Source organism: Harpia harpyja, chromosome 10, assembly GCF_026419915.1.
Source record: "Harpia harpyja isolate bHarHar1 chromosome 10, bHarHar1 primary haplotype, whole genome shotgun sequence".
NCBI lineage: Eukaryota > Metazoa > Chordata > Aves > Accipitriformes > Accipitridae > Harpia > Harpia harpyja.
The window spans coordinates 2,845,318-2,988,968 of record NC_068949.1 but is presented as its reverse complement, the minus strand read 5'-3'; the positions used below and the strand labels follow the sequence as shown (position 1 = coordinate 2,988,968).

Below are 143,651 nucleotides of genomic sequence, written 5' to 3'. Positions count from 1 at the left end.
CTACTGTATGACATATTTTCATTTTTGTAAAAATCAGCCAGCCTGGCCCCACACGCTCTGCTGGGGCAGATGAGCTCGTGCATAAAGGAGCTGCTCACTTCCAGCTTGAAGGAGAGACAAGACCCTCCTGTCCCACTCAGCCCTCTGGCTTGCATCAGCCAGGACACAGGAGCTAGACTGATTTCTTGCTAAGCACATACAAACCATGCCAGAGGCACTGGTATGCCTGCCCAGAACTTGCTGATGAGACAAACCAGGCTGGGTATCCATGACCAATAACCCCTTGACTGCTCGACTGTTCCTCGTTCAACAGACTGCTGGAGAGCAGCTGAACAGCATCTTCAATTCCTCTGGTGTTGCCCTTCTTCCCTGCAATGCCTCACATTTGCTCAGCATCCTACCTAGTTATTATAGCATGTGGAGAGAGCACAATATGCTAAATGCATATCCTGAGACTGGTAATTTTCATTCATAAGCAACTCTGCAATTGTCATCTTGGACTTCTGACAAGACAACACAGGGTCTGCTACTTAGCTTGTTCAAAGAAAACACTGCAGCTTATGGTTCTGGGTTACATTCCAAATATCTGTTAGCATCACAAGGCTTAGAGACTTAGTAACAGCTAATAGGCGGGCAAGCTACATTCTGACTAGTCAAGCATTAGGTCTCTTGCTTAGTGGCTGGCCTCTGACAGGTGCTGATTTTATAACTTAGCCGAGTAGCTATGGGTAGGCAGAAAAGATGTGGTCATGAATCTGTGTTCAAAAAGGGGAGGATTATGTCACTGCTAAATACAGACCATCAAAGAGCCTGGCATAGTTACACCTTCTCCATAGTGAGGGGGTATAGCTGAGCAATCATTTAGAATACAAGTGAGCTGGCTAGTAAGTGTTGGGAAACAACTGCGTAAGGACAAACACAAGAATCTTGAAGTTCGGGGATGAAATGAGATATGCTGTCCTTCCAGAGGCAGATTGGTGTTGTGAGGTTACGGATGGCATATTGGCTATGCACAACCATTTCAGTTTAACTGTCCCTTCTTGCTTGAGGCAGGATAAGTTTCTTAGGGCATGTAAAAGCATATGGATCCGGTTTCCTAAAGATTTAGCAATTAATCATATATGGGACATCACTGGAAATCCACAAAAAGAAGGGAAAAATAATCACTAGACACTAGATTTACCTTCATTTGATTCCACTGTAATAGTCTCAGATAAAATTTTTACCTACATCAAAACATGAATTTTGATGCAAGTTTTCTAAAGGCTTCCTTGAAAGAAGAATGTTCTTGGATGAAAAAAGAAAAAACACATTTGATTTAAGAAAAAAGGTTCTCTATTTGCTTGTGTTTACACAAATCCAAAAATAGGCATTCAGATCTAAGTAGCATTTGAACTTTGACTTAAATAAGCTGTGAAAGCTTTTCACAAGCTAGGGCTGAAACTCAAAAGTGTCAATCATTTTTGCAGTATTATGATAATTTTTTTGGTTGAAATGCAGTAATAATCTCTTACACTACAGAAAAATATTTTCAACATAGATATAAGATTATAATGTGAAAATATGGGGATAAGTTTGGCTCTTGACTATACACGTGCAGCCCTTCTGAAGACTGCACAGATGCAAATCAGCTGAATTTTACTTTTGATCTCATTTTTCAGATAAGATTTCTGCCATATTTTGAAATACAAAAAGTAGTGACACTCAGGTGATGTACTCTGCATTCAACACAACAGCAGTAAAAAGTGAGAAACAAAATCAACGACTTAGATGATCAAAGACTGTACACACTGATCCTGTAATTTTTCTGTCAGCACAATTATAAGCATAAATTCTGCTCTATCATATATGTGTTTCTTGTTAAAGTATACGCTCTGTGTGCACAAATACACAGAATTATATTCCCCACCAGCCTCTACACATTCTGCTGTAGTTGCATCTGGTTACGCCAGTGGTGAATTTGGTTTTTTGGCCCATTATTTTTCAGAATTTTGTCAGAGGGAGAATTTTTGCTTTTAAAGAAGTTGGATTCTTCAGCTGGCTTCTCTTTCTCCCAATCCCTCCAGAGTCCCATATAAGAGCAGCAAGAATGCTTCATCCAGCAGCACTTGCTGGGATTACACACTGGCCTTGCAAATTTTTGTGACCTGTCTGAGAAGGTAGCGGCGAGACCGTTGCTACTCGAAGGACATGGGAATAACCTCAGAAAATGCCGTAACAGTGATAGGTAAGTTCAAACAACTGCAAAGGCAAGTTTGAGTGTGGCACCCTATCCAGAATAATATAACTTCTTTTAACACTGATGTTTTCTTTCTTGAAGTGCATTCCCACAGTGATCCCACGAAGTGGCTGATGGGAGCTGTCTCACAGAAAAACAGGAAATATAGAAGAAGATGGGTGTTTGCCCCATCAAGTTGGGCACCTGAACAGCCTAAATGCACGGTGGGGTGATGAACAGTGAACGTATCTCAGCTTAGTTGCGTTACAGATGGTATGGGTCTGGAGAAATAACTACTTTCCATGCCAGCAGCAGCATTAGCCCACTGCTCTTTAAAAATTACAGCTGGATTGATGTCAGCAGCAAATCACAAAACTGACGCTGATGAGTCCAAGGTGGAGCTATCAATACGAGCTTTTCTGCGGCCTTCAGAGATTCACAGAAGGGAGAGACCTCAGGGCAAGCAGTAGGTACCCTCAACTTCCCTACTGACCTTGAAACAGCAGCCGCTGGCAAAGCACTGCTCAGCCCTCTGCAGGAGCACACATCTGCATGGGTGATGGGTGCATTGACCTCGGGGGTCCCCGTTTCAGGGGCGCTTGTTCTACCATGGGATTTCATCTCCAGCTCCACCTGATGGAGGTGAGCTAACAAGTTGTGGGGTCCCTCTTAAGGCAAGCTGAAGAATGCACATCTCACATGGAGCAGCTACGTATAGGAACTGAACAATGAACAGGAGCACGCAGCTGCAGCAAAGACTCTCATAAGGTTTCATGTTGCCTAGGGTTGTAAAAGCCACAAGTTAGTCCTAAAAACAACACCATAACTAGCAGTTAGAAACTTATTGTTCACAGACAACAGCTGCTTCTGGGACCTTAATAACTAATTTGTTACACTGCACCTTTTAGGAGCACAATTAAAAAGTTATGTCAACTTACAATGAAAAGCGTATTTCGGTATTCGCCAGTTTTATTTGTCTTTTCAAAATATTCCTCTTACTACAACAATTTTGATGTTACCTCAGGAGATTTCTGATTTAATTCCCATCTTATTTAGCATTTGCACTATGACTAAAAGTCATAGTCAGGATTAGGCCCCATTCCATGAAACACCACATGTGCTAATCCTTTTTTAAAGCTAGTTATTACTCAGTCTCTGTGGGAGACAGCCCTTGGCAAGCTTTTCAAGGACAACGTACTTCCATCACAGAATTTAGAACTGTAACATTGATATTTCTTTTTTACACTCTTAAGAATTACGTGCTATAATTGTATACTATGCCTAAGTTCAACATGCATTCAGTCTTCATAAAACAGTTTCTCTTTATTTGCATTAATTACAGATTTATGCTATGAACCAATTCTGAACAGGTTCAGCTGAGACCAGTGTAAACATCTGTGCCTGTTGAATTTGCCTGTCATCAAACAGACGGACAATTATAGTTGGCAATAATTTATGGAGGACAATACCTGCTTCATTTCTCAGCACAGGTGTGATGTGAATAGGGCAAGAACTCCTTTCCAACTGAATGAAAATACTGAAGAACTACTGTAACTGCTGCTCAGTATGAGCAGTGACCAGGGCAGCAGTTGTGCAGGAACAATATGCAGGACTCTGTCACACAGAGGTGCACAATAAAGAAATCACGGGCAGTCCTCACTTTGCATTTCCAAGCACATCCTGTTTACCAGGCAACATCCTAGATTTTGCTTTTCCTGAATTATCTCATTGTTAGTCACAACTCAGGAGAAAATATCAAAAAGTCACACTGAGTGATACAAAGCCAACTTGAACTTTTAGTATGAGGATAAATAGCATCATCCACTAAGGAGAAAGCTGAGCAAAGAAGAATCACAGTCACCAAAGCCTACAGTCAGAGCATGCCAATGAACACAGCTGTTATACCATGGCATAAATATTGCTCGATTTGACCAAAATAGTTCCATAAAGATGTAGATCTGATGAGTCATAACTCAGACACCACTAAGAAAATGTATTTCAATTGTTACTTTTGTTACACAATAAAAATCCCTCCTGGATGCCAGCATCTTAGTTATCTGGCTTAGAGCTTCTGAAGCAACTTTAAATGTTCCAAGTGAACCTAGGTTTACAGTACCACAAATGTTCTTACAAATAAAAACATCTTTAATATTGGTATAAAAACCTATTCAATAACACCTAGGTTTCCCAGAGAAGATAGTCTCTTTACTATTGATTGCGAAAGAAAAAAAGTACCATGCATTCTCAATAAAATCTTCCATGAGTTTGTATAATTTCTTAGTGTGACAGATTTGCAAAGAAAAAGCATTATGAAACTGAGTAAGTGTCCATAAACTTGTCTGCTAAACTGTAGTACTATCACATGGTTTAGCCATGCCACTTGAAATTCTTTATCTTCCTTCTCTCTCTTACTCTATTCCAGAGCCTTAGCTAACATTAATGACTTCCCCACAAAGCCAAAGAAACTGGGAATGCATATTTAAGCATTAAAAGGATCCAAAGATAACATAAAGAGCTTTGGCATTTTGAGTAGGCAGAGAAAACTGGTTTAGGCCATTCTTAGAGTGCTTTCAAATTTCTTCACAGGTCATGTATCTTTTAAAGTCCGTACTTTGCAACTGTTACTTTTGTAAGTTACCTACATTCTGCTCCATGTTGTCCATGCTACAAAGCTACTGCACCACCCCAGGAGAGCTTTATTTCAACAAATATTTGACTGAGCCAGTGGAACGAATAGCCAAAGGGACAAGAGAGAACAACTTCACATAAATTGTTAACAACAGAAAAGTAATATTCAAGCAGTTGTACCAACTGTTGGTAAATTTTACATGGCTGGAAAATTCAAGAAGATTTATAGCCCTCCATTTAAGAGAATGTGCATAACTCATTTACAGCCTCATGCCCTGTGACCCTTCCAAAATTCATGCCACTAATAATGCCTACCCTGCAATGCGTGTAGTAATATCACATAAGCCTAAACATACTACAAATATATAGAGAATACACGTCAGCTACATCTACTTTTATACTCTGTGATCGAGACCCCAAATCAGTATCTGGGGTATACAATGCAGAAAACGAGATTTCTATTCCCGTTTTGGTTTAGTACAATCTCCTTTCTCCCATCTTGTGTATAGGGCTGGATGGCCTCCTGGTGTCTGTCTGCATTCCCTTGCCGCTCAGTGCTGTGCGTAAGTGCTACACTTTGTGCCTTTGCTCCGATTTGTTAGGAACCCCTTTGGTGCTTTGGAGTTTGCAAGCTCCAGCAATAGCCCGGGGAAACACTTACTAGCATCTGAAAAAATCTCCCTTTTGGGAAGGAGTTTTCAGCTTCATCAGAGAGGAATTCCTCCTGCTAACAGGTGTTCCTGATGGAGCCCAGCAAGCATACAATTTTTTTCTGGCTGTGAACGGCTGTCGTGGTTTAACCCCAGCCAGCAACTAAACACCACGCAGCCGCTCACTCACTCCCCCCCACCCAGTGGGATGGGGGAGAAAATCGGGAGAAGAAGCAAAACCCGTGGGTTGAGATAAGAACGGTTTAATAGAACAGAAAAGAAGAAACTAATAATGATAATGATAACACTAATAAAATGACAACAGCAATAATGAAAGGATTGGAATGTACAAATGATACGCAGTGCAATTGCTCACCACCCGCCGACCGACACCCAGCCAGTCCCCCGAGTGGCGAATCCCCGCCCCCCACTTCCCCGTTTCTGTACTGGATGGGACGTCACATGGTATGGAATACACCGTTGGCCAGTTTGGGTCAGGTGCCCTGGCTGTGTCCTGTGCCAACTTCTTGTGCCCCTCCAGCTTTCTCACTGGCTGGGCATGAGAAGCTGAAAAATCCTTGACATTAGTCTAAACACTACTGAGCAACAACTGAAAACATCAGTGTTATCAACATTCTTCGCTCTGAACTCAAAACATAGCACTGTACCAGCTACTAGGAAGACAGTTAACTCTATCCCAGCTGAAACCAGGACAACGGCAATTAAACTGACAGTTATGTGTTTGCTCATGTCCTTGATAAAAGCTCATTTAGCCACAACATTAGGCTGATTGGTTTTTTTCCTGCTGCCTTCTTACATATAGTTTTAAGTCACACATTAAGACTTCCCCCCCCGCAACAAAATACATGCAATAACCAGGTTTCAGAGCTCCTGGTAAGTTTGATACATTTGTAAAGAGACCAGATCTCAGAGGGCATCTACTTGTTATCTGCTACACCCAGTGAAGGTTATAGAGTCTGGATAGGGTTTTGTAGTGGGAGAGGCGATTATTATTCTACACCGCATATATCTGTAGTATAGATATCTTCTGTAGGGGAACCACCTAAGGCACAGAATCAGGCATCACTGCCCTTCAACAGCAGGCAGTATTTACCTATCAGCAGGCACAGCGATGCCAGCACATGTGCATTGACAAGACTGCTGCCTGTGTCTGGCTATGCAGCCTTCCCAGAAACAGAAGCTAACCCTGAACAAGGCGCAGCTCCAGAATGTGTCCCACAGGCTTCTCCCACTGACCCTCTTGGGTGCAGCATGACTTCCCACCAGAACTGGCCAGGAAAGACGTTGTCCCTGTGCTTTTTTGAACATAAACACTGTTATTAGAAGGAGTGTTACTGGGACATTTGGTGGACATTTGGCAGTCCTCACGAGCTTCCACACCTCATTTGCTATGGGGGTGTCAGCTTGTTTGTAGCTAAGCCTCCCATGAGAAAATCAGCAATATTCTGTGTCACATGAGATTGAACTCCCCCACTTAATCTTCTGGGCTGCTGCTACCATCTCTTCTTTTCTCCTTCGTTTTCCCCATGTTTCTGAAGCACCTATGCCTTCCCTCCTGGGACTCCTTGTCTTTTCCCTGCTCTGAGCTGTCTCTGTTGTCTCTTACTAAATAATGAGAACCTGCAACCACCTCCTCTTCCTTTCTGCCCTCCTGCCATCCCTCATTTTGCTGTCATTTAAAACTTCAGAGGAGGAAGACTCAAATGGCTCTCTGGCAGTGCTACATACAATTTATTCAGTGTAGGCAGAAAAAGTGCGTGAAGTACACCATAAAGATGCACAGGGTAAAAATCAGTCTTAGGATGCTAAACCATTATTAAAGCAAAGCAGATATTTCTTGTAGCTCCTTTACTATTGGGATCTTACAGTGACAGTAAGTAAAGAGTTTAGAAAAAGAAACATTACGAAACCTTGCTACAGTTGTGTTAAATGCTAGACTTGGAAGGAAATAAATTTAAGAAAGTATGTAAGAAAAAAATACCTTAAGTCCCAGAGCTCATATGCAAACATCACTCAGCACTTAGGGTTATATTGTTCAAATCTGTAGGTTCACTATTCTTGCTGCCTCTCTTGCCGTACTAGCAAATCATCAGTAATCATTAGCAAATTATGGAACCTTATGGCTGGAGAAAAAAACCAGAGACATGAAGTGCAGATGTTTCCCCAGTGAATCCTGTATATTTACACTACTCCTTGAACAGGGCTGAGCACTAACAGCATACAGGCAGTGTCCTCTTTAGGGAACCTCTGCCAAAACACCACGAAAAAGTCCTAAACTCATGCTACTTGTAACAGATCCTCCAAAACGAACCAGAATCACAACATTTCCTCCAAGACTTAACAAGGGTCATATGCCAAGAAGGGACACCCCCCAAAAAAAACACAAAACACTGCCATCTCATGAGTTACATCCAACTTAAGTATTACAGCAGGTCCCCAAGCCTCTGCTCTATCATCCCCATTCAAATGGGAGCATCACCACACTATAGTTATTCACTATATACTACAGTAATCCGCTCTACCCTGTCCTATCTACTCAGAAAGTCATGGTAAATATAATTTGTAGTCCTCAGTGCTCACCAAAAAAATCTTTCACTTCTTGTTTATGAACTGGCTTTAAACAATACAGAAGTTTTATTTTCATAAATAAGTTTTACTGTCATTTTTACTCCACTGAAGTCAAGCAATCCACAGGCGGTATTATAATTATGTAGAAGTAGGGGGTTAAAAACTACAGTTCAGGGTAAAGACGCTGCAGGTGTGCAGTTTAATGAGTTCTTAACTGAGTAGTGGGAGAGCATAAAAAGGAAGTGCAGAGGGTGATTACGTGGCTCTTTCAGCGACAGGAGCAGTGCATGCACTGAACTCTATAATCAAGAATACAGAAAAACGAGTTCACCTCTCATTTTCTCTGTACTACAGCCTTTGTTATTCATGCTCAGAATGCAAGATTAGAATTTGTACCATCGAGTTAACTGACAAGATGAACCTTTTTTGAGATGTCCTTGTTTTAAGGCTAAGATCACAAAAAATGAGGAAGGACTGAAAAATAATCTTGGATATGAAAAATATATTGCCTGCACTCCTGATTTTGCAAATCAGTCAGATTTCTCTCAGGCTTCTGCCTGTTCTCTGCTATTGAACAGACTGCACAGGATAAATCTGCAGAGGAAAAAATGGAAGGATACACCACATGGGAGGGAAAAGGCAACTACTTGGATTTACTACACTCTATCCTCAATTCTCTTCCTCCTCTCTCCAAGAAACAAACACCACAAAACCCCCCAAAAACTCTTCTCTCTGCTCAGGGAAAGCCATGTACAAAGTGACAGTGCAGCAGTGTCACTGCTTAGGTAGGCGCTGCAGGAAAGCACTCACACGCAACAATGGGAATGCTCCTGAGAATGCTAAGGAGATGTAAGTATGTTAAGGAGGCATAATTTTATATATGCTATGTATTTTATAAATGCTAAAGAGAAATTATATAGTGCACCCACCCACAGCTGTGGACAGCTGAGATCTGCTGAACATTCACTTTGCTACCACACATAAACCTGAAAAGTGATCAGAGCAGCTCCAACCTTCAGTTGGGCAGAAGACAGTCACTGAAAACCCAGCGCAGCATCACTTAGCACAACTCTAGTTTAGTCACTCAGGCCATAAGATGTTTGGGGTATTTTTGAGAAATAAGAGAGAGAAGTAAGATCAGGCATCTTTCCAAGTAGTTCTATGCAGTTCAGGTGTTACCTGAAATATAAATATTAAATTTGAAGGAAAAAAAAATATGACAACTATGAAATTCATGAGAGAGCACAATCTGCCTCTACTTCTGAGGAAAAAAGAAATTTTTATATATAAAGGCTTCTTCATTATCATCTCAGTTTTATGAGAAAACTCTTAATATTTGTATAGCTACAGCAAGCTCTTGTAATCATTTTGCATACTATATTGGTTTTTCATGTAAGCATTTTTCAAATTCTTTTACATCAGGCTTCAAGACTTCAAAGTTTTTTGTTGTTGTTTTTCCCCATAAATATACTTCTAACTGTATGTTGCTAACAGGGAACAGTTAGACTTTCACAAAGGCACAGCAGGCTTGAATTCACCAAGCGGATTGCAAAGTCATTGATATTTGTCCCCAGTATTGTGGTCTCTGCATCCACACCAATTTCTGACTCTGGGATGTGACAGAGGGAAGAGGGATGACAAGAGTAATAACCACTGAGGCCCTCTGGAACCATTATCATCTTCTATTCCAATTTCCCTTATAACTTACATTACAGAATATCACCCATTACTTCCTACATCAGGCTTATAATGCTTAATTCAAATATCATTGCAAGAATCCAGTGCATTCATCTCCAAGAACCAGGAAATATAGCTGTTTAATGACATGAAGCCTGATCTAGAGCCCACTTATGTCAAATGGGAGTCTTTCAGCAGACTAATGGTCTTTGCTTAAGGCCCATCAGCTCCAATAAATCAGGAGATAATTTTAGCTCTAATCAGACAGATCTTGAGAAGTTCATGTAAACACATTCACCAAGTTCCCTTTGGCCATCCCTAAAAATTGACAGCAGAGTTGACCATGCCATCAGCACTTTATAGGCGAGTAACTTCTCAGCAGCTGTGTAATGTGCAGGCAAGAAAACATGCTAAAACTTGGTGGCACAAAGCATGGTGCTACAAAGACACTGATGCTTACTTAATGCCAGAGAAGATCTGAGCAGTGTAGGTATGCTCACTGGTCCAAATTACCATAATACATCTGACACTCTCCCCGTGGGGCTAGGGAGAGCACCCCATCCAAGTGCTGTAATTGAGCTGCTTTACATTATTTTATTGCATACAAAACACAGATGCAATAAAGAATTTGCCTAACATAAGCGAGAAGTGTTATGCTGTTGTCATCAAACCATACGTGCTAACTGGAAGTCAACAGATTCATTTAGGAAGAGGGGGATTGCTTCCTTCTAATGGTTTAGGTTTGTTAGCTGCCAACCGGCCTTGCATTATCCAAATGCCAAGTCTCTGGTAGCTGTTACTTCTCCTTTGTCCTATGCTACAGCAAGCTCAACTTATAGCAGTATTCTACTTACTTGCACAAACCTGCAAGTTCATTTATCTGTATCCAAATCGCAAACATTTGAAGAAAGGTTCTACTCTAATGTTGGAGAAGAGTGTGGTGCAGGAGTCCTTTCCATGTTATCTACAAGCAAACAAGGACGTTTGTCCAAGAGGTGCCCATTTCCATCAGAACTTTACCAGCTTCTGACATTACCTCCAGTTTGTACACATCACTACTTTTTTTTATTGAAGGTCTGGTTCTTTAATCTATCTTCATTAGTGATTATTTTTCATGTGAAGCAACACGTATTCTTTTAAAATAATTTGCTGATGGTAAAATCTAGAAGCCATGGCATTAAATGGAAATGTTAAGCTGTGTGTAAAGTTCTCTGAAGAGTAAGAAACCTCCACTCAGAGAGGATCTTGTCACCCGTTATCAGGATTATACTTAAACAGTACAGATCAATGGAAGCTCATGAAACTACCATGATGAAAAAAATATTGATGATTTGATAAACAGCTCTCTGAGGAAGTATTTCCTTTACTTTATATTTTTATGTTCTACCCAAAATGTAGTTATAAACTCAGTCAGTTCCACTTGGTTTTGGACCTTGCAAATGCAAGTACTCCTCAAACCACACACCACACATACTCATCTAACATTTATCCACATTAATAAGAATTACCACAATGTTTAAAGCCAAGATAGATTTAAATCTTTCCGTTGTATAAGTCTGCAAGCCCCCACCACTTTAATGGTTACTTTGAAAATCCAGTACTCGCACATCATGTTTCCATTAAGCAACAGGCATTTTTCATAGCTTGGTGATCAAATAATTTTGTATAGCTAAGCTTTTAGGATCATCCACATTCTGCTATATTTTATAATTGCAGATACAACAGTAATAGGAAATTCCCTACCTATTTGGGGGGAGAGCTGCACTACTTCATGTATATATATGTTCTTTAAAGAGAACCTTCAGTGGGATAAGTAAAATCCCAGTAAGAAAAACTATGCAGTCTTCTAAGAACAAGGAAACTAAAGTTAAAATCACATGGTCCTTGTAAGGAAGACCAAGCTGCTCCTTAGAAGTGAAGTTACCACCTTTCTAGGAAAAATCTTTTATAGATCTCAATGTTACAAAAATCTATCATATTTACCCCAAACAGTAAACCTAGCAAATTCAAACAGTTTCTAAACTGAAGGGGTTTTATTTCTTCTTCTTCAGCAGACAAATAAAACTATATAGCTTTCAAACCTTGCTGTTTGCTGTTCATTTTACCCAGACGTATACTCTTATTAAAACAGTCAGCTCACAGATCATGTAGTCATTTATTATTATAATAAAAACCAACCAGATAAATGTAAGAAAAGACAACTTACAGTAACTTTTCAGAAGCTGAAGGAAATGCATGAGGCTATTTCGTGTTAATCATGCTTACTGTTTTTTTCTTGATATTTCACAATTATTTCAACTTCAGCTCTAGCAAGTGAATTCTCACATCCTGGCAATATTGCTGCAACTACCTGCAAAAATCACCAACAGACAAGATTTCTAAGGTTCTGCCTCCCAAAAGTTATTTTCTTAAGTCAACTTCGCTTCTTCATTTCCTATCCCACCTCTGAAGGTTTACAAAACAAGAACTAAAAAACTAATACTGTAAATGGTCTCTTTAAAGTATGGGTTTATATTTCATTATTAAATCAACACGAAGATTAAAATGAAGAGGCTGAAAGTTTTTTGGTTTTTTGTTTTTCTTACATCCAATTGATAGATTGTAAACTGCAGGCTCATAGAGTTCTGGTGTGAAAGAAAAAAATTAGATCTGCTATATATAGCTTATGGAACATTGGTAAAATTCATCCTGGCCTTCCTTCCAGCTAAGTAAACACCCTCAACCTGTGCATCCCCAAACCCAGTACTTTCTGCCAACTTTCCAAATCGCTAATGCATTAAGTTGGTTCCCAAATGCATTGTTGACAATTGCTAAAAATTACTTTAAGCTGGGAATTTGCTACATTTAAAAACTTCAAATGAGACACATTCAGAGGAAAGAGAGAGTGAAATAACAACACTTTTAGTATTTGTTATGGGTTTGTGTGGTGCGGTTTTTTTGGCTAGCAGGGGAGGGGCCGCAGGGCCGGCTCCTGGGAGAAGCTTCTCGAAGCTTCCCCGGCTCCAGGCCGGACCCGCCGCTGGCCCAGGCCGAGCCCCTCAGCGACGGCGGTAGCGCCTCGGGGAGAACATGGCCGAGAGGGGAAACCTGCAGCGGGGGAGGAGGCTGGGATGCGAGAGAAACCCCTCTGCAGACACCGAGGGCGGTGAAGGAGGAGGCGGAGGAGGGGATGCCCCCGCAGCCCGCGGTGAGACGGCAGGCTGTCCCCCCCCAGCCCACGGAGGGGAGCGGGGCAGCAGATGCCCACCTGCAGCCCGGGCAGGGAGGAGCCCACGCCGGAGCAGGGGGATGGATGGATGCCCCCCAGGATGGCCGGGACTCCGTGGGGAAGCCCGCGCTGGAGCAGGCTGTGCCTGAAGGACTGCGCCCTGCGGCAGGGACCCGCGCTGGAGCAGTTGGTGAGGAACTGCAGCCCGCGGGAAGGACTCACGTCGGAGAAGCTGGTGGAGGACGGTCTCCCGCGGGAGGGACCCCACGGCGGAGCAGGGGCCGAGCGCGGAGTCCTCCTCCCCCTGAGGAGGACGGAGCGGCAGAGACGGCGTGTGAGGAACCGACCCCAGCCCCCGTCCCCTGTTCCCCTGCGCCGCCGGGGGGAGGAGGTGGAGAGAGCCGGGAGTGGAAGGAGGGAGGGCTGGGGGGAAGGTGTTCTCGGGTTGGGTTTTACTTCTCATTATCCTTGTTTTGATTTGATGGGTAGTAGATTAAACTGATTTTGTTTCTTCCCCAAGTGGAGCCTGTCTTTTGCCCCTGACCATTTTGCCCGTGACCATAATTGGCCAGTGATCCCTCCCCATCCTTGTCTCGACCCACGAGCCTGCCTTTTTATTTTCTCCTCATCCCACAGTGGCCGGGTGAGGAGTGGGTGAGCGGCTTCGTGGTGCTTTGTTACCGGCTGGGCTTAAACCAGGACAGTATTTTAAAGTGATAAATAGCCTAAGGCCAAGGAGGGTTTAGAGGAATAAGGAACAACTTGCTGTGAAGATAATTACAGGTAACTGGCCAAGGTTTTAGGTGGACCAGCTGGTTTCCATCCAGATTAGACATCTGGGATCCACATTGATGACTAAAAGAAACAAGCTGCCATAAGGTGACCTGTTATTACAGTTACTACACAAACAAAACCAAACCCAAACGCGCAACAAAACAGAGAGATGTGCCCTTAAACATAAACCACTACTTAACAAAAGAGAGTTATACACATGCTGAACCAAAACAATATCTAAATGAAACCTCAAGTTAGTCTAACTGCAAGTTCGCCCTCAAAACCAGTTAAACCATTGGAATTAACAGAACAAAATCACTGATCCACTGAATTTACAAAAATGAATCTGTAGAAATTGCAGTGTGTTTAGTTATAAATCCCAATTTTAAAAATTGAACAAATTTAATCTTTACCATGACAACAGCTAGATGTTTGGAAGATGAGTTATTACCTGATGAATAAATCACAACTTTGGAGTCAAATATGGCTTACACATTCTCATCATAGACTGGTGAATGAGCCTTTCTTTCTAAGTGTAGGAAAACATAGTTATGCAGCAAATCCAGCCAGAGTAGCAGAAGCATTTGATATATCTGTTATATACACAAATACGCCTCCTACCATACTTCAAAACACATGTTAATGCTTCTCTTTTATGAGATCGTATTTAGGGCTTTCTAAACTTGATTAGACACTTTTTTCTCTGATAGCTGCTTCATATGCACATAGAAGGACAGGAAAACATATCTATACCCACTAACACAGACCAAGCAGCACTTGGCTCTTCCTCAGCTAACAGACCACAGGAGGGGACAGGCAGGGGCTGCTGGTCTTCACCCTTCCCACTGCTCCAGCACCCAGCTCTCTTGAGCAGGTAATGGGCGCTGGCTGCCGCCCCAGGCCCAGCAGCCTCCCGGGAGCTGCGGAAAAGTCGGGAAAAGCTACATCCTGGCAGTTCCTTGGTGCCACGACCACCTTGGCATGGTGAAGCCCATCGGGAGGTACCAGAATTTTACTTAAGCCAGAGCGAGTAAGTGAGCTCATCCTTAGCAAGTGTCACCTTGGAAAAAGCGACCTGAGCTTTAAAATTAAGAAACAACAGAAGTTCAGCATTTTGTAAAGCTCAGAGGCTATAAGCTTGCAGCCTCTTCAGTATATCAGAAAGTTGAAATCATGTGATTGCTTCTGAAGATGCTGGTATAACTTTGTCTCTGTGAAAGATCACGAAATGACGTTATGTCTCCAGTTTATGGAGAGTGTGAGCCAAAATCCTATTAAAATAACTGACTGAGAAAGAACTAGCAATAGCCAGCCACTGAATATCCATCCATCAGAAAAAATGAAGAAAAACCCACAAAACCAATCACTTTATGACTATTACCAACACAACCTCTACAAAAAGACAAACTATATTTATATTTAGGAACTGAGTTGTCTATCAAATCGTTCTCTCTGACAAGATGAAATTTTCAAGAATAAGCTATTTTAAAATTCCCCTGTATGTAGCACATTTAAGAAATAAAAATCACAAGCAGAATTAAAGGTCTCTTTTCCTATATATGCTATCTTTCTTTCTCTGGGTCAGGTGGTGTAACTTGATGCTAAAAAAAAAAAAAAATTCTACATAATAAATCAGGGTTTAGATAGCATCTTTTCATTTTTGTCCTAGGATATTATCATTGCCTATTTCATTACGTCATATGAATGGAGTTTCTGTGTGGTAAAGCCTGATGTGGAACACAATTCATCAGGCCAAAAATACAAATAAAGACCCTTACATGTAATTTAAGTTTAATACCAGTAAGTTTATATCATCTACTCTGATACTGGAAAACTGATAAACTTTTGGTTTTGCTTTTGTTTTGGTTTATTATCTCACTATGTATAGACATATCAAAAGAGAGAATGCGGTATCTATAGATATACAAAAGAGACTGATTTCTATCCTTCCATCCCTACAGTAGACTATACAGTAGTTGTGCAGAAAATAGCTTCTTAAAGTAAAAATGTGAATTAATGTCCTTTAACTTATCTTGAAAAACCAACCTGTACCACAGAGATTCCCATGGATATTTTTATATTCAAAAGAGATGATCAATGGGAATATTATTACTCAACTAGCCAATGTGACAATGACTACAGTTGCCCACATTTCACATTTCCATAAGTCAAACTAATTCAGCTGGGTAAATTTATTTAAAAAAATAAAATTAACCAGTGCTGATTTTTCCATATTAGCTCCAGCTTATAAAAAGGCTACTTTACATGTAGTTTTGTGCAGTTACAAAACAATTTTTCCATTTATTTTATTCAGGCACATTAATTAATTTTAGCCTTAGATAGTGCTGCCACTTAGAAGTTCATATCACTAGGGTATATATCTATTTTTTCAGTATCACATTCACATGAGAAAAACTGACAAAACCCACAAAAATGTTAGAATGATAAAGGTTGTCAGGGTAACATATTATGCACACAGGCAAAAGGGTAAAATATAATTATACAGATGGCAAAATAAAAGAATGTAATTTACAACTGATGCAGAAAATTACTGGCACAATAAGCATATCCCATAAATCAGTTAGTTAACAACCTGATTTATAACTTTCTGAAAAACTGCAAAGATAAAATACAGACATAGAAAGCAATTTAAGTGCTTTGTGTCTTTTATTTCACTAATGCACCTACTAAGGACAACATTAATAGATCAGCAGCACATTAAATAACTGATGCCACATTATTACCCCCCTCCCCTCTGCCCTAATGAGTAATTACTTCTTGTGATGACTGACTCTTTTCAACAGAGTAAATAGGAAAATTTTTGCAGTACAGAAATGGCAGAAGCTCACAGGTCTGAGATTATCAGCTGAAAAACCTATTCATTTTTAAAAACATCAACAAACACAACTCAGGCCAGAATGAGAGAGGCACTTTAGTGCATTCTTACAAGTCCATTAGAAAGCACAATAGGAACTGAGACCTGTCTTCTCCCTGCAAACCAATAGGCACATCTGAGTGTGCTTTTTTGGAAAAGCTATACAAAATTAACTATGGGGGACACACACAGAGCACTTTTTTTTTCTTTTTTAATAATGAGAGACTTTGGGGGATAAAAGTTAAAAAAATTGGGTAGCTTAGAAGGAATGAGCAAGGTCATGGTGGTTTCTGGACCCTTAACTTTTCAAATTACTCCAGCACAACATAAAAACTAAACATCTCTCCGAGTCCTACTGATTTAATGAGAACTCAGTCACAGGTCTAAAAGTTTTTCTACGTTAAAGGGGAAAGGGAAACAACAAGGATGACTTTGTGAATAAGGTAACACAACAAGGAGTGGCATGTATTTGAGGAGGAGGAGGAGTAAAGGTAGTAAACTAAAGAACAAATGCAAGAACACATGGCACACATGTCAGACTACATGACAGCAAGGTGTTCAGGAAAGATTTTAAAATTTGAAGAAAAAAAGTGATCATCTGTATGGCACACTGATAATACAGAACAGCAGGTAGGCATAATGCAGCAGTAGCTTTCTTAGGCAAAACCCTTCATCCTGTTGGTACAGCTAGGGACTTCGGCATGCACTGATGTGACTAGGGTGGTAAAGCTGTAGTAGCATTTGCTGTAAGTAGGGAAGCAGAAGCCTTAAGAGTCTGTATTAAGGTTTCAGAAACAGTCTTGGCAGAAATGAATAATAGGTAACTGCAAGGTCATCTCATTTGTGACATTAAGTCATTAGACTGATTATGTATCCATCTGTTCTGCTTTGCAAATTGGCCTTCTCTGTTCATTAGCAATCATAAACCCGGATATATTATGACACAAGCTAGGAAATACATGTACAAACAGTCATGAGCACGGACCTGAGAGCATTACAGCTACTCAGCGTCATAAACACTAATGAATTTTAATCATACAATTAGCCTCCTGGAAGTAAGCACCTTTAGAGCAAACAGAGCACAAGACCTACATCAAGAAAAAAGAAATCTTCACTGTAAATATGCACAAAACCAAAAGAACTTTAATCTACCAAAACAGAGAGGGCTGTCAGTGAAGAGAGAACTCAGCATAGTAACTATTCATCACCACTGCCACCATAGCATTACTTTCCACTTGCCCAGTGGATTTCATACCAGTCATTTGGCTCTGCTTCTCCTTCCTTTGCCAAGTCTTAACTGCACTTTCCTCTGTGCAGCAAAACGTAGCAATACAAAGGCATTGCAAAACATGCTCTTACCCTGCCCTGGTACAGGATCCTCTAATAGGAGCTTCTCTGCTGCAGTGCCTACTCTCGCCCCCCAAACCACACTCTGCTGAACTCCGGTCAGCTTCACCTTTGTTTATGCGGATGCAAAAGTGCTGTGCTGTGTTGGCATCAGGTCAGGGAGCCAAATCCATTCCTGGTATCACTACAGGGATGAATTTGGTGCAGGTGCTTATGATTAAAATGAATACGATGTTCGAGTAGCTAGAACTCCTCTGCATGTTGAGGAAAGAGAACCCCTCCAACAGCCATTTTACGGTTTGTACATTATGATAGCTAATAGTTAAATTATTTACAGAGTGAGCATTTGTACTGTAACAGTATTTTTGTTAGCTATACATTCATGTCAAGGGAAGCAAAAATAGTATAGTCCTAATAGATACATTTCTATTCATACATCTATGTTTTTCTCATTCTACCCTAAGGCTATCATTATATATGGTAACGAAGGAAATTAAAATTTTTCCTGTTGCCTCTCTTCTTTATTAATCTTTAATGATTTCTAATTTGAATGCTTTAATCCATCCTTTCATAAAAAGGATAAAGCAATAATTCTTAAAAAGGCTTTTACCCTTTTTTTTCTTCCCCAGTCAGCCCTTTGTACAAGAAATTTCCAAAACCACATAGCAATTTGTTTCTGGTACATACTTTCCTATTCTATCAGTATTCAGAGAAGCAACTAAGGGCATGAACCTGCACCCATCACCAGACAAGGAGTGATTCAATAGAGCACATATGCATGTTTCTCTATAAGCAAATAATTACATCACTTCTTGTACAACAAAGCATTTAAGCAAAAGCTGTTTACTGTAAGCAGTGCTCACTGCCATAAGTAATCTTTTTTTTATTTAAATGAGACTAATAAAGGTAGAAAACGTGCTGCCTAAGAGTGGCTTAGGAGGAGAACCCAAGCTTGAGGAGCTTTTCTTTGCAACAAGCCAAAAGAAAAGGGGAGGTAAACGTTACAGCTGGCTTGGGAGAGGGCAGGAGAGCTTGGGAGCTAAACCCGGGCTGAATTAACCCTTCAACCCAGAAACTGCTGCTTGCTGAGGTCACTGCTGGGCACCAGAAGCAAAGCCTTCCACAGTCTCTCTAGACATCTGCTGTCACAATTCTTACAAATGAAACACCTGCAATCCCCCATCCCTATATACCCAGGTCTGTCACCACTGTTCCTTCACACACTAGCCTTTGGGGTCGGCACAAGCATCTGCCTTGGTTACTTCAGATCCAGCTGGAAAGCACACAAGCAACTGAAAAAATAAACCACTCCCCACCACCCCAGCTTAGGAGCTGAGGTACTTCAGAACATTTCACCAATCTTCATTAAATACATAGCCCTGAAACCTTCCTAGTACAGCCCAGGCATTAACTGAAGTTAGAGTGGCATATACACCCCAAATTACTCGTTATCCTGGAAGGAGTGATATTTGGGTGACGCACACAGAACATTAGAGCGTAACAACCATTAGGTATTTCTAATGTGTCATGTACACCGCACTTCCTAGTGGCACTTAGCACAGCACAATTATCCAGTCTTTTGGAATTATTTTTTTTTAATATTTCAAAAATTATGCATCAAGGCAAAATTTTGGAACGATCCTCATCCAGCCACAAATGAGCAAACTGCCCTTTGCCTGCGTACAGGAGCCATGAAGTGTGAGGGCAGGTCTTTCTGAGTCCAAACCAGAGGGGACAGGGGGAGGACACTCCACCTTCCAACTTTAGAGGAGGAGGTAAGCATTAACAGAGGCTGTTATGCTTAACATAACAGGCAGATTAACTGCTTCCGACCAATCTCTGTCAGGACATTTATTTGCAAAAATTCAGATGTTCTGATTCATCCATCTTTCCCACTGGAACTGCTCCATTATGTATAAACACCCACATATTTGTTTATACACATATCTTCTGCAGAGAAAGAGAGAAGTAGCCTGGAGGTTAGGTCTGTTTTCTGAAATAGAGGAAAATGGATTCAAGTCTGCACTCCAAGAAACAGTAGGATTTTGACCCACTGGTGTCTTACCTCCCCATTGGTCACTCTGCACATTGGACTGCTGGCTATTCCGATGTTGGCTAGGGTTACTATCTTTGAACAGAAAAGCTATGAAAAGCTTCAAGTTCAATTAACTAGCTTTCATTTAACTTATTTATCTTGAATGAAAAAAATGCCATTAAAAACCCTGACCCAATTACTTCATACATAAAAGAAGCCTTTGTAGCAGGTGTAATATTCCTAAGAGGTGCTTAATGAGAAGTATACATCAAAGCTTAACTGGAACGAGCCTTTGATGTTAGTTAGCTTACCTGTCGGGACACTAAAGAACAAGATCACAAGCGATAGAGTGAGCATACATTGCATCTCTACTGGGGGCTGTTACAATTGGATAAGTCATGGTCTCCTGGGCTGTTATACTTCAGCTCATGCCAAAGCTCTCTGAACTTCCCCCGCAGCCACACACATAACCCCACACCAGGACACCTACAACCCATGGCGTCAGGTTCCCCCAGTACTGCCCACAAAGGACCCAGTCGACTACAGGGAGCTTTGATTTCAGTAGGTTTACTTCAGCACAAACCCTGTCAGATCACACAGTCCTTAAGATAAACTAAACAACATTCACACCTGAGGTGGAAAAAAAAAAACATTAAAAAATCCCAGTGTCCGAAAAATATAAAGTATGTTTTTATTTTTTCCAGCACACTGAACTCAGCTGAACCAAGAAGATGTAAATAAATATCTAACAAATGTAACTTATTCACAAGAGCTGCATTGATTAGACAGTCTTTAAAAATGCATAGTGACAGAAGGGGGTTGCGTGTGAATGCCATTTGATTAGGATAAGCACAGCACTATTGCACAAGAACACCGCAGTTAAGCAGAGATCCAAGGAAAGCTCCTTCTCCTCCACAAAAAGCAGAGGGAATTTCTTTTGCCTTGGGCTCTCCAACTTGCTTAAACTTCATTTTCCCTCCTCACAACTTTCTATTGCTTGACTGGCACAGTGAGAGTTCTCCCTCCCATTTCAATTTATTGTAGCCACAGGAATGGAGGCAACTATAAATTCACATGTCTTTGTGCATATAGCCGTCACCACAGCAGGAGTCTCATCTCCACAACAAAACCTTCCCAAACCCAAAATATAAAATTGCCACATACTTCACATGCAATGTCCTGGTAATGAGAGAAAGAGATAAATGACTGAACATTGTAACAGACAAGAAATTGTACGTCTTTTTTTTTTTCATTTTGATGTATTCAATGTATACTCATTTGAAAAGGTTATAAAAAAACCCTCCAAAACACAGTTTCACATTGCTTTATCAGAATAACTATTTTTCAAATGCAAATGCATCTGAAAGGCTAAAAGGGTTTTCTTGTTACTGGCTTAAAAGTGGTTTTCATACTTGAGTACGTTACTACTGTTTAACGAGGGAACAAAAGCACTTTACCAAGTGAACATCTAATTCCCTGTGTGACAGCAAGTAAAAATGAACCAAGCTGCCAGCCCCCAGGAGACCTGGTAAGGCTGCCATGCTCCAAGAGAATTCTTGAACATTCCCTGTAAATCACCAACATTTGTGCCATGCCTTTATGCATCCACTGCAAAATGATTGAAATCTGTGCACTACTTATTTGTACTTGAACTTGGCTTAAATTTAGCTGAGTTTGGGGGGTTGTACTTGCTAAAAACATGAACAGAATACGTATTTGAACCTTATTAACACTCACAGGAGAGCTGAGATTTAAATTTTAAAATAACAACAAAAATTGGCAAGCACGGGGGAGTAGGGCAGGAAGCAAGGGGCAGGAAGGGGAGAAAGATGAGGACAAGGAAAAGAAATGAGCTTTGTGCTCCAGGGCATGATGAAAAACTTGCCATCAAAGGGTCATTGTTTGCAACACCCACAACTCCCTTGCCAAAACCCAGTTTAGGAGCTGTACACAGAACTGTCCCTTGAACATTGTACTGGGGCATCGTGGACAGTGCTGTCCAACAAAAAGGGCTTGTAACATGTGTGGTTTGATTTTTCATTGCAACAGGAATGTGCTTTGATCTGTTTCCCAATGCATTCAAATGATTCTTGCACAGAGGTCTCTTTCCTGTGGTGCAACATAAGAAACAGCTGTTCAAAACAGAGAATAGCAGAATTAAAATCTCCCTTTACAAAGAGGGTTTCCAGCAGTTTTGCAAGTTTCCAAAAGCAGTTCAAGCCCAGTATAGACACCATTGCTCTGCAGAAGCAGGGAATGCCTACACTGGTTTAAGCTTTGATCCTCCTGCCTAATCTGATAACAAGAAAGTTGACTACTGCCCGACTGCTTTTATGGGTATTTGTGAACTCCGCTGGTTTGTACAACTTGAGCAACAAGAGAGATTTCCAATGCACCTGCCTGGTGGAAGCCAAAGCACCACAGTGTTTTCACTGGAAAAGAACAGGCTTTTACCTCAGAGCCCCACAAGAAACACAGCTTTAACAATTTTCCAGCCTTGGCTAGATCCAAGCCTAAAATCACATCCCTGGCAATACTTGGTACAAGACGCATTTGGAGACTATATTAGTCATGGAGGTAAGGGACAACCTGCTCTCCACACCAGCTATAGATGAGACTTCTTTAAGACTGAAAGCCTGAAATTTTAATGTCCCTTTCATAAAAACTAGCAACTTTTTGATGCAGGTTATCAGCTGTTTTAAAAGAACATTGTCTTGGTTTTGGCTAGGATAGAATTAATTTTCTTTCTAGTAGCTGGTATAGTGTTATGTTTTGGATCTAGTATGAGAAGAATGTTGATACCACACTGATGTTTTCAGTTGTTGCTAAGTAGTGTTTAGGCTAAGTGAAGGATTTTTCAGCTTCTCATGCCCAGCCAGCAAGAAGGCCGGAGGGGCACAAGAAGTTGGGAGGGGACACAGCCAGGGCAGCTGACCCAAACTGGCCACAGGGGTATTCCATAGCATGTGATGTCATGCTCAGTTTATATAAAGTGGGGGGACTTGGCCTGGGGGGGATTGCTGCTCAGGAACTAACTGGGCATTGGTCGGCATGTGGTGAGCAACTGTAGTGTGCATCACTTGTATATTGTAATTCTTTTATTATTATTGTCATTTTATTGTTGTTATTATTACCATTATTATTTTCTTCCTTTCTGTTCTGTTAAACTCTTCTTACCTCAACCCACAAGTTTTACCTTTTTCCTTCTGATTCTCTCCCCCATCCCACTACATGGGGGGGAATGAGTGAGCAGCTGCACGGGGATTAGTTGCTGGCTGGGTTTAAACCATGACAAAGGTGCAAAGTGAAACACTTTACGAAAGACCAGCACTGAGCTTACACACACAACACTAGTTTCGTTCCTCTAATGCAGGTGATTTATGATATAGTCTTGACAGAAACAGTTGTGCCATCCTGATTTTTGTGAAACTCTACTTCATCTTTTACATAGGTTAAACTGGATTCAACTAATGAGCACCCAGACAATTTTCTGTTTAATGTTGCTTATTAATTCTTGTTAATATTATTTATTATATTTATATTAATAATATTATCTTGTTAATATTATTAATTTTTGTTTATTTTTATTAAGTTTTGTTTATTAATTAATTAAATTCTGCCCTAGAAGTCTGAGATTCTTCTGGGCGCTTTTTACAGTAGGACTTAAGACAACCATCCAACATAATTTTTGCAGAAAGCACTCCTTAATGCAACTACTCTTCACCAGCTTCAATACAAAGTCACCTGGCTTAATTTGTGGCTGTTTAACCTGAAGGCTGTTTAATTTGACCTAGCTGACTTTGAAATTAAGCAGAAAAGATCACTGCATGATGCATTCCACTAGGATGAGATGACACAGCTTTCAGCATATGGAAAATAAGAAGCTGATAAGGAAATGAGGGAGAGGAAGGCAGTATCTTACGTACTGCAGCTGTTCCTAAACTGGACGAATATATTCCATGCCAATTGCATTCAAGTTTTCAATTCCAACTGCTCTCCAAATTTATTCTGCCTTCACAGCAGCGGTCTCAAGAATGGGGATAATCTGGGGCACTTATAGTCATTCCCCCTATCTCTTCCTATAGTACCTATCATTAAAAACTTCGTATTTTTAAAGCAAACATGGCCCTGACTTACGTCACAAGTACAAGTGTCCAGAAAGTGAGACTGGTTTAGCAAAAGGCTTATAAGAAATCTGGGTTAAGTGACCGAACTCACCATCATTGAGGAACTCAGCAGCGAAGGCCAGGCAAGGAGGCCACTTCCTTGTGTAGCATCCAGCTGGCTAAGCGCCTCCTCCTGCACCTTCTTGCTCAGTATCCACCTTTCACTTTCTGCAATAAACAAGGCAAAAACCTTATTTCCAAATTAATTCACAGCTTTATTTAACACAGATTCTTCCTTCCTCCATTAACTGGTTAGTGCACTATACACCAAATCAACCACAGATTTCTTTGGTAACTGTGGAAGCTGCTACAACCTTAAACACCATCACAGGTAGTTTCCTCCTATCTACCTGTTCCATTCCACCTGCCTAAAAAAGGGAAGATGTACTTTACACAGATTTTTAGGTGCTTGACTGCACAACGTCAAAGGTGATTCTTTTAATGCACGTGGGTTTTAGGTTGTGTCCACTTACAATGATACACATAAAACATTAATTGTTAGGATGTTGCTATTAATACAACATCTAGCTCCAAATATCTACAAATTACAACTTGTATTTTCAGGCCAACTCTTACAATAAAAATAATATTTTGTGAGGCACAATTAAAACTCACTACATTTGACAAATGTGATCACTCCATAATCACAATCTGATTATATAGAAATACAGAAATATTATTGACATATAAAATTGAGATCCAATATTCTCAATGTGCTCTAATTAATCAGTTTGCAACAGCTTTTTATTGTTGTCTAGTAAAGTTAGCATTTCTTTTTAAAAAGGAAGGTTCCTACTTAGTTTTGCAATGCATCCAACACATTTGAAATTAGAAACCACACACTGGGCAGAAACAAAACGTGCGTCAGTAGTGCAAAGCCCAAGGCTACTGCCACACCACTTTTTCTGAGCTGCTTTTGAAATGAGGGTCCTGCAGCTGCAGGGAGATGCTGCAGGAGCTCCTGGCATACCAAAGCTGGTGCAGGTGTCATGGATGAGTGGTCAGAGAGAGGCAGTTGGCAGAAATCATCTTCAAGAGTGAGCTGCATCACCAATTATGGAATTACGTTTTGGGTCAGTAATTATAGGATGCAAATTTTTGCTTTTAAGATAATTACAGCTGCAAAGCCAGGAAGGCCTTAGCACTGCTACACCTTGCATCTGATAATTCAGGTCACTCAGCTCCTGGACCTCATCTTCACTGCATGTTTTAAGTGGCGTGTTAACAGAGCTCAGTGAAGACTATTGATGAGCTATTAGTCAACAGGTAATACTGTTTAGGGGCAGTATGGGATCCAGGTAAAGACTCACTATAATTAGATGATTAGAAACAGCCAAGACAATGCATGGATCATCCCAAAGATATTTCATAGAATCATTTAGGTTGGAAAGGGCCTTTAAGATCATCGAGTTCAACTGTAAACCTAACACTGCCAAGTCCACCACTAAACCATGTCCCTAAGCACCACATCTACAGGTCTTTTAAATACCTCCAGGGATGGTGACTCCACCACTTCCCCAGGCAGCCTGCTCCAATGCCTGACAACCCTTTCAGTAAAGACATTTTTCCTAATATCCAATCTAAACCTCCCCTGCCGCAACTTGAGGCCATTTCCTCTCGTCCTATCTCCAGCCACTTGACAGAAGAGACCAGCACCCACCTCGCTACAACCTCCTTTCAGGTAGTTGTAGAGAGCAATAAGGTCTGCCTTCAGCCTCCTTTTCTCCAGGCTAAACAACCCCAGTTCCCCCAGCCACTCCTCGTAAGACTTGTGCTCTAGACCCTTCATTTGTTTTGATGTCCAGCAGACTGCTGAGACACCAAAGCAGCTTCCTTATCACAGCAGCTTCCTGGTTCCACGGAGTCAGATGTGCACTCATGGATAATACTTGTTTATTGGCAGATGCACCTGAAGTACGTGAATTTTACTTCTACAACCTTATTCCTTACTCTGTCACATAAAGCTTCCAACTGAACCCTTGCACTGCAACATATTTCCCCAAGGCCATTGAAATAATTCTTTGACGGTCTCCAAGTAAAATAAATTAAGCCACTGATGAGCAATTCAGTGAGCTAAGCATTAATAACGTAGACCAACTTAAAATACATTTATGGTTCCTACTGGAAAGAAATGGAGTTGTAACTTAAACTTTTTCATTCACTGTCCTGAGAGAGTGAGTGAACTCTATATGGGTGACTGGATTATACTAAATACAAAAGACTCAAGCCACACACTGCAGCAACCATATATCGGTTTGGAAACATAGGTTTGATTTTAAAAAGAAACTCTTACTTGCGGCTTAAAACTTTCAGTGGAGATTTTAATGATTACCACACACCTTTCCTGAGAATCTCTGTAATCGATAGGCAGGAACATTATCTTAAGTGTGATTTTGGGGATTGTTACCAATGCCATAGCGTTAATTTGCAAGTTGCTACAGAGATTAAGTCAAACCCACCCCTGGTCTACCTCTGAACACAGAGCCTTTATACATTCCCCTCTTTTCCTCTAGTAAGAAAAGAAAGAGAGGTCATTTTTTTGTATCACAGCCATCACAAAATGAAAGCTATTGGCTTTGCCATAGATTTAAAGGGCAGCAGTGCAACCGCTGCCAAACTTCATTCATAACAGCAGAATTCAAAGTGGCTAGGTTACACCACAGCCCTATGGTACAGCCTGTCTCTATAATTAAGAGAGCTGGCTGAAGACCTTAGCAATCATCTCTCTACATCCTACCTTGCTGTGGGATAAGGCAGCACTCAAAATCAACACACACAGACTTACTGCCAGGGCTGGAAAGGCAGACTAAGGAAGATGACATGATAACATGCCACAAGTAAAGCTGAGAGAAATGACAAGCTGGTATCCAAAAATTTAAGATAATTCAAGTATGTTTTTCTAGCTATAAGGAAACATACTTCACATAAGTTCATTTCAACTTCCATTAAAGAAAGAATAACACATGGTCTTGAGCAACAGGAGGAAGGAGACTCAACAGTTTAATAGAATAGCAACGTTTTAAAGAGGTAAAAAGCCCACCATATTTCCAAGACAGTATCAGTCCATTTAGACTCGCCTGTTCAATGAAGAGTTATCTAGCAGCCTAGACATCTGTCTGAGGCAGTAATTTGCCTGCCTATTCCAGGAGGCCTGCAGGAGTTCTGAAAGCTTTTTATGGACATATTGGATCCTTCCACCCCTAGAGAATATATTTATCACTTTTCCTACCCTGCTTTTCAACTGCAACCTCAAATTTGCACAGGAACAAAGAAGTCTGTAAATAAATGCTCTGAAGGCCTACCTGAATAATGCATTTCGGCGCACACACATGGAAAGAGCAGGGCAGCGCTGCAGCCATGTCACTCCAAAGGCAAAAGAATGGGTGCCAACACAGCACCCCTTTCCCTCCCAGGGCCATACAAGAACACTCTGAGCTCAGCAGTGCCCCAGCCACTGTATTAGACTATCATGCCCGAAGCAGAGAAAAGCGGTATTCCAAAGAAATATATATAGAGAAAGTATAATACATATATAATATTAAATATATATAGGATAAAACTGTAGAGTAGAAATCAGGGTCCCTGAACAAGCAAGGAAACAGTTTCTCATGAGGAGAGCCTAAAAGTTGCATGAAATGAGTGTTAGGGTGAGGAAGAACTGGTATCCATGTGGAAAAGAGAACATGCAAGAAACAGTTTTCAGTGAGATGGCAAACTGGGATAAATATTTATGATGTGCAATTTATCATACAGCAAACCCATCACAGAGGGTGGGAGCATGTGAGAGGACCAAAAAATACTGACTGAGCCTTAAGGTAGCAGAGTAGCACTGTAGAGTGGCTAGAGCTCCCTTCTCCCACGCTAACACTTTACAAAGCTATTTTAAGAGTAGGCAGCTCTTCACACCACCCGATTACCTACAGTGGCTTGCTGAAGCAACTGGAGGCATACCCACAACATCCTCATTCAAGCATTCACCTGCCAGAAAAGCTGTGTCAGGTGAGCTATAAGCAGCAGCTCGTGCCTATAGTGATTTGTAACAAGTGGGACACAAGTAGCCCTGCCACAGACTGTAGGAGGCTCTTCATTAAAAGTCTTGTAGTTGGATTTAGAGAAGGGTTCACATCTGTTCTTGCACTACAGACATTCATCAACTCTCGCTTAGCCAGGGTACAGTGAATTTGCGTCACAATGTCTGAATCTAAGGATTAAGTAGCAGGATTTATTTTAGGCATACATGGGCCAGGAGAGGACCAGAAAAGCCAGAGGAAGGGTCCTTCACGCTTCCAGAAAAGCCTTTTTCAAGATGTCAAGTGCACAGTGAGAGATTTTCCTCAGCATCCCTCCATAGGAGAGAAGTGTCAAGCACAGCCTCTCTTTCCTGGCTGAGTCCAACAGCTCACACTGTGGTTTGATTTTCACAGGTGTTAAAACAGAAAACAACTAGCCATGATGGTCACTGTGCTCTGGCATCTGCTCCCAGGTTGATCTTTGTCTCTTCTCAAGGTCTTGCTGAGTGTGAGCCCCAACATACGCCAGCCTGAGGAAAGGAGTAGAGGTAACATCCTCAACTGCTTCACCTTACGAATACTGTTCCTGGAGCAAGGGCAACCTTCCCTGTTTGCAACCTCATCATGAGAGGCTCCCAGGCAGGGCATTTTCTGGATAAAAAGCTCCTGCATGACACCTTGCTGATAAAATCTGAGGCACAAGAGGAGTTATTCAGGACCACAGAGCAACCTGCTGACAGAGCCAGATGAGTGCAGCCATCCCTGACACCTGCCTGCTAACCATTTCCAAGCCTTCCTCTTCTGCCTGGTAACGGCCAAGGGGAAAGAGACATTTGTGCAGACTTTGTAGGGGAAAGTCTTAAGCCAAAATAAAGGTAGCTCAAGGATAAGTGTGGGAGATTTGGGAACAGGGGAGTCATTTCTTCTTCACAGACAATTATTAGCCATGAATCATTTACAAGGAGGATAATGAGACACTGGAGAGAGTGATACTGAATTAAAAATGATGGTCCTGATCTTTATCCTTTTCCATTTTTCCCCTTAATAAAATTGCATGGGATTTTCCTAGACAGGAGAAGCCCTTGCTGCTAATTAGATTGTCTTTAAACATTTGGAGGTAAGACTAAAATATTTGGAGAACTAACGCACAGGAGGAGAAGGCAGGAGAATAGCAAGCCCATACCAAGACTGTGTTGTTTAATTTTTTTGCAACTACAGAATCCATTCCTACATGAAAAATACAGTTTCAGGCAAATATTAGTGTTATGCATTTTTATGGGAAACCAAGACCAAAATATCTTGAATCAAGTAGTTTGAATCAAGTCAAATTGTTTCTGCTTGGTGGGATGACATGAAGAAATTCTGCTTTGAGTTAGTTCAGCTGTGAACTGTCATTTCTCAACAGCTGCAGGTTGGAACGGCCACATTCTCCTATCGCACCCACAGGATGAGCTCCTGAGCAAACTTCAGTGCTTTTTCTCTCTCCCCTTCCTTACCCCTACAGTAAGTTTTCTCATGGTCAGGATATTTCTAGAGTTGACCAAAAACTTCACACAATATTTTCTTTTTTCTTGCCTAGCCATCAGTCTGTATTATGGGAGATGGGATCTGTTGGCAAGCAGTGATCGAGTTCACCCATATTGCTGCTACCAGAGACGGCAGCTTGGCTGAAGTAGCTCTAATTTAGCCATAAGCAAAGCCAAAGAAGTCAATACTTTAACTTTTCCCAAATCAAGCTTTTAAATGTTTTAACTATTTGGTAAGATTTAGAAAGAAAAAAATGCTGAAATATCTCAGTTTTCTGCAGAATGGTAATTCCAGCTTTTGCACAGCTCTGCACTTTACTACCAATGGTTTGAATTACAAAACAGGGCGTGGTTATCATCTCCATCCAAAGCAATCAGTACACACTTGATCCAACATATTAATCTGCTACTTTTAATCTTCTTGGTCTTACTTGTTGCAATCCAGAATCTTCCAAAGTACTTATCTGTAAATGTATCCTGAGTGGTAAAAAAATTATTCATTTCCTCCATTTTTCCATACATGTTGAGCACTAGAAATAGAGACAAATCTCTTCAAATTATTGTCATGAAGGCTAGTTTAACAAATACTTTCTTTCTTAAGAGCTTTAGTTTGCCCTACTTTTTATCATTCCGCTTTTCAGGCATCTTATTCTGCGGCCAGGATGACAAATACCTGCATGCTTAACCCTCCTTCCCCAAAGTGCCTTACCTCCAGTAAGTGACCATTTACTGGGCCCAGCACTGAGTTCACGAAAGCCAACACAGAGACTGAGCCACTCCCACCAGCACTGCATCAGGCTTTTACTGCAGCTGCCTGCCTATACATAGTTAATAAATGAGATTCTTATAAACAGACAATAGAAAACCAAACCCATTCCACTTAAATTGTGTTTGGGGATGGGGGAATACCAATCAGTTTTTTCCCCCCCAAACATACTGTGCTTTTAATCATTTCCTTTCATGGAGACTGCAGTAAGTAAGGCTACCACACAGATGCTCTGATGCATAGCTCGCAGCAAGCATGCAGATGAGTAAGTAGTGGTTCTGAGCTAGTGAACAAAGATAAGTCTGCAGTGGATAACTCAGCTGATTTTGTCTGATAGTAAGAATGACAACATGCAACCCAAACCATAAAATCTTCATTCTTCTCTAATTATTTTTAAAAGAGATTAATGGAATTTTTTTTTCAGCTTTAATAAGACTTCTAGTATGCTAAGATGTAGTACCTGCGCAACAAGTTCCAGCTCAGTGTGAACTTTTATAGCAAGCCCAGAAAATATGGGTTTATTGCTTAAATGCTGACACAATCATAAATCTGATGGAGAGAACAGCACTGCTATAATTTCTGATACAATCCTATCAATATGGTTAGTAGATAGAGGTTGCACCAAGAATTTTACTTTTTATTTTCATTCACCCTTTCTAACTTCGACTTCTCAGGGGTTTCCTGTCTCTTACCTAGCTTTGTAAAGCTGAGCTACGAAACATACCTCTTTGCCTATGGTGTGCTATTAGCAATAGATGATAAAATATCAAGTATTCCATGCTGCAGTCAACTATCGCAGAAGCTAAAATCATTGGATAACAGTTATTTCAGGGACAGCCTTGCACACGTGCTGAGATTAAATTAAAGAGCAAATTTATTAGAACTTGAGAGAAATCTCAAATGAGATGAGAAAAGATGCAGGAGATTCTGGCTCAGTTACACATGCATGAGCTACTAACTTGAAGCTCATGAACAAAAATAATCTCCAGAATTTCTCTCATGCAGAAAGTCTGAGTAGAATAAAAATACTTCTCTAAAACGTACATAACAGAAACAGCATGCTCATAGGAGGACAACAGCCACATTTCTAAATGTGCTATGATGGGTCTAACACCAACTTCTGAAAGTCTGTGGAAGTTGTCCAATTTCACCACTCTTCCCTCCAAAGATTACCATGCAGCTGCTGGGCCACCCACGGCGAGGACTCACTTGAGGCTGAGGCAGAGGCAAGCTCTAGGCCAGCAGCCATGGGCAGACAATAGCCGTGGACAGCAGCTGGTTGTCACACCGCTGAAGACCTACCACTTCCAATGCAGGACTGCAAGATACTGCTTCAGATCGGCTGCCCTAGAACAAAGTCAAGACATTATGTCCTGTCTGTGGAGTCATGGAGATGTGCTAACACAACCTCTGAAGTCTGACCTGAACCTGAACTGCAGTGCTCCAAAGTTGGCTGAAGCAACATCTGAAAATATCAACTTATTTATGAACAGTCCCTAAACTGGTGCAGCTATTCTCCAACTAGCTCAGGGCATATGCTTTCCTCACTTTGCCTGCCACTTTTGGAAGATGCAGACTAAATCCAAAACAAGCCAGAGATGTTAAGGAGACACATCGCTACTAGGAAGATTGCTAGTGGCCAGGTCAGAGCAGTGTCTGCAATGTGAGCTGGCAATGCTGCTACCCCGCTAAACTGCGAGAGAAACACATCAGGGGCTGCTCCTTTTCCGTCCCCAAACTCACTAACTTCCCACCCCAGGAGGAGGAGACCATCCGATCACTAATAGTGCCCAAAATCTTTTGCAATATAAGCATCCAACCACTTGGCAGCGGGCTAAGGCCAGGGGCTTCTTTCAGATAAGCTAAACATTATTGCAGCACAGTATGATTAAAATAAGCATACCCTAACAACATCTATAGTGTATTACAGACCCGATTTTTTTTTTAAAGACATAGCACTTTCATTCTCTGTACGTCAAAGCAAATGGGAATGGTTATTTGACTAAAGGAGGCAGAAATGAGACAGAGATAATGAGCAGGCCATGGACAGAGCCAAACATGAAGGCCAGGTTTCTCAAGAGTGTTTTTTGTTAGGCTGCACTGTCTACAAGTGAAGGATTAACAATATCATAATGCTGATTTTCTAAGCCAATGATGCCCTTTGTGGCTCTTAACCATTGGGATTACTATCAAGTAAACTGCACTTGTCACAACCATTCCAGTCATTTTTGCATTCAACTTTATAGCATGCTAGCACAATTCTGACCCCCCAAAATTATAATGTTCTTTGAAAGGGAGCAGTTAAAGAAAAATCCAGTTTTCAGTTATACCCAGCTATTGTTATACCAATTCCATCACAGTGACAGTTCACTGCAGTTCCAGCTTTTTCCATTGTTTTCTACCATATACTACAGCAAAAATGCCCATTACTGTCATTTTGATACAGTAACCAGGTTCATTATCATTCAGCTATGCAGAATTCATTATAAATTACCTACAATTACCTTTGCAGGATGAAGGCCAGCTAGTGGCAAGTGAAACCAATTCTCAGTGGAGGGGTGAAGCGGCACTTCCCAGAGGATGCAGCACAGCACCTCCCGCTCTCACAGGGAGTTTGTGGCAAGATGCCCAAAGCCAAGCAGGTCTGAAATGCTGTTTTCCCTACGCTGAAGGATTTCTTTTGAAACCTCCTGTGTTCCACAAACTTGTGTATCATTTCACCAAGGAGTAGCAGGTCCCAGGGAAATATTTTACTTGAAAACATTGGGTTTCATAATTTCTAAAAACATTTTCCTTCCTCTGTCCCCAGGAAGTTGGGAAACTTTCTGACAGTGGTCCAGCTACAAAGTAACAAACCACATTTTTATGCATATATATTTATATATCTATCCCAACTAAATTCTCTGTTTCACCAGTTTATGTATGATGATTGCTTCATAAGCAATAATTTCCTCTGCCTTTATCCACTTTCACTGCCTAGTAAGGGGCAATTAGGCATCACGTCACTTCACCCTCAGCACTGAGTTTTGGAGAAGCTGCCAGTGTACCCATACAAAATCCCTCCCCGCTCCTAGGTTATGGACAGAGACTGAGATCAAAACTGTGCTATTCCTGCACAGTTGCACAGGACTCGCCTGAGCTGAATCAATTCCTACACCACAAATGCCAGCAGTGGTTGAGGGTGAAGAGTCAAGACCAACCTAAGGTTTTCTTTTCCTTAAGCTTTAAAAGAAGAACTAGTCTCCTGTAATCTTCTAGCATTTCAAGTGCTGTGAGCTTCTCTCCCTTTTCTTTGCTTCATTTAGAATTCACATTTGTCTCATGCTGTATTTACACCAGACTTTAACGCAAATCAAATCAGCTTATCTGCTGTGCAAGGTTAATGCATGCCCTGTAAACAGAAGTCTTTTGAACTGGTTAAGGAGCGAATTTTTGAGACCGTTCTTTATCTTCCTGCTCTTGATTCAGTCTTAAGGTGGCATTTAGAAGCAATGATTGTGACTTATAAGTAGTCAGTGGTATTTAGCTGGCAATTTCCCCTTATACTCAATGATTGATGTATTTATTTATTTATTTTTAACCTTGGGAAACCTTCTCCCCTTTGATTGCTCCCTGCAGTAAGTGTCTGCCTGGCATGTTACTCTGATCCCACAGCAAAACTGGTTCAGTTTCCGCCGCCTTAGCGCTGCCAGCACACCTCCACCACACCAAATGATTACATTTCTAATGCAATTGTTAGTTTTCAGCTGTCAGAACAGTCTATGCAAAGTCATTTGAAGACATTTTGAACTTAAGGGCTTGAACTCTTCACTCCATAGCTTCTGCTGCAGGGTTCATGTCTATAAATAGAGACGTTGATGATACCAGCACCCCAAGGTCTGTTTCCACAAATGGTGAAGTTTTGCTGCTAGGACAATTCTTTATTCTCGTATTGTCTGTCTTGTTTTGGTATCTGTGGGGTAAATGAACGCTATCATTCATTCAGATTTCTTCACTTTGGTGTAAACTTCTTGTCTGAAGATTTCTTGTTGTCGTTGCCTTGCTTTTTCTCCGCCTCTTTTGAGGATTCCTAAGTGACAGAAAATTGCAGGCCTGTCCCTCCTTATACCAGTTTTAGTCTGTTTCTTCCATCAAGGTGACATCACTTGCAGATTGTACAGAGCACAAATAACAAATCTAATTGAGAGCAACAATGCCATCCCATTAAAGTTTAAGGGCTTCTAACAAAGACGAGAGAAGGCATTCTGGGCTGACCTTAAGTGCGTATAGTCACTAAAATGACACGGCTGAGAATTGTTTTCTTGTTTATATTTTAGCTTTTGCACAGAGGGCTTGCGTGCCTATCACAATGCTTTGCCAGCACTGTCCTTTTGTAGCACATCCTCCTGCCTCCTGAAGCCTGTGGAGCTGCAGCAGCCTCGCCTTTGATGGTCCATGTGTTTTCTCTGCAGTCCGCTCCACCTGAAGGTCTGTCCTTTGCTTTGTCTCCATGTGAAATTTGTGCATCCTTCTGCAAGTAGTTATTCTACTTTAGACTTCAGCCAGTTCAGGAGGATGGAGACGTGACTGAGAGGAGTAATTCAGCCTGTGGTAGAGAGATTTTGTACTGAAGAGTCCCTTTCACAGGGACCGGGATCACGGTTACTCACATCCCTGGCATCAGCCACAGATGTGACTGCCAGGTTATGCTGCCACTTTACCAAGCTGGTCCCTGGTGAGCCCTCCATCCCTCCACATTATTTGGCAAACACGCTATGCCCTGTAGGTGCTGATCTGCCACCTTTGCCACCTTTAAGAATATCTGCTATTTCTGCAGTGGGTTTTTTTTCCAAGGATAGATGTATCTTCTTCTAGCTCCTTTATTCCCCGCTTCCTGGTCTGCTAATCATTGTGTCTATACAGATCTTCTTGATACTCCTTCTAGCTCTCTTCCCTGCCTAGATCTTTACAGAAAAAGTGCTATATACATACACACACATGTGCTCTCTCAAACGCACCCCACTCCCAGTACTCCTGGGACTCCCTGAGATCAAAGACTTCTGGACCCCGTCACTCACCCATCTAGAAAGAAAATCCACAACAACGGGGTGGTAAGTGGGCAGCCACCCTGGGCATCCTCCCTTTCCTTCCCGGTGGGTCTGCAAAACGTCTCACCCCCAAAGAGCTCTGCCTAGGTGCCCGTGTTTCAGCACCAGTGAAGCCACAGGACCTCCCCTGCCTGTCCTGCGCCAAGGCTGCACCTCTGGGAATGAGCACTTACAGCATAGCCCCATTTTTCATTACTTTTCCATAGAACCTGGACTATAAAAAATGCTGTGTTATGCCAGTTCTGAGTCTGTGTTACAGTTGTGTTTACACACAAGTAAAATGAAATTGTTATGCACATGTGTCATTCTGGCTTCCAGTCAGGATATTTCATTCTATTATGTCCTTTAGGAGTTGTAAAAGGATCATTATTACAAAATTATATATATCAAAACATGGCTAATATCTAGCTGTCCAAAGCAACAAAAAATAGTAAGATCATTACAGAAAGGGAAAACAAAAATATTTTTTAAATATCTGAAAAGAGGAATTATACTTTCTTAGTAAAGCATATATGAGGCAGTAAAACCCTTCTGCACTTACAAATTTTTAGGCCAAGGACTTCTCTTTGAGTTCAAGACCCCTTTTTTTTTCCACTATGCCTCCTTCTCTCCCTCCCCTTTTTTTCTTCTCTCCATCTATGAGATTTGGAAATGGCAAGATATCATTTTGCTCAAATAAGTACTTAAGTTTATAATAATTTTCCAACTTAAGTTTATCAACATTTTCCAACCTACATTTACTGCTCAGTTACCAACTAAACCTAAAGTTTGCTCAAATTTAGCTGGAGATGAAACGTGGAACAAAGAAAGTGGAAAAATGGGACAGAAATCTTTTAACAGTTGCTGGCCCTGAATACAAAAGCTATTTCTGGACTGAGAATAAACAGAGGACCTAAAGAAACCTTCTATGCCCTGGTCAGACAACAAAGAGAGTGGCAGAGAATAAGGAAACCCATCAGTCTCCCAGCTTACTTTTTAGAGCGTCAAGTGACAAACATCTATGGCAGCAGCCCCATAGCCCACCAGGCACCCTGAGCACCGTCACCGAGCTCATGCCAGGGAGTGAGCCCCAAGAGGACAGCAGGGATGGCGGTGACCAGGGGAACAGCCAGAGGCAGCACCTGTGGCTGGATTTTGTGGTGTATGTATGCTGCTAATGACACGCTCACCTAAGGTGATAAAATCAACTATTTGTGGTGGCTTTCTCATCTATTTTTTCTGTTCAAATTATATGTTTGATTTTGGTTTTAACTTTACAATAGATGACCAACAATAAGAGTGAGAAAATACTGTGAGATAACTATCTGTGGACGGTAGAGTCGTCTTGTACAGCTGACCATACTGTATGCAAACCCAGCTAAGATTTCAATGTGTTTCCTTATCACAACTGTGCAGACAGTTTGCCAAAGGCTACTTTAATTTTAAATACAGAACCATACGCTTGTGCTATATTTATGAGAAATATTCTTGTCATAATGCATCTTTACATTTATATTTAGCACCACAAACTGTAGAAAATAATTATAGAAAAAAATTTTAAGCCTGCATTTCTCCTTGAAATCCTATCTCTGCAATGGAAATAGTTCCTTGACAAGGCAAAGGAAAGGTGGGTGTTTTCAATATTTTCTGCTCTCCTATTTTTAGCTCTTTAAAATGTTTTCTTGTGGGGTTATGGTTGGGAAGATATGGGCACAACTCAAACAGCAGATATTCAGTAGCTGAAAAATAAGAATGAAATCAAATTAGGGAATTCATATAATGAAAAACCTGTATTCTGCTATATATCTCTTCAAGTTGAGAAGCCTAATGATCCTAACCCATGTCATTGTTACTAGAACTTCTAAGATTTTTTCCCAACTTGTTTTATTTATATCTACACTAGCTGAACGGCAGTACATCAGGATAAATCCCAGGCTCACTGCCATGAGTGGATTAACTTTCCTAATTACTGATCAATTTTTCGTTCAGCTCATTTCTCATTCTAGTACCCAGTGATTTCCCTAGTTCACACAATATGGCCTTTAAATGCCAAATCACAAGTAGATGGGAAAAAAAGGCATTTGATAAATCTGAAAGCTATCCATAAAAACACTAGGCAGAAAGTGACTGACCCACCAAATTGCCCTCCTCCCTCTCCATTGCAGAAAACAAGCCATGAGGACCCACGTTCTAGATACACATTTTTCAAGCTAAGACGATCCAGGAGAGATACATCAAAATGGGCATCCAAAATAAAGGAAAAGGAGCTGCAGCCCCTAAAGCTGCCGCAGCGGGCTGTTGCTTCATTGCAGCTTTATCCCTCTGCCCCCTTGGCTACACAGAATTTCCTGGCAAAGCGGGTGCCGGCCCCAGAGACATGGACCCCTCTCCTAACTTGGGAGGCCACCAACATGTGGTGGGGTGGCTCCTTCCTGCTTGGAAAGGGCAGACAGCTGCCTAATGACAATGCATGTTAAATTTTATAATGATTTCTTTCAAATGAATAGCTTGCATATGCATAATCAGGTATTCTAGCTCTGATATGCATGATGATTAGGATTAATCACTTGGCTGATAAATTGGACCAAGTGAGAGCTTGCCCTGTAGTAAAGCTACATGCAAGAGCTGGCTATATTCTTTACTGCTGTTCTCCAAATTTAATTAAGATGTCGCATACACTCTTGGAGCTAGGGATTATAAGCAAAGTTCACATTGTTCAGCAGTAGTGAGCTGGACGAGAAAAGGCAGAGTCTCTCCATCACCATGCATGGTGTAACACGGGCCCTTGATTATCACAGCCATTTAGGTAAAAAGCTGGAGGGCACCACTTGCACCTGAGCAGCTGTACAAGCTGGAGTCATCTCAGCAGCCTGAAATGATTGAAGAGAGAAATACTCTCCTTTTCATTCAGCTTTGGTTATAGCTCAGTGATCTGATTTCAGAGTAGGAATACTTTGGTGGCCATAAACGGGTGCCCTAAAAACACAGGGTAATTATCCTTCAAGTTTTATTTTGTGTGGACATAATTAACCTCTTGCTGGGATAGCCAAGTGGAGCATCTACTCCAGCATCTTACTCTTCTGAACTGATTTATAGAAAGTGCTGTGGAGGAAAAAAAAAAAAAACCTACACAAAAAACCCCAACCCACCAGGAAAAAAAAATAAAAAATCCCCAAACCACCAAAATCCCTCAGCATGAAGAATATAGACAAATTTACCTTTGTTAAATTCAACATATAATACAGGCTTTCCTTAGTACTTAAAAAAAAAACCACAACAAAACAAAGCATCTCTCTTCAGCTCAACAAATAAAGCACGTCATACATTTTGAAAGGCTACACTGAACATCCACTAGCATTACCAAAAATCATTGTCCCAGAACACTAAATTTTCAGCAGAAAAACCATCTACGTCAGAAACGTTTTAAACCTACATTAGAGAACAGGAGCTACTACATGTTGTCAGTTATTTCTCAGATATTTTCCAAGGTTTTTGTCTGTATTCATTATATATCAGTTTACTCAAACTTGATTGTAGCATTTTTCCTTTGTCAGTGTAAGTGTTCTTTTTCTTTTGAGGATATTAATGATCTCTAGCTGGTCATTTATTTTAGAACTATGATTTCCGCTGTTGTTTTCATGAGAAAAATTTAAATTAGCATTTTCTGAGAACTGTAAGGTCATTTTGATAGTTTGTGTTTTCTTTAAAAATTGTAAGGAGAGATGAGAGATGTGAAAAAACATCTGGTTAAAATCAACCATGCAGCATGGTAAGCAAAAGAAGATCTCACCTGAGAAAAATGAAATTCCCATATACAAACTTTCACTTAACTTGGTTAATTATAAAGCATGGGTAAGGTTGCTAAACAGGGCTTCCTTTAGGAAGAAAAGAACAAAATAAAGAATACGAAACCAACTACTTGGGGGAAAAAAACAGTTGCAGTCCTCCCTCCCGGCATGCAGAGAGGTTATCAGAAAAGATTTAAACTAGGACTGTTGTGGCTGTGTGAGAAACTAGGCATTATGGCCGCTGTCCTGTTCACATTTTGGTAGCTCTCAGAAGCACAACCAGCTGTATTTAAAAAAAAAAAAAAAAAAAAGTTTTAAAATGCATATATATATACACACATATATACTGCCAGCATGCCTAGTTATTCACACAGCTGGAACAGTCCTGGTTTTAATCTATTTGGATAGCCTCTTTGCATACAGGAAAGAGGGAAGGAGCAGCTATCCTGTGTTTTAAGAGTGCTGTAAGCTATTAGCTCCAGTAAAACTGCCTGCTGGTCAGTGGAGGAATATTTTGCTCAGCTTCTTTCCACACGGGTAATACCAGAGTACCCAGTCTCTCCCTCCCACCAGCTCTCTCACAAGCCTCTGATGCAAGAAAAGGCAGGAGCAGCAGAGTAGGACCATAAGAAAAGGTCTTTTTGCATGGGCAAATTGCATGGGCATCCGTCCTTCCCACCCTGCAGCCTTCCTCTTGCACATCCCGGCAGGACTGCCTGGGCAGCTCTCCACACTGAAAGAGCTGGATGTCCCTGCATAGCACATGTTAAATATGTTACTGCAAATAATCAATACCCTGAGAGATTAAAAAAAAGGATAGAAAATCACTGCTTAGAGCCAGTAAGACATTAGGTCCAAACTCAATTTACTTTTTAAATTAGATTTCTCAAATCCAGCAAGTCTGCATTTTGGCCAGCTCTTAAACCCTGGCCTTTTCTTTTCACCTGTAGATTATCTTACAGAAGCCAGCCAACAAAAGCAGCAGACAGCAATGCTGCTTCTTCAGTTTGTAAGCACTACAGTTTCCAATAACTCATTTATTGATCACGGAAGTGGTAAATGCCTGTCTATCCTTGAGAAGAGAGAACAACAACACAGAAATGCTCACAAAATGATTAATGAGATAATACAGTCATCTAACTAAAGCTATAGCAACTCAGAATATTTACATGCAGTCACAAGATGAATGTACCCTTCTTTATGAGACTCTTTTAGCTTGGCTGTAACACTGCGACCTGTGAATCCCAACTTTGATAAATTAACATCCAGATCACAATCCACAGCAAAAAGGATTTGAAACAGCAGCAAGGGGCCAGGTCCTGAACATAAATCAGCCCAGTTTCTTGGGCTTCAGGAGCCAATATGTACTAGGCAGAAATCCTGCCATTAGTAAATTACTCTGGAGTTAAACATAGTATATGCCATTGCCTGACACCCAAAGAGCTATTCACGTGTCTAGGTAAAGCACTACTATTTCCACTATACAGCATTTTACAGATACCTTGCATGCACGAAGTTACAAAAGTCACAGGGCAAGTGAAGAAGAGAACACGGATTTACAAATTACGGATTTATCTTTTAGTATGGACAAAGCACTCCAGGGAATATTTCCTTCTTGGTAGAAAAGCTAGGTAATTTCACACATAATAGAGAATGTGAAGACAGAAGGGCTCCAAGTCCTCCTTTCTTCAAAAGCAGCGCAACAGTGCAGTGCAGAGGAGGGAGGCATTGCCTCTGCTTTGCTGCTGCCTCGGCTTCTGATATCTGCTGGAACTCCTGAAGGAGCTCCAATTTCACATTTATAACATAAAATGAGTAACTGGAATGAGCTGAACACAGAAGCTCTGCAGTAATTTCCACCTTCTTTACCCCCAACACTTCAGCATGCAAGAAAGCTTAATAAGAGCATGTATTTTCCTAATTTTTTTTTTAATTTTTTTTTTCATTCTTTCATTTTCAGGTCCCTTCCGATGTTTGTACCTTAATGATTTTGTCCCTTTTCCATTTCCACACATCCCTATCATGTGCTGAATGGAACTCTTCCATTTTTTTCAAGGTCATAAAATAATCTGACTCTCCAATCAAAAAAGATGACTGAAACTGACCTCAAATGCTCCTAATGTATACCATCCTCCTAGTCTGACTTACCGTGATCATGTCCCTTGGATAAAGTTCTACATAAAACGATCTACAGTGTGATATGAATAATGTGACTGAAATCCTTTATTGCTGAATGGTGGAAGGTGACAAGGTTTTCCCTCTTCTCAACTATCCATGCTGTCACTTCACACTAGTGGAGTTATGTCAGCATATTGCATCACTGAAATACACTCACAAATACTCTGACTTCAAGGCATTCCTTATTCTCCCAGTCCTGAGGTGTTTCCTGGGTTTTTTAGATGGTTTTGGGGCAGGAGGATGGGAGGGGTTCTTTTGAGTTTTGTGGTGTTTTGTTGGTGGGTTGTTTGGGGGTTTGGGGGGTGTTGTTTGGTTTTTGTGCTGCCACATGCCCTAGACCTGCCTGAAACCTCTGAACAAATGTATTTGTTTATGAACTATTAAAAAAAAAAAAGGAACTTATATAAATGTGACATTACTACTAAAGAAAACTTCCTCCTTCACAAATGAAACCTAATCATAGTCTGTCAGTGTACCATATGGATCTTACATATTTGTTTGGGCTCCTTTTACTTATTTTTAATCTTTAGTCAAGCAGAACTACCTCCCAGGATTTGACATTTGTACTAAGGGATGGTAGGATCTTACTTATTTCACTTTAAACTAATCATGCTTTGTTCCATTTGCTGCTTATGCAATGCAAAATTGCATCCAATACACACCGTGTCACATTGTTGAGTGTTATCTGTAATTGTACATTTTGCTACCTCAGCATCTCCAGTAAAAACATGTTCCCTAAATCATATTTATATATACGAGTTACAGTGCAATGAAGGAGGAAAGTGTCTGTACTTTAAAAATTATCTTTAGAACTTTGTTGGAAAGGATACCCAGAGTGTAACGTTCCTACATACCTCTATGATTCAGTAATGTAGCTGGGCCATAAATTAATTCTTAATGGTATTTTGCTAAATTGAAAAAAAGACAGTTCCATTACTACAGACCATAACCTAAATCTCTTGATACAAAATGACTTCCCATTCAGTTATAAAGAACTGAAAGACAACATTTAAGCTTTAAAATGGGAATATATTTGGAAGATATCCCATTAAAATAGTAGCATTGATAGTGCTGAAAGGAATCAGCTTGACAAACCTTTCCACAGACAACCAGTGGTACCTATGTATATGCTCTTTGGAATTTCACTAATGGCACATACCATTACATTTTGTAATTTAAAATATATTTGTACTAAGATATGAAGCACTGCAGAAACTAGATTAGCGTAAGAGAGTTTCTCCATATATATCCTTTACTGGAATTAAAGGTAGCAGATACAATATATGAAAGTGTGTGCTTGAGATTTTGCTAAATCACCACTGCCATTAATCTACCTCTTTTGCATCTTTTGACATTAGATATAAACATAGTTCTTGAGGAAAAGAGGGCAAGGTAGAGGAAGAAACTATGCAGAGAGCAGCTGTATTCATATTTGTCTGGCCTTTCCTCCCAGAAGTTGTGCACTGACTGCTGAGAGCTAGTCGTTAATGGGTAACTGCCAATATTTTCAACACGTCTATAGATGTTAGAGCCAAGCTTGAAATCCCTTGGGTCTGGTCAAAGGTTTTAGATTTCCATAGGTCAATAAGAATCACATACAGTACTCTGAAAATTTAAAGGGGTCCAAAAAACCCCCCCAAACCTCAACACCCCCCCAAAAAACCTCAACACCCCCCCCCCAAAAAAAACCCCAACTTCGTACACTTTCGAAAGCCTGTGTGCAAAGTTAGAGGGCAAAAATAGAGCCCAGGCGTTGGTAAGAAAGACAGCAGTGCTGTGAAGTGCTTTGGAGTTACGGAGGGCATAGACTCAACTTCTGAGCCTATTCAGAAGCAGCACAAATTTTTTCAATGCACAATGGAAGCAACTGATAACAAATGCACTCACTTTGAGTTGCTTAACAAAATGTCCCATTTAATAAAGTTTCTCCTATCTTAAACTCCAACAATATGCAACTGAGGAACTGCAATGCCTAGTGCTAAGTGAAGGCACTGACATACAAAGCATATGAGAAACTTGGGGGAAGCATGACAGTAAGCAAGACATTTTAATACCAGGATTTAAAAAAAAAAGGGGGGGGGGGGAACCCCAAACAACCAAAACCAGAAAAGATAGGAAAATGAGCTACCTGTATTGTAGTATTGTATGCTAAGGAGAGGTCAGGGTTGAAAGAAATTAACACACTAATCATCTCAGCAAGTAACACAGAATCCACGTACCTTGAAATGTCTTGCCTGAAACAGCAATATAGGATTGGGTCTGTACTGCCTTTTCGCTGTACAGGGTGGCTACACTAACCACAATATGCCAGGAGATATCAGAAAGGGTAGTAAACAAATTAGCAATAGGGAGGCTTCAGTTACTGTCACAGACTAGGCAAACATCACACTGCGACAGGAAGCAGCAAGGACATTTGCTCAGATGCTGCCAATAACTGCGTGAAGAAGCTTGCTGGGAGATCACGTGCAAAATGCAAAACCCTACTTGGTCATAAGTAGGTATAGGTCAATTAGAAAAGCACAACTAGAAACAATCTCTGCAGAAGTGACTGCAAAATAGTTAGAGGCAATCTCCTGCAGGAGTCACAACAATGAAAAAAAGAAAAAAAATCAAAAGGAAAAAAAAAATCCTGTAGTGACACTCAACATCAGGAAGGCAGATTACATAAAAATTAGGAAACGTATTAAAAAGCAGCAAAAAATGACATTTTAGAGATTTGAATGCTGATAGACAGTGGTGAAGACTGCTGAAGAGCAGCATGCTGCAGTCACTGGGCCAGTGCAGACTACCCATTGAGAGGAGCTGGAGAACAAGCAGAGGGGAACCAGATTAGCTGAACTGCACAGTGAGGGGTTATTAGAAGGAAGATGACAGACTTAAAAAGCTGAAATTGTGTCAAAATGAAGAAAACATTAAATGGTACATGGTACCATTTAATGGTACATTAAATGCAAACCCACAGCAAGACAGGCAAAAACTTAGCCAAGCAAAAAGGAAACAAAACTAATATGAAATCCTTCTTCAGCAGAAGCACCAAAGTCTTAACAAGGCAAACCAATGTCCAGAGCACAAAGAGCGCTCAAAGGACAGGGCTGCCACAGGGAAGCTGACGAATTTCTTTGCATTAATGTTCACTGTGGAAAAAACTGGAGAGATCTGTCTGGAATGGAAGCAACTGCAGGATGAGATGTCGAGTAAGTGGACAAAAAGAACAACAAAACCACTAGCACTAAAAAGTATTCATGTGAGTATTCAGGTGAAGTAGAAAATGTGATTTACTAAGTAGGTAGTCTACTTGCTTTAATCACTTTGGTATGTACCAGAAGGTGGGAGGTGTCTATACTAGATATAAAAATAGGGGCTGGGGTATAATCAAGGGAATTATAATCCTAATGTCTATACTGAGAAAATTAGCAGAAACTGTGATACAGGTTATAACCAAGGAGGTCTTGGCCCTGCATGCAGTAGATAAAAAAGTTGTAGTGCTCACTGAGAAAATAGCTGGTAGATGCTAAAAGCTTACGAAGGCTCACGTTTATGGAAAATACTCCTGTTAAAGGTTAGTAAATAGATCGAAATCACATCCAGCTCAGGGAGTCCACAGAGATGCATGTAGCCGAAGGCTGGTAATACATATTTGCTTGCTACGTTTTCACTCTTCGTTGCGTATCTACTTGGAGCCACTGTTGCAGATGGGACACTGAGCAAAATAACTCTTGCTCTGACCCATTAGGGACAAGCTTTTTTTTCTGGCATTAGAAGAGCCAAGCTGGCAATGAGATGTACAAGTCAAATTCAGAAAGCACACCAGACACCCAGAGCTTCCTTTGGTGGCAATACTTACTGCTGGGTTCTCAGTGCTGTGCTGAGCCCTCGTGGTCAACGTGGGACTGAAACAACAGCTAGCTGCCTTTCCAGCGTTGGCCCTAAATCAGACTGGTCTACGTTTAGCTTGAGAAGGCATAAAAATATCACAGCCCTGATATTTACGCATAAATGAAGCTCCGAGTTTATTTCTTGCTTTCCTCCTTTTGAAACAAGACCTGTTGAAATGTTTTGGAGTCCATCAGAGAGTAGACCCCATAACCTTAGCATATTGAACCAAATCTTGTGAAAAAAAGTGCACTGGCATTAAATTTTTAAAATAAACTTTCATTTAAAAATGCAGAGTGAGAAAACCTGGCTACATGTTAGAAAGCAATTTGTATGAAAATAAGGAAAAGGAATGCAAGATCCTTAAACTAGTATTCACAATGAGAGTTAGGAAGGTCAACATAATTCCAATTAAAATACAAAGATCACGGGCACAAATAAACCAATTCTCTATATTACTAGTCTTTTCTAGTTTTTAGGAAGTCTTTATTAATAAAAATGAAAGCAAATAATAATTGAACACAGAACTGGCCAAAAAGAGTAGAAACAAACTAAAGCTGAAGGAATCAGCTCACTGCTCCTGTGACGCTAATGAGAAATTACACCCTCTCTCTTTCAACAGATTGGGTCTTAACACTGCCTAGACAGCCGGTTGGGGGTGGTGGGGGGGGTTGTTTGTTTTGGAGGGTTTGGGGGGGGCATGGAAGGTGGGGGTGGGAGTTGTAATCGAATTGTTCCACTTTCCAATGTCAACTCTAGGCAATCAGCTTACTTAAAAATTGTTGAAAAGACTGTTTATGCCCCAGACCTTCAGCCAGAATAACCATTTGTAGAACTAACTCATAGTAAGAATCAAGGTAAACCAGGTCCCATTTTATGGAACGTTTTTGCCTTTTTCAGGGTGACATTACTATGTTTGCACTGAATTCCCTACACAAAATTACTGCCAGTTCAAGATCAGGAGAGAGGAATTACAGGGTAAGGGACAAGCATTATTCATTGCTCTGGTGCAGAATAGAAAGGAGGTTGCCTCCTTGCCTTGAATTCTTAATTATTTACAGGAAGACAGGTTTTCTCTATTTCAAAGATATTAATAACTAAAATAATCAAATATTACACATAATGATTTACATCATGAATTACTCATATTTATATTTTAAAAGTTTCTCGGTGAAGTGTAGAGTCAAGCTCAAGGCCAAAAAATTAAAATAAAATAAAAATCAGAAAGCTCAAAAGAAGAATCCATTACCTCCCTCTAGTTAGTAAAGACTCGCATGTTCCACTTGGGCCCTGATGGCTTCCTCCCAGGCCATGTACATGATGGCGTGAAAACAGATCAGACAGTGAAGACAGAATGGCCACATCACACCAGAGAAATAATCACTGTTGATTGTGGTGAACAACTTGATGATCAAGAGTCATCTAAAGCTTTTAATTAAAAATGAATTGTGAAAGTTAGTCTTTCCCATCAGCAAAGTACTTTGAGCTATCTCTGCTATGTTTCTTTACCGTTCATTTCAAATAAGGCAGGAGTAGAAACAGCAAGTGTAGTTTCACATGGGAAGTATCACAGTGCAAAGACTAAAGAAAATACTGCACCCAAAGGAGGAGGGAGTTATATAGAATTTAAAGTGAGTTAAATTTTGAAAGAGGCGGCAAAAAACAGCAGAGGAAAACAGAATACACTATTGCTATACAACAGTAACTAGGGTTGCTTTTAAAACAGTAACAAACAAAAAAACTAAAAACAAACAAAAAACTCAGAAATCACCTAGCTCCAGAGTTAGCTCAGTTGATACTAGAAACCATAAAATAAACGTATATGCATACACACACAGAGATATAAACACAAAACATATATACAAGGCAGTCTAGGAAGATCTTAGCAGAATTATTCTTGATCAAAGTAAGAATACATTATCTCCTGCAGGAAGGCAGGAGATCCAACCACACACATCTCAGTGTCAGAAAATGGGCACAAATATTCCTTTTAATTTAAAAACTCTTGAAGTTGCAATTAAAAAAAAAGATTTTTAAAAATTTACTTTATTTTCTAGAAGCATCAACAGCAAATCCCTTGCAGTGCCGTAGAATACATCCTGGGACTTCCAGGCACTTCATAAAAATGCACAGTTGATTAACCCTGCATTACAGGCAGTAAAGCAGGCTCTCATTTAATAGGCAAGGAAATTGATATAGAGGAAGGCATAGGGCAGACTTTATGTTTGAATACCTAAGTGACTTCATATGTCATTAACCCCGGTGACTCGCATCATCGCCAGCAATGGCTGCTCAGTACCTCTGTGGAGCCCAGGTGCATCGGGGCTGGTCCCAGTGCGTTCACAAGGGAGGCTGTGGTTTAAGTGACCTCTTCAAGGTTACATAAATCTGGCTTCCAGGTCTGCTTTAGTCACAAGACCCATCTTGCTACACTGTTGGAATATAAATGAAATACATGTCAAATATCCTAATGGTTTTACTGGCTGTCTTGCCAAATGCGTTTGATGGTCATTAAGTCCTAAGGGGGACTTTTTTCTTTTCTGTATAATGGAGATGAATAAAAACGTGGTCTTTATATTAGGAGTTCTCTTAATACAGGGATTGACGGGGTGGCCCTACACAGAAGAAGCTATGAAGAATGGTTACTAATAGGACTAATTTTAGGGAACAATCTAGAAACAGAAAAGCCTACATAAGCTACATCATTATCTATAGGCACCTGTTCTAAGCAGCTCTGTATACTGATCTCATAAAAAGGATCAGAGCATTCAGTTTTGTTTTTCAGAAACAGAAAATTTAAAGCTGCCCTACCAAATGTAGTAGATGATTGAATAACTGTTTACTGCTTTCTTAACTCCCAGCTTCATATCCACAAAACTGATTTTTAATATAGCACCGCATAAACAACAATGAACTCTAAATTAACATCAATGGCTTTTTAAAGTGCTTTAGAGAACTCACTTTGGTGAACTGCTTTGCAGCCGGTACAAGCAGTGTCAAAAATTAAAACATTACTTGTTTCATTTTTTCTGTAGTTGGAACACTTAGCTCTAGAAACACCATTTTGAAGACTGCTTGTACTCTATGTGACCTTGTCTTTGAGGCCTTACTGGCAGATAATTTTATGCCACCTAGCTAAGTCTTATTACGTCGTAATTATGCTGTCACATAGGATCTCAAATGAAATTAATGAAATACTATTAACCCAAGACTAGAGCTGTGGGAACTAGCAGAACTCTTCCTGTGAGCATTTGCTTTTACTATTAAGCCCCATCACTTAAACTCCTGTATCATGTGTCTAAAGAAATAAATAAAATCAGGGAAATTAAGTTCAATATACAAATATTTTGCTTAAATGCTGTCTTCAGTTTCAGATTTTTCACTAAAAGCTCATCACAGTCCTCTGTAGCCAAGAAAGAAATTAATAGAAATTGGTGGAAAAGATAAAAATAGAGAAGATAAATTAGGAAGGGAAAGAACAAAAGCACAGTTCTGTCTGCCTGATTGGTCTCAGAAAAAAACTACTCAAATGCAATGAAGTTCTTCCTCAAGACTTACATAAATAAAAGCTGTTAAACGTAATTATCTGTAGAAACATGAGACCACCAAGTATTGATAGTCTGATTTGATAACTAACAAGAGGAAGATGCAGAAACTGTAAAGCAAGGATGATCTTTTCAGGACTCTGTTTCCATGAGTTAGAGCTGTTATTAGGAGGTGGTTATTTTGGCTCCTTTGAGTTTTCCCACTACTCTGCACTCACAGACTCAAGTCTCAGTATAAACACGAACACCTGATCAGGTCTGCCTCACTAAGAAGCATCTATTGTATTTTCCTATATTAATTGTAAAAAGATGTGAATAACCTGAGAAGCAATAGCTGCAAAAACCTTCCATGTAAACAAAATTAACATCTCTACTGTGTGTGCAATTAGTTTTGAGCAAAGGGAAGAGTAATGGCTCTTCCATCACACGTTGCCACTAGATTCACTTAAACCTCATTAAACACATCCACTCAGGTATAGATAATAGTTAGAAAGTGGCTCAAACCACAGTCAGTCAAGACTGAATCACTAAATCAAGGAACTACCTGGTTGGCAGTGGGTAGCAGCCAACCACACCACCCATATCCCCTGTCGATCAAACCTACGTCTGACGTCTTGGACGCCAGAGGATAGGCAAGCAGCAGAGAACACATGTTTCTCCATGAATATATTAAAATACACACTGAGTTTCAGGCTCGGCTCAGCTCAGCTCGGCTAAGTTCCTTCTGTGCAGATGCATGATTCCCACCTGTCCCAGCAGATGCAGCACATTGCCCCATCACATTATGTGACAAACACAGCAGCTGCTCCCAATCACACCAGGATTCCATCTGTCTGGAATAATGGTAACAAAGGTGAAAGAAAAGGTAGAAAAGCTAGCAAGTTAGTGCAGTCTTATGAGACTAAGTAGCCAGTAAGTCTGAGCAATTTGAGCCACTTTCCCTTGTGATGTTGCATTCAGCATCTCAGGATCATTAGGTGATAAAGGAAATAATTCCCTTTAAGTGCCCAACACGAAAATGACTTGAAAAATAGTCAGCCTAAAAACATTTCCTTAAGGAACTGTTTGTAAACTGTACCCTGTGCAAACGTTGGTAAATGTTTTAGCAAATGAGTATTATGAAAAATTTAATTGTTCTCTAAAGAGTTGCTGAATTTTAAGATTAAATTCAAATCACTGAAGTGTGAAAGGCAGGAATTGTAAATTTAGCTCCATGGCATCTTCACCATGGAGGAGGCGCACAGACACAGCGAGTCCTCTTTCCCAAAGAAGAGAAAGGTAATAGTCCTATGGGGGGCGGAGAATCATCAAGGCTACCATTGAGGACCTCTCAAAGTCACCCTCTCTCTGCTACGGTTTAGGAGCCCAGTACACATACCTTAAATCTCTCCAGTTGTACCAGATGTTAAATAGTAACGGATCTTTGCACTGAGAAGATCTCTGATTTTACAACCTAGGCTCTCCAAACATGGACCATATTTGTCCCTGATGTAATTGTTAACTGAAACAGATTAACTTCAACCAGTTAAATTTGACCAATTTAATAGCTGTCTACATAGAAACATAATATTAACCTTAACTGAAATTGATGATGCTGGTTTGCAAAACCACTTTATTTTGGACATCATCTCTTACAGTGTGTCAGGCCTCGCTGTTTCTTTGGCAGGCAGTTTTTTTGACCCTCGGACAGGAACGCACTTGTCAGCCTTTACATCACAGACACTGTTTTCCTAAATACACATCAACACGATGTGCAGAGATTCGGTCCCCAACTGCAATGCCAGCTGATGCTATTTCCAGCCTTTTAAAGCTGAAAGTTCCTATTCAATGTCTTTTTTTCACTTTATACCTACAGACATATTTGTCAGACTGAGTGCTTATTAACACGTATTTCACCACTGAACTAAATCAGCAGCATTTGTTTTCACCAATGCAAGAAATGCAGTGGCCAGAGATGATTACAAGTTCTTCCATGTGCCCAAGAGTTAAGTGCTGCATGGAAAAATTTTAAAGTAGAAAAGCTGTGCTCCTCCTTTCACTCTGGCCTGAGCTCAAACACATAATGTGGCTTTCCGTTCTTGTTTTATAGGTATATGTCATTCTCAACACAGGTTAATAACTGCTGAAACACATCAGGATTCAGAATACTTACTGTCCTGAGGCCACAATTCCTGCCTTCAGCAAGTTTCAGAGGTACTCAGCACCTCACAGGAACTTTGCTTCAAACTACATACCTAAACCTTCAAACTCAACTTCTACCTACATACTTAATTCTCAAGCTGGCCACATAATATACTTAATTTAGGACAGAAGTGGCCCATTCAAACAATAGTTTATCACATATACATTGTATTTTTCACTTATTTTGATTTTAACTCTAAATCTCAGGCCAGCTCCTGTCATCTGTGACCATGAAGTCTTATCTGTGCTGGAAAGAACTGCCGTGGGATCAGTGCACAGTATTTTGTTTTTTAAAATGCTGCAAAAACTTTCAGAGTGAAACACTAACAACTTTTGGTATCTTTTAGGTATTTTCTGAACACTTATTTCATTATGCTTCTGTATAAAACAGATATTTCCAGACCATCCAAAGATTTCTTCTGCAAGTGCAGGAAAAAACTTTAGGTTGCAGTGCAACCTTCACTATATAAATCTAGGTTTTGAAAATCCTATTTAGAAATATTCATGTCACAACCTATAGAAATCTCTCTAGCTTAGCCATTAAGTGTTTCCCAACAGCTCTTGAAATAGGGTAATATATGACAAAAAACTGTCCAGACCAAAAGTGTATCTTTATATGGCAAGAATCAAAGGTTGGTTTTAGAAGAACTCGGGACTAACTGTTCCAAGAGACATGTGGCTTTTAATTCATGTGAAGGGATAATCCAATACTGTCTTAAATTCATACATGTGGCCTGCTGACTGAACTCTACAGCATTATTTCACCAGAATGTAATGAAAAGCTCATTGCATTCATACCAGTATATATATACTAAGTATAAGTTTACTGAGCTGAGTATTTCTTAGTTTTCACATGTTTTTATGCAGCGAGATTTGTTTTGTTCCAAGATAGTTCAAAGTGACATCTAGAGTGAAACTAGGCTTAGATTCACCTTGCTTTATGCCCATTTTTTAACTCATGGCCCTGAATACAGTTTGCATCTTTTAGTATTTTCATTGCGCTTCAGTAAAGGACAGCAGTTTTCTGTGATGGAGCCACACCCCCACAGCAGGACTCTCCTGTTCCTCCCCTCTCATCCACCTTTCTTTTAAAATGCAGTTTCATGCATTAATTCACCTAATATGAAGACATCAGTTTGTGATCCAAAGATAAACCTCTGGGCAGAAAAAAGAGAGGTCCTCTTAAAAATCTTAAACTTTTTGTACAACACAGATAATGAAAAGTCCCAGCATCAGTCTGGCACAGATACAAACTAACAGAGATGCATAACAATTTGTCTCTAATGCAGTCCTCATCCAGGAACGAAGCTGAGAAAAATGAATCTTTCACTGGGACTTCTGCATCACCATTATCCCATTTAACATTCAGCTAGAGAGGATTTCTTACAACCTCTATTTGAACACACAATATTTAAAAAAAAAAAAAAAAAGGTGGAGCACTTGTGAGGCTTTCCCTTTTCAGCGAGTTGCAACACAAAGATGGTAAGTATCTTCAGCCCTGCTAAACAGTATGCATTCAGTTAGAAGGGAAAAAATTACTATGAATTGATCTACAGCTAAACTATTTTTCATATGTCAGAATCACACAATGGACTCTAACCAACTAGCAAAATGGTTGTATTCAAAGGCCTGTAAACTTACAGCCATCAGAAGGTAAGAGAGATCTTCTAAAGCTATGAAAAGAGGACTTCAAAATCATATAATACAAGATACACATACTTTTCCAAATTATCTTTGTTAAGTGCAGTTAGCAGCTCCTGTAAGGGTCTGGTCCAACACCAATCAAAGGAGTGCTCTTGAAATCAACTGAGTAAATGATCAACAGTTAAGGAGTGACCTCTTTTTCCACCTTAAGATGTTAGTTTAGAAAACATAGCTAATATTTACTGACATGAACTGCTATTATCTTAGCAGTCTGTAGGGAGATTACATATTCATTTCTGCTATACATGTTGCTCCTAAGATGTAAGTTTAAATATATAACATTACAGGAAGACTACATTTCCTACACTGCAAGGTTTTGTTCTGTATTTTGAAGATAAAGTCCATTTTATTTATTGAATCTAATGAAATCTGGAAAATGTAGTCAGAAGTGAAAGTTTACTTGTGTAGTTGCTAAGCAATGGGCTTGTATGTAAGCTGACTGCTCATTTCATATAGGACTTTTCCTCTTAAACATCATGATGTTTCCAGCAAATTACCCAGCTGAAAGTAAAACCCCTCTTGTTTTCCTCTTCCATTTTTGCAACCCAAATTATTTAATGATATTTAGAATACATGAGACATTCCAGAGAATTTTATTATTTCTGCTCTAAATATTTAAAAGAATCTGGCAGCTTTCCAAAGCAGAGCATCCATTTCAGCCTGCAGGGCACATTCCCAGGCAGCATCTAATAACAGGGCTCCTCTGAAGCCAGTGATCTAGATTAAAGCGACACTCCCAGGTAACTCCTGAGGAAATCATAGAATAAACATTGCCTGGCATTCCAAAAGAGTGATTTGTCCTTAGGGCACAGCTGTCTCTACAACAGCTAAACCAAGGATTTTCTTTTTAAACATAAGACCTTCCACAATCCTAGGACTCTGGCAGCACTGTGCAAGAACTGCATTCAGCCATGTAGTCACCTCTAGCAGGATAAAGCTCCTCTAACTTCAGAGGGATATTCAACAGGGATAGTCAGTGTGCTGCGCTGGATCAGGGATAAAGACACTCGGTCATGGAAGGACAGGGCCTGATTATTTTGCTTTACTCGCCTGCACAGGAAGAACCAACTGAAGAATATTTAGGTAAGTTAGTTTTGTCCAAGTCACCTGATGGTCCTGATCTAAGCCACTGTACATCACACAAAACGTTAGATGAAACCTGCTCTGCATCTTTAATGCCTTAACTCCACCACCCCCTCAAAATACAATAAAATAAATTAGCTTAACGTTATTCCAGAATATTTCCAAGTCTCAACTAAGAAGTTGCAGGCATTTGCACACTGTTTTAAGGTGATTACAAATAAGCAGCCATGTAACATCAAATCAATCTTATTTCTTTCCTGGGAGGAGCTCTCAGTTTTGTGGTAACCGTCCTGCAGGACCCCCTGCTCCTCAATGCTATCCCAACATGATGTTCTTACAAACAACAAAGGGACATTATCAATGTCACCATGAGAACTCAGCTACACAACCAACTGGAAGACTACCTTCTGCCAGTGTTAATCAAGTGCAGTTCAGGTGCAACCCCATCTGCATCCAGTGCTATGGAGTATTTCTGTTAGTGATTTGGGCAATGGCAGTAATGCAAATACAGGCATTTTGTGGAACACATCACATAGAACGGAGTTGCAAGTACCTAGTAGACAAACCTGGAGCAGTCCTTGCTCTCCCATCTGAATCAAGACATTGTTTTCCCTCCCTCCCCTTACCAAAATTCTCAATTTCCCTCCCTCCCCTCTTTCCAGAGCAAAGGGAAAAAAGCAGCAGCAGGACAGGTGTCCTTCTACAGCAGCCCTTCCTCTTGATTGCTTTTTTGGTACAAATTCCTCTGCTAGAAATCCCTCCCAGTGCTGCAGCAGAGGTGAACCATACACACTGCAGCAGGAGTGACAGCACCCCTGCAGGACACTCTCCCCACCCGCTTCCAAAACAGACTTCCAGCTCCATGGATTCACCCGAATAACCAGTATCAGACTGCTAGGCAGCCAGAAAACCCCACTTTGGGAACCAGGGGTGCAGACTGCACCGTCAACGATCAGCGCCCACTTACAGGATGACTGGTTAAGTCACATCTTTACCGTTAATGCTGCATTCAGAAGAAGCCACGCTGACTCCAGCTCTCGGACAGTATCACACCGTTCTGTGGGACCTCCCAGAAGAAAGCAGAAAAAAAACCATCCAGCATCTCCAACAGCTTATAGGATTGAGATATTCCGGCAGTTTCTCAAAAACATGTAAGTATGTTCTGGATTGGTTTCCTTGTTTTCCCACTCAAACTCCCATTTCCTCTTGAAAGTGCAATATACGAGTAGAAATATTTCTATATCTAAAAACAACAGAGTAATAAAGGGTAGAAAAAGCTTTCAAGAATAATGAAATTGGAAAACAGAAAAGAAGGACTAAACCAAAAGCTTGGCATGGATTAATTCAATAAATTCCTTTCCACATTTAGTCAATATTTTAACACAAAATGGAGTCTTGTTTAATTTCTAGATGCAGACCTGGCTCAGCTTGGCAAGAATTCAAAGTGTATATCTAAATTTTGCAGCTAGCGTCAATTGCTCTGGGAAGTAGGGAAAAGGATAACTAACACTAGATTGGCATCCACATTTTGTAGCCCTCTTCTGGTTGAAATTATTCCATCACTTAAAAAATCCAACCTTCTTCAAATAGCTTAATTTTGCAAGTATAATTGCATTTGTTGTTGACACTTATTATCACTTTCTGATTCCTATGGTAACTCCTTTTCTTCATAAATTGCAATAGCAGAGACTACATAAAAGCAGTAGAACATGCACAGTCTACCCACCAAAAAAGCCATAAATAACAAACAGGCTACTCACTGCAACATTACTGCTGTGCTGTTGTAGTGATTGGAGAGAGAGACGTTTTGGGTTTTTAAGAAAAGGTAAATAAATCCACGCCAAATATCTTCTTCAGTTTTAACCACTTTAAGGACAGTTATGTATTTTTGTCATATTAACTTTTTATTATTTGTCATATTAACTGTCATTTAACTTTTTTTTTCTCCTACAGACTATTTGGTCCTTCATCAGCTTGTGCTGGATTTCTGCACTCCTATTTTCTTTGAGGAAAGTCAACAGCCTGACATGACACTCACCTTTTCTCTCATTATATAATGAAAGGACATTATGAGTTCGTTCCTTTTCAGCAGTAAGTAGCTGCAGGTAATAAGCGAGTCATCAGTTCAATACCATTATGTCAAATAAATGACATCTGGCCACACTGCACTATAATTGCTGATGTTTTTCTACAATATTAAATCTAGAAGCTTCGCTCAAGCTACTATTCGCTTACTCAAAGCAGATAAAGATACTTCACAGTATTATACAGTAATGATAAATGATTCCAAAAAAACCCAAAATTTGCCCATCTATGCTCACTATTCTATATATTCAGGTGATAACAAGCAACAGGCAAAGCAACACAGCTAGGTCCTAGTAATGTTTTCTACACCAGCTACTACAATTAAACAACCACTTAGTAAGGCAACATTTGAATACTTACTTAGACACAGAAAATAAAGAGTACTGTAAAGCATTGGATGGCATGATTATCATCCAGTTCTTGTAGAGCACATTTACTAGAAATGCTACACTGAAAAAGCAAACCTGATTGATTACGATATATGGGTGTCATGGCTCACTTGCCAGCATATAAGATGGACTTTAACTACAGGAATATGAGAAGCCACTTTTCTTACTATAAATTAGAGTTAAAAATTTAGGACAAAATATTAGCTTGAGTACATCAACAGCAGGAAAAATAATCACTTCTAAGTAGAAACTTTGCGTTTTCCTATTCAGGTCAAATCACTTCTCCAGAACACACTTTCCATTTATCCATGAAAATGAACATATAGAGGGCTCCACACACATCCCCTCTCCCCCAACATCACTTGGGTTTTACATCCTGTGACTCATTTCAGGGCCACTGAAAAGAGCTATAGAAATATGTGACTGTCAAAGGCTTGCGTAGGTTGTAGAGCCAAGGGATTTCTGCAGGAGCAAGCAGGTGAGTGGGGCAGGGATCCCTCCATGTCACAGCCTAGGGAAGGGCGGATCAGGGATCTGACTGGGGAGCACAGGTTTGCTTCAAATTCAATTTGCCCATTTTCACACTTTGCATCGGCAAAGATAAAAGGTTAATCACACTACAATATTTACTCCAAAATCTTTATTTTCCATTTATTTACCGCTTGCGTTATCTATACTGGCTTAGCACTTGCAGAGTATTTCCATTGCTTAAGAGGCAGAAAGAGCAGTGTAATCATTTTCATTAACTCTGTCAAAAATCCCACTCAGACCATGCTTGGTGTCCCTGTATAAAGCATACAAATGAGGCTGGGAGACTGGAAAAAGCAAGTAAAGAAGGTCCAATTGTAAGCCAAAACCATCCTCTGCAATCCAACTTCTTGTGTGTTTAATATGAGTAAACCAGTTGCAACGCAGAGTCCACCTTCCAGAGAGGACAACAAAAAGAAAAAAAAAAAAAGAATTTTGAGCTCATAAGTATAGAAAACTGAAGATTTTTTCGTGCACTTATCTCTACATTTCTCCCTAACTTCTAAGGACTGGTAGTTATTTCGATGTAGGTGGGTTGACTTCAAAAACTTTTTTCACAAAAGTGATTATACACTGCTACTTTATTGCATTTAAATCCCTATGAATTGAGTTAGGAACATCTCCATAAAATTACAGCATTAAATTTTTATACTTCATATTTAAAAAAAAATAAAGACAGCAGGTCCTAAGATCACTTGACTGTGACAAATTGTCTCTCTCTGCTCACTTGAAATCGGCCTGTGAGATTTATCAAATCCCCAGCTTTGTTACAGCTAGAAGAATTGATTTAAAAGTGCACACTGTCATTATATACTTACAGAGAGGTATATTTTAGGATTATGCAAGTGCTTGATATATAATTGGTTCTGTCTTTTTGCCACGTCTTAAGTTTTCTGACTAGAGAAAACAGAAAGATTTAAACTGCACAAAAATGTGAGTAATCTTTATAAAGCAACAGTAGAAGGCCTGACTACAACTCCTAATTAAATGAACATGCCCTTCTTAAAATTGTGTTTTGGGTTTGTGTGGCGGGGTGTTGGTAGCAGGGGAGGGGCCGCAGGGCCGGCTCCTGGGAGAAGCTTCTCGAAGCTTCCCCGGCTCCAGGCCGGACCCGCCGCTGGCCCAGGCCGAGCCCCTCAGCGACGGCGGTAGCGCCTCGGGGAGAACATGGCCGAGAGGGGAAACCTGCAGCGGGGGAGGAGGCTGGGATGCGAGAGAAACCCCTCTGCAGACACCGAGGGCGGTGAAGGAGGAGGCGGAGGAGGGGATGCCCCCGCAGCCCGCGGTGAGACGGCAGGCTGTCCCCCCCCAGCCCACGGAGGGGAGCGGGGCAGCAGATGCCCACCTGCAGCCCGGGCAGGGAGGAGCCCACGCCGGAGCAGGGGGATGGATGGATGCCCCCCAGGATGGCCGGGACTCCGTGGGGAAGCCCGCGCTGGAGCAGGCTGTGCCTGAAGGACTGCGCCCTGCGGCAGGGACCCGCGCTGGAGCAGTTGGTGAGGAACTGCAGCCCGCGGGAAGGACTCACGTCGGAGAAGCTGGTGGAGGACGGTCTCCCGCGGGAGGGACCCCACGGCGGAGCAGGGGCCGAGCGCGGAGTCCTCCTCCCCCTGAGGAGGACGGAGCGGCAGAGACGGCGTGTGAGGAACCGACCCCAGCCCCCGTCCCCTGTTCCCCTGCGCCGCCGGGGGGAGGAGGTGGAGAGAGCCGGGAGTGGAAGGAGGGAGGGCTGGGGGGAAGGTGTTCTCGGGTTGGGTTTTACTTCTCATTATCCTTGTTTTGATTTGATGGGTAGTAGATTAAACTGATTTTGTTTCTTCCCCAAGTGGAGCCTGTCTTTTGCCCCTGACCATTTTGCCCGTGACCATAATTGGCCAGTGATCCCTCCCCATCCTTGTCTCGACCCACGAGCCTGCCTTTTTATTTTCTCCTCATCCCACAGTGGCCGGGTGAGGAGTGGGTGAGCGGCTTCGTGGTGCTTTGTTACTGGCTGGGCTTAAACCACGACAAATTGTCAATCAAAATTAATTTCCTATGAAACACAATAGGAATGGCTTTTTTGAAATGTCAGTGGTGCCTATGTGTTTGTAGGGATCACAGCACAGTACTGCAGGCCTCTGCTAGTAAATAAATGAATCCCAAGTTTGGACATCACAAAAACAGGTCACTTGCTGTCAGAAAACCACTATGAAACCACAGCAGGACTAGCATGAGGCTTCCGCAAGGTGTTACTGCATTCGTGCCCAAAGTGAGGGCAACCAAGCCCTCCCACTGAAGGCTGCCCTGGCAGCGGTGAGGCTCCTGCACCTCCAGAAGACTCTTGGGTACCTTTCAGTCCCACAGCAGGGATACTTTCCTCAGATACAGCACTAGCAACGTGGCTTAAAGTGAGGCATCATATCAAACCTCTTCATGTGCGACAGGTACAAAACGTAAAATGAACTCGCCAGCTGCCTGCTCAGTAGAAACAGGACTCTCAGACTTTAAAGTCAAGCACAAAAACCTTGCCTGAAGCACAGGCCTGCTTTAGAGAAGTTACCTCCTTCATTCCTTGGTACAGCTCCTGCAAAAGTGTCTGGTTGAAGTACTTGCCTCACAACAAGCTTTTATGCAAGGACTAAGTGTCAATTGTTCCTATGTAGCTTGTCATTTTTCCATGCAGGTGGCTGCTGTGCCAGTGTCTGTGCAGGAGGCTGTTGTATGGGGGTACGGAGAAGTGCACTAAAACCATCTCTGTATAACAGCTGGCACACCCCACTGGTTTGAGTGTGCTATTTATGTGCAGCATCCTCCAGAGACATGGGAGAAATCCGCATTCAAGCCACAGATTCCAACTCCACAAAGACACAGACGTACTCTGATCTGCTACACAAACTCCCCCCAAATATTTATATTTATAGCTTTGATTAGTCTTAAAAATGCTGATTGTGCAAGAAGGCATATTGACACTGTTCAGTGAAAAAAGAAGTTTAAAATCTTGGAAACAAGGTAAGATTTGGAGGACCTGTAAAGCATGCCTGTCTGAAAACTATTTTTGTCTAGAAAAAATTCTTCATAAAAAAATTCTGTATCAAAAACTATAGAGGTTGGATGAAGTAATAAGCATACTTCTGTTGAAGTAACTTAATCCTTTTTTTAGAAGGAATATAAATGAGTTACAGAAGACAGGAAACAGTTTTGAACACAGATCTTGAAAATTTTCGTATTTCAAGAAATGGTACCAGGGTTAAGATCAAGTTTTAGAGTTGATTTTACTCCACAGAAACAACTACTTGATTGTAAGCTAACAAACACTGTCAAACATATAGTAGGATGCAGAATATCCTTACAACCAATACCTGGACTCTGTAAAGATTTACTGTGAATGTAATAGATCTAAATTGTGAAATACAGCAATCAAGATAGATTAAAAAGAAATTGTGGCATATTTAATACTCTCTATGTTTTGGGTTACAGTTACATTACAGCTGTGCTCCAAAGGGAATGTCAAGAAGTATTGTGCGCTGTAAGAACAGAGTGAAAAACAGTTTGCTTTGTGGTCTTAGTACTTCTCATTGAAGCTTCCCAAGAGTTTCCAAGTGCTGGAACAGCCATCTAAATTTGATAGACATGCATTACTTCTGACTTACCCTGGGCATTTAACTCTCCTTGGTGGGCAAGCCCTTTTGCTTTCTGCCCCACTCACTCTCCTTTCCCCACAAGTTGCACACACTACCCTGGGGACTGAAAAACACGGCAGAAAGTGATCATAAAGGGCAGCATGGAGATGGTGCTTTCCCCAGGAGAGCCGATCATCTCTAAAACCCTGGACTCACTGATAGAAAAGGTCTGGAGACCTTAGCAGCACAGAGCTTTCAAAGACAAGCATTGAGCCCTATAATTAATAACTGTAATTAATTATAATATTGCTTCCCAGATATGTTTAAATAACTAACAATTATAATTAAAGCTTTATTAAATATTTAGTGCTTGACTTTAACCACCATCAACACACACAGTAAAATGACATCCCTATCTGTATCTCTTCAGAGATTACAGCAAAGCAGCATTACAGAGGAACGCTGAATAGTGTAGTAACATTGGTCTGTATTTTCTTTTTCCTACCTGTTATTTGACAAACAACAGCATAAATAGTTATTCTCCACAGCACTTTGACCGCAACAACAATCTATGCGAAACACTAGTGTAATGGAGTCCTCTTTATGCCAAAACAGAGTGAAAAACCAAGCTAATCAGTTTATTGTGATTTGACAGTACCCAGCATGTTTGCCCAGTATTGTAAGGAAAACTATTTACTAGTCCAGCATGTGCTGCTACACAGAAACCTTTCTGCATGGAGATGCATAACAAAAACACAGTGCAGAGGAACATTTGTGAGAAGGATGCCTAGAACAAATAGCAAGTGACACCTGCTAGAGCTGAGACGTTTCTTTGTACTTTCCCACTTTCCTTCCTAAGAAATGCTGAGCTTTTCTGCTGAGCTTCCAAGATGGTATCTGACAAGAAGTACACAGTAAGTTATCACATGCTTAAAACAATACCTGTCAAGGTTAAATATAACACAGACATGTTTAATTTTGTAAACAAACACCCCAACAGATTCTCAAAGCTATCTGTGATCAGCAATGCATTGGTAGATCACACGAATGTGCTTTTCTGGATGCTATAAAACTGCCAGTCTCCTGTATTTATTTCATTCGGGTTTTACACTTCTCTATCACCACCCACCCCGCTTTTCCATCCTCTTGAACATACTTTAAGATGCCACTCAGTTTCATTATCACTTTGAGGGGTCTAAATACAGTTTGAGAGCAATGAATGATATCCCCTGGCTACAGTAATTGGCAGTGGTACAAGTCAGACCAGAAATTCGGAATCACCTATTCACAGCTAGGAATTTTTTTTGCTACTTTATATACACATCTTTTCCCAACAGAAACAGCTGGAGTCTCACCAGTTGCCAAGTAATGCTGCTCAGTTCCCATTGTGAATGCAAAACTGCATTTACAGTTGTTTGTTAATCTTTTTACCACTCCTCTCTCAAACACAGATCTTGGCTAGTTAGTTGTGGTAACTTTTGGTTTGCTATTATTCTTGTTTGATATTTGGAACACATGCTTTACGTGTTACTCATCAATTACAGTTTATTAGGAATATGTGTGAATTATCCATGTAATACTGCCAGTGCAAAAGTCCATTTAGAAAGTCTCAGTTTTTGAAGGGTGTCAATCACCTCCAACATGACAAATTTTCAACAATCCTCTCACTCATGTCCTAACTTTAACAGTTTTTTCCACGCTCAATAAATTTCCTGGCAAGTCAGTAATGAGTCATAAGCAATTTATTAACCTTCATTATCAAAGTAACACTGGAAAGTCTAATACCATTACATTTGATTTGACAAAGATGTCCTACATTTCTGACCCATATAATAAAGGGGATCATAGTCTCCGATAGGTTTCCCAGACAGTTTTCCTATGTAATACAACTGTTTATTTCAGACTATTTTGTTTTAGTTTGTGTCTTGTTTTTAAAGACCTTTAATTCATTTCTCATTTCTGTTGCCTCCCCAATTCGCAGGAAAACTAGACCTGACATCTTCCTCCAGGATCAACCTCTATCAAGCAGTTCTATAACACAATATACTTCTACAAAAAAACATTAAGCCATTCAAAGACAAAATACTATAAAACAAACAAAAAACCATTCGCTGAAGAGAACGTATTAAGGAAATTCTCATGGAGGCAGTTTGTGTCAAGTAAATAGATCTGTCTAGAGTTACTGGTTTTGTTACTCTGCAGCAAGATTTCCAAGAACTAGCATTTGCCAAGAGGACGTATTCTGTTTCCAAAATCTGTGCCAAGTGCCTTAAATTAGCATCAGTTATAATCACTTTGCAACAAACAGCGAGTGGGACAAGAACAGAGGAGCACCCAGACAGTATCCCCCCCTTAAACTATTTCCTATCATCATCTGTGGACTCAAAACACGCTCCCAAAGCCATTAATTAAATGGGTAAATCAATCTGGAGACAAGAAGGGAGCCTGCAGTGACAAAGGAGTAGGGCTGTCGTGGCCTGTAGTGTGAAGAAGGAGCAAGCTGAAATCACTATCTGCCTTATGAAATACCTCCTGCACCATGAGGCAAGGTGCTGGCACTACAGCAACTGGACAGATTGGGTGAGAATACAGTTGTAAAATGTTTTGAGAAAATTAGAAGTAACTCAACAGAGATGGAGCAGAGTCTTGTCCATGTACTTTCAGAACCACTGAATTACATTCCATTTGAGGAAAAATAATATTCAAAATTAATCTCAGAGATAGTAAATAATTCTGCCAGCAAAAACGAAAAGGGCAAAACTGTTTTATCCTATTATTTTGTTTGGTTTTGTTTAAATGAGAAAATAGACTTTTCAAAATCTTTAAATCAGAAATTACTCAGCTCATCCAAAGTATGCCCCCCTCCCAAATCAATTATTCACACAGTTCTGCCCCTTCCTCCAAAGCCAGTGCTCTAACCCAGAACAAACTAATACAAATACTATTTCTATTAGTTGTGTCCTAAGCTCAGATGGAAGGCTTGACACACTCGCTTTAATGTAGAAGATAAAATCCTGTGATAGGTCTCCTATCACACAAAAACAAGCGTTCAATTTCATGCATGCAGTTCTGGCAAGCCAGAGGAGGCAAAGGGAACAGCAATCAGCAGCAAAGACCTTTTGAATATTTCCATATTGACTGTTATCCTACCACTTGTATCGGCATTAGTTACTGTGTGATTAGAAAGGTATGCAGAGAATTCTGGACAGTAATTCTTCCACTTCTGTGGAAGGGAAACACAGGGGAAACACGTGGAAAACACTTTCCCCACAAAGTGCAGATTGTGCAGATATGGCTCAGGCTGTGTCTTTGGTCTCATCAAGTAGCCCATGAAGAGAAAGATCCTGTCAGACTCATGTTACATCTAAACCTACACGCAGAACATGATTTTTAAATTAAGGAATCTGATACTTGCAATAGGGCTTGGTGAATCATTTCAAAGGTCTGATAATAAAGGGGGGCTGGGGAAGCAGTGTCTGTTCCTTCCATCGATTTGGTACCATGAAAGAAACTTAAATATGTTAAAAACACATTAGTTATTGAGAGAGAGATAATGAGCTGATCAGCAGCATAAAAATAAGATATTGCAGCAGCAATGTTCTCTACACAAGAGGGAAAAAGGGAGGGGAAAAAACCTCACCGTAGTATAATGAATGTATCAATCAACACAGAAGAGATTAGCAGTGGGAGGAGAAAAAGGAAATTAGGGACTCTAGCAGGAATAAAAATGTCCAAAGTGATAAATACTTCCGATATTTATTGCCCCTATTATTCTTGTATTTATGTGTTTGGCAGAATGCCATGCAAGAAAAGCATATTCAGCACCAAGATCTACATATAAAGAGGGGGGAGACAAAAGAACTGTTGGTGGGAAGAAATCTTTAAAAGTTGTCTTTGAGAAAAACAAAAATAACCCCTCCCCACAAAAACCAAACCATGCTGTTTCTGTTGAAACTGCAACAGCAACATTTCATTTATTCTCAGAGGGAACCAGAATACCAGGATAAGGCTGAACTGTAGTCAGTCTTAGAAATTTGACAATATCCTCACCGGGTGAGATTAAAGTGATGTTATCACACATCATATCATCTATATATCCTCATTCTTCATTTAAAAAAATACTTAGGGATGCTATCTGAAGCGACCGCTGATGATCATTAAGTGAATCTATTTGAAATTTCCAGCCAAAATTCTCAGTGCTTCAGTTGGAAACTCGTGAACTGCTTTAAATACCTAGCACAGGTGTTGTCTCCATGAGCTCACCTGTTACCTAGTTTCTGTGATGGGCAATTCTGTGGCAGTCACAGTTTTCTGAGAGCATCCATTGCAGGAACAACAACAAATAATTCTTAACAAGATTTACTCATCTGAATTTGCAGTTGTGTTTTGCCTTAGCCACTGAAAAGTATCAAAACCAGCCATTTAAAGTATCAAAGAAACAGCGGCAGAATTAAAATTAGGTAAAGCTTTATGAGCCCATGCTAATTTCTCAGTAGATCACCACACACAAACACTGTTCATGCAAAATAAAGCTCTTCTCCAAACTGTACTGCAACTTAAAAAGGACATGGAGCTTTATAAAAAATATGAACAGCAAACATTAATGTGATCAGATTAAGCCAGGTTTTTTTCAACATCTTATGAATACCCTTAGGCATGATTTACCCATCTATTGCTTAACAATATGAAAGGATACCTTGGAAATTCCTCAGACTAGATACAGACATCAGCGCTGGTCAGGTGATGTTCAGATGTTACTTTAAATCCTGCTGCATCTCATGAGGCAAATCAATAATTTTTAAGAGTCACTGTATGAATAAATTAGACTCAAAAAATTCTTCCATCACACTCCTATTTCCTACAATTAATGACAGATCTGATAAAAAGCGGCGTGGCTTTATTGCAAAAAAATAATTTCAATTTCAGTCCAAGCAAGGTGCATTACTAACCTAGCAAAACTAATTAATTTTGCTCCAAGCATTCTTTACACAGATGCCTGTATTGCGCAATTTTCAGTTTAATGAACCAGCTCCAAGCAGAGGAAATGCAACATTAATGAAAGGAAATCTACTTGCTTTTTGTTTTGTTTTGGCAAGTTTTTGTTTTGGCCTTAAGATGGGTTGTCTCAAGTTAATTCAATTCTGGTGGTTGCATGCCTCTTGAGCTGTGAAGGGTGCTGCTAGGAGAACCTACTTGGTCGCACTCCTTCCCCCTAAAGGAAAGGGAAAACAAACAATTAAGTTACCTTACAGCCAGTGAGACTGTCTAATAAACAACTCTAAGTATTAGCCCTACAGACTAACAGAATTGGGGAGAACACAAAAACAGCATCTGGGAAAAGATGCAAACAGACAGGGTAGCAACCATTCCTCTTCAAGTATACCTACATCAGTTAAACACCATCTTCGCTCTCATAGGTTTCTCCAGTGAAGGAAATGTTAGAGGAATTCTGCTCAAGGTGCTACCAAGATCTACCTTTACACTGAAATCTCTAGTTTTACCCTTGCCCTCATAGAGGGAGACAGCTTTGGACCAAGTCAAACCAGCTGAACTCCTCCTATCAATACAGACTGAGTCTTCCATGAGTCCTGTAGGAAACATTTGAAACTTCAATAGACTTAGATGAAACTACTTGTGGTCTGGATTGCAGTCTTTTATTTGAGTATGAGGGTACTGATGCACCTGGATACCTCCACCTAGGTATTGCTGGGTACTGAATGACATCTCATGATAATAAACATCCGAAAAATAAAAGACTATGAGCTATGCCAAAGAGATGTTATCTCAGTGGTAGCACAAGAGTTTACAGTACTAAGTGCCATATAGGTTCTATCTTTTGTGTAGAAATCCAAAGGATTCTATCTAGTAATGCAAGTGGACATAACTTTTACAGGGGATGCCTCAGACGTCAGATGACCTGCATAATCAAAGCCTTAAAATTAATCTCTGTGCTCAAGAGAGATCTTCACCTGAAAGAGAAATCCTCAATTTATTCAAGTTGAAGTAATTGTAACAAGGAAAAAGAGCTCTATAATATACTTAACTGAAAATTCACAAAAGACTTTCTCCCTCTTGAGAGCATTTCCAAAAAGACGTTTCGTTATTACTGATGCTCAAGAGAAGTACTTGTAATTTGATGAAAATGAAAGTATGCAAACCCTTCACAACTTTCAACATCTTTGCAGTGGCAGAGTCAATACCAGTAGATTTAGTGTTTAGAGGTATCGCTGGCTAAAATTACATAGCAGGTTTATATAATGAAGAGTTAAGAGCCACAGCCCAGGCAAATTACCTCTCCTCTAACTTTCCCTCCCAAGACAGAGACAGAAGCAAAAATGCCTTTTTGGCTTTGCCACCTCAGCAAGCTTGCTGCCGTGATATAGAGGCAGAAACACAGAGGGCATATTATGAAATAGCGACGTCCTGTTACATACAGAGACAATAGCTCAGCCTCAACCCCAGACTCCACAGCAACTCCTTGGTGATTGTCCAGTTTCCACTAGAATTACAAGTAAATGAAAGAGTGAAAAATAAACAGGGTGAAAAAAACCTTCTCTATTGGTACTAGCCCAGCTGTTGCCCCCTCTCAACTTATTTCTACTTAGTACAACTTCACTGATTGACTGTAGCACCAAGCTAGTAACTTACTTTGTGATTTCCGTTGGAGCAGTAGAGTAACCCATTTTAGAGCCAAACCTAGCAAGTATTAATTACTAACCTTAATAACTATTTTCAAACTGCTGTCTTATGGAAATAAAGGTATGCAATCACTCCATCATATCCCTGCCCTTTCTCCATAACATTTTCAACCAATTTCAATCCAATTTGAGATACAGGTGGAAGTTTGCATGGATTAACCCCCAACACCACATGTGCAGCAGCACCTGTTTTTTGTTGGATTTGGGTTTTATTCTTTTTTTTCTTCCAGGAAATCACCCAATAGTCTCCTCATGTTCCTTTATGCTGTGGCTGCTGGTAGAAGGAGTATCTGGGTGATTATGGACCCAAATCCATCTGCAATGGCAGCATATTAATCTCTGTCCAGTTTCATTAAAGAAGACAAGGGAGAAAACCCCTTATAGTGACCTCACTAAAGTCAAGTCTTCCAGATGCCCAAGAGCTAACACTGCATCTCTGAATACTGCTGCATCACCCGCACTCTGCAGGGCAGAAAGAGCCAGTCAGATAACCCTGAAATCAGCCCTTCTATCTCCCCCGCCTTCCTGCTCTGTTTCTTTAATGTATATCATCTTTACTAAATCTTGTCTGCCCAAGGAACAAGTTCAGCCCACCATGAAACATGTCACAGAAGCTTTAAGCATTAGGAACCTTTGGCGACCCAGCTGCTCTCCATGTTCTGCATCACGCAGAACAGCACATGTGCACGCATCCAGAGAAAACATCACCAAAACCCACAGAAAACTGAAAACTATTGTTTAGCAGCCTCTCTATACCTCAAGCTACTGAAAGAGCTACTTTCTGCATTACATATCTTTGGCAGCAGCAAGACTGAGGGCATGTAGAAGTTGGAAGATTGATGCAGGAGACCTGTTCTGTAGAGGAATCTACTTGGTTTCCAATTGTCATCCCAAAGCAACATTAATTTACAAGCCCTGGTTTCTACCCTTTGCAGAAGAGGTAGTAGGATACAGCCCCAGACTGTAGTTGGCATGGACAGGCAGACAAGAGAGTGAGGGCAGAAAGGCAGGGAAATTATTTCATTTTTTCATGTCTGAGCTATGCTGCATGGTTTGTCTTGAGGGTAGGGCTACTAACCTCTCTCACAAGAGGAAGAAGTAAGTGCTCAGCTCTGAACCCATCCAAATACCTAAGCCATCTTCACTTGAAAATCCTGAAGGGAACGATCTGGAATGGACTCAGTGGCCTTTTTCCAAGTCCTGCCTTGTTCCTCTGCATGTTGGAAACAAACCATAAGGCCACTTTCATCCAAACTTGTCCTTTAGATCCTTTGGCTCTCACTTCATGGCTGAATGCACAGTTTAACATACTGATCATCAGCCCTCACTAAGATTTGTGAAACTGTGTGCTTTTACTCTAATTCTTCTGGTTCCTTGCAGAACAACGATTTTATTTTCTTTTTTTAACCTCTCCATTAAAGCTTCATACTTCCCTCTTGCTCCATTACTGAATTATACTTGCCTTCTATAACGAGGAAGCATCATGGCTAACAGTGGCAGTTCAGGCAATGGGTACTATATCAGTTTTAAACCGCTACTGAATTGTTACCACAAAGAGGACTGGTGCTTTGGGTAAGCATCTCATGTTCATCTGCCTCAGGCCCCCAGTCCTGTTCCCCATGATTATGGTTTTAACTTGCAGCCATTACTCTGGTTTGGTGCTTTTGAAATTACGGATTCTGTTTAGAGGTTACCAAAATCCCTAGTTTTTCTAAAAATCCTTCTCTATTTAAGAGTGTTTATTCAAGGCAGTTGGGGGAGTTCCCTTCAGAATACAACAAATGCATGTTTCTGCAGAAATAAATTACTATCTAATGATTTAATCATCCAAACTGCTACATGTAAATGAGTGGTTATATGTATTCTGAATTCAGATAGATTTCTATTTATAGAGAATTTATTTTTGTCTGAGATGCATTTAAATTGCAGTACCTAATGCCAAGTTTTATAACATGTCATTCACAATCCATTAAGTATTTTATTACATGTATTGTAGTAGAGAGAAATTTATAGTCCCCATTTATAGTATTAATAAGGAATGATGAAACCACACTAAAGATGTATTGCTTTTTGGTTTATGTGGAGGTTTACTGCTAAAGCATAGTTACAAGTCATGTTTTAATGTTTTATTGTAATAAAATACATGATCTGAGTGCTGGAATGTATGTAAAAATTAAAAGAAGCACTACTGAAACGATATAGGCTTTCATATTCAGGCACAAACAAATACAGACTTAGCATAGTCTCAGTTGCTTTGTAAGTTGTAGCAGCATGTGGAAATAAATATTGACTTGTTCATTTAAAAGCATCTACCAGGTGCTTCATCACAGAGCATTTCAAACAAATACTTTATTTGAAAATGTGGACACCCCCTGCCTTCAACCAAAATCCTGGGGAAGAGGGAGGAGGGAAGAGAAAGGAAAAGGATATTTTTTGATGAGTTCAGGTTTTGATCTGAATAGCTATTGCTCTCCTCCCAGGTAGCTCTGAATCCTACGGTCTATGTCTTGCTAGCCCTTTCCAGAGGCTCTCGCATTCATGAGTCCTCAGTCAATCCCCGTTCAGCTGCTGTTATTTCAAACAACATGTACCTGAACAAAATTTCAAGCAAAGCGTATCTTAACAGGTCTTTATAGAAGTCTCAGTTATTAAATTACCGTCTCATGTCTAATTACTGGTTGGTTGTGTATGGGAAACAGGAACCAAAACATTAACTCATGGCATTACCTATCAGTCTTTCCATTTTCTACCCCTTTAATACTTGAATGTCTCTGACTAGGACAGAAGGTTTGAAGACAGCATTGCGCTGACGAAAAATACTTCAACCCATATCACAGAAGGAAAACAGAGGCAGAAGTAACTTGCTCAAAGTAAACACAATCTGTGACAAAGCACTAAGAGAATGCTGATCTCTGGAGCACTATTTTATAACTACACACTAACTATTTTATAACTGCACAGAAATTTATCACTGCTTACTTAAGAGATTTAAGAGCAAAGTAGGCAACCCTGAAAGATCATGCGACATAAATCCTAGGATTTCAAATGTTATGGTTTTAAGAATCTTTAAAGGTGACAAAGCACTTTTCCTAATGAAAATAATCTGATGATATACCTCCAATTAAAATACAGGTTTGTGATATGAAAACATTAGAAGTTAAAATATACACCCAGGAATTTCACAATCTTTTTTGTTGTTTTAAAGCATGAATCTTCCTTTCATTAAGTAAAGGTGGGTAAAAAAAGGCACAGGGAAGCTAAGCAAGTTACTAATCTTACAGCAAAGTAAGTAAAACAACAGAAAAAGCACCAATGTCCCAGTTCTTAGCCATACACACTAACCAAGAATCCAACCCCTAAGCCTTCCTCCAGCTTACCTAACAGATGTGACTGGTGCATACTAGTGATACTAATGCTTTTTCAATTTTGCAGATAAATTCGGAAAGCAGAGAACTTTATCAAGACCATTTTCTTTTCCAACTTGTTATGTACATCCTATTTTATGTAGCCACAGACAACATTTATTTTATGTAGAGATAAAAATCAGTGCTTACAAAGAGATTGTTATATGGAAATACATCAGTGCCTTCATATTGGTATCATTATGACAGGTGCTTCAGCTTACCCCATTAATCCTACTTTCCTCATCAAATCCTTATCAAATTCCATTTGCTACCCACAGTTTTTAATATTTGCATTGGGTTGGTGTTTTTAAGTCCTTTGTCCACTCTGCTTTCTCTCTGTCACAAGATGTCCTTTATCTCTTTGGATTTATTTCCTCTCATTCTAAACTCTTGAAATCTATTAGAAGTCCAGGCTATCCAGCCACGTGCTCACACTGATCTGTCTAAAGAGAGGGCTAAACCACAATTTAATCCTTTTCTGGGATGCATCTAATAAGTAGACTGCTTCCTAAATAACTTAGCATACAAGAAGAAAAAGCAATTACAAAAGCAGAAGAACATACAAAGTAACATCCAAATAGCAAAAAAGCAAATAGCTTGGTTCACTGGCTACATCTCAATTTCCTACCTGCACCCTTCCAAACTCAGATGTTACATAGCACTAACATTAAAGCTGTGGAAGTGAACTGCTTTCCTCTCTAGGTCCATGCAAGGTGCATCATGCTCTGGCAGTGATTTGTTTTCTCCCCTTCATTCCCCTCTGGCAGTGAGTATGTTCTATGCAGTAAAGATTGCACAACCTGCATCATCCCAAACAGCTGCAGCTTTGTTTGTGCTTGAGGCCAGTGCCTATAATCACAAAGGCTTAATTAAACATCACCCCTACGCACTTCAGTAAATTCATAAAATACAGTGTACTACCTACATTCTTCTGGTTAAGCAGTGGCTGGAAATGGTAAATACAGAAAGCCTACATTAACCTCTTTGCCCTTGCTGATCCAGCAGTACCGTACTTTTAAACTTGGTCAAGCCCACCATCTCTCCCCAGGAAAAAAAGGGTGAAAAGCCTGAACTTCTTCCAGAAGACACCCACAGGAGTCAGTGGTAGAGACTACTTCAGGCAACGTTTTTATCATCCTTTTGCAGCCAGAAAGTGCCAGAAAATAAGCTATTGAAATTCACAGTGCAACTCCTACTTCATGAAGCCAGTTTCTTTCCTACCCTGAACACATCATGTCAGGCACAGAAAAGAAAATGGATCCAAAGGATCAGGCCCTACAGCAGCAATCCTACTTGAGTCAGAGCTCAAGGAAGAACAAGGCAGGAATGATTTCTCACAAGGTTGGCATTAAACCTGCGCAGCAGCAACAGCACTGAGAGATCATTCAAGTATCAGAGCACAAGTGGTGTAGTTAGAAGTACCTTTCTTCTGCAGCTATTGCCATGGTCATGTTCAATACCTTCTCTAGCTTAAATGAGAGAAAGAAACAGTGTTTCAGGAATTACATCAGTGAAATGGAGGAAAAAAATTATTCAGAGAGCAAGGCAGAAAAACTCAGCAGAGGGAAATGACAGACATTCTCTCTTGCCATACTCTCATAGAAGGCCTTCATTCCAGTAGAATTACTACCAATGTACAGAATAAAATAAGAGTCAGGTCAAAAAGTTCTTTCTCTTTCCACCACTGGTGTCAGGACAAGAGGCAGGTCTGGCACAAACAGTAAGTGTATCTATTTTACAAGACTCACTCTAACATTGCATAGGAGTTTTTGTATTTTTCAGCTCTAAAGGGGGAAAGTATTCATCCACTCCCTTGGGTCTATTAGGACATAGATGAAACTGTTCATTCTTTTCAAGAAACCTAAAGTCATCTTTTATTCTAACTAAGAATACTCCTTCAAAAAGTTACTCTTCTGGAAGGCTCCAGGAGCACAAACAAACTGTAATGGGGATCACAGAGAGCCTCCTGGGAATATCTTCTGTACAACAACAGGCTCTCAAGCAATCCTGCTGATAGAGGAAGAGATCGAACATAAGGGATAGTAAGAAGAAAGGGAAAAGCTGAAGTGAAGGCTGCTCTATAGCTATTTTCTGCCTTGGTGAGCCCTGGAAAACCAAGCATAAGTAACTGCAGAAGGCAGCCTCACCAGCATTTCAGATGCAACGTATTCAGAGCTTTGATTGTAACCCTGCAGCTTTTAGCATGTGACTAGTCTCATTATTGTGATTAGAAATGCATACCTAGGTACTGGTCCTACTCTACAAGAATAAAAATTTGCAGGATTAGTGTGTCCAGCTGTCTTAACACAAGACAGCACCTGTACTAACAATTTTAATTTCATATTCATTATTTTAAAAGCTAACATCCACCAGCAGAAGTGGAAATAACGGCTTCATCTGGCTTTTCAGAGCGTGTTCAACGCAAGCAGTGCAAGGATGGGAGTCCCATGTTCCCCTTTGCGACCTGGCACGAAGGAGTCACAAGTCAACAGCTGGCTAGCTGTTCTGCGCACTAGAAGAGACTCTCCCATTTTAACCCCTCTTCTGCATCATTTTAGTTCTACTTCTTCCAATTAAACTATTTAATTTTGGGGCCGTGTTAATGAGATCCTTTCCTGAACACCTGCAGTGCTCTCAGGGGTCTGTCCTATCCTTTAAGGATTCCCCTTGCAGGTCATTACCCTCAGAGTTGCACATGAATCAGGTTTCTTGCACTTGCAGAAGCCTACTTGTTCCCTTGAGTGCAACTGGCCTAATTCCTGACTTAAAAAAAAAACCCAACCTAACACCTAAGCCCAAACATTGCATCTCCTGGGAGGCAGTCATTTACCCATACACTGGGCAAGCTCCTTCATTTTCCTCATGTGTCACATAATAGGCAGTTGTAAGTCAAGTGGGCAATACCAAAGTTAGGTGCCATTTGTTGGTCACAACACCATTTACAACACTCAACATTTCTTGGCCCTTTGTAAGCTCTTTCATTTATACATTTTAAAAAACATAAGCACTTAAATCCCAGCCTCCTGATCCCTCAGTATTGTCAACAGAACTGCTTCAGATTCTTTAAGTATCTGCACATTGGTGGAAGGTATGTACTGGTACCTAAATGCTCTTGATTGTTTGCCTTCTACAAGAAGATTGTGTAATGACCAGAGGCACTAAGAAAAACCTAATTCTGTCTGAGCAAATCTCAACCCCCTTCTCATGCCTTCCAGCTCGCACCATTGCTGCTTTTCTTGGTTTACTGGTGGGGCCAGGGATCACACTTCAGACCAGAAAACAACCTGGGCTGGCCAGAAGCCTGGGTCCCCAAGAAAACCATGTTAAATAAGTATTAAAAGTTGCGGGGGGGGAGGAAGGGGGGAAGGAGAAAAAAGAATGTTAACTTTTCTTTTGCTGGAATGTTAAAGGTGTTGGCTTCTAATCGAAGCTACTTAGAAACACCTAAAGGTCTTTCCATGGAACATTAAGTCCCCCAAGAAAGATTTCAGCTTTTGCCCTTGTAGCAACTACTTTTTATTCTGGTTATTCTGCCTTTATTGATGAAAAATGTACAGTCAACTATCAAAAAATTACTAGCCAAAGTATAGTACTTGTGTCACCAGTTGTGACACAGTTCAGAGCTCTCTCCTATCTCCTCCTGGTTTCATTGCTCTCTGGATGCACATTTAACCCTGTCCCCGCGTTAGACTACTGACACTGGTGTTATCTGTTCTTTCTGAAGACCTGTTTTGATATCTGTCCAGACTGCATTGATTAAAGGATGTCTGGACTTGAACATGATTACATTAAGGCAGATAATGGTCTTAATGAGGAACAGATTTTACTGCTTTGGACATTTCTTTCTCTTCCTTATCTCCTTACTTACAAGACAGGATGTGCATTTCATTTATTTTTTACTGAAAAGTAACAAATTTATTTTTTAATTGAAATATGGTTTAAAACCATAGAAAAGCATTAAAGGGTTAAAAAGACATTTGCTAAAACTAGATTATTGAGTCTACATTTTACGTAATGGATAATTAGTACAGATATAGATGACAGATTTGTTTTCTGCCTCTTCAAAAGCAAATAACATCACAGAAAGTACATGAAGAAAATAAGTAAATATGAACACTATCAAAATACTGATCTTTTAGTTAAAACAGTTTAGGAGCCTATGGCGCTCATATCTAAGGAGTAGACAAAAATCACTGTTTCTATGATATTATCTGAAAAATTACCACTTGACAACCTATTAGCTGTTTTGCTCTTTAATCTAGCATTATGCATATTACCTTTCACAAAACCTCATTTGCATGTGCAAATTAAAGGTTTAAGCTCAGAGACAGGAAAAACTACATCTCCAATGTAAAAATGTAGGGAATTATTCATTGGCCAATACAGAGTAGGTATGGAAGGAAAGGAAAGAACCGTGTAATTGCTTCTCAAGTCACACCTTCTAAATAAAACAAAAGAAATCCCAAACCAGTAATGAATCAATGAGATTCAGGCACTGGAAGCATTGAAGTAATTTTTGGAATGGTGTAAGCCCATGGCTTGTGAACTCCCACTTGTTCCATATTTAAGAACAGCTGTGCATGTGCATACAGAGTATGTTTTCCACAAATATGCGTTGATCAAGTTCATAATTATATGAAATGAACAAATACTCTTCTAGAACTTTTTTTTTGCAAAAATTAAAAAACATACAATTTCAACTTTATGCTCCATAAAGAAAAAAACCCATACTTTTGCTTTCAGACAAACAGAATTAATTCTTTACTGACAATAGACTGAAAATACTGTGTATTATGCAAATTAGTGTAACGATGCCCATAGCTAAAATAAGCCAAATCGTGAGAGAAAAATTGTCTTTTGTTACAAACTGAAAAGGCATTGTACATGCATCTGACCTACGTTTAATCTCTACCATAGACAAATATTCCAAAGAAATAGTCTTAACAGCACTTTAGTTGCCTAAGAAATTATCAAGCTTCTCAGCTGCTGTTCACATGCTGCTATTTTCATACAACTTCGTTTTCCAGGTGTTGACTACTTCTGTTTACAAAAAAACCCCATAAAAACCCCAGCACTCTGAGATCATATGAAAGGAAATTTTGTTTGAAAATAGTTTTTAAAAGATTCTTGAGAAATTTTGTGTTTCTTGTTTAGGCACCAAGATGATAAATGACCACAGACTATTTTCTAAAGCTCTAGTTGCGGACATCGTTGCCTACTTTCTGCTGTACATAATTATTGCAAATTTTGAAAAGATAACACTGAGGTCAAGTGGGGTTAATCTGATTATATTACATGCCATTCCGCGACACAGATATCCTGACTGGGAAGCAGAGAGCTAGTGTCTGATACCTGGAACAACTTCTCTATTAATACAATTATCAAAAGCTTTCTTTTTTTTTTTTTTTTTTTTTTTTGACAGTCAAATGTTTCTTTTCTTGAAACTTTTTGAAGTTCACACGTGTCAACTTTTTGCCGTTTAAGGCATGGGGAATGCTGTTTAGCTTATGGACTCCAAAGCCTGCAGTCCCCACCTCACCAGGCTGAGGGAACCATGGACGAGCAGGTAGCGGCTGCAGCACACACTGCTCTGACACAGCCAGGGACCAGTCCCACCAGCACCATCCCCTCAGCCACCACAGAGTGATGTTGAGGGCTTTGCCAGCACAGGATCTATCAACCTTTGCAGCACCTGAGAAAGCTTAATGGAGGCCATAGACAAGAAACAAAAAGGAAACTGCAAAGCCAGAATTAACTTTTCTAAGCACTGAAAATTGTTCTTGGTGAAAGAAATTGTACTATAAGCAGTCACATCAGTATTTTTTACTCAGTTTTCATATGATCTTTATTTGCAAACTTCTTTTTCTTAAAGCAGGAAAGCCTATCCACAACTGCACACATAAGAATTTGCTGTATAGCCCTACAAGGCTTTGTTTGGTTGGTTTTTTACAAGCCCTGTAATTTGTGAGACTTCACAAATATATCCAGAATTGGTGACTTGACTACTTAAACATCCCTTTTCTTTCCTTCCCAAGTTGAGAGCCACAACTTTAATTCCTGCAGCTCAAGCAAGGATATTGGTGCATGAAAAAAAAAGCTTTTCTGTCTTTACTCTGGTCAAATCATGCCCCAGAAATCCCAAATCTTCTCTACATAGCAACTGACTGTTCCTTTGTCAGGCAATCCCCCTTCCTTTATACTACTGCTTCCCTTAGATAAACATCACCGTGAAATATGAGCACAGCTTAGCAGGCAGAAGCTCCAGCCACTTTCCTTCTGCTTCTGAGGAGGATATCCAGGCCACAAACAAGTGCTCCAAGGGCCAGCGGAGCAAAACAGTGAGTGCATTGTCCAGCATCCCGTGATCAGCTCTGAGCACGCCAAAACAAACCAGCTGCTTCAAGTCACACTACTATAATTAAGGTACTTTCCTACTACTTCCACTACACCATGGCATTTCAAGTGCACACTCCACACATCAAACAACATTTGAACATGCTTCTCGGCTTGGACATAAGTTAGAGACATCTTCAGCTTGGGAAAAACAAGCTTAGCTTGCTGATCAGAGCAGCATGGAAGAAATGGTCTGGGTTTTGTTTCACATCAGTTGAGGGTTATTGTAGGATGTTAAATTGTTTTTCTAGTGCATTGTACTTCAAACACATTCTGAAATTAGTAACAACTTGGAATTGTTACTTTATATTTCCAAGATATACTTGCTTAAATAAACTTACTTTCTTCTACATTAGTAGATAATTGCAAAGAAGTAAGCTCATATTGCGTGTCTGAATTTTTAATAATTAGAGAATATAAATCACCTAGGAAATACAGCTATGCGATTTGCATTGACCAACATTTCATGGGGTACATTTTATGCCCTGTCAGGCCTCAGCCAGGTTCCCTAGTTAATCTAAAAACTAGGTAATACAAAGGGAGTGAATTCATATAGGAAGTCTCTGGACCACAACACAATACACCAAATGCCAAACAAACTGTTCTTCAGTGCTGTTCTGCACAGTTAGAGACATCTCTTGTACAACCTCTTCTAAGCAGTTCACTTGCATGAGAAAGCTTAGCTCAGGTTTCAGTCCCAGCTCCATCCCATGCAAAATTACTAAGAAGTTAAAGAGAAGGTGTCTTGCAATGTTCCTCAGGGCAGTCACATGGGCAACGTTTATAGCACTTGCACCCAATAATCCTGCTGGCATTAAGAGAAAATAAAACAGCTCGCACCAGGGCACAAGTGCTTCAGCTTCTCAGCGCTTCTTGTCACATACCTTTTCCACATTTCTCACCATAGTATTAAAGATCCTTCTTCTGCAGGCCAGTCCTGCACCTGCCAGACCCTGATAATCAGTATCATTTCCAACAGGCATCAGCTCACTCCTTCCAACTGTAGTTGCTCATGGCCCTCCAGTGACGTTTGGGAACCAGCAATTATTTCAGGCATATTTCTAAGTTGCCACCCTTGAGTAACCAACAAGGAGGATTGTATCTTGCAAGTCTCCTCAGAGATCATCTGTTGTCTCAGGTTTGGAGCAACCCTACCAGCTTTGGCAAGCCTGAAAGCAGTAGGGCAGAGGACATCTGATGTGTCTGAATGATCACATAGATGCATCTTACTCTCTGCACGCACTTCCAGTAATTTCTCTCTGTACATACAAAAGGGCCATTTTTAGGGACAGCTGGATGACTAGGAGTGAGGTAATCACTGCCCTAAACAACCCAGCCTGCACAGCTGTAGGCCTTTGCAAGCAGGTGGATATGGCACAAGAAATTTGGTTCATTCCCTTCACCCAGACCCATGGACTTCATGCATGAGTTCTGAAGCCTCTTTTCCATCAGCTCTAAGAGGGAGACAGATTCCTATACATGTGTACAATTAAGACAATGCTATTTTAAAAATAACAATAACCACACATTCCTTTACTGTGAAAAAAGGACTTGAAAAAGATAAATATTTTGTCCCCTAAAATGCATAAAAAGAACATTTTCTCTGCCACCAGCTCAAATTTAAGTTTTGAGGTGTGACAAAGGAAAAATGCACACAACCTTTATTTTTAATAAAGTAATTTTCACCAAAAAAGAAGTCTTTAGTCACTGAAATATGGAATGACACTGGCAAAAGAGCATGAGTCAGCTCATTGCTGTCAAACTTCAGAATGCCTTTATTTTACGTTTTAGCAACATCAATTAGAATCATATCCTTCTTCCTGGACAGTAACTGGGCAGACTGCAACACAATGGTCATATGAGACTTGTCTGAAATTCAAACTACCTTCACATTTGTGAGCTCCTTCCCTCACTTCCAGAGGGAATGAAAAGGAGCCGTGACAGATGCAAACCATGGGAGCCTCAAATCACTGAGATGTGCCAAATGCAATGGGTACCTGAGCTGTTCAGCCTCTATATGTAACTACAGAAAAATCAAGGCTGTCTGTGCCTGTAGAGGAGAAATAATTAACAAGCAGGTCTTGAGAAAGCCTCTAGCTCTCTGAGTAATTCTGTATCTTAATGTGAATACTACCAACAATGAGCAGTGAAATAAAGGAAGCAATACAGTACATGAGCAGGGTTGTTTTTACCTGAACTGTGAAAATACTATGACACAGAGAAACTCGTCTTAAAACAAAAACCTGATAAACTTGAGAACTGAAAAAGGCAGGGCCTTCCAGCAAGTAACTAGCAATACACTCTAAGCTTTGAAACCTGTAAAGAATTACTGTTTTATAATGTGTTTTCTCTGCTCTTGTGCTTCCATTTTAAAACAAGTAGAACTGTGATGTGAGACCTTGTTGCAGCATAGGTCTGCCATTGTGCCTAACAAGAACTCCATATTCTGGCCTAAAGTCAGGCCTTTGGAGTATAATTATAACAAGTGACAAGACAGCTGTATCTTGAAGATCCTGATTTGAAAGAAACATGATGTTTTGTGTAGAAAAAATGCAATAGGTAAATGCTTCTCCTTTGTCGATTGAGAGGGGCAGGGTGAGCCTGAAAAGGGCAAAGGCACAGGTAAACCCTGAGCTCTGACAAGACCCATCTGTCCTGCTGGTGGAAACAGCACTTGTGACAGGGGTCCTGCAACCTGGGACTGGGGAGCTGCCAGTGGGCTGCTGTCAGACCCTCACGCCCATAGCCCAGAGCCTGGAGTATTTCAAGAGCAGCCACTCCTGGTCTCTCTTTTTCTAGTGATCAAGGAGGGACCAGGCAGCAGTCAAATAAATGGCATCGCATCCGCAGGGGGGACTCTTTCCATCACAGTGCCACCCCACCTAATGAGGAGGCAGGAATGGTGCTCCTCTGGCAGAAGCAGAAACTAAGTGGCCATCCCAGCCAGAAAGATCGGGCACCACCAATCTGTGGTATGGATTAAGCTTTCCAACAGTACTACTGCATTTATCTATACCAGTAGATCCATGAAAGCCCTTTGCAATTTATTTTGCAGTAATAGAAAAATCCTTCAAACAGATAATGAAAACAGAATTTGATTAAGACAGATTTTTAAGGTTCCAGTGGTATTTGTCTTTTTAAGATGCTTTACATTCAATCTCTTCTCCATTATTACTCAGATACCTATTTTAAGGTCAGCAGCTAAGCAAAAAGAAAACCCCCAAACCCAAACAAACCTTTGGTTAAATTTTATTTACTTGTCACAAATAATGAAGTATAGAGAGCCCTGCTAAATTTGTTAGGCCTTCCACCTATGAATGAAGCATGGCTCTGGAGATAGAGTGATCAGATTCCTGACCTGATCCCCACCAGATGGGTCCTGTTATTAACTTTAGGGATGGTCTAAAAGAGAAGAGTACCAGCTGCAGTTCCAGGAGCCACTTGCATGGGCAACCCAGACAGACCAAAGTTTGCTGCCCATGAAAACTTTCAAGAAACAATGGAATAGCCTTCCTCAACTAACACTCTGTGTCACCTTCAGCACAGCTGCACTGAACAGAGAGCACAGCCAGCCCCAGTGGATAACAAAATAGCCCCAGATAACAAAATAGAGAAGGCTATAAATTATGGCGTTTTTCAAGAAAATGTTACAATTTGCTCAATGTTCTCGTGTCCGAAGCAGTTAAAGAGACACTTGTTGATTGTGGATGAGTTTAGGCTTCCTCTCCAGTCCTCAAGTCATGTAAAACTCTGGCTGCCACCAGTCTACTAAATACTATACAGCACACGGACCTAAACTTGTGCACAGAGTATTGCTATGCATCTAGAAAGTAATTCTTGCACCTGGTTCTTTTGACACCCATTGTATCCTATTGCTATCAGCACAACGTTCACTGAATAACATACAGATCCCAAGTGATGTTTTTCCTCCTACAGAAGCATTTTGAACAAAGAAATGGAGAGACTTCTAAAAGATGCACTGAAAAACATCCAAAATTCAAGGTGATGCTTCCACTAACCCTTGATTTATATTATTTAATCCCTTTCAGCAAGAAGGATAAATTGCAACAGAAGTCACGCTTCAGTTATCTTGAGGGCTAGTTGTTTAAGGTTATTAGAACAGTAAGGCTATAAATATACATCCTATGAAGGTAAGTATCTGCAAGAAAGATGGACAAGTGTTTTTCTTTAAGGCTTACCATTTGTTCAAATGCACAAATCAGTATTTGCTTTCCAAATTCCAAGGCAAGTGCATCTCTGGACACAGCATTTTACTGACAAAGAGAAAGCTTTGACAAAAAGACTGCACACTGAAGAGGACATAATTTCCTAACACTGTTCTGCTAATCTCCAACTACTTGATGCTTCAGTATTCAAGTTTCAATTAAAACTGGTAGATTTCAAGTCCTTTTGGTTGAAGGGAAGAACAGAAAGCAAACAGATCCCAAGTCACATTGACTATATATCAATGTCTGCTTCAGCAGCAAACCAAAGGCGCTTGCCATGAAATACCAGTAACGCGCAGTGAGCCATCGCAGAGCAAGGCTCCACGTTGCAGACAGCTGCTCACCACCTGCATCCTCACAGAGCCACCTTAATTAAAATCTCTCGCCTCCATGATTTAGACTGTTGAGTTTATACAGACTGTTTGCTTCTTTTACTAAAGACTTTCTCAGGGGTTATCCACCCTAAGGAAAAACTCCTTGCAAATTTACATGTTTTTTACATGAGAAGCTGCTCACAGCAAGAATATTTAAGTGTCTCAAGTCAATGTATTAAAACAACATGTACAAGAGCACATAGTTGGAGGCTCCTATTGACACAAAACTAGGTTAGCATATTAAAATTAAAGTGGAAGCTTGAGGGCCTGAAGTTTTCCTGTCTCTTCTCCAGGAGAAGAAAGCATTTGGGACTAGGGGACGGGGGGAAGAGAGAAATAGAAGAACCTGGTTTTGCAGCTATTAAAGGAAAAAAAAAAGAAAATATTTCTGCATGCATTTTCGAGGAAGGCAAGTGGGGCTTTAGCCCGTCCACAAATCGCTGTCTGTCCCCCGGCAGCAGCCCATGAGCTAATGGAGAGAATGAAGCCAATGCCTCCTCAGCGTGGACCCAGGGCATCAGGCTTCAGCTGGGATGGGACTTGGGAATGAGACATGACCTTTTCATTGGCCAAGGTGGAGAGGGTCTAGCAGCCTTGCATCCTCCCTGAAAGCAAATACTTGTTGGCTTTGCAAAACTCAAGACTGTGTGAATCAGCCTGTATCACTCTCAGTTTTCTTTTGCACCTTCTTTCATGTCTAAGGTAGCCCTTTTCCCTTCCTCATTTGTACCATGCAGTGAATACTCACCTATCTTTTAAGCAAAAAAAGGCTTTACGTTTGTAGTGAGGCCTCACCATTTCGGAGGGCACTGCTAACAAACAGCATAACTGAGGAGCACTTGCACATATCCAGGCCAAGTAGTTTTAGCATGTGCTGGCACTCAGCCTCCAAAACTCCAAATCACTCTCTCAGTGTAGAGATCTCTACCAGCTGTAGGAAACTAAATATGATTATTGAAGCGCTCCTGTGTTAACTTGGACTATGAGGGTATACTGTAACTAGACCGATAATTTGAATTATTAGACTATAAAACATTATTTGAAATAACAATAAATTCTTTACTTCAAATATAGTTATTCTTTTATGGCCACCATAAATGTGACTGATGCATTCTTCGCTAAAGAAACAGTAATAGTTACACAAAGCTCCATCACAGAATATTCAGATCCTTTCCACGCTTTAAAAAATTGAAATATTTAATTCATCTTTACCAGGCAGCAATCAAATAGACTGAATGAGTGTCAGACTGCCAAAATATACACCATAAAAAGCCCACCATGGGTCAAGGGCTGGCAGATGGCTGATCCCTTTTCATAGCTGTTATTTCCTGTTATTTTCTCAACAGGGAAAATGCATAAAAGAACATTGTTCGCATTCATTCTCTGAACTTCATCCATTTAGTCTAGCAGTAGTTTAAACTGTACAAGGTTCAGTTGTATCCACACATGGACAAAGTTAACCACCATCATCTTATTCCTTAATTCCTTTCTCAGATACCACAGCAGTACCCAGTAGGAATCCATAGCCTACACATACAGGCTTGTTCTCTTCAACCCCCTAGCTGAAACAGTACTACTTTTTAAAAGCTGTTGGCACTAACAAAGTACATCAAAGTAATTGAAAGGCAACTAAAGTGGTGTTGCCCTGATATCTCTGCTTTTGTCAGGAGCTACAGCAAAATAAAAATGTATAAATAGGTTGACCATATACTGTTTTATTTCTTGCATCTCCAGAGATATTTTTTGACAACACAACAAATTTAATAAAAGATAAATGGCATAGATTCTTGCAACTACAAAAAAAAGAAAAATAGGCTAACACTTACTTGTCCTGAGGTCACCATTCCTTCCTTTGAAAACCACTGGGATCTGCTGGAAGTTAAAACCTTCTGTAGAACAGCAGCACAAACAACTTCTCAATGAGTACAAGAGAAGTTGTGCACTGTCCCAAAATTCAGAACAGGCCTTCAGGAAATATTGCTCAGCCTCAAAACCGAATGTCAACATCTTCACTCTTCCACTGTTACCACCTGGGGCTCTTCAGACCCATGCTCTACGGCTCTATCAGCCCCACTAGTCTGCCCTTCCTTTTAGGCAGAGAGTCCTTCTCAAGCATGGGCTGTGATTACCGGGAGCTAACTCCATGCTTTAGTGTGCAGTTCAGGTCATAATTTTAGTGGAACCACAGGCACACTTGTAGAACAAAAAGGCAACAGCAGAACCACAGCCTCAGGCCCTGTAGCCATTAAATTTTACAAGTAGCAGTAATAGAGTGGGACATTTTCTCTAATATGTTATGGACAAATTTAGACATCTATCACTGGAATAATTACAAGAAACGTCTAAAAATTAATTACATCTGTATCCATCAGCATATTTATGCCAACACTGTAACCATGTGGTATCTAAGCATCTTACAGAATTTATGACCAGAAGAGAGCATTAGTATCATCTTGTCTGGCTTGCCGAATAATACAGGTCATAAAACTATACAATAATTTCTACATCAAGCTTGCTGCAGCTAAAGCCTTGTCTCCTTATTAAAAAACCAAAGTTAATACTGAGAAAAGAACAATTCAACAAATCCTTAAAAATTGCTTTTTGCCTTAACTGGGAAAATGCATACCCTACTATGTGCAAATTTCAGCAGTTTCAGCACCCAACCGATGGATTATCATCATCAACACAGCTCAAAAACTTCAATAAGTACTGTATTTATATACACTCTTGAAGATTAAGGTTGACGAGCAAACCGGACAAAATAACTGTACTGCATAGCAAACACCTTGGTAACACCAATGAAAAGTTGCTCTTTCCATGGCAGCTGAGAAGGATAGAGCATCAACTAAAGCACTGGAGAGCACAATGCCACAGTGAAAAGGGAAGATGAACTGCAAATAAGAACCCATCAGCTACTATGGCTTTTAGTGCTGTGCTGAAGTGCCCATAGAGCTGAAGCGCCTCTAGACTTGCCTTGCACACAAGGCACCTGGCATCTTATTGGAAAATGCATCTCCAAAGAGACATACCAAATTGTATGAGAGAACAAAACTTACTACAGCTTTTGGCTAGGAATCCAAAATCAGAACTGGGATTTATATTTGTCACTGTGAAGTGATACATGCGAGGCGTTATAAAACCAAAAAGCAGCTGTTACTTCTCTGGACCACTTTCTATATTGCCGAGGAAAGCTCCACTGTGCTATAATCAGAAAGCAGACATCCCAGAGCTCACTGGGCTTGTAAGTACCAGTATAAATTGTGAAACTTTCCACTAAAGATCATGCTGGATATGATTTACTAAATTTATTAAAATAGGGAGGGAAGAAACTGTTTTAGTTACTGCTCTGAAAAGCAGAATTATTAGCACTTAAGGTGATGACTGGAGTGAGAAAGCAGGAAATATCTGCCCTTCCTGCTCAAGCAGAGGGCCTGAGCAGGAGTCTCCCCTCTCAAAGGCCTCCCTCCAAATCTGACATCTCTCATGTATGGGGCAGAACTGACTGAATCCACAACAACTTCTCTCTGTTTGTTGTTCCTTCCCTTTCACTGAGCATGTCAAGACCTCTGGATGGTGAGGAGTACTGCAACTCTTGATTAGCCAGTTCCTTTTCCAGCTGAACAGAAAAACAGACAAGATTTGGGCTTTTCCATGCAATTAGACTTTTGTGAGCTAGGGAGCCGTGATTCATAAATTCATGGATGATATGCAAGTTGCTCAGTGACTTCACTGCTTTCAGTTCAAAGTCACTATACCAAGATCGCAATTTTCAGCTTCATATGCTGAAATGGCTCATTTTAATGATGCTTTTTGAAGACATCCATATCTGTCCATACCTGTACTTTACAATAACTTCTGCTGCATGCTAGTTGCAGTACCAGTAATTATGTTCTTGAGGATGATTGATTTCTTTCTACTTACTGATTAATATTATAAGGCATTATTCGGTCCCATTGAGAATATTCTGAACATAGGGAACTAAAAATTTACTGTTTAAATAAACAACATTTTCCAAGAATAATTAGTTGTATCGTAAGATAATGGTAAAGCAGTAAAAAGTAATGACATTTAAAATGTACAGTTCCTCTCCTTTAGGATTTCCTTGAAATGATCCTGCACACCAGCCTACTTTTTGTGGGGAATCTTGTGATCGGCACAAGATGGCAGTTTACATGTACATATCTGTGCACTTGCAGCTGTTATTAAAACATAGAGAATCACTGATTTAGCAAGAACTGACAGTTGCATTTCATAAGCTCCAAGGTATACTTTGTGGGGACAGTCTCCCAGCTCACGTTTGATTATCTGTACATGACACATGCTGAATACCTATTGGATGATGGAAGCAGGCTGAGTCGATGCCACCAATTTTGGTAGAGGAGCTGATGACTTTTGTCACCTTCAGCTGTAGTGCACTTAGGGGCATAAAGATAGCCCTTGTTTTCTTACAATCTGAAACGTCACTGAATTTTAGAAATTGTATGGAGTTCCTAGGCTTCTAAAACTTTTAATTTGTTGATAATACTCCTTGTATACATGTCGGCTCCCATTTGGTAGACTGGACAAAAACCAGAATTATTAAGCTCAAGTCAAAGCACAAGAATACCCATATCTTTAGCAACAATTGCTAGCAGTTTGTGCTACTGTTCGATGCATGCAGTAGATACAGAACAACACATCTACTTCTTTGCAAGATAATTTGAGATATTGTACTTGCCCATAGTGGTCCCAAAAGGGAATGCATCACAAATTGTATAGAAATTTAATCTTACAGCTTATTTAGCTTGCTTTCCATATTTCTATCCCTTCTTGGGCTAAGCACTGATGAGGCCTGATTTGTTGCCAGATACTATCCCCTGTTACTGGAGGAACTTGTGATTCCGAGCCGTATTTTTAAAATGAATGCTTTTGTTGGATACATCCATTGCATCTCAGCATGTTTTACTGAAATCTGGCAAATTCAGTTACACCATCAATTCTATAGATTTCTGATTCTTCCTGTAGCACTGCAGACCACATTCATTTCACAAGCCCTTCAAATGTTTTGCTGACATTATGAACTTCTGTACAAGATTCATTTCATCTACAACACAGACAGGTTTTGGGATGGTTTCAGTAGTGCCAAGTCTGTGCGCACACTCGCTGTACCTAGAGAGATCCTGTTTACGTTTTATTACTGCCAGTGACCTATGAAGCCAGTGGGCTACCACCTAAACAAGCATAGAAACCTAAATAATTCAAACCTCAGAAGATTCAGGCACAAATCTAGTCTCACTTCAGGACACAAAATCAATGGGTTACAACTCTAAGAGTTGCCCAGATCAGCAGTCATATTGCAGTTTCACATGCTGTCAAAAAGTTGAATGTGAATACAGTACCGCTGATTCAATCTCATTGAAAATGATGCATCAAACACACAAGAAAAAACAAACAAACCACCACAAACAAAAAGCCCAAAACAATTCGAAGGTATTATACTAAAAAGGGCAGAGCAGCAGTAACTGACAAGGGAGAGAATTCAAGTCAATGAAACAGGCTCAGCCTACCAAAAAATTAAATTAGGCATTGTAAACTGCATAACAATCCCCCTCCTCACATCATTAAAAGCAGTGATAGCAGAAAACCAACCAAACTGACATTACTGCTTTGGATGTATATTTCAGTGACCATCTTGAGAAAAATCCGTCCCTGTGGAAAGACTTGTATATATTAAAAGACTTTACTAAACTATACTGATAAAACAGCCTGATTCAAGTTTTGCTGCCTTAAGTAACAACAGCTAACTTACTAGCTCGTGGACTACTCTAAACAACGAAAGTCTGCAACTGCTGGAGACAAACCTTGGAAAAGCAGCTCTCCCCACTTCTGTGGCTTTGCCCATACTACCACTTCTCATCATTACTGTCAGATTTGGGCAATCAGGGACAGGGGGCAGCGCTCAAAGTTACACGCTGTAACTTTGTAAGTTGGGGAACAATACTGATACTCTAAAACAAAATGAAATGTCTAAGTGTACCAAAACCATGAGCTAAATTAGCAGCACTTTAGGACCCAACTTTTAACACACACACCCCCCCCCACACACACACCCCCATACTCACTCACCCACCGCAAGATAGATCACAACTATATAAAGGAGCCATTTCTGCAGAAACAGGATTCCATCTTCTTTTGTTTTGCAAAAAAAGATTTTGACTAGGACTGCAGAATTGCTCCTTACACAAACATATATAGTCAAATAACAATTTGTTATCCCACAACAGCCAAGTGCTTATTTGATTCAACTGTCAGGTGCCTTCTCAGTACTGATTTATTAACAGTAATTAGCCAGAAATTTGGAAAAAAATTTGCTAGCAACCACAGTGCAGTTTCCAAACTCATTTTGCAATGCTGGAGCACTAATGTGCTGGGTCCTGCTGCTTTTCTTATTAAACATTAATAGGGAGAGCTGTGAGGCGGGGCACATTGGAGCTCTGGCAAAACGAAACAGGGTTGCTGGTAACATTGTCCACACCATGTAAATACCTGTTTTCTTTGCCCGAAATGTAATGTTGACCTTCCTAAGAACACCTGACCATATAAAAAGGTAGTAATTTATAAATCTCTCCAGAGTGCAACAAACAAAACTTCAGCTAGTATTAAAAGCAGCTTGCCCTGACAAAAAGTTTTATGCTTGCTTTTTAATATGTCTAGTACACCATTGTCACACAGAATTTTTTTTTTGTCATTAAAAAAACCAAAAATGATTGTAGCTTGTGTAACAGGGTAGAAACCACAGGGACACAGAGCAACTCCAATGTAGAAAAAGAGGACTTTTTCTCCTTTGGTCTATTGTTTAAAATGAATTAAACATGATCTAACCTTCACTGGCTTTTCAACCTGTATTTGGCTTTTTTTTCCCAAGGCTTTGAGTGAGTAACTAAATTTTTAAAGGTATGAAATGTTACAAAAAGAGGGCAGGAGAGAGGGGGGAGGCAGCAGGAAAAAAAGGGAAGGAAAAAAACCAGGCCACATAAGAAAAGAGCTGCAAGGTGGATGATTCAACATGATATCTGACAAGATTTTCCATCATCCCTATGGTCTTGTCTGCAATACTTTGAGCATATGAAGCACAGACTGAAAGGATGCCACACTTTGTGCGGTGTTCCAGCACTCTTGCACCAGACGCCACAGGGATCATTTGACCTCATACTGCAAAACAAACTTTTTCACATTAAGTTTCGTTCCAGCTGAAATCTGAATTCTGGAATAAATGCAGCAGATATTCTTATTTGCCCATAATTTCCATGCATTTCTGGCCTCACAGCTAGTAAAGTTAAGGAAAAAAACAAGCAAAAAAAAAGACATAAAGCATCATCTCTTTCCCCAGTGTTTCATCTCCTTTGTACAAAACCATGATTATCAGTAAAAATGATCAGATCTACAAAAACATAACCTATATTTTTGTATCTGTAATAGCAAATACTCTCCAGTACAATCATTAAGCCATTACCCAAGATGATGGGAGCGGAAACACTCTGGATAAAGGCAAAGGCAGATGGTATATATCCCAGCATCAGCAGGGCAGATGGATCACCAACCTGGGTTTGGCAGGGACAGCCCTGAGCCACAACTCGTCAGACCTGCCAGAGACGGGCAGACTCCTGCAGAGCTATTCCCCATCTCCATGTCCAACTCCCCAGCTTGCCCCACATAAAGGGCACAGAGCTGGACCTGGGCTGCTTGCGCATACCTGTGCCGCTTGCGCATACCTGTGCCAAAGGCGATAAGCCCTCCCAGAGTAGTCAGGGCAAGAGGAAGTCCTCTGAACCACAGGGACATGGTTCATACAACCTCCAGCAATTTCACAAGAGCCCGAACTCTCACCTTCCCAACACCCCTCCTGAAAGCACGGATGCAGGAGCCACCATACTTTTCTCTGCCTGCTGAAACAAAGCTCCTCTTCCCCTCTCTGGGAGGCTGCACTCAGAAGGACTCACACCTACCATACCCAGCCTGTACCAGGCTCTCCGAGACAGATCCCAGCCAGACATAATTATTGTTGGAGGGCACAAGGCCATACAGGCAATGTGCATAACTGGAGTATATCCGGTTGCTACAGTCTGTTCCCAGCCATGAAACACTACCTTCTTGTTATGGGAGGCTTCAGTTCAAAGGAAAGCAGTCCTGAACCAACCAGGTTGGTGCAGGTTTTCTTCTTTGATGGTGATAGAGAAAAAGGATCTCATATTGCATCTTATTTTTTTTTTGCTGTATTTATAGAAAAATGATTTTTTCAAAAGGTACTGTTAAACAGAGTTAATAAGACAAAACACAACACAGAAAGCAAATTTAAATTCAAAATCTTTAACGGAGTGATTTAACTAATTCAGAGAGTTTCTTGGGCACTCAGATTGCCAATAGGTTTTAGAAATCTGATATGCTTTTGTTAAACCCAATTTTCATTCCATGTAAATCAATTTTAGAGACCCACTAATAGTTTTAAATTTGAAATAAAAACTTGCTTGACAAACTCAAGAGCCTCTTAAATAAGGGTTTTCATTGCAGTATATTCATTTAAGATTTTTAGAAATTGTAATAAATGCAACTCCAACACAAATGCCAAGAAAAAAAAATCATTTCCATTAACAACTATATTTGCACCAGAGAGTTTGAACTGAAAATACAACCTGCAAAATATTTCCTATGTATTGACTTTCTTCCTTTCTGAAGCTTCAGAAAATAAAGAAAATATTCTCTCCCTGATATTCCTCCTTTTTTTCCCGTTTACTTTTTTTTCCCAGTGTATGGAGGAAGGGAAAGTAAAAATCACATTATGTCAAGCAAAATGATGTGTTCACAATTTGCACACTAGAAAAGGTAAAATTGGTCATCCTCAATTGCTTTACTTCAATTCTTCCCCTGGTGTTTCCACTGGGAAAAAAACTGAGGAAAATGAATACAAAATACAAGAACTTGCCAAATTTATCTGTTTAAACTGCAAAGGTGTTCAGTAACTACAGCTCAAAAGTGAATAAATGAACTACGTTGTTCCTTTTTAAATTTCTGGAAATTCATCTTGCACTACAGGATCTTTGGTATCAAATAATACAGGCCTCTAACATAGCGTGTAAAACAACTGTTCTGTTATAGAGGAAGTTCTCAATATCTTCAGCTAAAAAAATAGCTGCTCTGTATTACCACAATAATTAGTTTCTTAAATAAATATTTTTATGTTCTAAATGCTCTGTTTCAATTTTTACATGGGAATTTTTAAAAAATGATATTAAAGGGAAGCTGATAATTATAAAAACAAAAATCTACACCCTCTCACTAATTTCACCCACCCACTCTTTAGGAATAGATTTGAATATTAAAAAGGAACATCTGTCTTACCTGAAATGAGAGTAAGACATTTAGCTGTGGTGGCATTTCATATATCTATAAATTATAAATTACTTGTCATGATTAAGTTTAATTGTTTACCAAACTTTACCCTGCTATCACTTTGCATTTGTGTACAAGCTGATTTTGCTGCCAGATGATACGCATCTCATTTGCCGTGGTTCAGAATGATACCTCCAACCTCTTAATGGCACCACAAGCATGGATTATAAGAAAACACTTCTAAAAACAGCTTCTGAGGTACACTTTAAAAGCAGTATATCAAAACAGCACAGTAAACCATTTTTGCAGTAAGATAAAAGGCATTTGAAAGTCATTAGAACAGTCACTTAAAAAATTAAAATAAGTAGACTTTTAAGTACTCCACTATTGCTGATAGCAACCTCAATTCCACCCCCTCACAACCACATACATGGCATTGCAAACCAGAGGTGAGACTCCTGTTTCATGATATTCTCTCACACTATAATTCTCATCTACCCCCTGCCCCCGTTTAAGAACAGCAGGGGCACTGCAGGTTTCTGAGGCTCTAGGTTACTCTTCCAGAGTCTTTCTTTTATGTCCAGTCCCAACTGCAAAAGCTAACCTCTTGATCTAAATTCACAAGATAGCTATTGAGCAAGGGATGGGTGTTTGGTATCAGGACATGACATTTTTGAGTCCTGTATGTAAAGAGATGAGTTAATCCCTCATTCACTGGGAAAACTGTAGCAATCTACAGTCTGTATTAAAAATGAAGAAGAGTTTGGGTTTACGGTTTGCTTGGGGGGGGGGGGGGGGGGCAGGAGTGTCTTCAGGAAAATTTGCTGCTTACACATTTGTACACTTGAAAAAAAGTCAGCAGGTAGGACTTTATTAAGAAGTTGGGTGAAAGAACGCAAAGTTTAAATATGAGCATTTTTTTGAAACTTACTTTCTTCAGAAAATTCCAGTGTTTCCCCTCTCATTTCTGAAAGATAACATCCATTCCTTCCCCATTTCTGAAATTTTGGACACACAGAAATTCAGATGTCTTCCCAATTCTATATTGAAGCCTTGCTAGAGCTGCTCCCGCTGTCGGGCAGCTGGGTAAAGCTGAACCAGTTCTGTGGGACTACGGAGTTCTGGAACTCAGAAAAAACAACTTCCATGGCTAAAACAAGCAGCTTTTACAAAGAGGTATGGAATATAACAAAGCCAGAAACAGCAATCAAAGATATTTTTAAGATCTGACATCAAAAACCTCTGCCAAGCTGCTTCATTCTGCCACTGGAGTTTTTCACCCATCATGGGCCTAAGTAGACACCAAAACCAAGATGTAATATTGCCTTTCTCTTAAAATATGAAATGCAAATGGTATGCCTTATGTGAGACATTAATTCTTCTCTATCAACAGAAAACTTCAGAGACAACAGTAAACAAATCTTCAATTCACAGACTGAAATGTTGAGTAATGTACAGAACACAAAAGGAAAGGATTGTTCACCCTGTTCCAAAACAGAACAAAAAGTCTTGGAAAATGAGCAGGAACAAGGTTATTTCCAGAATACATAGTTCTACTGTGGAAGTGTTTGTAGATGTACAGTGGTTCAAAAAGGAACTGGAAAAATCCACAGTGGAAAAACTCAAAGGTGGCACTTTAGTCTCAGAAAGGCCCTAAGCCCACAGTCCTGGGTGCTCAGAGAGCGTACCTAAGAAAAATACTACCTGCCTTTCCTCTTCTAGCTGGTCACAACTGCCAGTGTCTGACTTGGAGAAGAAATCTTCCTTTCATCCTTAAAATACACACTTCCAAAAAGTGGGGGGTTTTTTCCTTTATAAAAAGCAACAAGAATACATGGATGACAGCCAAACTATTACTTAATATCATTTTGACTAAAGGTCATAGGAAAACTAGATAAAAGCTAACGAAGGGCTCACAGCTGAATCCAGCATACTGTACTCACTGTAGCCTGGATTGAGGCCAGGCTCCGGGCAGACAGAGTACAAGCAGATGGTCTCCTAATGTCAACAGATGATAAGCAAGCACCACTCTCACCCTTCCAGACCTCTCTAAACCTTTTGACACTGTTAATCAAGCAATGCTGTTGCCCACTCTAAAAGGTTCACAGGAGTCAGGGGTGATTTGCTAGAATGGCTGTAAGCCCATCAGTGAGAAATGCCCTATATGATCATACATTAACAAGACATTTAACAGCATGGGCAAGACTACCTAACAGAAGCTGAATCCAAGTGAAAAAAGAATGCTGTATCAGAGAACAAAAGAAAAAATTCACATCAATAATGCATTTTGTTTCAATGACACAAATTCATTGAGAAAAGGAGCTCTTGGACTTACTGTTGAAATTAAGCTCTCACAAAACAGTAACACTTAAAAACAATGTTGACAGTGCTGCTTGCACTAACTGGTAACATCCTCTTGGTGAACAACAATCTGGCCTCAGCTATGACCTCTTGGTTTCTTTTATTCAGGAATCCAACATTTCTGGCATGCATCATTCAGCCCCTTGAAAACTCCAGAAGGAACAACATATTCCTGCTCTCTACTTTGGCTTCCTACAGAACATTAGAGTAGGCTCAATTTTTATCTTTAAGGCATTCGGTGGCCTGGTTTTTGGCTTCCAAACATCTTAGAAATGAGCTCCTCAGGCATGAAAGACTTCAAAGTACGGAGAGTAGAAAGAACATCTATCTATGACACAGTTTCCTCAGAGGTCAGTCGCAAACTGGAACAAAAGACCAGCCCTGCCCTTTTCAAAAAAGCTGAAAATACATTTACTTAAAAAGACAAAAAATATGAAGCAATAAAAACCAAAACCTGACAAGACAGGAATTAGTTACAATGAAGGGGAAACGACTTAGTCATACTATCTGGCACAAAACTCACAGGAGTAAGTGTATTGTGACAAAAGCAGAGAAAGAAACCATATAAAGCATCCTGTAAAAGAAAAGAAATCTCTCACTGTCTCAGCATCCCTCTCTTTGTAGTGCAGATTTCTGGCTCACACTGGAAGTACCAAGTGTAAGATATTGTAAGGATCATGGTAGAAGGCAAGGTCATAAAACAGGGAGCCAAACTTACACCATTAGAATTATGTTCTTCAAATGGTATGTTTCATGAGGAACTATAAATCTGCCTCAAATTTTATTTTTACCAATTATTGCTGTCTCAAAAACATATGCACAAAATTTTCAAGGTTCAACCCTACATATACTGAGAGAAAGAAGAATGATTAACTAATTCACACTGAAAAACTATTGTTAGGTCTTCCTTATTTTCCCCTATAAATGCTATGAATTAATTTAGGAGATTATATTTTAGTGCTTTTTTATGTCAACCATTTTCATGTCACCTTTTATTGGCTGCTCTTGGCACTGACCAGCAATTGAGCACTAACTTCTGTTTACTTGCAGGTTTTCAGTTTCTTTTTTCCCTGGTTACTATTGACTCCAGTCTTACTTGTGTTGACAGATAATTTGCCATTAATCATGCACTTTGAGTATTCTCTGAGTTCAGCTGTCTCTCAGAGATCAAGTTAAGGAGCAGTTAATGACATGAACATACTGAAAAGGACAGCAAAATAGAACAAAAAAGCCAGCAAAACTGTCTCTACTGTCATTTTCTCTTAAGAGGTGAAGGAAAATACTTGGGATTAGTGAAAAGATGGACATGAAGCAAACATGGCCGGGAGAGGGAGGTAAGATGTCTAGAATTGATTCTATCCTCAGTGTTTCAAGTGATCCATGTCCATGGTAATAGTGGAAAACATTGATTTAAAAACAATTCTGATATTTTTTAGTAAATAGCTTATATTTTCTTGTGATATTACAACCTTTTTGGGAAGCATCCCAATAAACCCATGAACATATCAGACGTTACTTTCAGAAAGCATATAGATCTCAAAAAACACATACTTGCACATCCTCAAGTCTTCCCTTGCTGGATGGATTCAGTTCAGTCGTTTCCCCCAGCCCAACATTAATGCTCCCCAGCTTGGCTGTGCATCCCACACAACCCTCATTTTCACGCACAGTTGCACAGAGATCACTGGGTGAAGAGTTCTGCTGTTGGCAGAGAAGACACATACAGCCCTGTCAGTTGGCTGAAGTGCTTAAATCTGACAAAAAGGGAACCTCTGCTGATTGCACACCCAGGTCACTTTTCTGGGCAAAATATTTTATCCTTTCACTACAGTCCTGTTCACCCGTAAACCTTCAAATGTTCTTTGCAACTTGTATAACTTCTCCCTCCCAATAATTCTATGGCATGCAGGCAAGATGGTGAAGAAGTTTTTTATTTCATATTAGTTGATTATGAATGTCAAAACACAAGCAATACCCATTAAGAGATTCTGCTCTGCAAAAGTCTTTCAGAATGTCAGCCCAAACCAAGCTCCACTGATGCTGCTTTACAATCAAGCCTCTTGTACTTACTCACCTGCTACTTTTTAGTTAAGTGCTATGAAATGCCTTTTCAGGGTCCTGAAGGGAAGCATAAAGCAGGAGTCAGCACGCAGTCTCTGCTACAGCACTGCAGCTTCAGAGCATTGCCCCTCAGGACAGGACCTACTCTTACTTTGGTTCATACAATGGTGTTGCCCATCCCAGCACACGACAAAATAAACTTGCTTCTGAGTACTACCTCCCAAAATCTGCTCTTTTATTGCAAGATTTTCTTCTTTTTGCAGTATGCATCTACTCCATGCACCTCCGAACATACTGCTGTGCATGGGAACACAACTGCAAAGGACCTGGTCATGCCTCAGCAGGGATTACAGGTAGGAGGAACATGACAACAAACAACACAGAAGGAAAGGGGGATTTTTTTGGAAGAAGAAGGGGTGGAGAGGGCTGGGTTTTTACTATAAAGGAAGACTCAAGATAGAATAATTCCTTTTTTATACAATACCTTTCTCCTGTCTCTGCTGTTTGCTGATACTGTAACAAGAAGGGAGATGAATTTCACCTTGAGATATCTGACAGCACACTAAAAGAGAAAGATCCAGGGCATGCTGGATTCAGATTCAGACACTAAAATTGTAATCAAAAGAAAGGATTGTTCTTGCTTCAGGCTGTGAATTAATTCCCCTTTCTGTCACTTAAATTACTGTTGTTTTTTTTAATTTGTGCGTACACACAGACATTATCTAAAGCTAAATAAATAAGGATTGGCTCCAAAGGCCATTCCTGCAAGATGCCTGTCAATTTCATATAAAATAATTCTGGTTGCCAATGACTCAGAAAAAAAATATGCACACTGAGGACATGAGAAAATACATTATTTAGACTTGAAAAAGAAACAGCTGACTTTTCCACTTCAGACACCTTACCTGACCTCTGCAGAAGTCTGGCAAGATTGACCCGTCTTTCTAAGGTCCAGTCTGGAAAGCAGAATAGTCATTGACTTTTCTTACTGGAAAGTGGAAAGTCCATTCCTGCAACTAGTTTTAAAACTAAGGCACACCTATATGTGTATACACACACACAATGCATTTTACCCAGCTAGCTTTTAAAATGTTGCCACTCCATTAGGCTATAATAGCTTTGTCAAATGAGGCAAGTCTTGTGCCTCTTGGTAACAAACTTTTCTGAAGTTGGAAAACATTATAATAAGCTAAAGTACATCACATCAAAAGCCTACACAGTGCTAAACTAACATAATGTGATAAGATACAATGTGACATAACATCTTCATAAACTTAAGCATGTCAGAAAATAAATATCTTTGTCAGCTTATTCTGAATCTAATCCATATTTAATCAGCCAAATCACTAGCCAGCAACTTTGAAAGTTTATTTAATAACACCATCACCAATTGTCTACAGTGACCCAATTAGAACCATAGATACAAGGTTAACAAAACACCAAGACAGAGAATGTCTAAGTCTCCAGTAGCTCTCCATGAGTGAACTAAAAGCCTGTTTTCAGGGCTTGGCATTATTTTATCATGAGCAGAATGAATACTTTGGTGATTATTGTGTGCACAAAAAGCTAAGCATATTTCTTTTTTAAAAATGCCATTTTTTCTCTGTGTAGAAGATAATGCAATGCACAGAATCAGCACAATAACAGAATTTACTAAAATCAGAAATACAGTAGGTGATGATTCTGTGGAACAAAAGATTTGAAGCATGGCTGAACTGTCTAAACATCCAGAGCAAGGCCAGGATTTTATCATCCAGGACTGAAAAATATTGCTGCAACTGTGACTGGAATACACTTTTTGTCCAGTTAAAAATATTTTTTCTAGAATAAGATTGTTCATGGTATCTTAGCAATTCTAATTTTAATCTAAACAAATGCTGAGCAGCAGAAAGGCGTGAGCATAACCCCCTCAAAAATATTTAAAGAAATCAGTAAATATTTTGCCACTTGCTACCAGCAATGCTTTTCAACAGATCTTAACAATGGAGGACCTTTCTGGACTTTAAACAGAGTCTGTCAGACCTCTCCCCCACCCCCATCCCCTTTTTTTTTTAAGCACTTATGCTTGATATCAAGGGAAAAAAGAATTTTTCTAGTCACAGACATGTGGGAAGCAAGGCACTTCTCCACCTATAAACAGATACATGCACATATAAATACATTCAGGCAGCTTTTGCTTCCAAGGAAAATTCTTTCAGGTGAAAAACCAAACTACTTTCTGAACATTCATATGTCCTTTTTCTGAAGCACCACCATAGTTAAGTCCTCGGCTATACTGAACAGTGCTGCCATAGCCTACGCAGTGAACTACAAGGTATTCATCAGCTCAGATCCTGTCAAAATTGACAGAGTGTGCCAATTTCAGTGTCAATGAAATTATTATATAAAACTTCATAAACCAGCAACAGCCCAAAAGGGTGCTGTTTGAGAAAATATAGCACAGGAATACAGTTTCTAACACTAAAGAACCTTCAAATATAATCAATTTTACTAAAATTAAATTGAGTGGCAGAGCTATTTTCTTGTATCTTCGTGACTATGCTTATCAGCAGTGTTAATAATAGTGTTTGTCTAACTAAACTAGCGTATTTTAAAGGGCAGAGTATAGTTCAATGAACAGCAACCCCACTAAACCAACGGAGTTCTCCATTTCAGGCATAGTCTTTTCCATGTTACTTAACCAGTATGTAGTCACTGCTTCAAACTACCTCTAATTTAAAGAGCAAATCAAATCAAGGGGAACAAATTGGTCTCAGCTCTGTGAGGCCTAATTTATACAGAAGCTTGTTTAAAATCTGCTTGCAAAATTGTGTAATATTATTTGGAGGGGGAAGGCTCCGTTTGGAACAAAGCAGTTAACAGCTTCTCCATTGTTAAGTTCTGTTTCTTCCTATAGATGAGCAGAGCTTGCTCATAAAGCCTAGTGATACCTGAAGCAGAAAACAAATCTTCTTGTTTAAATTCAGAAATAATGAGATTCACTTAGCTTTAGCAGATATATCTAGGGAAATTGCAGGGGGGTGAGGAGGGGCAGGACAATTTGAGATTTTAAGTGAAACAACTTGTTTTTTCAAAATTAAAAATGAAATTCTGTATCAACTCTTCCTAGGGAAAAAAAAAGGTGAATATTAGACAGCTATGTTTCATCATATTATTTTAAATGACTTTTCACTGAAGAAGTATTGAATAAAAGTGTTCTAAGCATTACTTAAATGGTTCACCCAGAAGTATTTAAGGCCAAATAATTTCCACTGAGGGGGAAGGAAGAGTCAGATATATGACTAGTCATTTTGGCTCTGACAAAAGGAGTTCTACTAGCAGAACAGCTTTGCTGACTGCCTCCAGCACTGGTAAGCAGGTGGAACTGAGGGTTAAACAATGAAATGAAGTATTGTGGATTTCCACTGACCCTCCCATTCCTTGATATATAGATTAATTTATTGGATTATTGCACATCACTGCAATATTTTTTTCTCTCTGCTCACCTCTGTGATACTGGCTTTGAAAACAGCACATGTAAATAGTGCAGTGAAACCCTGTTACTTCTTGGCATTGTGGGACTGACAGGTTAGAGAACTGGACACTTGCTAAGGTCTCCCAGTTACTGTACTTTAAAGGCTGCCAGACCCAGTGGTGCAGAATTCATTGCTGCATGCCAGATCCCCCACAGTCAGCATTACTACTGCACAACAGGGGTTGACGCAGAACTGCCATATTCCTTTCGAAACTGTGTTCACTACAATTGCTTAAAAGCTGAGCAGACGGATTACATTAAGGAAACCTCCTGTGCTTCTATTGTCTAAGATGATGGCCACTGCTGCTCTCATCTCAACCTCCTTCCCAAAAGCAAAAAAGACAAAAAGCAAAGGATATGACCCCTTTTGATGCCTTCTCAAGTGGGACTGCCCTGGCCTTGTTTAGGAAGGTTTCACTCCCTCATTTCTATGATTGCACGCAATGAAACCTTCTGTTTTCCTTCTCCCCAGGGTCCTTGACTAACATTGCTGATGTATACCTAACACATCCCTGACCTCACGCCACTTTCTTCTGTTACAGCCTTCTGAAAACACATTTCTAAGACCTTGAACAAATATCACATTCTAGAAATATTAAAACCCCGCAGTCTTCCTAATGCTGCTACTTCTTCCCTGAGCACCAGGAAGGCTGATGACTGTATTAGCTGTAATCCTTCCCTTTAGTAGCAACTGCAGCAATAACAAGCAGACATTTACGAACCCCACTCTCATTAACTCAGGTCTGTCATTTAAGAATGTGAACACAGAGTATCTCTTGGCAGGTTTTGGTGGCACTCAGAAAGGAATCCCGCAGCAGCTATTTCCATGCTTCGCTGACTACATCCTCCCTCATCGGATCCGCAGGTACTGTTTAAAAAGCATCTCCTGACCTCCTACAGGTTAGCAGACCTAGGGTGACCATATGTGTCTTCTAAGATTCTGGGTAAGAGATATTTCCAAGATGCTTAGGGGCAGACGCTGTCTTTGGAAGAAACTTCTTCCATTGGAAAGTGCTAGTTTGGCTAGTCAGAAATGCTTTACAGAAACATACCACTGACAAATAAGCTTTCATTAGGATAGGACCTGTCAAGGTGATCTTTCTTGTCACAGTCACAGAAGGACTGTCTGTAGAGTTCAATGATCAGGACTCCACCTTGAGCACAGTCGACTCAGGAGCAGCACAGCTGCTGTCTCTGGTAAGTTCCTTGAGAACTATTTGCCACTCCAAGTCATGGTCCTCTCTCTAGTCAGTAAGCGATAAATCGGTTTTGAAATTAGGAGGCAAACTTGTTTTGCGGATTTTGTGAAACTTTTATGTCTTAGAATATACACTCCAGTTTGAATCTGTGTGGTTAAAAAAAAAATCGCTAGCTAACTCTTTGTAGACGTATTAGAAACAAATTCTTTGATAGATTGTGCAGGTATATTTTTTGTTTTCCTAAACTTGAAGGGATTGTAAGAGAAAGCAAGCTTTTAAATAGCTTTTCTGGGTTTAACCTCCCAAACGCTTTTGCCAAATGCACACTGTGATCAAGTGGGTTAATCTGCACCACTTTATAGGAGAATATATTTGTGTTAATCAAAATCATGCATTTTTTATTTATTGGGAATTCTTACTGTTGTCCTCATACTCCTGGACTATTTGGAAAAGATAGAGCCCGAGCAACACCTTTCAGAAATGTAGGCAATATACAGATTTGAAGAGGTGACCGGAGAGCCACTTCTGGGAGTGAGAAAGGAGGAAATGGCCGAAAGGAAGAAAAGAAGAAACCTGAAACACATCATCAGGTTTGCAAGAGAGCAAAAACCATAAATTTCATGGGAAAGGGACTCTACACAGACCAATGGTGATTTTGATGAAGGTGGCCATAACGCCTCCTTCCATCTCTTCTGTGGCTCCTTCCCCTCTCGCCTAAGGCATGGGATTTCTACTTTTTACTCCAGATGCAGAGGTTCTCCTGGACTATATCCCCCTTTCCTCCAGACAGCCACTTGTCCCTACCACAGAACAACAGCCCCTATTCGTATCTTTGTGTCTCTTGGGGCAGGCTGGGATCTTCCCTTTTACCTTCCCTGTAGCAAGAGGCAACACCCAGTTCAAGCAGATTGCTCCTACAAAGCTAGTACAGGGACAGCTGCAGAGGATGCACATGCACACAAATACCCACAGACACGCAGGTCTCCTGACTGCCCTCCCAAGAGGTCTGGCTGGGCAGAAGGCACAAGCAGCCTCCTCAGCTGAAAGCAGCCGGTCAGCCCTCTGGCACAAACCAAGCTCCCGTCAGTCTGCCAGCTCAGGCAGCTGTTTGGCAGCTAAATCCCTCGCAATGAAGTTACTAAGTAATATGAAGATGATATAAACCATTCCTTCAACATACAGAACCTGCCTGAGGTAGGGTTTTAATGAACAAAATGGAGCAGATAAGTCTTTTAATACGGGATAAATATTAACAGTATAAGAATTAAGTTGTAAATAAAGCACGTCTCTCTCTCTGATGCATCAAGTAATGTTAGAATAGTAAATGAGATAGGGATTACCCGGTATGCCATTTCCTCTGCCTACTCAAACAGGTGAGAGCAGTATGTGATAACATCCTTTTGTTCTTTGAGACAACCTGTAGCCATGCAGCCTGACAATCCTCACCCTCATCCTCCCCTCCCCCCCAGCTCATGAGTTTGCTTTTGTTTCCCAAGCATGGCAGATTCACCTACAATTTGCCAGGTACAAGCCCACTGACACAGCAGGTGATTTTCTAATAGCAACAACTTTAAATCTTATGAGCACAAACACTGCAGGCCTGAACCCAGCTTAAATCAGTGTTGTCTGCAACCAGCAGCATGAAAAGGTTCTCACAACTACTCTGCACTATCAGCTTCCCCAGCCTCTTTAAGAAACTGATTTTCAGGATTTACATTTACTAAATCTGTATAAAGTATGTTGCTTCCCCATGCCTTGTTATGTGTGACAGTTTTCTGCTGCATTCTTACAGACAACTGGTACCTTGCCAACAGCTGAGACATTACTTGAGCAATCTAGGAAGTTTATAAAGAGAGCGAGCTGCATGTTTCCTCAGTGACACCAAGTAGATTTATATGCTTTGTTTATTAAGAAAAAACAACAAGATGCTGTTCATCACCAGAGTTCTGTGACTAGCTTTCATGTGAAAGTGAAATGACAAACATTTCTGTTCAGTCCTGGTCATACTCTGCGCTGCATGGACATAAAAGGGAGCACCAGGATTCTGGTCTTGGGCACTGCCTCCAATCTCCTAGAAGAGAGTTTGACATCAATTGTTCAGTTTCTAAGTGACTTACATACTGGTGCAAGTGGGTACAGGACACGTGAAACTGCGTTTTGACAGCCAAGTGTGGATTAAGCTGCTTGCAGAGACACAGACAAAGCCAGCCAGGTGAAAGAGAAAATACAGTTTGTCAACAACTTAAGTAGCAGTGGCTAAGGACAGACTGTGTGAAATGCCTCAACAACTTGGTAAGTTTTTCTTTGCCCTCATCTACAGTTAGTCCCAGTGTGAAAGGAGGAGGATAGAAGTTAGGGTTGCAAGCAGTCAAGATTTTTTTCATACACCACTGACACTTTAATTAGACTATTCTACAGGCACACCTCGAAAATACTGTAATGGAAGTTGTTTAAGCATTGTCCAGTGAAGGCTCTGGCCTTCAAAACTTTCAAAACAAAAGCTGCAACAAAAAGTGTTTCAAAAAACTGACAAGAAATTAGATTTGCAATTACAGTCCTGAAAAAAAAAAATAAACACCAAAACTTACTCCCTTATGCACTTCTCTTAGTTCCCCACTTTCAAAGCCTCCAGTAACAAAAGCCAAGGAGTCCCTTGCCAGCTAAGCCATCATCTCAGTCTATTTCATTTCTGTCTAATAATTTCTGGTCTTAAATATCCAACTGTGAATTCTCTTCAGCTGGTTTTCTTTTACCTTAAACGTCTCAAGTAGAGAAGAATCAAAACAATTCATATTTCTACCTATTCCTCTCTGCCTCCCAAATAACACCACCTTGTTTTCCTAGATACACATTATTATTTTTTTTTTAAACAAACCAATTAAAAATACAGTTTCAAGGCCAGTAAAAATGAGGGTTTACCTAAAAGCCTGGAAGAAGCAAGGAGGGAAATAAACCCAGAAAATTCAAAACCATTATTTTAAATATCTCTATTTCCTGAGGTAAAAGTGAGGTTTGAAGTTTTTTTCTTTCAAACCTACAATGATCATTTACTTTAGGGGTAAATTTAGAACTGAATTATCTATAGTTAATCACTTCTGAGATAAAGATCACAATACTGAATGGTCTTTTTCACATCACAAAGCCTTACTCTTAAACTGCAAAGTACACAAGAGATTGCTTTCTAAAAGAATACTCAGGGATCATATGGGAATTTTTTCATTGAAATTACCTACATAAGCAGTTATTCAACAAGCAAAAATATTTGCAGGGTCAAGCCCCAAACTAAAAAAAAAAAAAAAAAAAAATTATGTACAATGCATCCTTTAGAAATTCACTGCAGATGTAAGAAAAAGAAATGACTTCATTTGGTGTTTTTTCAAGCATGTTGATGGTTTTGCATCACATACAAGAAATAAATCATGACAAAGTCCACTTACGTGGTCTGATTTCATTTTTGTGTTTGATGACAGAAATCCAACATCCCTGCTCATAACACGTTATACCCTTGTGATGCAGTGGTAGTTTTGAGCAGATAATGACAACTTGGAGAACACCCAAAGCACAATGGAGTTGATAGCAGTGTGGATACAGATTCTGAATGTGGAAGCTGTACTGCTTCTGGGACTACGCTTTTGTTAGTGCTCCCTGAGCTGCCTCTGTACAAGCAATCACACCCCCAGAAGGCATGGACAAAAATCTAGTCTCAGAAGTACAGCTTTCACATTCACCAGTCGATCCTGTAAGGATAAAACTAATTCCCAGCAAAAGTCTTGTCAGAGACCGAGTATACATGGTCCTTCAGTGTAGCTAGATGAGATTGTTATTTATATTTCCTACATGAGATTTACCTCATGAAGTTAAGAGCTCTTCCTTCACCTCCACTGGGATTCTATATACAGGCTAGATATTTTACAGGTTTAAAAAAAAGAAAAAAGAAAATTCACTCATCTTTGCAGTGAAAACTCATATATAGATTGAATTTGAGGAATGGAAACCATTATTCTTCACAATGGAGATAAATAGTTCCTGACCACTGCAGAAGAGTTGTATGTGTCAGATTTGTTAATTTATGAGATTCTGGCCCAGTACAGGACTACGTTTCCCATATAGACTTCCCTTACTGCTTCATATATAAGTAAGTGACTTAGTTCTTTACGGATTTTCCTCAAGCTTTGATAAGCTAGAGCCTACATCTAGCCAGACAGCACATTGTGATCTGACCCCTACTGTTGTTCTTTATGAGAAAGGAAAATCAGCTGATATTTGCTGACCGCTGAAGGACAAAATGGCTCCTCCATGTTACATGTCAACATGCTCAGGCAGATTTCTTTGTCTTTTAGCAGTTGTCATTGAGTAGGTTACTTCTACAGATAATTGCAAAGTACCTTTAGAAGCTGGTGGCTATGCTCACAACACCTCTCCAGATCACAGGACAGGGCTCACACTGGAAGTGCAGGGAGAACGGAGCTCTCTCCTCACCTGAAATGAAGGCAAATCATGAGCAGAATTCAGTCACGTAACCAGCACCTCCAGAGCAAGCGGACTAGATACAGTCATGTGTACACCAGAGATAAAAACCACTGGAAGACAGTGAAAGTCAGTCATGCTGTTATCCTGGAGGCAAGTAGAGGGATGAAGCTTCACTGAGGCCACAGACACACTGCAAAGACAACGGCCACGATTTAACAATTTAGATTTCTTACTGTCATTTTTACTCTGTACTGACGACTCCTTTGCAAACAAGGAAGATTTCACGATACAAACACTTGGCTTCTATCACTTACCCAGACTCTGAATTTTGGGTCATCACTTACAACAGAGTTTTTTTACCTGTTCCATCTTAATTCACTCAGAATTTACAAAAGCCACTCTGTTCACAATGACACCTACACAAGTTTAAGGACATTCTGAAGTTCTATTGAATTAGCACTTAAAAGCACTATTGGCTTTAACCTAGTTTTGAACCATTCCAGATGATAGAACTCACTTGAACCAAACGCCAAAGCAATTTGATGAAGTGGGTCTTATGACTCTCTAATTGTGCCTTACAGAGTGCCTAAAACAGCACATTTAATTGCTAGCTCTGCAGACCAGCCCTGGACTTGTATTTGATATACATCCCAGTGTTTTAGTGGAAGAATCTAGGACAGGATCTGGAGAGCTACCATTGTGAAGATGCCAACATAATCCAAATCTCAGTACCTTACATGACTGCTGCACAGCACTCACTTACTTATTCTTACCTATAATCAAGAAGAAACACTACCATTTCATCATCATTTTGCAAAGAGCATAAAAGGTTAATGGTCAGATTAAGCAGAGAACAATTATACCACTGTATCTGAGATTTTTTCGTTAGAGGTGGTATGAGTGACAGTATTTCAGAAGATGTGCAAATTATGACTCAAAACCCTGAACACCAACTTAATTTAAAGTGTCTAGATGAAAAATTCAACTGACAAGTGCCATTCATCCCAACCAAATATCTTCCACACTGTTAAGCAAATGACAAGATAGTAAAGTGAAATGGAATTTAAACGTGTTTTTCCTTCCCATTCCAGTGAAGCACAAAATCTGAATCCCACTTCGGCTCTCTCAACGACTTCTGCTAATATACCATTGATCAGGCACTCCAAAGAAGTTTCATTAGTTGCAAGTAATACACTCATTCACTTTTTTTCTTCTCGGCTGCTGTTCATTTAGTCTTCAATATACTACACAATATAAAATTGTCAGGATACTACTTAACATTTATGCCATAGAGAGGGCCGTGTTAGAGAGCTTTTCACAACTGAGTTGATTTTCATGGAAAAAAAGCTGGTTGCAAGCAAATTGAATAGTGAAAGGAAAATATTTCTGAAGAATTTCAAGAGGTTAAGCCTGCGTTTTACCTTTCACCATATCAGGCCAAGTCCTCAGTGGGTGAAAATCACTGGAGCTCTATTTCAAGCAACAAAGCCAGTTCAGAAATCCACCTTTTTCTCGCTCTCCAAATACTGCCAACAGCCTGGGTGCATGTGTTTGTTTTTTTCAGATCCCCTTCTTCAAATTCAGCCTTAAGAAAAAGCTCAGAGAATCCATTTGAATACAGCTCAAACTCGGGGTATTTTAGTGGATTTGCGTTTGCTCACAGAATCCCAACCTTTAAAGCTGCATGTCTGAGGAGAAAAAAAGAAGAAAAAGGTCCTTTTATAAAAACTCAGAAGTCAAAGGAATAAGCTCAAATTCTTGACACGTAATAACAGTTTTCCAGACACCCTGTTTTCAAGTGAACCAAATACCATTTTTAATACAAACCTGAGGTACGGTTCCAGGCACTTTCTACAACACAGACAAGCCCTACACATGTTTTGCAGGCACTGAAGCCAGTCGCAGCTACACCTCTCTTTCACTCACTAGTGCCTGTGCACTTGGCAACCACTTGTGTGTTATTTTTGAGAGACACCTCGCTCTTTGCGGCGTAGGGTCTAGAAGACGAAGACTCAGGAAGCCCCTTCGGTGCAAGAGCCGGCAGCTGGCTCTGCCAACCTGATGGTTAGGCACTGCAGCCCGCAGGCAGCCTCGGTGCCGCCTTCCCTTCCCTCACACCGCTCGCTCCGGGGCGAGGGCCGGCACAGAGACACACAGTCGTTCCACCTCTCCTCTAAATTACCACCACGTTCAGCCTTTCCAAACTTTATTATTAAGCTGGGGGAAAAAAAAAAATAACAAACAACAAACCAAACAAACCAACCCTCCCACCATTTCTTTGTCTGCTTTTGAGCTGGTACCAGAGGCCGAGCTGCGTGAAGGACCCAGCAGCAAAGCAAAGCCCAGCCCCACCTGCCGGCAGCCACCATCTTCCCACATGGAAAAAACCAGCCAACCCACCACTCACCACAGAGAACTTGTTGCTAAACTCCTTCCTCTTTGTCTTTTACCTCAAGCAAAACCCTGCGGGAGTGGCAACAGAGGTTAAATATGCCGCCCGCCCACACCTGGGAGGTTGGCAGGGCCGCAGCCCTGCTGACAGGCAGCTTTAGCCTCGCTAAGCAAAGTGCAAAGTGGGGTGAAATTGGCTTTTAAAAAAAAAGAGGGACTATAGAAACAACCGAAACCCTGAGTGCCAGGGCCTCATTTTAATTCTCCCGTGTGCAAGAGGAAAAGGGCAGCTGCCTTGCAGGGGGAGGTGAATGTAGATGCCTTTTGAGCTTGAAGAAATCAGTCCCATGAGGCTACTCCTTCATTTTTTTAGGACCTCTCTTCTCCAGTTCACAGTTCAAGGAAGAGTAAGGAGCAGACAACACCAGCAAGTTAAGTCAGGAGAGCACCTCTCCTCCAGGCACATCAAAACACAGAGCAGGAGCACAACTGTTTTTGAAAGTATCACTGATGCTGAAAGTGGAAAGCAAAACCATCTCGTCTGTAACACCGAAGCAGAGATAAAAGCATAGGCTGGCTTTTTCCTCACTCCAGTCCCCATCGCTGGCTGGTCTGGGATATTTTGACCTGATACTCCGATGCGACAGCCGGTGTTTTGAGCAGTGGGAAACGGTTTCTGAAGCAGGACGGAGCTACACTCTTTGGTGAGTGGAAAGCGCTCCACCCAAGGTCAATGAGATTCAAAGGAGTTAGCTCCTGTACATCGGGCAGGCACCAGCAATATTATGACTAGGGAATGGATGTGGCCAAGTGGCTTTAGTGACAGCTAAGGAGCTGAGGAAGATGTGAAGGTGTGGGGGTATGCAGGGAGTGGTAAACCTAATTTAAAAAGATGAGAAGCAGGAGTGTTTGCATCTCTTTGAATATATCTTATTTATAAAGAGAACGGCTGGGACTGCTGTGTACTCCTCCAGTCCTGTCAATCACACTGCTGTGTGTGGCCAGGATGTGACTGATACACCCTGACACACCATATAAAAATGCCAAAAAAATTTTAAACATAAGTTTTTTTTCTCTACTAAGAATGTGACAAGTTCATGTTATTTTGAAATGTCATGATCTTTTGGGAAAAAAAATTGTAATATTCAGAAGAACTTTTTTTTTTTAACTTAAGAGCCAATAATTACAAAGTTGGGCAACAGCATGAAAGCCACCATCTTTTCATCTCCACACCTCCAACACAACCATGAAAAACTACCAGAATAAGAAAATAAATCGTCACATAATCCATACCCTCAATTATATCTCAGAAAATAGCGTGAAAACAAAGTAGGAAATCTTCTGGGGTACTGAGGACTTCAGGACAGTGGGATTCCTGGGGAGAAAAGGCTCTCATGTAGCCAGAAAACCCACATGAAAACATCTGGGTTATCACTTCAAAGCTATGACAATACTTCAGTTTTCCTAGATGGTTAATTTACCAGCATGCAACCTGAGACTCCAGATTTGTATGAGCTAATTAACAAGGTATTCTTAAACACATTAACAAGTTCAGTCTACAAAACACTCTTGAAAATGAAACAGAGCTTATCAACCGTTTATACGTTCAAATCTATTTCAAAGACCACGAAATCAGGCTTCCAGAATGAATGTTCTTCCAGTGGCTTTGTTTCTATAGTGGGTTGCTCAGCCTCTGACTTTTATGATTGTAATTTTTATGTGATTCTCATTTGAAAGCTAACAAACAAGCATCCTTGGAGAGAAGACTAATACCAACACATCACAAACATGAGAAAACACCACTACAGAAGCCCATAAATAATGATGTCAGCACATTCTCCCAAGGGCCTGGTCCTCGAGTGCCTTCTCTGCTGGATTAGCACCATTAACTCCAGAAGACACACATTCACAGTTTTGTTCTTTAGTAAGGGGATCCCCTTGAACTGCTCACACTGCAGGTAGCTGGTGACACCGTTGGGAATGACAGCACCTCCCAAAGACTTATGGCAACCTCAGCATGCCCTCCAGCCACTTATCCCAAGTCCCATGCATCTGCTCCACTCACAGCCGCCCCGTAACTCACTGCAGCCCTCTGTGGGGTGCATTACCTGTCTCCCTTAGCCACCAGCAGCATTTTTCCCTCCCACAGCACATCAGGATGAGGCAGGAGGGGCTGCTGCCCACCTGCTTTGCAGCTATCCCTGCACAAGGGTGCAGACCATCCGACATCCAGCAGATGCTTTGCTTCAGCTGCTCTACTTTGCCGGGGCTTTACCAGAGGGAGCCAGCAGCAAACTGGCTTGCATTAGCTTGCAAGAATGATTAGGTATAGTCAGAATATCTCAGAATATGTACTGACCTTCCTTACATCAGGGAGGGCAATTAAACGGCTGGGCTTAGCACAGGCAGAGCCTCCTGCCTGCACACTCCCAGTTGAAGGTTACAGCCACTCTATGCCTGATTTGACCAGGCTGTTTTATGCTCCTGTGTAGGGGGAGGGCTGTGAACCATCCTTTTTCTGCCTTAAAAATGGACAAATATCACCTGCATTTATGTGTTATAAAGACTGAGGAAGCTGACAAGTTTCTAGCCAGGAATTTCTGAGGGCCCAAGGTAACTAAATATCCATTTGCCACTAAATTTCAGTCAGAGTTAGACACTTAACTCCTTGAGTTCCATTTGAAAGTCCAAAACTAACAAAATGCAACAATGAACAGCAACATAAACTGTACAAGTAAATCGAAATCAGTTCAGCCGTAACTATCATATATCCAAGGTTTGCATTAATAAAAATAGTTTAATCAAAGTGAGAGCATGTCTTTAGTGTTGGTATTATTCTCAGTTTCCAAAATAAAGCACTATAGCTGTGGTTTAAAGCAAGTGTGTAAAGATAACAAATTACATTCAGACAATTTCTCCAGTCACTTGAAATGCCAGACATACTCATATTAAGTGAAAAAATACTCTTTCAACTGTTTTTTATGTCTTGTGAAATGTTCTGCTTTGTAATTGGTCTTCTTTTATAGGCATTATTTTAAAGCACAGAGCCAAGGTACTATGATGTTCTGAGGATCTGCTGTAGTGTACAGCGATTATATCTACTTTCTTCCGCTGCAATAGTTATAAAATAAAGTTTACAGTCTCTACCCTACATCATCCTCTTCAACACCACTTGACTTAAATCATGCACAGGGTCAGAATTTAAGATTGCTGAGGGAGAAACATGGACAGAGTTCTATGATCATCTAAATTAATCTCTTTTTAAGTTGTTGCTGCCTTGCCAAAATACCTCAGCAAAAAATCTGATCCAATTATTTTCTTAATGGAGTAGATATCAACAATACTCAGCACACCAGTCAAAACACAATTTTTCTAACCTTCGGGTTTGCAGTCACCACATAATGGCTAAAACTCTCTCTGTGCTCCTTTTATTATTATTACAGTTAGCATCCACAATGTAGATTCTAGCAGAAGAAATGAACAGCAAATTTTGCTAATGATGCATGAAGCAAAATAAAATATATTGTAATTTTCTATAACTGCAATATATTTGTTTTTGGAATGCTGACTACTGTGAAAAAAATATTTTTGTTTTTACAGTGAATTCCAAATTATTTTTATTTAGTCAAGCTTTCTATACAAAACCCACATAACAGGAAATAAAATATTTCTCACTTTCTACACAAAACTCACGTAACAGGAAATAAACTATTTCTCACTTTTTTTCTATTTTAAATAGCTGTGCTATGTATTGTAAATTCCACAGCAGTCATGTTTGCCATCACACAATCAAGTCTTAACAAAAATGTATTTTTCACACAATATAGTCCATAAAATTACAGTGGCCATGCACAATGGTTAGATGCATGTTGTCAAGCAGTCCAAATAGCCTAGGAAAGTAGAACGTGTTTGTTAGAAGAATAAAGGGGGCTGTTGGATAATTATATTTATTCCTTATCTTTATCTAATAAGGTGAAAGGTATTAGTGTTGAATGTATTATTCTAAAAAGTCTGTTTGATATTAAAAATCTTAAGATGGGATGCTTGAGAACAAAGTGATAAAGCCTTTTAATTGCACTTAAGAAAAATGAGCATGTTGTAATAAAAGAAATAGTTTGCATAGCCACACAGAGAGAAAGAGAGGACTTCATGGACTAGATTTTTGCTTTGGCTGAATATACTCAGGTCCACTGAGGTCAATGTGGCTATGCCGATATAGACAAGTTGAGGACAACTGGACCCTATAACAAAAATATATAAGAAATTGTGTTTAGTTTCTCTGCGGCTACTTTCAGTCAAACCTAAGATAAGGAACACATGATTATGAGCTTTGACATTAGAAGAAATATGGCAATCAAAATTATGTTAAATGGAAAAAAATATGTATAGAAAATAGTGGGACCTGATGTTAATCCATCATTCCTGTAAGGCTCACAGTCTCTATGACTTGAAAGCTGAAAATAATTTCATGTTACTTGGCTAGGGAAGGAACATGCTATTTTCACAAAGCAATTCCATTCAACTAGAGAATAGGGGCTACATTCACAAAATGTTTTGGGTGTCATAACATGGAATATTTCAAAGCCTCACTTCAAAGCATCAGGTTTTCCAGTGGAAACTGCAACTGTGAGTTGAAAAATCCCTTGGTGTAGGTTGTTGTGGTATAACCCCAGCCAGCAACTAAGCCCCACACAGCCGCTCACTCACTCCCCGCTGGTGGGATGGGGGAGAGAATCGGAAGTGTGAAAGTGAGAAAACTCGTGGGCTGAGATAAAGACAGTTTAATAGATAAAGCAAAAGTCATGCACACAAGCAAAGCAAAATAAGGAATTCATTCACCACTTCCCATGGGCAGGCAGGTGTTCAGCCATCTCCAGGAAAGCAGGGCTTCATCACGCATAACAGTTACTTGGGGAGACAAACACAGCAACTCCAAATGTGTCCCCCCCTTCCTTCTTCTTCCACCACCTTTATATGCTGAGCATGATGTCATATGGTATGGAATATCCCTTTGGTCAGCTGGGATCAGCTGTCCCGGCTGTGTCTCATTCTAACTTCTTGTGCACTCCCAGCCTACTCACTGGTGGGGTGGGGTGAGAAGCAGAAAAGGCCTTGGCTCTGTGTAAGCACTGCTCAGCAATAACGAAAACATCCCTGTGTTATCAGCACTGTTTCCAGCACAAATCCAAAACATAGCCCCATACTAGCTACTATGAAGAAAATTAACTCTATCCTAGCCAAAACCAGCACAAAGGTGAATAAGCCAGTAAAATTTCAGTCTCCAGCAAAGCTGCACCTTTTCCATGCATATACCCCAAACCCTGAAATGTACACATTTATTTCTCACAACAGGCTAGTTAAAAAGACTCTTATTTTTGAGTTTTCCTTTCTCTTTTCTTTCCTTAGAATGATCTTAAATTTACATTTCTATATTTAAAAAGGTTCATTTTCTGAATCTGTTTTCCACCCTGAGGCATCTTCTTTCAGATGTGTCTTACTGAGCTAGTGAAACTTGTCAATAACTATCAGTAAGAGGGGTTTTTTTCTTATTAAATTGGGCGGCATAGAAGAGTATTTACAAGCTCTGCTACAGATATTTCATTTAAAGTCTTAAATCACCTTGGGAAGACACCTATATCTTTTTATTGATGACACTCATAGCCAAAGCATCTCACCTTTGAGATGTGAGTCTCAGCTAAGTTACCTGCCTCAAGTACACAACATGAATCCTCCCTGTAGCAGACATTAGGGAAAAAACAAAGCACAGCACCAGTATCCATGAAGATCTTATTATTGCTCTCTCTATGTGATATATGTTGGATTACATGCTTTGTAGGTTCTGTATATCACCCAGCACTGCTGTTGGAACTGACTGCGTTGTCACAGATCAGCTGTGGTTTGTGAAAAGCATGTGTGGTTTAAACGACTGAAGATGGCAGATGTCACTGTTACTGAGATGTATCCAGGTTCCAGGCTGGGTGATCACTGGGCTTACTCCCTTTTACTGTAGGTGTCATTCTCCTTTAATGCATCTACTTTGACTGACTTCTTTTATTATTATCTTATACCAGGCCTACTTCCTGATGAGGAATGGTAGTGTTTACTTACATAACTAGTCCTGAAATTTTGCTAAATTTTCTCAGAGGGAAGGCTCAGTTCTCCAGCTTTGTATTTATCACAACTCTTGTTTTCACCCCTAAAGCCACTTGGAAGCCCAATTCTAAATTTAACAAAGCTAAAGTTAATCGAAAATAGCTTTTAGCTAGTGAACTAGCTCTTACAATCTTTCTCATTCTCTAGTCAATTTTTCTCTAAAATAAAACACCTATGGAAATCCAAAAGTTCAGAACTAACAAAACCTATAGGGATGATGCTTCTACAAAATTTGATTTAAACTGGTCAAGTAGTTCAACAATTTGTATGGAGAGAAGTGTTGCATACACACAGTGTGAAAAGATACGCTTACTCTCCATGGGAAAACCAGACTAACAATAAACCTGTAAAAATACCCTGAAGAAAAATTTCTTTGCAGGTCCTTTTTCCTCAGGCTCTTCGTAGCTTTCTGTTTCACTCTTTGGATGACCATTTGACCTTTTTTCCCTACTTTATTTTCTGCATCTGCTCTTTTTTCCTCCCTGTCTCTTCTTCCTTCTTTTCATTTCCACTCTTTGTCTCTTTTCTCTGCATCAAAGTGGAAGGAAGGACATTTGAACATCATTAGTTTGTGGACCTACAGGCACATATCACATTGCAACACACATCACAAAAAACCAAGCACTTCAGCTAATCCCCAGGACTGACTGCTGGCATTGGTGCCCAGCAGACAAGTGCTGGAATTTTCAAAAGAACATTGTCCTGCTGAAGATGCTGACAACCTGTCAAGCAGAGTGCTCACTAGCATACATGTGGCACCGAGGCAATACAGATTTTGCCAGTCCAGAGTGCCATTCTGGAAAGGTCAAAAAAGTAGTTTAGACTTTCTGTCCTGGCTTTTATCAGGTTTATTTTTGTCTCTGTTGGGAAACTGAACAAAACTACAAGAAATTAATTTCCATTTTGATAGGAGGAACACTATACTTGCTCAAAATGCTATTAAAAAATTCCTTCTTGCAAGTCATTTCAAAACTATTGTCAGTCCAAAACAGTTCTGAAATGCTTACTATCCTAATCCAATCTTGGGGTTAATTTAGTAAATTCAGCCTCCTACATTTGGAACATACATCACCAGCATTATCACTTTTTTTTAGGGGGCCAGAGCTAGCAGCTTTTTATGTTTTAATTTTTCATATCTAGATGCCTTTTTATGTCATATTTCTGTAACATTTGAAAATCTACAACACTCAGGATAAATCCACCTAATGAAGTCAGTGGAGTTCTGCCAGGTACAAAACAGTGCAGAATTTGTCTCCTTGTTCTCATGATGGAGTGCTCCATCAGCAAGAGAAATTGCTGTCTAGCTTTGGCAAGAACACTTGGATGCTACTGCATATATAATATTCCCTTTAAGGTGACTGCAGTTCAAGAACCTTCATGAAAGATTATTTGCTTTAATTAACAAAAACACTACATACGTAGCTATAGCATATCCTTAAAGACAAGCTTAAAATTCAGTTCAAGTCATTTGCTGGAAACAGGTTACATAGAGGCTTTCCTGTAATTCAAATTTATATACTAACTTGCCACAAGAGCTCCCTCAGAAGGAGAGAATAGCACCAGAAGGGCGAGTTTCAAGAATTTGCACAAAGAATAGTTGACGTTGGAAGGCACCTCAGGAGACTGGCAAATCCAGCCACCCTGCTCAAAGCAGGGTCAACTTGAGGAGATTGCTCAGGGCCACGGCAGTCGGGTTTTTAAATATCTTAGTTTATGAAGCAGGCTGAGGCTTCAGGATAAGCTCAGTGACTCATATTCTGAAGTACTGTTTTAAAACTTTGAAATGTTTGTTGATGTGTCCCATAAAAGACTAGTTTCTGAAGTTTACTATTGACACTTTAGATTTACATCTTAATTGAACCTCTATGGCATCAGTTAATGATGATCTTTAGTGTAACTGTGTGCAAATAACAACTTTTATCTTCAGTATAAAAGACCAATTACATATTTTTGAAGGAGTGACTTACAGCTAAATGGGTTGAGTCCGTATAGACAACATTCTGATTAAAATCTCTATTCATGGATTCTTCCCTGTTAAGCTGTATTTGGAGAAATGAATCTAAGCTTTCCAAAAAACAATCATAAATATATACAGAAATTATTCCCTTTAAAATAGAAGAGCTTGACTTCTAACATTTCACAAAACACCTTTCTCTGGTCAGAATCAAAAAGGTTGAAAAAGAGCCCTACTTTGCCCCTGTTCCATATATCTGTACATTACTTCACTCTGAGCAATGGGAAAGGCTCAAGTGCTTCAAACAAAACCTTAAAGGGGATGAAGCAGCCCTGTAAGACAGCAAGTTTCCAGTCCCAGTAGGTTCTGATGAGCAGAGTCTGATATACTGAGTACCACTGGGTAAGCTTCTGTGGATCAGTGCAATGACCAGAGTAGAGGTGCAAAATTTAAAGTTACCATAAAAAGCTGGATGCATACCTTAACTTGAAATATGATTTTATTTGCAGAGATGCAGCTCGGGAGTACTTTTTTTATAGAGCCACAGATAAAAATCAAGACTGCTTAGTTTTGCCTTCCCCTACAGTACAGTGTATTCTGTATGCTTTCGTTATATGCATGGAGCAAATAAACTGCATAACTAGAGCGTGCAAACCAGATCTGATGTATGCCACACTGATCTGATTTTACACTGCATAAATGCCTGACAAGTATAATAAATAAATCAGACCACATTAATTGCTTTTCTAAGTCTCCTAAAATCCACGGAACTTATTCCTGAGTGAGTTTGGTTCCTCTAGCCAGAAAGAAACAAACAGCAGCCAGGACTTCCCACTAGCCATTTGCAGCTTCCCAAATTGCAAACATATGTACAAGAGCTAATTAAGGAGCCTATGAAACTTGCACTTCATTGCATAAACAATCTTTGGAAAACTTTTTAAAAAGTCTGCGAGCACCATGCACACTTCCCAAAAATTCATCTGGCAGAACAACAACATGAATTAACACTTGGAAGGTCTTAAAAATACCCGGAAAGATTAAGCATTCAACCTTGGGAACATGACAAGTACTGCCAAGAATCAGGAGCATTTAAAATTCTCCAGTCAGAACCCCCAGGATATTAGTACACAGTGTGCACATGTACATGCATGTAGAAATTATATTTGACACTATCATCTGTTAGCAATACACTTCACTACCTCTGTCAGCTTTATTCTCTTACACAAAGTTCTTTGGGGCATGGACTCTCTCTCATTATACTCAGGAGAAGCCCTCCACAAAAACTGGGCCCTGACTGTAGAAAGGACATCTATGTGATGTTGTGATGTACACTAGTCCAATACTAGTACTGCAGGACTTGCATAGCTGAATTCATGCTCTTCATAAAGTTATCATTAAATAACATCATTTCTTATATTACTACAATGAAATAAGATGTAGAAATCTAATACCATCCTCCTAAAATTTATTAGAGGGCTGATATTGTTTTATGATTAAAGGGTAACATCACTTAATGCCTTGGCATTAGTCATATTATTTTCCAGTCTAGCAATCACAGGAAGACTTTCCAGTCTACCTAGACAGAGGATTTATAGCAGACAGTGGAGAACATTGGTTTAAAAAGTCTTTTAAAACATTTCAGATGTGGTTGTCCAATACAATGGGCTCTATTTTCTTCTTTGTCTGTTTGCTGATTCCATCTAGATTAAGAAAACTTCATCTTAGCTTTTAGACACAACAGCACATTCCTAGTGCTCTCCCAGAATGGTTTCCTTCCAAATCACTAACATTCCTTCAGACTGGTAAGTCAGAATTCCTATGGCAATACACTGGAAAAAAAGATTCTGAACCTTTTTTCCCCTCTCTATTTGAATGTCAATTTTCAGTTCAATGTAGTCACAGTTGTTGGCAGGTGTTTTTTCCACAAAATACGCTCTTCACCTTCTTGAGGTGTTTTATCAATTTGTCCAAAGTGATTTTATTTCACCTCTCTGGACTTCACAATTCTGGCTTCTTCTTCTGCCCTAATAAGTTTTATTTTTTAACATATTTTTCTATCACTGACAGGTAGGCTGATCACTCTTTCCTAAAGAAGAAATTTCAGCCTCAGGAGCTCTCATATTTTGGGAGTCCAGGAGCCAGATGGTCTCTTTATCTCATTCATGTGTTTCTTTCTGATCCGAGAAAAAAAGCCCTTTCTTTTTCTTTTCCTCAGCCCTGAAAGTGACTTCTTAATCTATTGTCCTTTTTTGTGAGAAAGGTCTTTGGTAATATTCTACTCTCAGACAGAATCTTTGTAAGCTTTTTTTCACGTATAGGAACATTTGCCTGCTCCTTCTGCCTAGAAGGGGATTTAGGTCTTCGTGCTCTATCGGTATGAATCAGATTTACCCCACGGAAGTCAGTGGATCCATGCTACTTCACGCCACCTGAGGAGCTGGCCCAAGGTCTTAAATTTATGGTTATTTTGAGTTAAAGATGCTTCTAAAATGATTCACTTAAAGCTTTCAGCACAGAAAAGCTCTTTATCCTTTTTTCTGGATTAGATGTCATCCTTCCTGAGAACAGCAATTCTAGTGAAATTTATGTCTTCTATCCCCTTGACTGTATTAATTAGCAGTAAGCAGTATTAGATGTGTAAAGTATTCTTTGTCTTAGTAAATCAGGATCCCCCTAATCCTCTCCTTTCCCCAGATCCATTATACATCATAATTCTTCCCATGGAGAAGGTTCACATCCAGGGCTGTGAGGAGTGATGTAAACAGAAGGAGGGGAAAGTAGAATGATTTTACACTTCAGAGCAGCACTGTTTCCTTCTGCATCTCTGCATGATTCCCCTGGGCCATTATCTGATTATGTCATTATATGATTCTATGACTTCCATCCTGCGCCTCCCCAAACTCTGGCTATGATTTTAAAAAAAAAGTGTTCCAGAAATTCTGGTTGCTTCTGAGAAAAGTTATTCTCAAAATTTTATTGAAAATCTTGAACTGCTCCACTGTTATCCTCTGCATTAATTCCCTGAATAAACTCCCGAAAGTGAGGACTATGGAAACATTCTGAAAACCTAGTTTTAAAAATTATCATGAAATCACAGAACCACAAAATAACTGAGTTTGGAAGGGACCTCAGAAGGGCTTTAGTCCAACCTCCTGCTCAAAGAAGTGTGAGGTCAGACCAGGTTTCTCAGGGCTTTATCTAGTTGCATCATGGAAACTTTCAAGGATGGAGACTGCATAACCTCTCTGAGCAACCTGCTTCACTACTGGACTGTTTTTCGTTTTAGCCAGGCTGAACCTCTCTTGTTCCAATTTAGGCCCATTGCCTCTTGTCCTCCCACTATGCACCACTCTGAAAGAAGCTCTGTCTTCTTCATAACCTCCTCCTGGGTTCCAGCAGGCTGCTGGTAGGTGCCTCCAAAAGCTTCCCAACTCTAGGCAACAAGCCCCATTTCCTTAGCCGCACCTTGCAGGAAAAATGTTGCAGCCTCCAAGCATCTCGGTGGCCCTCTGCTGAATTGTTTTGGTTTATCAGTGTCTTTCCTGTATTGATGGGCCCAAAACTGGACAGAGTATCCAGATGCAGTCTCACAAGTGCGAAGCACTTCCTTCAATCTGCTGGCTGTGCCGTGGTTTGTACAGCCCAGGATGCTGTTGGCTGCCTTTGCTGCCAGGGCACACTGCAGGTTCATGCCCAGCTTGCTGTCTGCCAGGACTCCCAGGTCTCTTTCAGCAGAGCTGCTCCCCAGCCAGGCAGCCCCCAGCCTGCATCATTACTCCAGGTTCTTCCTTCCCAGCTGCAGGATTTTGCATTTGTTCTTGTTCTCTTGTGGGCCCTTGTGCTTCTCATTGGGAAACTTGATGAGCCTGCACTCTATCGTCTCCTCCAAGTCATTGACAAAGATGCTGAAAAGGATACGTTCAGTAGGTACCCCTGTAGTACGCTTGTCATGGGCCTCCGAGTAGAGTACGTCCTGTTAACAACTACCTTCTGAGCCTGACCATCCAATTAGTTCTCCACCCACCCAGACTGTGACGTCCTAACTTGGATAGAGCAATACTGTGGGAGAGTGTTGGAAGCCTTGCTATTGTCTTTAGAAAATGATTGTATTTAGCAATTACTGTCTTTGGAAAAATACAGCATGGAAAGAATATTTGATGTTTCACAGTCAACTTTACAGAATGTTCTTTTCACTCCAGTATTTGCAATCCTACCCTGCCTTTAGTGGTTTTGATGAACTGTAGACTTAATTTTGGTATCAGACCAGCTCTTCACTGGAGTAACACCACTAACTGTTCACAAAATCTCTTAAGATTTATGTCAATGTAAGTGATATCAATGTCAAGCTCTAACCCTTTCCCAGCTAGGTGACTCAGGGTAGCACTAGTTTATCATTGCTTTTTTCCAGGCATGTTGATAGGATTGTGCAATGTTTTACTCATCGTGAAATTAAAATATTCTGATGAGATTTGGGGTTGGGTGTATGTGCGTTTCTTTGAATAAAAAGTTTTGAGCAAGGGATTAGAATGCTTTTGATATGACGTGCAAATCAGAACAGATGACAGCTCTGATTCCTGAGCAGTCCTACGGCACTTGCCATTGTTTTAGCTGCTCTGTTTCCATATTGCTAGTGTAGTCAAAACCAATTGTTTCAATTAGCCCTTTAGAGTAAACCCATGTCAATGTCTTGCATAAATACAATGATCCCTACAGCAATATGTAAAATGTCTCTTTTCACATCTCACAGCTTCTGTGTTGACTCCTGCAGTACTGTAATTAAGTCTAATTAAGTAGACTTATGAAGTTACATTAATGGTTTTGTATAAGTACATGTCCCTCATAGCTATTTGTTCAAGGCATTCTTCATATCATTTAACTTGCTTCAATTATGCATATTGTATTTTGCCTACTGATGGTTTTGCATGGTAATTTTATAAAAGTAAACGTGACCTATAGGATTTTCAATATTATTAACTTAAGATCTGAAGAGATTTGACATATGACTTAGTTTCTTTCCACTACTTTTTAAACTCAACTGCTATTAAAATTATTCCCTGCACTTATAACTTATTTCATTTTTACTTTAATTATACCAGAGTAGACACAAGACAATGAGAAAAGAGATGAACTTTAAATAAACATTTTTTTTATATTTTTATATAACTAACTACAAAGTTTTGAAAATGAAAGTTTTATAATGGTCTTCATACAGAAATTCATTATTACCTTAAAGCATATTTCTTGCCTTAGTCACACAAACTGTATTTTTCAGACAACAGATTTACAAAATTGCCTGTCTTTGCTCTTCAGGAACTCTGCTTATACAATGTAAAGTTGTTAGATTCAAGAAATGTTAAAACTGTTTAGCTAAAACTTGACGAGCTAGCTTGAAGGTATGTTTCTTGTCTTTTTTTGCTTACTTGAAACAATACATTTTTTCCCATCAGAAAATTCATCCAGCATTCATCTTCTAGATGTAAATAAAACAAAAATAAAACAAGCAATGCTCAAAACAACATGCAGACTTACATACGTAAATTCTCAATCTTCAGCTACACTTTAGTGTTATGACTATTTAATTTCCTTTGGGCCTGGATTCAGCAAACCACCTAAACCAGTGAAAGCAACTCTGATAAATATTATCAACTTGTTACTTAGTGTAATCCTGGATTTAGGACGTTCTATTGATGCAAAACACATAACCCATCTGTTGGCTGAGGGGAAGCATCTGTAACACCTCATTATGCTCTAAACTGCCCACAGTGTTTGCAGCAAGGAAGGAGTTCTGCTATACATTTTTATGTATAGACACAACATATGTGAACAGCATGGGATTTTTAACAAACATATAGTATATCTGGAACCAGTGAGAATGTATATCACTTATGAGGGCTTGATCAAGAGATAAAGGACTACAGAGACCCACATCAAAATCCAACAGCTCATCACCTATAGAGCTTCCAGACAGGAGGAGACAGAAGATGGTCTACAGACTGCTAGCATGGTGGTAGTGCAGGGGAAATTCCCAGAGGCAACAAAATGACAAAGGACTTTATCTGGGGGGAAAACCATACAGACCCGTGTGGCACATCTGAACAAACGCCTGCTTGTGTGGAAGTAGTGCCATAATTAGCATGAGAGTTGACAGAAGGAGAGAGAGAAAAAGCTGGCCAGTGCTCTGAGGTAGATCCATCTAGACCTCCTCCAGATGATACTCTCCCCAAAAGACCGAAAGACTTTTAAATGCAAAAAAGTCTGATTCGGTCTGAATAAAATCTGGAATGCTTCCTTTAAAATGGAGAAAGTTCAAAGCAACTGTGTGTCTTTGCTTTTTATCAACTCAGTACCTTTCTGAGTAGCAGCACACTGTCACCAGACCTCTTCAGTCACAAGGAGGTCTGCCTAGCCACTTGGTGCCTCTCCTGGCAGTCCTGCAGTCTTTATGCAGGAGATATAGGCTCTTGGCTTACTGATATAACTCGCTTGCCAAACCTTGCTGTTCCACAAGCCTGTTCCCCCAACCACGCTCAGTGGTTCTCCACTATCTCATTATCTCCACTGCCCCAGTGGGTCCCACCTCACCCCATCTTCTTAGAAGAACATAGCACACCTTGTGAAGAAGAATACACGTGTAAAGCAAGTATGATCTCTCAAATTTGTTAATTGTTTTCAGTTAAAGCGTTATTGCTGAGTTGAGTAATTTAATATCCCAAAAAAGCCAAAAAAATAATGAGACTGCAGAGGGAGCAGGGAAAGGGGTGACAGATTTCTGAAACCTAGACTTGCCAGACATGGTCTTGGTCTCTTAGGGCCTACACTCTCCACGTCACTGAGGTGGAGACTAAGGAGACATGGGTTACACAGACACAGATGTCCTGATGTTCTACCAAGAGAAACAAAACACTCATTAAAAGAATTCAGTCTTAAATGCCTAGTATATACATAGATGAGTAACCTACTTCAGGAAAAGAAGTTAAAATGAACTGAAATTAAGAAACAGATGCATGAAGAAATTGAAACAAGCTGGTATTAAAAATGAAATAAAAGGCAGTAGAGGAGAGGGAAAAAAAGACAAGACTGCTCATAAGAAAAAGGAGAAAACATAAACCTAACACTTCCCAGATCACCACTTAAATACCAGTAGTCTATCAAGTACACACCTGCTCTCCCCACACCCCTGCTGAGCACATGAAAAAAACAATTTAAAGAAACAGTAGTGAATGTGGAAATCGCAGGCCTATCCATCACTGCTACTGGAAGAGGAGCAAAACAAACCAGTAAGCCTTTGTTTCTGAACAACCATGTGACTACTGCATGCACAACACCCCTAAATCTTTTGCTGCTGTTGGCTGCGTATTAAGTTTCATCCAAGGAATAAAAGCAGTAGTGTTTAAGTGATGCTATGGTGCCAGAGGACCCACATTTACTGTCCTCACTTTTATGTGTTCTTTTTATTATGTAAATACTATCCACATCAGATGCCTGAGCATATGGAGAACAATGGCAGCAGAAGCTATTGCTGGGTCAGAACCTCCCAAATCACCTAACAAAATTACTACTCTCTGCTCCCTTCCTCAGACACAGTTTCAAGCCAGACAATAGGAGGAGGATAGATGCCACATTTGTTAACAGTTGACAGAATGGCAAGTCTTAATTTTAATTTCTCAAACTACCATAAAAGGGGCTCCTCCTCCAGTGAGTCAGTTCTGAGGAGATAGCAGTTGCGTTGCCTTCATTGCTGGACGTTTATTACAGGCCTCATGTTAATACCAAACCTTTTAATGTGTATTTAGGGCAGGATTCCTGCTTCTGGATTCCAAGCTAGCAGCAAGAAGTAGTGGTTTTAACAGATCATACAGTGAGCGTCACACACAAATGGATGTTCAAGAGAGCAAAGTCACAGGTATTTAATTCCCCTTTTTGTACAACTCATACCTGAAACTGGGAGCCTGGGACAAAAGCTCAAAATAAAGAAAAACGAGAGTGACAGTGGTGCTTTTAAGCTTGAGCCTTTTACACTTGCACCACTGGACTGCACTTGCACCACTGGACTGCACTTTCTTCGACAAGAAAACTCCATCTTCAAGATCAAAGAATCAATTTGAAGATCAAAATGTTTAAAAATGGAAGCACAAATGAACTATAAGAAAATTAATTGTGACTGTTGTTCTTTTGGGTATTCAGCTTGTTGTATTTAGATTTCAGAGGTAAACATATATGTTTGCAAAATATACGGAGGAATAACAGCCTTGTTATCTTCTTGTAGAATTATGAAGTACTTCTTACAGAAGCATTAGGAAACATCATTTTGCTAAACTTATTTGACAAATACTTGAACGCACAACTCTGGATGACAGTTATGTAACTTCCCCAGGCTTACGTATGGCCAGCAGTTTTCAAAGGATGCAAATAAATAAGCTTTTCAGATTAATTCAATCCTATGTGTCAATCATCTAAGAAATGATTTATACCTTAAGGGGAACAAACACTAAAAAACTACCACCCTTAGTGTGTTCTACTTCATTTTGTTTTGTTTACTGCCTTCATTGTTGGTGCCTTACAGATGCTATTGTTCATTTTGGTGTTTTTAAAGCACTCTTTTTAATATCTGGCATGTGACTGCCCTGCAGTGAATAGGAGTAAGAAGCTGTCAGTTTGATGGGCTTGCTTAGAGATTGCTCTTTCTCTGTGCTGTCATTGTATGTGAGATGTACAAAGCCACAAGAAAGCTACAGAAAAACACTCCTTAGTGATGAAACAACTCCCTTCATGCCATTATTACTGATGTTTTTTGCTATGCTACTGTGAAGATCCATTGTACCAGGTACTGTGCAAACTCAGAACAAAAGTTTGTTCCTGTTGCAGAGCCTATACTGTGTAAACCATGAAATTAGCTTCACATCACAGATCCTGGAAGAGCACAGGAAATAAATTAGCAGATGTGGGAGAAAGTTGAAAAGCCTGCTGTGCTACTCAGCATTAGCTGCATGTCAGGCAAAGTCCATCTTTTTTAATGTAAAACCCAGGTCAGAGGCTGACTGTACAGAAATCCTGCTCCAGCCTTCTGTGAGTGACCAAGGGATCTCATCCAGGCAGCAAGGCAGGCAACAATCAATGGGAAAGCTGAATTAATATGCCCTTGTGCAGCTCTGATGACTGAGAAACCCCAAATACATGCATGTGTCCATCTTTTTCCGCTAACACGGAGTTGATAGGATAGATTCGATCCTTCTCATCCCTGTGTAGTTTATAATACTCAACAGTACTGCTGGAATTGACCTCAGGAGGTTATCTCAGATACCCTTCCGCCAAAAGGTAGGATCAACTACTCCTGAAGCAATTTCTGATGATCTGTCCTACTGGCTCGAAGAAGACAACCAGCAGCAACTGCGTAACACCCCCAAAATCCGATGATCTGTTCTAGCATTTAATCTCTCCAGTCATTAGCAAGTTCTCCTGGCTTCTAATCCCATACCTCACTTACTAAGCCTATTATGTTTTATCCCAACAGTAGTAGAGATGGAGAAGATTCACTTCCTCTTTGCAGCTATCTCATAGATAGCTGAAAAATAATTTCATGTCTCCCCTCCATTTTCTCCTTCTCTAGCTAAAGCCCTGTTTCTCAGCTCTGTCCTCATAGGTCATGTTTCTGACACCCTTAATAGTTCTTGCTGCTGTCTTCTAGGATCTCTGAAAACTATCCCATATCTTTCTTAACAAGCATGCCCACAGCCGGACACTGTACTATGGTTGAGGCCTTGGCAGTGTGAAGTAAAGCAGAAGGCTGCTTTATCTTGTTTTGCAGACTCTTGTCTTACTTGTAACACCCTCACTGGGATGCTTGCCTTTTTCTGGACGACATGACATTGTTGACTCACATTCAGTATGTGAGCCATTAACATCTTCATGTCGTTGCAATAATGATTAGTTGTGCAATTAATTATTCCTATTTAAGTACTGAAACTTGTTTGCGTGTACCCTATTATAGTGCATCCCATCTTTTTCACCTGTTTTGCGAGTTCTCAGTTTTTCTTCACACGCTTCCTCCATTCATCCCTTATGTTTCATACTTCATGTCACATCCCTGTGTAGGGAGTGATGACATTCATCCCTTTAGTGTTAACACTCAAATCCATTATTACAGGTCTTTAATTCACACTTATCAGAGAGAGCCTAGTGTCTACGAAAGGCAGCACAGCACAGCCAGTAATGCTCCATCCCTGCTTTCCCCACAGGCTTTGCTAATGATACCTATTCTGGAGCAGCAGCAGCGTTACTGAAGTTGTCCTGTCAAACATAATAGGAATGCTACAGACAGTGATTTATAACGACTTTAATACCATGAGAAGGAATTTACAATACAAATTGGGGTAGAAACTTCAGTGTCTCTAAAGCAGTAGTTTGTAATTCTGAAGAGATCTGAAGGGTGAGGTCTCAACAGAAATGCATTAAAAAGTCAGCACCTTGTCTTTGGCAGGAAAGTCAGTGGTAGACATGCCTGACTAGAGAATATAAAAGTAGAATAGGCACAAAAGGGTCCTGCAGATTGGCCTGACTCCCTTGATATTCAATTATTATGTGGACTTCAGTGTCTTTGTAAGTGGATCTTATTAATATGAGAAACCAATTTAAATACCAGAAATATTAGCACATTTACTGCTGCTCTTTATGGTGTAATAGTCACTTTGTGACTTAGGAAAATGAGTCTTAAAGGAGTTCTACAGAGCTGGGAAGCTGAAAAGGTCAAGTTGCATTGCTCTGAACTCACCCCTTTAATGCTTTGCTGTTGAAATACTGTGTCTTTTGGTAAGGACCTAGTCCTGTATAAAACCCACAAAGCTAAGAACACTTGATCATGCCTTTAGGATTAATTAATTTCCCAGAAACCAACTCATGCATTTTAGAAATAGCTGCAGGCAAATGTTAATAAGAGATTAATCTTTCATGCCTTTGAGAACTTTTTAGACAAAATGAGGATAAGTTCAACTTCCCCTTGAGTTCCAAATGTGAACAAGATCAACTAGTTTACATACTAACTTTTGTGATGAGACATCTATCAAAATGGAAACAACTTTTGCCCAGAGCAAAAAGATAATACCTTATTGTTAAGCCATTTAACACCAGTAGCAAGATAAAGTTTCAGTAACAAAGCTTATAATAATTGTCTCTTCAGGTGGAACTTTCAGAGAACACTCAGACCTGCTTCTCAGTCTGAGACCTGCTTTGGTCTCAGAAGCTTAGAGGAAAACCTTTTGCAAGCACAGGCCACTTTTTATTTGTTTATGGCAATGACAGAGTCCTGCTCTCATTAAATCAAGTAACGAAACACTTCATTTCCATGGATGAAGAAAGAGGCCGCTTCTTAGAAGGCTGACAGCTTGTGCATAGGGTGAAAACCAGGAGTGATAACTGGTAACCCCAGCTCTGATAAGCTCTGGCCTCCAATAACTCACTGCTTCTCACCAGCTGAGGTGCCAGTGACCTGTCAGCCCCTGCGGAGCACAGCCCTGCTGATGGTGCATAACCCAGCCCAGGTAAAGGGCTTCACCTGTACTGCTCACAGCCCTTTAGCCCCAGAGACACCAGCTGGCCACCTCGTGTGAGATCTTGGGCCGGATTGTCTCTACACTTAATTAAAGACCAACCTCCTGTACCAAAACACTGTCCTTTGCCATCAAGAAAGAATATTCTTCTCTAACTTGCAAAGTATAAGTATGGTGTAAAATACACACAGTTTGTAAGATGACATACTGTGAAACCTGTTTCATTTACAAAGATTTCTTTTCACAACATTGGGGCACTGAAACCCCCCACTACCAGTTCTTGCACCATAACTAAAACAATAATGCCTTGGCATTTCATGAAATACCTGAAACTTCAGTGTGTGTCACTCTGTGACTGAGTGTAGCAGACGGTGATAAAGTTGTCAAGCAAAATGGCTGCCTTTGCATTATGACCATTTTATACGTGTGTGTATATGAGACTATATATTATGAACAACAGCACTGCAGCCTAAGGTTTAGCAATCATATTTCTCATTACTCTTGTCTCCTTACAAGGTCCATCCCACTGCAGAAAAATAAACATTTGTATTCACTCTCCCTCCAGAAATAAGATCTCACAAACATCACAATGATGCAGTTAAGATGCTGACATATCATGTCAAAAAAGGTTAAAAAGATTTATCCATCAGAAGCAATAAACACAACTTCCTTGATTAGTGCAAGGCTATGAATGCAACTCACATGCTACTGCTTGTTTTCAGTAGTTTCTGTTCTGTGATTAATTGTTTACATGGTGTTCAGTGTTAAGCACTAGATAACACATTATTCTTAGTGTTATGACAATATTCCCTGTTGACATCTTTTAGCTGTCTACACTTCTTGCAGCAGACTTGGCAAACATTTCTTGAATATAAAATGTTTGCTCACTCCTTCTGAGTACAATGTTAAAAATTTAGTTGGGTGAGATTTTTAGGTCCCATTTTTGTAGCACACTTGCTAGTCCTCTTGCAGTGCTCTACATTACATTATTAATTTCAGATTAATTTTACCCTCTGGCTGTACACATTTAATGGAACTCCCTGTACAAATACCTCAAGCAAAATGCTGTATTTACAGTACTTTCCAAGCGCATTTATCTAAATTGACAAAAATCAAAAGAACACTATTGAAATCTATGCATTTGTCAGTGAAATACTGAAACATCTTTAAAAAAAAGAAGAATAAAAGAAAAAAAGAATCAAATGTACCTATTATATTTCTGTGATATAGCTCCAGTTTCAGTGAATGCAGCCAATTAGATTTGCTGCTTACCTAAAGCAGGATTGACTTGTCCGTCTGAAAGATCATAACAAACCAAGTACTTTTCCACTTATCTTCTGAGCATTTTTCCAGTGTGCAATATCCAAGTACAATAGAACTAATACCACATTCAAAGTAAAATCTGTATTGACCTTTCTTATGCCTCTCAGTTCTTCTCCCCTATTGTACTCAGACTGCCTTGCATCACAGAGTGGAGGAAAAACAGGCTACCTGGACAGCTGTTTACACATTCAGTGGACATGCCACTGGCTTACAGAGTTTCTTTAGATAAATGGTGATTATCCTTTTCTTGAAAGAAAAATAAGGCATCCCAAGAAACTGTCGTCTTGTCATTTACTCTGAAATAACACAGTGAATGTGCAGGGCACAACCATTAAAGATTGGGGTCCATGTGAGTACCTGGTGTAAACAGAAATGAGATATACTTTGATAAATTACGGCCAAGGAACAGGCTTCCAGCCCTTTTTTCATAAAAGCTGATGATTTTTTCAGGTTATCTATTTGACAGGAAAAGAATATCTGCCATCTGCTAACATGCTACTTACATCAATCAGGTGCTCAGATGTAATGGCAAGGAAGGGGAAGAGCCAAACAGGCATGCCTGAGGGCTCTTAGTAATGGTATGTGCTAAAACGCAGACACAAAGTAAAAAGTAGCCAAGACAGAAGCTATTCAGGACTGACTCTCTCTCCACACCAAGAAGCAGGCCCAAATCTTCACTGTGATAGCAGGATACTACAGAAGTATAGATACCAACCCGTGACGGGTGAGAGGGAAATAGTCAGAGGACTGGCAGTGTCAATAGAAACACAACACTTTTTGGCTTCAGAGGCATGTAATACAGCAGTACGGTCACCCTGGGGTCTACGTGGTCCCTGTGAAATGAAGAACAAAAGAAGGCTGGCACCACCATCCCCTCTATCACAAACCAGGCCCGGGTTCTTACAAAGGAAAGAAAGGGTGTGTATTTGGAAAAAGAACAGAGATTCATCTGAGATGGAACAAAATAATGGAGTTAGCAGAGAAGACATAGACATCATGTACATGTTCTTTAAGAACACACAGTTTCCTCAGAGATATCGGTAATGAGTTAATACACTGAGAACAGCTGCCCTGTGACAGGTTAATACTAACCAGACAATCATCTAGTTAAATATTTAAAGGAAAAAAAGTGAGGAAAATATATACTTAACAGTAGTTGTCCAACAGCAGATGATAAGGTTCCCATATCTTGCTTAATTGGAAAATGTACAAGGGAAAGCTTGCACACCTCAGGGAGCTACACAGTGCTGCTGGCATCCATCTGCAGAGCAATGAACTCTCGTATTGCATGAACTACTTAGACTGAAGGGATTTTCCTCAAGATCCCTAATGTTCGGGGGAGGAGAAGAACTTGGAACCTGTTGGTTTTCAGAGGTGGCTAAAAAGCTACTCAGGTAATGCTAAATTCCAAAAAGGACACAGAAGGAATTTGTGAGCATCTATGGGAAAAGCGAAACAGTAAATATCTGATACAGCCTCGTCTTTCCTCTGTCCACCACATAAGTATTCACTGGACCCAGTTAGCCTCTGTATATCCTGGTACATCTGCCAGGAAACCTCTTTTGAATGAGGAAGCATTTCCATGAAAGAAAGACATCTCAGTTACAACCTTACCACAAAGAATGTGGACGACAGGCTAAAACTCAGTTAAAAAAGAAATAAGGATATCACTGTATGCAAGTAGCCTTGCTAGGTAAAGAGAAATAGAAACAGTGATTGGGGCAATTTTATTTTTGGGAAGGCATTGAAAAATTCCCCTGGGTACAAAACATACAAGATAATTTCCCAAATTCTGTCATTTATGAATGAGGAAATTGGCTGCAATAATTCTTCTTGACATTATAACTCTGCTAATAAATAAAATACTAATATACCCAATTTTGTAACACTAAATAAGATGAGAAAGATTCAACATTTAGAAAGCTCATTTATAGAAATCAGCAGATTTAATTCCCTGTTAGTTTTCTGTTCAGGAACAGTTGTTCCCCAGCTCATAGGAAGTTTACATTCCCAAAGTCAAGAGACAGCAGAGAAAACTTGTAGGTCTTGTTCACACAAACCAACAAATTCTGAGCTCTATCCTGCTGTTCCCAGGTAGGTAAATTAAATAATAAATGCATTATCCATAGGATCTACAGATTCTCTTCACAAGTCTGATGCCCAGATAATTCTCAATTTCTGCCACTCTCTGTGTAATGTATGAAAATTACAGAACAGCTTGAAGAACAGAAGTACAAAGTATGTGCTGAGCATTTATATTTATGCAATATTTCAAGACGTTGTTTTCCACCTTAAACCAGGATTAGCATTCAGAGCAAAGAAAGTGAGACAGACTTGGAAATCTGATGCTTTTTCTCCAGCTTTCTAACTGGCTAGAAGACTCTGTTAGGGAGTCTGAGACCACAGCCATATGGACAGTAACGACAGTCTGTTCAGTGTCATCCTCCTACATTATTCTGAAACACATGCAGGTTTTTATAACAAATTATTATCTGACCATGGTCAGTTAAATAATATACATGCTGCATAAGTGAGAGAAAAATCATCATCCTTTATATATTATTTTGCTCCTCTTGTGAATATTGCAAGGTTCAATACCTAAGTATAACTCCATGGCTACTATTCTTTTCTGACAGTGAAATATGAAAGGGTATATTTTCCTCCATACGGATGCAGGTTTCAAGGGCAGTGAATTTCATGCTTTTCTTTGCCAGAAAGTTGTTGTGATCTGAATACATTTTAAGAAAAATTACCATGCTAGCAAGTGATTAAGAAAGAAAACATCATGTACCGGCAGCAAACAAATGAAAAGCAAATGATAAAAATGGGTAGAAAAGCAGCTCAAAGAAGAATTCTAATCCCCTTCTAAATTAAACAATTAAAAAAAAGTAAATGCCTAGGAAAAAAAAAGGTGAAATATAGTCTGTTCTGTCCTCTTGCCCCCACCCACAACATAATTCAATTTACTGCCTTGAAGTTACTCCTGACTTACCAAGGTGCAAACAAGATCAGAATGAATCTCTGAGCATCTGCCTCAGGATGAACTCTCAGCCGCTGAAAGGTTAAGAACAGGAGTCGCTGCAATCCTCTATGTCCTCTGCAGCACAGCATTGACTAAAGCAGTCACGAACCTATCATAACTTATGAGTTAGGATGGCTTATGGTTGCTTTGCGTTGCCCGAGCTTTATATTGGTCAATGTGTCCCTACATGCAACATGAAAAGGTGCAAAGACCAAAGTGGTGTAACACAACAGTCCCCCCAGCATTTTTAAGGAGAGAAAAAAGAAAAAAAAGAAAGAACGGAAGAAAAGAAAGAAAAGAAAGAAATTAAAGAAGAGAAAGAAAGGAAGAAAGAAAGGAAAGAAAGGAAAGAAAAGTGAGAGAAATCATGTCAGTAGAAGCTTGGGGTGTAAGTTAGAGCAAGAGGGTAACTTGTAGATCCTAATGATGAAATCTTCTGGCCTGTAGCCTTGCTCAGGCCACCTGCCATTCCAGGCAAGCTCTCATCAAGAGAGTTACAACAAAACTTTTTCCAGAGGCTGTGCCACTGCTCCAGGTCCTCCTGGGTCTTTGCAGACACTGGGAGCTGCAGGAACTAACTTAAGATCCTGGGCTGCATTATTTGAACTGTATCCAACAGATGAATGGAAGTGGTTATTCCCCCTATTTGAAACCTGTGAAACAACAGCTGCAGTACTCCATCCAGTTTGGGCACCCAAGTACAAGACAGATGGACCTTGCTTTGAATTTGGCCCTGCTTTGATCAGATGGTTGGACCAGAAGATGTCACTTCCAACACAAATTATTCTATGACTTCAACAGCTATGTTTTCCTGGGTGGCTTATTGTCTCCTCACACTGACTGTACATGCCTGAATGCTGCTAATGTCTTTTTATCCCTTTATCATCACAATCCCATTCTTTATTTTCCTATAAAAACGGCAGTAGCTATAGCCACATCTCACTGGCTCCTCTTCTTTCTCCTCTTGCTTTTCTCATTGACCTTACAGCCACTGTTAAACCCCTGTCTGGCAGAACAATCTCCAGCAGGTCACACTTATGTTTATGTCAAACAGGGAAGGTTTTGGACCGAAAAGGTGAGATCATGCTGACAAACAAAATGTTTTCTGAGTCACAAACACTTCGTTGCTCCCATTCTTCTTCCTGGTATAATATAAAATAGTCAATCTGAGTAGTATTTATTCTAAACCCTTTTTAAAAGGGTTTAGTTTAAATGGGACAAAGCACTTAATTTTAAAGACAGTTTTTTTGTAAAAGTTAGTGGTAATTTTTAGAGAGAGTTGGAACATTTTTTCAAAGACAGTTTTTTGTACAGATGTACCAATTGTACAAGATAGTGACTATGATCAGAAGAGAAGTGATCTGAGAGGCAGGAGATCCAGATTAGAGTCTCTGCTCCATCAGACTGTACTGCAGAGCAAAGGTCAACCTCAAAAGCTGAAGCACCAGTCTGGCTGCCAGATAGCAAAATTCACACTGGAGTCCAGTTTTGAACAGAACTAGACATTTTCATTTTCATACATGTGTACCTAGTGCTTTTATATGCACACACACACTTGGGAGTGCATGTGTATACTCACCTACACATATAATTGTGAAGGACACACAGAGACAGACTTGTTACACAGCCAGCAATTTCACTCTGTTTCAAAATTATACCTCTCAGCAACACCATCACTCAGTATGTATCCTGACTGGAATGTTAATAACCATGGCGTTTGGTCTAGTTTCTAATCAGTGCAGCACAATCAAATTTAGCAAATTTATGCAAAAAGGAGGGAGTGGCACTTATAGAGGTGATCTCACTGGAGTCTGCATCTGTAACTACAAAACTTGTGCTACCTTGTTGTGCTATCATCTTCCAAAAACAATTATTCTAGAACATGTTATCAAATTATGAGTCAATCAGCAACTCTATTCCCTCTCACAATTTTCAGAACTAATGCATTTTCTTACACTTGTTTCAGCAATGAAGAAAACCAGCAACAGTTCCAACAGCTTATTAAGAAGGAAAACATTTTTAAACTTGTTGGTCACCAAATCACACCAGATTCCAGCATATGTATTGCTAGGTGAACTACTTGTCTAATCTTGAGACGTACCAGTCTACGTATAACAGAAGTCAATACACAAGGCATGCATGACACAGGTTCTGAGAACACAGAACATGAAGACAGGTTCTGATCAGTACTGAGACATGCAGGAAGAGAGGGAGCCTTTCAGGCTATATGTGTTGCAACTACATCACCTGCATTTGCATGAAGAGAAAAGGCATGAGGGTGTTTGTCCGGGCTAGGCATGGCTGAGCCCTGTTAGGAAAGGACTGACCTGGACTTCATCACTGTTCTGTCCTGGAACCTGAACAACTCCACAGTCATATATACACAAGAACAACACGATGCCTTTGAGAAGCCTACTCATAGGCTGAGAATTAAGCATGATCATAAGTAAGCTGAGGATATAAGGTGCAGAATATCTTTAACAGCTGGAAATTCATTTATTGAAGTATATGCTTGAGGGTGGCTAGCAGAAGCTCTTTTGGCGTGACCACTGACTCTCTCCTGTGGGAGAGCTGTGGCAGTTTGGAACTGGTGAGCAGGTTCAGCATTTGGACGTGATAATCATGCAAGTGGAGAGTGGAGGCAAGCCACATTTCCCATGGAGCAGCTGGGGGGACAGTGCATGAGGAGATTCCAGTGGAGTTTGCTTCACCACGATCTAGGTTTTTATTCCTTCATTTAGATTTAATTCTTGTCCTTTATAAGCACAACAATAAGAAGTACGACAACGAGATTTCTTGCTCCTTAACACTCCTAATGCAAGACACCAGCTGAGTATTCCTGGCTGAAGGGCTCACACTATGAGGGGAAAAACCTCCTGAGAGGGTATCCCAGGATTACGTTTCCACCGCTCACTCACAGCCCCCTGCATTGACAGAAACCCCTCCAGGTATATATGAAATTCCAATCACACACTGCAAAACTCATCCAGCTCAGGAAGAACATTTCCTTTTGCCACAAGTGACCCCTAAAACTAATCTGGAGGGAAAATATCCCTTTATTTTCAGTTGATTTGCTCTTGTCATTCAACTATTTCTTCCCTATTGATTGAATACTTTCCTAAAGAAAGGTCTGCTTAAGCACTTACTTAACAGCTTTGCTAATTCAAGAAATATAGGGCGTGTGTAAACATATTGCACAGCACCAAAAAGGTCACAAGGTCCCTGGATCACTTCTCCTCTCTTACTGGTAGGAACTGAAATTTCCATTCTACAGGAGAGTTCTCATTATGACAAATATTTTTAATACTAACGATGTAAACATAAAATTTTGTGCAGAATGGAAATATGTTAACAACCTTCATCACTATATAGGGAGACAAGGGGAATTGTAAGAGGCCAGGCAAGGAAGGAACCAGAAAGCAAATCAACCAGACTGGGACTTGCCTACTTACCTTCAGACTGCAGGTAGCTTAAAATACCCCCTAGGACAGGGAAAGTGGAGAGCTGCTGATGGAGATCCCAGACAGCTTGCTTACCTTCCAGGCTGCTGTCTGGCAAGAACCCAGTTAGGCAAACCTGCTCTTCATCTGTGCTCAATCAAAAGTGTCAATAGGATTCACACGGTTCAATTTAGTCAAATGACCATTTTCCAATCTGGATGGAAAATTTCCAACCAGGACTTCTTAACTGCTTGGAATTGTTAGTCTGCAGCTCATGGAGTACCAGTGCCACACTTAGATCATTTGTAAAAATCTTTCGGAAACAAGTGGCTCTCCCTTTTCTTACTAGCATGTAATTTCTGAGAATCCAGTTTCATTATATCAGGCCAGATACATATAAGTGGAAGTGTGAGTTGCTCTGAACTTGACTTTTTAAATGACTTTTTACTCAATTTTCTTTCCAATATTCAAGCAATGAGCTTGTTTAAATGGAGTGGCTTATTACACTGCCTAGGACAGAAATAATATTAAGATGATATAAAGGTGAAATGTAAGATGATAATCCACCCTAAGTAAGCTACTGTGAGTCATTTAAACTAGGTGATGTTTTACTTTTTTAATTAATTCAAAAAATATTACTTTTACAGCACTAAGTTTTCACTGCAAGTAAAAACTATGGTACACTAAAACAAGATTGTGTTTAATAACCAGAGCTAGGGCTAAAATCTGCAGTCCTCACTGAGGCAAAACACTCAGCTTGTACACCCAAGAAGCAATGTCTCCCTGTGGAAACAAGCATACCGATTTGGGCTGAAACTGGTTTTTAAACTACATACTGTAAATAGCATGTGAAAAAGACTTAAGTAATCAGAAGGACCCCAAGATTAAAAGAAATTATTTCAAGCTGCTTATCAAAATAATGTTCTTGGGAATAAATGGCAACTGAGGAAAAAGAATATTTTAATAGGCCTATTTCCCTCACCTATAGGACAGATTTCTATTTCCTCCTCAAATGAGAGTGATAATTTCATAGCACTTTCAAAACAAAAAGTCAGGGTATAGTTTTCACTTTCCTAGTAACAAATACTAATGTTGGCACCAAGGCTCAGAAAGGGCTGTTGCTTGGAAGATACAATTTTTAAAACACTTCATTCATTTTCACCTTCCAGACTTGCAACTGAAACTTAAATTCCTAGTTTCATTCTCCATAGACAAGACCAAGTACCTTCCTAGAAAATGAATGGAGACTTGCCACAGCATGTATTTAAAAATGATAAAGTAAGAAAGATCTAGGTTCTTCCTCTAAGGATTTGGCCATGACACAGGTCAGGCATGAACTCAGACCTCTTTGTCTCCAATCAGGTGGAGCCCAAGAGACAAGTAACTGAGATCCAAATGAGGAAGTTGCTCTTCTCCAGTGGATTGACAAGCCTCAAAGTTGTTCTTATGCTGACTTCTAAAAAAATGCATTAAAAAGCAGGATGTGAAAACAATGGCTGAAAGGTACTATGGATATTTTCTGATCTCTAATCACATGTTTCAGTGCCTGATGTAGGGAGCCATGGGCACCTACATGCATTCATCACTGTGAAGAGACCAGTGGCCCATGTGGATCAATAGTCTATAAACACATATTCTTAGCCACTTGACAGAAAGGTAAAAGAAAGCAAGCAGGTGAGAGCTCTCCCTGCAAAAAGAAATAGCTTATGCTATGTAATACAAGAGTCTAAGTGCTGTTCAAACCACTGAACAGGAGCTGAAAAGATGGCTAGGAGAGATAACTTCTGTATTAAGTTTTACTATTGCAACTTTTTGTCTTACTATCTATAAATAACCTTTTGGCATATTTATTCTTCCCTAATTCTGTATTCTCAATACTCAATGGAACATTTATCTCCATTTTTAACAGCCAAATCAGCTACATGTTATTTTCTCTAGATTGCAGGTCTGGGCTGCATCCTGTATTTTAGTTGCAACGCTTGGATTGAAGGGATGGTGGTAATGAAATGGGTTAGTGCTATTTTTATGTGAATGCCACTACTTGATTAGCTAATAGGTAGCATTCATTGTCCATTAATTTGTCAATGGAGATTCTAGCGTTCCTAGTTCAGCACAATGATCTGGCAAGTGTATGATTGATACCATCTCACAAAGAGCTGTTTTGAGCTTTGTTGCAGGCAAGACAGAGCTCAACAAGTTGTCTGCTGATTCTAGACACTAGTTATAAACCTTGAAAGAGGAAAACAAGCATGGTTGTTAGCACAAAGGCCATTTCACCATTGTTTCCTGCTTTTTCCACCCCCCTCAATCATTTTATCCCTATGAGTTTATTCTTTAGGCCTAAGCATTCTGGCCTTAGTACAACAAAGGACTTAACTGTGCGATTATAATTCACTACACGTTAAACGTTATTATTTTCTCATCCAGAGTTATGTCTTCCTCATGTTCACTTCTATTTTCATAGTTATTTCCTTAATAAATGATTAATAGTCCAATGGAAATAAAAGTTCAAATTTTATTTTATAGGAGCAGCTAAGGACTTTGGGCTTGTCTAGTTTGGAGAAGAGGAGGCTGACGGGCGATGTCATCGCTCTCTACAGCTTCCAGAGGAGGGGAAGTGGAGAGGGAGGTGCTAAGCTCTTCTCCCTGGGATCCAGTGATAGGGTGCGTGGGAACGGTTCAAAGCTGCACCAGGGAAGGTTTAGACTGGACATTAGGAAGCACTTCTTTACCGAGAAGGTGGTCAAACACTGGAACAGGCTTCCTAGGGAGGTGGTCGATGCTCCAGGCCTGACACTGTTTAAGAGGCGTTTGGACAATGCCCTTAATAACATGCTTTAACTTGGTCAGCCCTGAAGTAGTCAGGCAGTTGGACTAGATGATCATTGTAGGTCCCTTCCAACTGAAACAGTCTCATCTATTCTATTCTAATTTATCTGTAGTGAGGGGTTGACAGTAATTAGGAGCTCTGCTTTGAAAGCTGGTGGGTTTTAATTTAGCCCTTAAGGGCTATTTCTATATTTCACGTATCACAAAATAAACTAACCTTACATGGGACTGTAAAAACTCATATACACAGCTAAAAATGAATCCTGGAGAGCTTTCTAAACTATAGCCCAGAAAATCCTTTGAAGTCTAAAAATTACTAGAATAACTTTCTGTCATATAAAATAAATAGATTGTTAGAAAGCAAGATATTGGAAAAAAAACCCCTATTTGGCAGAATTCAAAAGTAAATTTTAATTCTACCATATACTTTCATACTACTAATGTATATTCATGCTTATCACTCTTTCCAGATTCATAGATGAGGTAGACATAGCAAATAAAAGATAGATAAAATCTTCTAACAGATTTTTCAAAATTCAGTTAGCTCATGAATTTTAGAATTCATAAGAGCAGTAGTCTTTACGCTCTGGACAAAATCTTCAGAACAGGGATAAATAATGTAAATTAAATGTCCTGAACCTCACAGTATTTTATCAGGTATCCCAAAAATAACCTGAAGAGCAGCACCTCTTGCAAACAATTTTTTTTTGATCAGTCATCAGTTGATCTAATATTAAGGAAAAATGCATGGAACGTCCATTTTTTTCCTCTGAAATTTCAAAATTATGCTAATGAGATAATCTATAAACAGGAAAATGCTTAAAAAAACCATTTCATCGAGGTGCCAAATCCCTTCAACTCATATTCATTGTGAAGATCACTGGCAACATGACCAAGAATTGACTTTCTGAAGCATTTTTTTACTAGTTTGGAAAATAATTTATTAAAAGAAAACAAACTCTTTTCCCTGGAGATGAGGTGGTAGTAGGGGAAACCTGTTAAAAATCAAGCTCTGCATGGAAATACAGACAAAATCCACCAAGGACCATGTTCATGGTGAACAGGTTGCTCATCCTTCCCCATACTACTTGTTCAGTCTGGCAGGCAAGAGTTGTGCTCCCTAAGATGTGCTGTAAGCACCAGCTATAAGAAATATCAAAACCCAAACCAAGATGGTTACCATTAGCTTTAAACTGGGAAATAACACCACTACTTACCCTTCACTAGATTTCCTAGGGCAAATACTGAGACAAAACTGAGACTTGTCACATTAGTCCTCTCAACTGACCTAGGCAAAACATACTGAGCAGATTTTAAAGCGAACACTGCAAATGGATTGATTTATATATGCAAACATCTCTAATTCAACAGAAGACAACATCTGTTCCCCTATAGCAGATCGCGCTATACGCAGAATATGCAAGACGGCAAACACAGTAACAGTGAAAGTCAGTGGTTTATTTGGACCAAATGGACTAATTCATGTTGTAGCAACTTTCTTTTGCACTCACATATGCCAGAAAGCACCTTTCCATAATCAATATTTCATTCAAAAGTATGAGCACAAATAACTATAAATGCAGAAATGATTGGGGGTCATAAGTACTTGTCCTAGTTTCAGCTGGGATAGAGTTAACTGTCTTCCTAGTAGCTGGTACAGTGCTATGTTTTGAGTTCAGTATGCGAAGAATGTTGATAACACACTGATGTTTTCAGTTGTTGCTCAGTAGTGTTTAGACTAAAGTCAAGGATTTTTCAGCTTCTCATGCCCAGCCAGCAAGAAAGCTGGAGGGGCACAAGAAGTTGGCACAGGACACAGCCAGGGCACCTGACCCAGACTGGCCAACGGGGTATTCCATACCATGGGACGTCACATCTAGTATAGGAACTGGGAAGTGGGGGTGGGGAATCGCCGCTCGGGCACTGGCTGGGTGTCGGTCGGCGGGTGGTGAGCAATTGCACTGCGCATCATTTGTACATTCCAATCCCTTCATTATTGCTGTTGTCATTTTATTAGTGTTATCATTATCATTATTAGTTTCTTCTTTTCTGTTCTATTAAACCGTTCTTATCTCAACCCGCAGGTTTTGCTTCTTTTTTCCTGATTTTCTCCCCCATCCCACTGGGTGGGGGGGAAGTGAGTGAGCGGCTACGTGGTGCTTAGTTGCTGGCTGGGGGGGAAGTGAGTGAGCGGCTACGTGGTGCTTAGTTGCTGGCTGGGGTTAAACCACGACACTACTGTATTAATAAACATCAGGTGATATTTTCCAGGATTATGCCATGATTTTGGCTAAATTGTTTCTTTACCATCTGTTTTAAAATGATCCTCACAGGTGGCTGGCTTACTATCAGACACCTCTTGCATTTTGTAATAGGTGTTATACTTTAAAAGGTGTTATCTTAATTACTTACTTGTTTTTTTTAAAGTAGGTGATAGTAGTTATCCACAGAAAAGGAGGCTGATAATCTTCATCAGCCACCCTAGCAACAGTTTCATTACAAAAAGTTAAAATAGGCTATAGGTAATGTTTAGCATCAGTATTAATGTAGATGCAAGAGAAACTTTCAATATCCTTATAATTTGTGATGCGCTGAGACCTAGATATACAAACTGGCAGGGCTCACATAGCTTTTTTGTTTATAACAACCTGCTAAGTAAGTCCACAAAGTGATGGGGAGATGTAATCCAACAAACATATGTTTTGTGACTCCTTGTAAGAAGAATTGGTCTTTTGAGCACTTATTAACAATGGCAGGGAGTATCTTAGACTCAGCATGCACATGGGGCACTCACACCCGAGTCTTTCTAAACTTGGGAGATTATGGGAAAAGAAACTTTAAAAATTGGAGGGAAAGCATATCTAGTTTGGCTACACCACCTGGCTAAATATGCAAGTTTCTTGCTAGCAAAATCTGCTTTGTGTCAGTGAAGAGGGGTGCAGTCTCTTGTGATACAAACCCTATTAGCTTCCCTGCTGCAGGAGTAGGAGATTCAGGGTCACTGGCACTGTAATGACTGCAGGTGACTAACGCAGTTATTGATGACTGTTGTATAAAGCAATGAGAAGCAATACAGCTGTCCAACCTTCAGAGTCTTTCAGCTCAGGCAGTTACCAAAATATTCACCATCAAACCCATTTTAGGGGAAGAAAAATGTCTTTCCATGTTGTGGAAGAATCTATTTATGATACTAAACATTGATACAAAATATTATGGTACTAAATATTGTTCTGGTTACAGCATCTACACCCACGAGGCCCTTCCCCTTCACACATGGATTCAGTGCTGGGAAAGAGGCCCCAAGGGAAAAGCAGTAGGTCAGATGTGCTCCAGCCAACTAGCCATTCCCCAAATCACGCCTAGAAGGACTAGCAGCTTTCTCTGCACATGATTTAGTGTTGCTTGAAAAGTGAAGGAAGTAACAAAACACACAGCCACAAAGCCAGGAGGAAAAAATTCATGTAATTGTGTGAAAAGTAACAGTGCAAGGCCTTCACTATCTGAGCAGCTCTCCAAACACAGAATTAAATGATGGATCTTGCACCCCAAAGAGCTTGCTAAGGCTCTGCGGTGTTACAAATAAATAGTCAATGATAATTTGTTAAGGACATACTGCAGGCTTAGATGGACAATGTGCAAGACAGAGTAGTGATATGAGGGATCTTGTGAGGTTCAAGAGAAAATGCATGGATCTGAGGCACCGAGACACTGGCTGTGTTCTCCACACTGCTGTGCGTATGTTGTATTACCAACATAGCTCTACAATGTCTAAACAATGCTAGGGGAATTTCTTTGACTCTAGAGCTTTTCTCATATATTCTGCAAGCACAGAAGGCAGAGAAAGAAAGGAGGGCACAAGGGAGAAGCAAGAGGAAAAAAACGTAGCAAATCCTTTCTAATCAATCAGAATTTTTAAGTATTCAGGTTTTTCCAAAGTTTCAAAATGGCATGCTTGTTAGACATCAGGAAGTGTTATTCTAGATGGGATTGTATGTGGTAATTGCAATGCCACTTGGAAGTTACAAGCCAGATCCTGCAAATCCTGATCAACATCCCACAAGGTTACAAGGACCATGCTTTCCTACATTGGAGGAGAAAAAGAACACCACACACAGAAAACAACAAAACCCACAAAACCACTCACAAACTCCCATTTTCCTTCTGCTTAGAAGTTCCAGGAAACCTTTGGTAAAAGATTAGGGAAAACAGCGGTCAATTTATATGCACAATTCAAGCAAAAGAAGACATCCATGTTGATCCTGTGGAACATTTCAGTCAAAACGTTCAGCAGCAGCTACTAAAAAATACCCCTTACCACAACTATACTAAGTTCAGGGGAAGCTCTGAGAGGCACTCAGCTTGTCTCTCACCAGAAAAAAACAAATAAAGATTCTGTGTCACTTTGATAGCCTCCAATATACTAAATATAGAAAATAACAGAGTATATCGTGGAAGTTTGGAGATGAAAGAAATACGTTTGTTTATCTCTGTCACCTTGATAGGACAACATTTCTCTCCCCCATATATTTTGCAGTATTTTATCTAGTCTTCTTAAAATTCCTGAAGATAGGTACTTCCATGCCTTTCAAACAGTTTCCTCAACATATTTCATTGGCAGAGATTGCTTGGTGATGTTCAGCTTAAATGTACACTTTTCTCCATCTCAGCCATTTTGTGCTACAGCTCATGGCAGAAAAACATTTATTTCAGCTCTGTGCCGCTGACATTGGGGATGTTTGTATTGGTGCAGGGGATGGATTATGGCATCTTGAAGACCTTTGTAGTCATATGGCAAGTACCCACCTTTCTAGGGGGGACCGCTCTTCCACGGAGGGTGCAGAATCCTGAGGGAACCTCTCACCCCTCTATAGCCATCCAGTGACTTCTTGTTACTGAGAGCAACATGCGAAGGAAACTTGGGGAGATAAATCTGGCAAAGCTTCCTGCTCTGCGTGCTAAATGGATTTTTTTTTTTTTTAAACAGTAACACACAGGCTTTAGCCTCACATAATTGCTTCTCTCTATAAATTACTCACAATATTACTCTGCACTGTGCTGGAGAGCCCTGATGGACATAGTTCCATAAAGATTACAAGACAACAGTTCCTACATTTAGCATAGAAGCAGCATAAAGGGAAACACAACATGCATGATCTGAGAATAGCTGCAGCTGCTTTCTCATACCTAATGCCAGCTCTTTTTTAACTCAATAAATCATATATTAATTTTGATATTTTTGGAAGTATTTTGTTGTTTGAAAATTAAGCATTAATAAAAATTATACAGAATTGCTAGTTTATGCATAACCCTGTGAAGAGCTTTGAAGGATATCAAGTCCTATGCTGCAAACACTACCTTACATGATTCCTGCTACTGGTTTCATCTAATTCAAGGACAAGCAGCATGATTTGACTTGAGTAGCCATCCTCACCTGGCCTGAACTCTAAACACATACTTAGATTTACTCTAGTTCTGCGATCAAATTAGGCATATTAGCTTAACCCTGTACTTTGCATTTTGCTTCCTGAAGTCCTACAGGGGTTAAAAGCCCTAGACAAGACTGCCAGAGCAAAACAACAAGAAACTACCTTCTACTCTAGCTAAACCCCACGTCACTGATAGGAATGGAGGCAGTTCAAAATCAACCACCTTTCTATGCAGGCAAAGTCTTACTAGCCCATATAATTCGAGCCAGCACTCATTTTATCCTATGTCCACTTAGTGCATTTTGCTGAAACAATTTTTTTTTGTGGCAGCTGTTTATGCTATCAGCTTCACTTTGATCCTGTTGCCTCTTACTAGATAGGTGCAGAAAAAAGCTGGCCTTGTTTAGCCTTCAGAGTCAGGCTGTTTCTCAGCACTAAGTGCCACCTCATATATATATACATCCTCTCTCACAAAGCCTCAGTGATGAAGGTCAGTAAGTAGACAAAGTCAATATGTAAGAATCCTGCTGTATTGGTATTGAATTTCTCTGACATATTTCTGTTTGGAATTCAAGTCAAGAGAGAAGCACCGATCCACGCTTTTCTTACAGTTCTGCTAAATTGCTGCCATGCATTACACCACTAAACCTGCTGAACTCTCAGGTGCAGTTGCATTTAAAGACTGCAGAAAATTAACACATTAATAAGAATGCTTGCCATGACCTGATGTCCCCTGCAGATGTGAGGAATCTGCCTGACATTCTTCACTGCCTTTAAAAGCCCACCACTATTTATTCTTTACTTTTCTGCACAAGCCCTTTTTTTAACCTCTTGCCAGCTATACAGGAGACTACTTTGCACATCCAAGTGACAGTCAAAAACTAGATACTACCACTTACTCATTTCATATACCACTTGCATGTTTTTACTTAGGCAGATGTAACAGCCTCTCTAGCTCCCAAGTGAAGGTAGCAGGAGAGGACTCTAGTAATGAAGGATTTAGTACAGTCCTGATG

At 40.1% G+C, this 143,651-nt stretch overlaps 1 long non-coding RNA gene across 1 annotated transcript; it reads right to left on the bottom strand.

Annotated features, from left to right (window-relative positions):
- Positions 1–22,025: 22,025 nt before the first annotated feature.
- On the bottom strand, positions 22,026–104,564 carry LOC128147360 (uncharacterized). Its single transcript, XR_008237008.1, has 3 exons — positions 104,470–104,564; positions 24,220–24,335; positions 22,026–22,133 (listed from the first exon to the last, which is right to left on the bottom strand). It is a non-coding gene; the product is annotated as an uncharacterized LOC128147360 (long non-coding RNA).
- Positions 104,565–143,651: the final 39,087 nt, after the last annotated feature.